The following is a 143,192-nucleotide window of genomic DNA, read 5'->3' on the forward strand; positions in this document are numbered from 1 at the left end:
TGATCCTGTTTACTGTCTCCATAATTTTGCCTTTTCCAGAATGTCATATAAATGGAATCATACAATAATATACATACTGTATATTAACTCTGCCATTCTGCTTCTAGGAATTAATCCTACAGATAAATGAAGATAAATGCAAAAAACTTTTTGTAAAAAAAAAACAAAAAAACAACTTTTTGTAAGAGACTGGAAAAAGAAGATATTCAACAGTAGGGGCCACACTTATCAATGTGCGCTCATAAAAAAGAACAAAGCAGCTCTTGATGAACCAGTATAGAATAAGCTCAAAGATAAGTTGTTGTTCAGTCACTCGGCTGTGTCTAACTCTTTACAACCCCATGGACTGCAGTGTGCCAAGCTTACCTATCCTTCATCATCTCCCGGAGCTTGCTTAGACTCATGTCCGTCAAATCAGTGATACCTTCAGAAATATATAACTACATGAAAAAAAGAAATCAACATGTGTGATATCCTACCATTTGGGTAAAAAAGAAAAAAGACATATATATTGCATTTATATACTTATGAGTTATCTACTGATGAGAAAAAACATACTGATCACATTGCCTCCAGAATGGGAACTGGAGAGGCAGCAAGATTTCTACTGTAGTCCTGAATTTTATCTTTTGAATTTTTAGCCATGTCAATGTATTACATACCAAACTTTAAATGTTTAAGAGTAATTCAGACTGCCACTGGGCGACCTTGGGCAACTGCTTCCTCTGCTTCCTTAATGAGAAGTCTCCATCTTCTGGGGTTGTTAAAATCCAACTGCCCTACTGCTGAAGAAAATCCTAATCATCAATCGGGGTATATTTGAACCAACTGCTTATCTTTCCAAAGGGTACAACTTACAGAGTTGTCAGGGAAAGCTTCCGAGGTGACATGTGTTATCTGATGAGTGTTCCTGTAATACAGGCATTAGGAAGGGCCCGCAGTGCCTGAGAAACTGCCAGGAGTGGGAGGAGCTGTTACAGAATGAGGTCAGCAGGGAGACCAAAGGGTGGGCAAGGAAGACCATGGAAGCTATTCAGACTGCGACCCAAATACCTCCCCTCCCCAACTGGCAACCTAACAGTTGGAAAACAACTTTCAAACAAGTTTTTCCAATTCATGCAAGGACCAAAGAAGTGCGATAAAAACTAAGTACTATCCACTTCCCCTGAAACTGTTGACTGTTTCGGCCATCATTTTGTTGTGTCTTCTTGCAAGCTGGTTTGCGTTAAAGCCTACTAGTATTAAATGACAAAAGATAACAGAAGGTCCATTTGTTTTGGTTTAATAGACATTTATTCTGTTATATAGTTGAACAACCTCTACACACAAAATATGGTTTAAGATTTTTTTGAGTTGGAAGGAATTTGGGTCTTAAAAGGTTCTGCAAGCCTGTTTTCTGGAAATCACTTAAGTGGGCCTTTTTAAAGATCCTTGAAGAAAAAGAAAAATTGGTTCAAGAAAACCAGCGATTAAGTTTCAATACCAAACTATTTATGAAGATAGCAAGCCAAGAATTGGGGTAAATCCTCTTCTCTATTTTCTACACTCAAATCCACCCTGGGAAACAGAAGCCTAGTCTATGGGAAGACATGGTGGAACAAGCAGAATGAGGTGGTAAGGGCAGTCACAGCTGGTGGCCCAGCAAGTCTGGAATGGTGAGGCTGGTTTGAGCAGGGATGGAACTGTAGACAACACCAAGTTGAAGGCCAACTGAACTTGCATTGACACCAACATGAGTTTTCTCAGTAGCCTTTTAAGAATGGAGTGACTTGACCCTAGGGAACAGACTACACTTAGCAATGATATTTTAAAATATAACCACCTCTATTTCCCCCATCCCCTAATGTGGCTGAGTTCATGATGGTCACATACTAATACTACAGATAAAACATTTAACTTTTTGATCCAGGTTTTTCCTACCATCCTACACTTGAAAGGGATCTGATAAACACCAAGCCCCCAGTCCTAACATCACTACCTTACAAACCTTAAGAGCTAATAACTACCTCCCCCCCCCCCCCACTTATCTAATGTTCAATTTCCATCAGTTTCAATCGACACCAATGTATATAGGACCATTTTGCAGGAAGTTCAGTATTCTACAGATCCCAAAGCCTGAACCAGGAGCTTTATATGAACTTCAGTGGTACCATGGAGGCCAAGGCAACTTAATTTAGGTAAACCAGGATTTGATTCATTTGTCAGAATCCTCTTGCAACAGGTCTATTCAATTCTCTTAAAAATGGTGGCATTACTTTACTTTTTGCTTTTCAGAAGGAGCAGTTACACAAATGTAGTATTAGATTAAGCCTAAATGTAGGCCCTAGTCAAAAATTTTGTTATTTTTCTGCATATGATCATGAGAAAGATCAGGACACCCTTCACATTTCCAAGGAAAATCCAACCGCAAACGTTGTCCCTGCCAAACTCCATAAAACTGCAGAGCATTGCATCACCCCAATAAAGCTGCAGGTCTCACCACATGCATCAACAAATCTACAGGGTTAAGTTTCTGTACTCCTCTTTTACAGAATTTTACACCTATTGTACCGAACAGCATTTTAAACACGGACACATCAACTCCCTAATAAAGCAAAAACAAAGGCATTTCCCTTATTAAAAACAAGATACACCATCACTTCATACACACTTATATGTGTAAGTAACTTCGATAAGTCTTCAAACATTATTGCACTTTTAACTTTCATAATTTGACAATGCATTTAATGAAGCAATCTGCAGACAACTAGTTTTAACAGACAAATTAAAGAACACTTTTAAGCAGACAAGAACGTCCTAAATTGTTTATTAGATAAGAACTTTACAAACATCACGTATGTTAGCGGTAGCGGTGGAGCTGGAGAGTATTGCGCCTTCTCCACGCCGCACGACGAGAGCCACCGATGGTGTGGTGGAACTTGTGGCCCTTGCCCAGACCGCGGCTCTTCCTGCCTGCAGACGTCAGCCCCCGCATCTCCCTGTGCTTGTGGACTGGTTTGGTGATCCACTGGGTGTCAGGGTTTCTTCTGATAGCTTTATGGAATGGATCAATGAGGATGACCTCAAAGAATTTGTATGTAGAATCTTCACCAACCCAGTAGGAATTCAGGACCCTCAGGGCCCCACAGTGGCGGCCAGCGCGCTCCTAAGACAGGAAACAAAGGCCCAAGGTCAGCCTTCAACACATCCCAGTAACATATTAAGACAGCAAATTCACTAGACAAGAGACTAAGCCTTCTGACTTATACTACTCAAATACTCAGCATCTCCCCACAGGCTGGGATCCCAAGAGGAAGGAAGACTTAACTAGAAAATAACACAAACGTGCTTATTTGAGACCTTTCTCTTACTACCTTCTTGCCAATTAAGGTGTGAATACTAGTTATCTAGCTAACCAAGCTTAGTATTCTGGAACCTGGCACTTTTCTAGTACAAGAAGTGTTAGCAAACTTAAGAGAATTCTGAAGGCTACAAAGGTCTCTTCCATGGCCTCCTATGCCTTTTCTTTTAAAACAAAATACTTTTAGCTTATAGCTGGCAACAGGCCCATGTTGGACAACCTTTTCAACAGAGCATAGCTTAATATACTAACCAAGAAAGACAACTCGTAACAAGTAACACCTGGGGAGACTTCCTCTTTAAGATGTTTAATTGCCCTTTAAAAGTCTAGGCTCCACAGGTTCACATTAATTTATATTAATTAATATTAATTTATATTAATTAATAAACTATGGGAGATTCCCAAATGAAAACTAAATTCTGGTAGCAACTCAACAAGATTGCACGTTTGTGCTTAGTCGTTGTCTTTGCAACTTTTTGTGACCCCATGGACTGTGGCCCACCAGGTTCCTCCGTCCATGGGATTTTTCAGGCAAGAATACTGGAGAGGGTTGTCATTTCATCCTCCAGGGGATCTTCCCCACCCAAGGATCAAACCTGCATCTCCTGCACCGCAGGCAGATTCTTTACCACTTAAGCTGGGGGGCAGATGGGCGAGAAACCCTTTTCTGTATCATGTCAGAACCTAATTCCACGTATTTATTATGTGTTAGAAAACGGGAATTCTATCACGACAAAGCAAACTGGATGACACCGAACACAATGTTATGTCTTTCTCTTCCCCTTACAAAAGGCTTTATCTTCCCACTTGTCCAATTTTAATGTTGACGGGGAGTTGTCTTTAAAAAAATACTGCATCTATAAAGGTCTTGCACTTTTTCCCCTAAGTAGGTGTTGAAAAGATTCACTGAGGTTAGTAGAAATAAAAATCACCAAACCACATGTCAAACACAACAGGGCTCACCTAGGTACAAATGAACCACCTAACAGCAGCCCAGATCCTTCTCCATCACCTCCAGGAGGTGACCAACACGCGCGCCACTCAAGAAGTCTCTTACCTCCGCAACCGACTGCAGGCTTCGAGCAAACTTGAGCTGGTTGACACCATGGTGGACAGGCTTGCCGTAGGTGGCACCCTTAGGAACTGGGCGTTTGCGGCCCCCGCGGCGCACACGGATCCGGTATATGACATAGCCTGTTTGAGAGCAGGACGACAGGGAGGCCGTGAGGGCGGAGGCCTCGGGACGGGTTTCCCACGCCGCCACCTCAGGCGCACCCCACCCCGGGGCCCCCCTCACCTTGCTTGGCCTTGTAGCCCAGCCTGCGCGCCTTGTCGGGCCTGGTGGGGCGCGGGGCGCGGTGCAGCGCCGAGAGCTGGCGGTACTGCCAGCAGCGCACCCGCAGCAGGAAGCGCATCACGTCTGACTGCTTCTTCCTCCACAGCTCCTGGATGTACTTGTAGGCGCCCATGTCGGCTCACCCTGGGGATACGCGGGTGTCAGACAGCACGGGCGCCGCGGGCATCCGTCCGCCTCAGCGCCCGGCGGACACAAGGCAGGCGCGGTGATGGAGCGGCGCGAGTGAAGACGCCTACTCCTCCCGGCCTGCCGGCCTCGTTTTCGAACGCCCGAGGCTCGGCTCCCCGCACCTCCCTCTCCTCCGCGCCCCGGGCCCAGCTCGGGTCCGCACCGCCATCACCGCATCCCCCACCCAGCCCGCTCCGGGGGGCCGCCTCTCCGCGCCCCGAGCTGCCCCGCGCCTTAATCAAACCCGCGCCGCGCAGGAGGCAGGAGAAACTCCCAGGACGCAGGGCCCCCGAGTCTGGATGGCCGACGTGAAAGGAGATCGGCGGCGGATGAAGCCGCGAATATCCTGACACTGCCTACCTGATGGCTGCCGCCTGACGGAAAGGACTGAACCTTTCTCCCACAATCCCTTTGGCGCTCCGCCCCCCACGACAGCAAGCCTCCTTCCGGTGGAAAGCGGCGGCGGCGCAGGGCCTCATGGGATATGTAGTTCCGACAGGGGGCCCGGGTGGGCGGAGTTCGGCCGGGATTGGGCTCGACCTGCTTCAGGGTCCCGCCCCCTGCTGCCCGGGACGCGCGCCTCAGAGCCGGCGGCGACCGTAGGCGGCGAGGTTCGGGCAGCCGATCGTCTGCGGCCGAGAGGCAGGTTGGGGGCGGGGCTCCCGGGGCCGCGGCGCTCCCGGCCCCTGCTCGGGCCTGCGGGGGGCTGCGGGCGCCCCTCTCCCTGAACGCACGCGCGCACAGGCCGGGGGTCCCGCCGGGCGGGCCGCTGGAGGCGCGGGGGCTTCGCGGCGGCGGCTGCGCCCCTCCCGGAGCAGTTGGGGTCGCAGACCCGGCTCTGAGGGGTTTTCTCCAGAGAGGGTTGCGGGGGCGCGGGGCGGGGACGGGGCCCGCCCGGGTGGCGCTTTTCCTGCGTGCAGGTCTGGCCCTGGGTTTGCTCCGTTGGAACCACTGGTTTGGGGTTTTTTTTTTTTTGGAAAACCTATTTATATGCCACAATCTGGTCGGCAGGTGCGAGCGTTTCGGGGGTGGGGGGAAGCTGAGAAAATGCAGACATTTTGTGTTGCGTTCTTAATTGACAGTTTATTTACTGGCCTTTTTTTTTTTTTTTTTTTGCACCTCCAGAATATTTTCATTTTAGAGAAATGAAGTGGCTTAACTCTTTTACACATTCTAAGTTGAAATGGGGCGAAGGTGTAAGAGTCTCCTTTGTCGTCTAAATTAACGGGTTTGGTTAGTTTCCAACCTCCTTTCCGATCTTGCTGGTTTTTTCCCCTAGTTGCAGTGGTACCGTTGTAAAAGCCCCTCACAGGGGCTTTGATTTATCCAGTGCCTCGTGTGCGCCCAGCTGCTGGGAAGGTGGCTGGGGTTGTGGCAAAAATTCTAGCTTCTTGGAATAGGGCAGTCAACATACACATATTGTAGTCTGTGGTGAGTGCTAACGACAGACGTTGAGGAGAGTGAAGCGGTAGGGAGTATTGGGATGGAGGTAGAAATTCTGGCCGGCATCTTCAGGGTGACATTTGAGGAAAGACCTGAGCCCTGGGGCCGGATCTCAGAGGGAACAGAGCCAAGCTGTTCAGTGCCTGTGTTAGTTAACACGAGAACAGTCGTGTGGCTGGAATCTAGCCACAGGGGAACTAGCAAGCGACATCAAAGAGGTGGAGGTTCTTATGAGGACTGTGGGTTTGCAGACTTTCTGAGATTGGAAACCGCTGGAAGGGTTTGAGCAGAAGGGTGACTTCATGTGACCTACATTTTAAAAAGGATCGTTTGGGGGAATTCTCTGGCTCTGCAGTGCTTTCAAGGCCATGGCCCCGGTTCAGTCCCTGATTGGGGGGAATTATTAAAAGATTCTACAAGCAAGCGCAGCCGAAAAAACAACAAAAGATCATTTGAAGCTAAAAGGAAGAAGGGAAAAAGCGGCCAGTTAGGAAGTTGTATTCATTTTTCTATTGTTGCTGAAACAAATTACAGCAACTTTACAGACTTAAAACAGTACACATTTGTTGTCTTACAGTTCTGTAGGTCAGGAATCTCACTAGGCTAAAATGGGGTTGTCACTTGGGCTGTGTTTCTTTTAGAGGCTCTAGAGGAGAATCCATTTCCTTTCTTTTCCAGCTTCTAAAGCATTCCGTGGCTCCTTACTCCTTCATTGGCAAAACCAGCATTGTAGCATCTTCAAATCGCTGTCTCTCTCTTTCTGACCCACTTGTCCCTCCTTGTAAAGACACTTGTGATGACTTTGGGTCCACTCAGATAAGCCGGGGTAATCTCCCCTTCTCAGGTTCTTAATTTAGTCACAACCTAAGAAGTCTTGTAACCTAGAAGTCCATGTAAAGTAGAATACTCATGGATTTGGGGAATATGACATGGGCGTCTTTGAGAGACCGCATGAGAAAGGATGGTGCCTTGGGCTACTTCATTAGTGATGGAGGCGCTAACTGGTCCAGCCATGGATGCGTTTCAAAGGTTTATTGATGGATCAGATGTGGGGTGTGAGAAACATTAGTCAAGAACTACTGATTGCAAAGTTGGGATCATCATTTGGAAAGAAGATTCTGGCAATGTGATTAATCACTGCTAATTTCTTAATTAGGTTTTGCAGTTTTGTTTCTTAATTTGCAGTGTCTCATGTAGTAATTTTGCAAGATTTGGATTGGTATTTTCAATTGATTTTGAGATTTCTGAGGGCAGTGATCATTTCTGGTTTTCCCCTCTGCTTTACCCCTAAAGCTTGTCATTATGGTAATCCCTCAGTAAATATTTACTGAGTAAGTAGAAGAATGGTAAGCTGGAATGTGCTTATTGTATTTATTATGTGTAATGTAGTTTGCAAAACTCTTAATATATATTTATGTAAGTGAAATGTATTCATATATGGGTAAGTGGAAGCACTGCACACAATCCATTATGTTTACATAAACCAATGCATAGGAGTAGAAATTTTCCTCCTGCTATGCTTACATTATAAGATCCATAACATCTCTTTATGAAGTCAACAGTGTTTCAGTGTTAGTATTTTTCCGGTTGCATAAAAAAGCTGTTTTTATGCAATAAAAGCTAGTTTTTAAAGTAAAAGCTAGTTTTACTTTAAAACTAGAATGATTTCCTTAGAACAGCCGTACTGACAATTTGGGGTTGCTGTCTCCGGCGGCTCTTCCAAGAGAATACTGACAGGGCTCAGTGTTTTCAACAGGATGGATTAGATCACAGTTTTATTCTCTAGCCACGTTGTTGATTAGCCTGGAAGGCAAAGCAGTATGTATTTAAGACTGTATTGGATTTTGTCTGTTAAGCACATTTTCTTAGTCATTTATTAATACATCAGAATATCAGGGATGCATAGATCCCAGATTGAATATTATTGTCCAGCAGTTTCTTAGGGTAGGGATTGTACAAGTATCCTTAGCTACCGCTTTTGGTGTTAACCTCGTGTTGATGTGGTTTCTGGGTAAGTAGTTTCTGCGCTTGTAACTTTAGAGTGTTAGAAGGAACTTTAGAGGTCAGCTCTCTACTCTGGAGACTTTCAAACTTTCAAAGCCTGGTTTTAGTAAGCGGCTTGGCCACCCCATGTCTCTTCCTGTGACTCCCGGCCCATTTAGGGCATTGTAGATGACCTCCTTTTATATTTGGAAGGAAATGGTGCATATCTATTATGTTTGGGAATTATGGAATATTATAATGCTCAGAGAACTAAGCTTTTAGTAATTTTTGTTTGTAAATATGAGTATATATAAATGTGAGAACAGTTTCCTTGTATGTCATGAAAGTCCCTGCCATCATGATCATGCATAGAAAATGAAGTGTTTTTGTGTGTATTTAATGTTATTCATTCAGAATCTTACCTTAGATGTTAATTTTTTTGAAGGATTCATACTTTTAAGAAATGAATTTTAAGAGGTATAGTTGATGTACAATATTATATGAATTTCAGGTGTACAACAGTGATTTGCAGTTTTAAGTTATATTCCATTTATAATTATTAGAAAATATTGGCTATATTCCCTGTGCTGTACAATGTATAGCCTTATAACTTATTTATTTTACACACAATAGTTTTTGCCTCAGAATTCATATTTTTTATTTGATGGTAAAGCAGGTCACTGATCTTCGGGTTTATGTAGTAGTATTGTTTTTCACGTGAAGACAACTAAGAACCTAGAATGTTTCAGGTATGTTTTAAGTAATCACACTCTTATCTTTGTTTTCTTTTTGGTGGTGTGAAATATTTACCGTGGTCTGTTCTGTTTTCTTTCTTTCCTTCTCTCCTTCCTGCAAAACCTTAAAATCCTTATCTAGTGTTTGAATTACCTCTTTTTCAGTTCCTTTTGCTGTTTGCCCTTGATGAAGTTTCCTCTGAGGTATTGAAATAGCTCCTGCAATTTATTACACTCTTGATGAAGTTTCCTCTGAGGTATTGAAATAACTCCTGCAATTTCTTATACACAAATACAAAATAATGCATATTTTTAACATACTTTATCTGCCAGTCACAAGTGATCAAAGTACAATTGCATTATACCACTTTTAAAGCAGATAATTAAGACTACTTCCAAAGAGTCTCAGGAATATTTGATTTCTGATTTCTCAGGAGTCTGTTGATTTCAGCATTTTTTCAGTTTTCTACAGTCCCTAGCACTCATACCCAGCTCCCTTTCACAGAGTCTATTGCTGTTAATCACTGGGCTTTTTTTTTTTTTCTCTTAAAAGCGGCTTCCCTCAACTACAGTATGTACCTACCCTTTTAAAGCACTTGCATTTTTTTTGAAGGTTGGTATAGTATGTGGTAATGGGGGACTTTTTTGATTGAACAGTAAGGGGAGAAGGAAATGGCAACCCACTCCAGTATTCTTGCCTGGAAAATCCCATGGACTGAGGATCCTGGTAGGCTATAGTCCATGGGGTCACAAAGAGTCAAACACGACTGAGCGACTTCACTTCACTTCACTTCAAGGGGAGAAGAGGTGAGGATTGGTATTTACAAATTCTATGGGGCTGAGATGTTTTGGAGGAAGGGAAGTAACAATAGAAGATAGTAGAAAAATCAGAATTTAGATTCCAGCGGCAGCCTTTCCTGAAAACAGAATGAGTTTGTGCTGCCACCACTTTCTTGTTCTCTTCTCTCATAGTTAGGTGGCAACTTTCTTTAAATTGTAACCATTGTTATTATTATTTTTAATAATTCTCACTTGGCATGCAAATCCCATTAAAAAACATTTTTTTATTTGGCTGCACCGGCTCTTAGTTGCAGTATGTGGGATCTTCAGTTGTGGCATGTGGGTTCTAGTTCCCTGACTGGGGATTGAACCCGGGGCTTCTGCATTGGAAGCACAGAGTCTTAGCCACTAGACCATCAGGGAAGTCCCAAATTTTAACTAATATTAAAAACCCTTTGAAAGAAAGATTCAGTAGTGTAACAGCAGACCACAGTATGGAGAGAGAGAATAGAATCCTATGATAAAGGAAATGACATTAATCACAAATTCAGAAGTATCTATAGAAAACCTTTTAATACAGGCTATAGTCGCTGACATAGGTGTTAGCATACCATAGAAGATTAGTGTTACACCAAACCCTGCCCTGATAAAGACAGACTGAGAATTTTTCTGTTGCAAGTACTCTGAAATTGAAAAGAAAGTCCCCTAAGAGAAGTGGTTCTCCTGGAAGTAGGTGATAAATACTCTTGGGAAGATTTATCAGAATGATTCCGAGGATGCCGCCTAAGAAATAATGGTTATATCACATAAGTGATGATTATTTATCTCCTGGTGAAATGTAACATACTGCTCTGGAAATGAGTACTGTGTTATTACTGCACTATAATAATAGTAGCATTAAAATATTTCATGTGATTAGTGCTGTGGCCTGATTTGGGTTATACACAGTTGTAGACTTTGACAATCTATGACAAAGGAAAGAATATATATAATGGAGAAAAAAAAGTCTCCTCAGTGGTGCTGGGAAAACTGGGCAGTTGCATATAATAGAGTGAAATTAAAACATTTCCTTACACAATATACAAAAATAAATTCAAAACAGACTAAAGATGTAAGATCAAAAACTATAAAACTCTTAGAAAACATAGGCAGAACACTCTGACATAAATTTTAGCAATGTTTGTTTGAATCTGTTTCCTAAGGCACAGGAAACAAAAGCAAAAATAAACAAATGGCACCTGTTTAAACCTGAAAGATTTTGCACAGCAGAGAAAACCATTGACAAAATGAAAACAATGTACTGAATGGGAGAAAATATTTGCAAATAATATGACTAGGGTTAATACCCAAAATATAACAATTCATTATCAAAAAAAACAATCCAATTTAAAAATGAGTGACTGATCTGAATGGACACTTTTTCAAAGAAGACATACAGGTGGACAGTAGGCACATGAAAAGATGCTCAGCGTCATTTATCATCAGAGAAATGCGAATCAGAACCCCAGTAAGAGATCACCTCTTATCTGTCAGAATGGCTGTCATCAGGAGGTCTGCAAATAACACATGTTGGTGAGGAACTGGAGAAAAGAAGACCCTCCTACACTGTTGATGGGAATGTAAACTGGGGCAGCCACTGTGGAGAACAGTATGGAGGTTTCTCACAAAACTAAAAACAGAGCTATCATATGAGTGAGCATTTCCACTCCTGGGTTTATAGCCTAAGAAAACAAAAACAAATTTGAAAAGATAACTATACCACAATGTTCACTGCAGCATTATTTACAACAGCTGAAATACGGAAGCAACCCAAGTGTTCATCAACAGATGAATGGATAAGGTAGACATGGTATACACACACAGTGGAATATTACTCAGCCATGAAAAAGAACGACATTTTGCCATTTACCACAACATGGGTGGACCTGGAGGGTATTATGCTTACTGAAATAAGAGACAAGGACAAATATTGTAGGTTACCACTTACATGTGGAATTTAAAAAAAAAACAGATTAGTGAGTGTAACAGGAAAGACGAGAACTCACAGATAGAACGAGCTAGTGGTTACTATGGGGAGAAGGAAAGGGGAAGGGGCAATATAGGAGTAGGGGATTAAGAGGAACAACTTTTATACAACTTACGTAAATATAAGTAATCTAAAAGGATATATTGTGCAGTATAGGGAATATAGCCAATAGTTTATAATAACTGTAAATGGAGTATAATCTATAAACATTTTGAATCTTTTTACACTTGAAACTAATATTGGGAATCAGTTATGCATCTTGTGCGGGCTCAGTTGTGTCTGGCTCTCTGCAGCCCTGTGGACTATAGCCTGCCAGGCTCTTTGCATGGAGTTTCCCAGGCAAGAATACCACAGAGGGATCTTCCTGACTCAGGGATTGAACAGTCATCTCTTGTGTCTCCTACATTATCAGGTGGATTCTTTACCACGAGTGTCACTTGGGAAGGCCCAAGGAAATCAGCTATACCTCAGTTTAAAAAAATTACAGACTTTGAGAAAGTAAAGAAGGCTGATGGAAAGTTCTTTTTCACTTAGTGTTTTAGATCTTGGTTAAAAACGAGTGGTGTGCGACTTGTGCATATAGAAAGATGTCCACAGGTCTCTTTTATTGGATGCTTATTTGAACATTTTTGTTTTCTGCCTTGAAGGAGGTGTGGCATCCTTTTTAAGTCAGAGTTATTGCATGTTCCACACTTCTGCTTTTGTTGTTATTTAGTCACTCAGTCATGTCAAACTCTTGTGACCCCATGGACTTTAGCCCTCTAGGTTTCTCTGTTCATGGGATTTCCCAGGCAGGGATACTGGAGTAGGATACTGGAGCATTTCCTGCTCCAGGGGATCTTCCCAACCCAGGGGTTGAACCCACGTCTCCTATCGTGGCAAGTGGGTTCTTTACCACTGAGCCCCCTGGAAAGCCCATCCACTCTTCTAGGTAAGAGAACTGGAGAACATGATGATTAAGGTTTGTGTTGGAAGGTGGCAAAAGGCAATGTGGAAATTTAAATTCTCTTAGCAGGCTATTTTGTTGTAGTTAATGAGTCTTTTTTCCGTTTCTGTCTTGTCTTCTGTTACCTTGCCTTCTGGAAGACAAAAAAAACCTTGAGGAAAATTCAATAATATGTTACCTGATCTCTCTCTTCCTTGATATCTGAGGAAGCAAGGAGGAATGAGTTTTCCTTTTCTTTCGGTTTAAAGTGCCTGAGCAATTTTTCTAGCATGAAGAACCATGACTCAGAAAGAATTGTGACTAAGACAGCCCCAAATGCAGTATCTCACTCTCCTGAGAAAAGACTAACATTGGCATTGATGGTGTTAATGCTTTTTTTTAAAAAAATGATGTTTATCCTCTATCCAAATTTTTAGTGATGTCCATTCTCTACCCAAATTTTTATCTTCATGGCTCCTTAAAGTTTTACTTAAGTGCTTGTTTTTCCAGGTAGACATTGATGAGCAGGCAGTCTTTCAAGGATTGGATTTATCTCGGATTCTGTTTGGATTGCTGCAGACTTTAATTAATATTGAAATAGTCTTTATATAAGATGTGTCTATTCTTTTTGATAACAAGCATGTTTATACGTGTATTCTTGTATTTCTCTCGGTTACCTCTGCAGGGGTATACACGGAACCATAGCAGTGATTGCTCTGAGGGAGCATGTGGGAACCAGGGAACGGAGTTTGGAAGAATAAACTTTATTCTGTATCTTTTTTTATACTTGCAATACCCAGTATCCCCCTGTGTACATGTTATTAATTACATTGAAACATAAAAAGGAAAGGATTTTTTTTTCTTTTCTTTTAAAGATCTTCTCTTCTCTTCACAGTGATCTCCGAAGAGAAGATGGGGAAAGGCTGCAAGGTCGTGGTCTGTGGCTTGCTCTCTGTGGGGAAAACGGCGATCTTGGAGCAGCTCCTTTATGGGAATCATACTATTGGTAAGATTTTTTTTCTCTGGTTTCCCTGTAGGCTCTGGGAACTGATTGGGACCTTTGGTTGGCCGCGCTGACCTAGATATGGGTGAGGTGTCATCTAGAGGGACTGGGAGGGTTGTAGAAGTCGACAGAGACTGAAGGGGTATGTAGGGGCAAGGAGAAAACGTTTTTATATTGTCGACATTCAAGAGTGCTTGTACTCACTCTGTTAGAACAGGAGTTATAACAGGCAAGACAGTGTTGTCTGTGGTTTCCAGTAGATTATTTACATCACGAATAGCAGTCTTGGAGTCACAGGCTCACTGACTTCAAGATACATTGAGCTCTCATTTTTATTTCATACATGACTTTCCAATACTGCCGAATGGGTTTTAAGAATGGAAGAGACAGCTGTTTGCTGCAGTATGACCTACTTTTGTGAATTGGATTATCTCATTCATTTATCCATTCATTGAGTTAAAAATTGTTCTGTACTTCCTCTGTGATCCAGGCTATGATGAGGCCTCTCTGGCTTTAAGGAGGTCACAGACATAACAGAATGAAATGAGGCTTCTCTTAGGTAGAATCATGGATCTTTGAAGTGTTTGTCAGTGGCAAGAACCCTGGAGCACATTTCTATCTCATTTTTATTAACCATTTTGATGAGCTCTGATTCTCTTCTACCTTCCCAAAATAATATTTAACAACTTTGGTTAATTCCACATTCGGTTTTTATTATGATGCCTGCATCAGAAATTCCAAAAACCTTTTGATTTCCCCCAAACCATCACTCCTGTCATAAATGCTGCATTAACAGTTCTGAATTTTTTACCCTCAGATTCTAATTTGTACAAAAAACAAATTATGCCTAAGGGGGGAAAAAAGAATCCCTTTATCCTGTCAGAACCCCCACAGCTTTTGTTTATGTAGGCTATGTCTTATGACATTTCTATTACATTAGAAATTAAAACTGAGGAAAATTTTAAATGCACTACTTAAAGTAAGAACAATACATCTATTACATGCTAAGGGAACACATTTTTATGAAAAATAATTCTATTTTCAAAAACAATTTAGTGAGAAGACAATTGTTGATTTGCATTTCTGAAAATCAAATGTCCAGCCGAGTAGAAGACGGCTGGATTATCATAACCGATTGCGTCTGCATTCAACCTGCTGTTGTGTGTTGTTTTAGTTGAAATATGTGAAGAACATCTGGCCTCACACAAGTGTATGGTTGAAAAAGGTATGAGTATTTTAATAGCTTTGCAGATACTTCAGGATTTGCTTCTTTGATATTTCACTAAAATTAGGGTCATTGATAGTTACTTGAAGGTTACACAGTGTGAACCTTTAAAACCACATCAGTGAACTTGTATTACATTAAAATCACATTGATCTATCTTGCACATCAAATGGATTTTTTACCCAAGCATGGTTTTTTATCATGAATGGGTCATTTTGAAAATACTGGTTAACTTAGATAAGCAGATCTTCCGAATAACATTTGTTGATGTCATCACCAATCTCATCGGCACTGGGAGGCTATCGAGTTTATGCCGATGGATACAGTTCTCCTTTTTGCTTGAAAGCTCACAAATTTGATCATTAACCACACATATTGTCAGTTATCTTCCTGGAAATGATAGACTCGTTTATTCATCTTTGAGAAAATGTCTGTCAGATTCCCAAAAACACCCATGGCTTTTTGTGTGTCATTTCTTAAAAAAAAAGCCTAGTTCAGCTTGCAGTTCAGACACAAGAACTCTTCCTCCAGACAGTCAGCATTACTCCTTAAGTGAAATACTTAATGCAGACTTCCCATTAATCACGTAGAATTTTGAAAAGATGTAAAGATACATACTCAAGATTGGGATTTAATAAATTTTGTCATTTTTCTGGCTTTATCAGGGACATTTTTAGATGAAATTGACTTTTCCTTTTTAAACTGCATTAGGAGGTGGTGAGGAATTCAGCCACCAAGACAGTTGGTGCCCCTGCCTGAATTTGTGCTAAGCCAATGTGGTTTTACCCACCGTTACTTTTGCATCATCAGCAAATGTCAACATAGTGCAAAAGGTGATTGCCTTAGCGTTGTTACGAAAAAAGTTTTGCCCCGTTGTGTTGTGTTTAGTCGCTCACTCATGTCTGACGCTTGGCCCGTGTGGGTTCCCTGGAAGGAGACCTCAAGGGATATCTGTCAGACCACACCTTGAGGACTGCCGGCACACGTGGATGTTCTCAGCTGAGCAGCGTCATGTACTGTGTTTCCTTTCTTTCTTTCTCTGTTTATGGAGGCGAATATTTGCCCTGTTCATCATTTCTATAGTTTTGTTTATACCTTTTCCTAATTCTTATGCATGTCCGGATGTTTCTCTTTTCTGTGACGTCTGCTGTATCAGATAATCCCCCACCACACATGTACACACACACGCACACACACTTTTTGGTGAGATCTGGGAGCTGGCATTCTCTGGGCCTGTTGCACAACTATCACCACAGGACTTCCCTTGACTTCTTTCTTCTCTCTGGGTTTCAGTTCCTGTATCTAGACCTTTTGTCATCTTTTTGCTGGAGCAGATCTTCCAGTTGTTTTTTTGGGTTAAAAATGTTTCACGATGAAATGAGGCCTTGGGCAATGACAGCCTCAGATAGCCCTGTGCCTGGTGCAGTCTAACCCTGGGGCTTCCGAATAAAGCTGTTTACTGTTATTATCCCTGTGATTCTTTCTGCCAGAAATGAGGGTTTGACCCCTGGGTCGGGAAGATCCCCTGGAGAAGGAAATGGCAACCCACCCCAGTACTCTGACCTGGAGAATCCCATGGACAGAGAAGCCTGGAGGGCTACAGTCCATGGGGTCGCAGAGTCGGACACGACTGAGCACACACATGCTGAGGTGGTTTTCCAAATCTAATGTCCTCCTGTGATTACATGCTGTTTTTTAAATGCTTTGACTACACTGCGAGGCGTGCGGGGTCTTAGTTCCTGACCTGGGATTCCTCGCCCCCTGCATTGCAAGCGCTGAGTCTTAAGCCACTGGACCTCCATGGGAGTCCCACAACTCTCTTTTTTTGGATGCTGGATCTTCTGGACTAACCCTCTTGATTTTTAAAATTTCTCCTCTCCTGTTTTCTGTCTCTCAGTGTTTGGTTCTACGTTATGGGAATTTTCCTTAGCTTTATTTTTTAGCCCTTATATTCAGTTTTCTTTTCTTAGTATCCTGTTCTCATTTCATGAATGCACTGTCTTCTCTCTCTAAATGTAATATTTGGTAGTTTTTTGTTTGTTTGTTTGCTTTTCTTTGCACAGTCTCTTTCTTTTCAGGTGCTGTTTCCTGATTTTTGGTCTCTTCCTCGGGTGTCTGCTAATCCTTGGTTGTCTGCTTAGTAGTTAAGAATGGCGAACTGAAAAGCTAATTAAAGCTCTAAGCCATGGGTGGGATTCATGACTTTGCTTCATTATAAGGTGACCTGGGTGGGGCATTTGTCATTAAGAGTTAACCCCCCCCCAAAAAAAAAGAGTTAACCCAAGAGGTTAGCATATTTAGGGTTTTTAACTTTTTCACTGGTCCGATTCCCCAGCTTCCTCTGCCTGGAGGGTAAAGAGCTGGCCCCACAGCTTGGGAGCAGGTCACTCACTTGCCCCGTTTCCACCGTGCCCTCTGTTCGCCTCTGCAGCAGCTTCTCTTTTTCCTTTCAGAGTGCAGCTTAGTCTCCCGCTGGGATGGGGCAGCATGGAGTGGGAGAGGTGATCCGGAGAGCTGGCGAGGAGTCTGACTTCACACAGTTTATAGGATGACAAAATCTCAAAAAGTCTAAGCTTAATGGAAGGAAGGGAACCAGACTGGCTTTTGGCAGATAAAACATCCACCATGACCAAAGTCTTGGTAGTTTTTGTTTTAAAATTTTTTTGTAATCAAAGCTCTGCCAAGTTTGTGTCTTCACGGACTGCCTCTCACACTAGTCATTGAAATTCAGACTGTTCATTTTCTCGTCTTAACCTCCTTGTCAACAAACCGTTGTTGAATACTTAGCGTGTATTCAGTGGGTGTTTCTCTCAAGGAAGTTACGGACGAGTTGCAGAGACAAAATGCACACAGATGGAGCAGAGTAAGATTGCCCGTTTCAAGGTCATCATTCTGGCGAGCAGGGGGGTGAAATTGGGGCACCAGGTGTGAGCTCACTCACTCATTCATTTCACTCAAATGATCTCTGAGGACTTTCTACATCCCTAAGTCGATTTGTTGGTTCTCAGAACTAGAGAGAGATTAGCCACAGTCCTGGCTCTTGAGGAGTTTACTTCTGGTTTCGGAGGGGACAGATATGAAAAGATGGACGGGTGAAATGGTCCTACGTGTGCAAGACACAGGAAGCGCAGGATGGAGAATAAGAGGATAATCCAAAGAAAAGCTACAGAGCTGACATCTCAGCAGAGTCTGGAGAGGATGAGGTGTTGCCCAGGTGTTGCCTGAGCTGTTGGTAGTGGTTCCGGAGAAGGGCACAGCCAGGGGAGTGGGAGCTGGCGGTGGATGGAGCAGAGATCGTAGCCCTCGGGGCGCTGGCTTGGGACCATGTTCACCCACCCATGTTCACCAGTCCCCTGGTGGGTCAGCCGGGAAAGAATCCACCTGCAATGTGCGAGACCTGGGTTCCATCCCTGGGCTGGGAAGATCCCCTGGAGAAGGGAAAGGCTCTCCACTCCAGTACTCTTGCCTGGAGAACCCCATGGACAGAGGAGCCTGGGGGGCTACAGTCCCTGGGGTCCCAGAGTCGGAGACGCCTGAGTGAGGGCCTCCCACTCTCACCCATGCTTCCTCCTTCTGAGAGAACACTTGGGACTGGGCAGATGGATGGCGATCCCGGGACAAAGCAGGAGGGCCACGGGTGGGCGGACGGGTAGAGTCTCCTTAGTGTGGGGACATGGAAGACGCCACACAGACGCGCACGGGGGGCACTGGGGAATTAAGGCCTGGTGCTTAGACCCGGACTGGACATGTTTGAGTTCTTTAAACAGACCCTGGAAATAGTGGAAGTTGTACAGAGAAAAATCAAGATTACCCAAGTCCTGTCCTTGACTCTGATGAAGAAGAAAACAGGGCCACTTAGTTGTTGAAACTACTTTAAAAATCAGACTTTAATTTCCATTTTGGACATTAAGTTCTCTGACTTGTAAGTTACTTTTTTAAAAATAAGTAATAGTAAATCTCATTGCCAAATTTTTATCTTTTATTCCTTTATGGAAATATATATATATCTATATATATATCTTTATCTTTTATTCCTATATGGAAGAAAGAATCTTAACTACTTTTCATTTTAAATAAGTTAATAAGTGGAAATATGATTCTTAGGTATAGTAAATAAGGAACCTAGAAAGCCAACTTGTACATGATGAGAAAATACTCAAAAATTTGTAGAGTTGTCCAGAAACTAATAGCTTTTTAAAAAATGGAGATGAAGTTGACGTAACATTATTAGTTTCAGATGGATAATGTAATGATGTGATATTTGTATATACAGAAGTAATTTCTAGGGACTTACCTGGTGGTCCAGTGGTTAAGACTGCCTCCCAGTGCAGGGGCTGTGAGTTCAGTCCCTGGTCGGGGAGCTGAGATCCTACATGCCAGGCAGCCAAAAAGTAGAGGCACTATTGTAACAGGTTCAGTAAAGGTTTAAAAAATAATAATTTGCCTTTCATCCCAGGAATAGAGGACTGTGAGACAATGGAAGATGTGTACATGGCATCAGTGGAAACGGATCGAGGGGTCAAGGAACAGTTGCATCTGTATGACACCAGAGGCCTGCAGGAAGGCGTGGAGCTGCCCAAGCATTATTTTTCATTTGCCGACGGCTTTGTTCTTGTGTACAGTGTGAATAACCTTGAATCCTTTCAAAGAGTGGAGCTTCTGAAGAAGGAGATTGATAAGTTCAAAGATAAAAAAGAGGTAAGTGGGGCTGTTTAAAAAAAAAAAGCCAACTGTGAATTCTGTCTAAATTGTAGCATGGACTTCTGGGCAATTAAAATGTTTTAAAAGCTTTCAGTTGTAGTCACAATATCTGTAATCTTCATGATTTTTTTTTTCTTAGCCCAGGAAATACAGAGCTGACATGTTCACCAGGACCAGCACTTGACTCTCTACCTTTCCTTGTTTCCATGTATAAGTTGAATTTTAGTGACTCCGTTTCTCACATACATAGTTCATTTCATATCATTTGGGACCACTGTATCCTAGGGCTTTTTATTGTCTCTTTGAATAAATAGGATTGTCTTCAGCCTTAAAAAGAAAAAAAAAAAGGAAAGAAATGGAAAAAAAATGACTAATGACTGGGTTCTATTGATTTGCCACTTGAAAATAAGATTCTCACTGTGGTCTGTGAAGTCCTCGATGATCCAGCCCGTGTCTGTCCACGTAGCATTGTTCCCCTGTCCCCGTGCCCCAGTGACACTCCAGGGGTCTACTTTCTGCAGAATTTTTCAGCAGGATATTTTTGTCCCCCCAGAAGTCCTTCTCAGTCACTGGTTCCCCAGCCTGGAGCTGTCTTGTTGCAGGTCTTTCTCCAAGTCAAGACCACCTTCCCAGTGCCTAGGGAACCATGTCATGAACCTGTTAACCTAATTTTTATGTATTTTTTCATGTCAAACTTTTAATTTTGAGATGATTGTAGATTCACATGGAATTTTAATAAACAGCAGAGATCCCTCACTCAGTTTCCCCCAATGCTGGTAACATCCTGCAAAACCATTGTAGAATAGGGCTTCCCTGCTGGCTCAGTGGTAAAGAATCTGCCTGAAATGCAGGAGACACGGGTTTGATCCCTGAGTCGGGAAGATCCCCTGAAGAAGGAAATGGCAGCCCACTCCAGTCTTGTCGCCTGGAGAATCCCACGGACAGAGGAGCCTGGTGGGCTGCAGATAACGGGGTCACAGAGAGTCACACGACTTAGTGACTAAACAGTAACAGCAGCGTCGTAGATAACGCAGCGGGACGCAGCGGAGACACTGACGCTGATACAGCTGGGGCCCCCAGCGCTGCAGGGCTTCCTCAGGACCTCTTCTGTCCCCACGCGTCCCCGCCCACCCTCCCTCCGTCAGTGACTTACCTGTTCTCCATTGCTGTAACCTTGTCATGTTGACATACGTGGAACTGTAGTTTGTAACTAACCCTTCAGTCACACACTGCGCTGTAGGTAGGATTTTCTTGCTCTGTTCTGTATGTGAAGGCTCGCACCTGCTGACCCCGCCCTCCCACTCTGTCCGTCCCCCGGCCTTCTCCCCTCGACAGCCACAGGTCTGTTCTCGGTGAGTCTGTCTCTGTGTCCGACAGGTTCATCTGCGTCATGTTTTAGACTCCACATGTAAATGATTTCCAGTGGTATTTGTCTTTTTTCTTCAGACTGACTTCAGTTAGTTCGACCATCTCTAGGTCAATCCATGTTGCTACGATGGCATTATTTTGTTTTTTTTATGGCTGGGTAATACTCCGTTGAATATATATACATGATGTCTTTATCCATTCACCTGATGATGGGCATGCAGGTTATTTCCAGGTCTTGGCTACTATGAATAGTGCTGCTTTCAACGTAGGAGTGCATGTATCTTTTTGAATTTGAGTTTTCTCCAGATATATGCCCAGGATGGAGCATTCGGAATCCTATGATTAATCTATTTTTAGTTTTTCAAGAAGCCCCCACACCGGCGGCTCCAGCTCACCTTTCTGCCGGCAGTGTAGAAGGGCTCCTTTTTCCCCACGCCCTCCTCGGCATGTTGTGCATAGACTCTGACATTTTTATTCCTTTATTCCTGCCCGGGCTGGGTCTTGTTGCTGCACGGGCTTCAGCAGATGGGGCGCGCGGGCTCTGCGGCTGGGGCGCGCGGGTGTAGCTGCTCTGTGGCGGGTGGGATTTGCCTGTGTCGGGGTGGAGCCCGCGTCTCCTGCATGGGCAGGCAGACTCTTTACCGCCGAGCCAGCAGGGAAGCCCATTTCCAGGCTTTTTAGTGAAGCCCTTCTGCCCTGGGTGAGGTGGTAGCTCAGTGTAGTCGAGTTTGGACAGCAGACGTTGCAGGTGTGGGCTAGCACTGTTCTGGTGAGGGGCCGGGGACACAGGAGACCGTGGAACAGGCTCTGCTTCACAGAACCGCTGGCGGGAGGCGGGAGACGGGAAGGCCTCCCTGAGGACACTGCTCGCTGAGATCCGGGGACGCGACGGGCGCCTGGCTGGCATCCGGAGGGGCTGCTCTGGGCGGGCCCGGCTGAGGCTGGGGCGGCGCCTGTCAAGCTGGGGGCGGCGGGCGGTGAGGGTGGCGGCTGAGGGCGCCTCTGGGTGGAGGCAGAGGGAGGGCAGGGTGTAGCCGGGGTTACATGACTTATTTTCATGTTTGTTTTTAAGAAATTGAAACGAAAAAAAAGAAAAATTGAAACGGGCAATGTTTGCGCATGGTTCAAAAATTAAAAGGATACATCAAAAGGACTCCTGTGAACTCTGGTTCCCACCTGTCCTCAACCATCCATTTCTGGTACCCCAACTGTGCTTTTTAAATATTTTCCCATCTTCCTAGTCGAGGGGCACCCTTGCAGAGTTTCTTCATATAAATACAAGCAAATAAAAATGTACATACCTTTTATTCTTCTGTTATACCAGAGGCGGCTTATGGTTCTACACCTTGTATTTTTCATGTAATCCCTAGCAGTACTCAGGATTCCTTTTTTGTTTTTTTCTTTAAAAACTGATGCCTGGTATCCATTGTGTGACTATGGATGTATCATATGTAATTAGCCTCGGGCTGATGGACACAGGATATCTCGGGTCATGTGCTGTTATGAACCATGCTACAGTGAATAATCTTAGACTTTTATTATTTTCTACGTTTTAGCACATAGTTGAAGATCCACCAGCAGAAGTTAGGATCTTGTGAAGTCGCTCAGTCATGTCCAACTCTCTGTGACCCCATGGACTTGTAGCCTACCAGGCTTCGTCCATGGGATTCTCCAGGCAAGAATGCTGGAGTGGGTTGCCATTTCCTTCTCCAGGAGATCTTCCCGACCCAGGGATTGAACCTGGGTCTCTCGCATTGCAGGCAGACGCTTTACCGTCAGAGCCACCGGGGACGTCTCGAGGGTAAGGACAGTGCCCAGCTGCCATCCCTAGGAATACAGAGAAAGCGCCTGTTGTGCACTCTTGACAACACTGTGCTTGAGTGTCTGGATTCCGTGACTCTTCTGGGTGAAGGGTGTTTTTGTAGCTCCGTTTTTCCTTCATGTGAAGGAAGTTGAACTTCCTTTCGACTTAGTTTTAAACTGATCGCTCTATGCTGACTCTGGCCTTGGGGGACAGGGTGCGAAGCCGGGTTTACTGCACTAGCGCGTTCTCAAGCACGCCGACCTTCAGTGGTTGGCACCGAGGGGACCGCGGCGGCGGAGTCTGCACCGGAAGTGGCCTCTGAAGCAAGAGGAAGACAACGGATGAGGGCAAAGAGACCGGGAGGCAAGAGCAGTCGGCGCTTCAGAAAGCAGGGAGTGACCAGGCTCTGTCAGATGCTGAAGGCAGATCAAGAAAGCCGAACGCGGAGCAGTTTAATGACGTTGAGATGAAGTCTGATGGACCGGCAGTGAGGGAGCTGAGCACAGCAAACAGCTCTTCAAGAGCCTGGAGGCAGAGGGTGAACGTCTGTCCCAGAGAGGGGCAGGGCTTCCCACGGGCGTGGTGGTCAAGAACCCGCCTGCCCGCGCAGGAGACACGGGAGACACGGGTTCGATCCCTGGGTGGGGAAGATGCCCTGGAGGAGGACATGGCAGCCCAGTCCAGTATTCTTGCCTGGAGAATCCCGTAGACGGAGGAGACTGGCGGGCTACCGTCCATGGGGTCGCAAAGAGTCAGGACTGAAGGGAGACCGACGGGAGCTGGGAGGATGCTGAGAAGGTTTTCTCGGATGAGACAGTGGTGTTTGTATGTAGGATGGCTCAGTGGAGAGGCACGGGAGCGAGGGGACGGTTGGCGGAGCGACACCCGATCCTAGAGAGTGGACGTGGGCTTAGAGGGTGAGGGGGGCGGTTAGGTGCGGTGGTGAAGTACACGGAAGTTCCCTTCCCGTTGCTTCTGCCTTCTTGCTGAAAGCGTGGACGTCAGCGGAGGAGAGGGGGGAAGGCGGAGGCACACTGGAGGCCGGAGGAGGCGGCCGCGGCGGCAGGGACGAGAGGGGAGCGCGCCGCCTGGGCCGGCACCGCCCTCGAGGTCGGGCTTCCGAACGGGGACCGCCGGCAGGTGGTTCTCCAGCCACATGAAGTAGACGCTGTGGGCACACAGTGCGGTTGAGTTCAACTTGGAGCTTCCCTGGGGGGCTTGGTTGTTGAGACTCTGCCTGTCAGTGCAGGAGACAGGGTTCGCTCCCTGATCTAGGAAGATGCCGTGGAGCAGCTGCGCCCGTGCACCAAGTCCTGAGACTGGTCTGCGACCCGGGCGCCGCGGCAGAGAAGCCTCCGTGGGGAGAGGCCCGGAGCAGCGGGGACCCAGCTCGGCCAGATGCACGGGCCCGTTCAGAAAAAAAGCTGCTAATGAACTGGGTGGGGGCGTGATCCAGGTGATCACGATGTCAGGGCGGTGGGCTAGAGGAGCCTAGGCTGAGGGGCGCCGGGAGGCGGGTGAGGGCGGTGGGTCCCTGCGGTGTTCAGGGCGCCCGCACTCAGGGTGCTGACCGGGGTCAGGGCGATGGTTAGCCTGTGTGGAGAGGGTGCTGAGAGACGGCTCCCTAAGGGTAATCCACTCCACCCCAATGAAGCGTCATGACGGGTGGCGCGTGCGGTGACCAGGCGCCACTGGGCGATGAGCGTCGGGGGCGGCCCTGAGCCGAGGGGACGCAGGAGAGGCCTCTGTGCAGACGCCGGCCGCGGGGACGTCTGCTGGCAAAGCGCGCCGCCTCTGCGGCCCCGAAAAGCGGGTGACAAGGGGGTGGGAGCGCCGGGAGGGCGGCTCCTGCTGAGAAACGGCCGTTACAGACCGGCCGGGAAGACCGGGCTCCGGACGCTGCTCCGTCCCAGCGAGACGGCCACAGAGAGGCCGGGCCGCCCGTGGGTCCGAGCTGTCCCCCGCCGCCTCTCCTGAGCAGGCCTCTCAACACCCGGGTGCCGTTTCCTGCTCCCGGCTTTGACTGCCCCGTGACTGCCGCTCGCGTCGCCCGCGTGTGCCCTGCGCGGCAAGTGTCCCACTGAGAAGGCTCGCCCGCCCCGCCTTTAATGCACAGTGTTCCCGCTGGGGCACGCGCTCAGCAGGTGTTTCAGCGCCCGCCTCAGGCGCTTGGCCGTGACTCGGATTACCGTGAGTGGAGTGGGCTGAGCCAGGTCCCCCGGGGTGCAGACCTCTCCCGGCTCCAGGCGCCCTGTTGTGTTTTCAAGGACACCTCTCAGATCTCCCAGACAGCAGGTAAGAGCTAAACTGAAATGCAGGCACGTTTCGGTCAGACGTTATCTGTATCCCAGGCATTGATTTCCCCAGCCCGCCTTCCATTCACACCCGTTATTTCACCGGTTACAGCGTCTCACAGCCGCCCGCAGCGCACTCCTGTTTTTAACAAAAGGCACATGTAAGCAGCGAGGTGCTGCCCCGCCGTCTCACCACGCAGGTCACCTCTGAAGCGGTTGGTTACAGGGTACAGCCTCCCTTCTCCGTTTGGTCTGGGAGCTGACGCTGCAGTGTGACCTTTCCCCCTGCCCCTCCTCCAGGTGGCGATCGTGGTTCTAGGGAACAAGATCGACCTTTCCGAGCAGCGACAGGTGGACGCAGAGGTGGCGCAGCAGTGGGCCAGGAGTGAGAAGGTGCGCCTGTGGGAGGTGACGGTCACCGACCGCAAGACCCTGATCGAGCCCTTCACCCTGCTGGCCAGCAAGCTCTCCCAGCCCCAGAGCAAATCCAGCTTCCCTCTGCCCGGCAGGAAAAACAAAGGCAACTCGAGCTCGGAAAACTAGAACTGCAGACGCGCCCGCTGTTCGGTCAGCTGGGACTGCCTCTAGCTGTCTGTGAACACGTTCAAGCGAGGCCGTTTGTCTGCCTTGGTCCTTAGGAAGCCTCGGATGCACTTTCAGTTATCATTAACTTACTTGGGCTAAGCTGTATTGTTGCCTGACTAGAAATCATGCATTTGCACCCTCACTGTTTGAAACTTGTCCCTGAATTGAGCTATTTATTTACATTCTGTTGTACTTATTAAAAGAATAAAGCTTGGCTGTATGCAGATGACCCAGTAGCTCTGCTCACCTTTAACCTTTCTCAGAAGCAGTCATCCTGTGTCACTTCATGCAGACTTCCAAGCGTCTGTCTCCTGTCTAGTGTTCTAAAATGACAGCTCACTGTGTCCAGATTGGATCACAAACAGTAAACTGGAGTACTGAGTTAAGCTAAACTGGTGGAGATCTTGCTAAACAGAACAAAATGTGTGATTTAACTTTGTTGAAATTATGTTGAGCATGAATTGAGTAGGTGGTGTAAATACGTTCAAACCGGTTCTTCCTTCTTTAGGAAGCTGCTAAACACTAGTAAAGCTTCCATTCTGCACAAGTCAAAGTTACCATAACTACTTGGAAAGTTAAGAAGCCAGCTACTTAGTCATTTCAACCTTGAAAGCAGTTAACTATTGGTTTTAAATGAGATGTTGTCCAGCAATAATAATAATGTTAAAAGGTCTACTAAACAGTAGTTATCTTGAATACTTTTTAAGATGATGAGGTTCAGTGAATTTAAACTCAACTGGCTCAGTTCAATGACTGCAAGGCAAGAACTACGGCATAGAAGATGCAAACTTACACGGTGGCGGCACTGGCCAATTTATAATTAATGTTTCTCATCACTATTTTGTGTTTTGGTAAAAGAACTGTCACTCAGATGGTTAAATCATTCCCTGCCTTCTCTCCTAGTTACTGTGTTGAACCTCTAGCCTTTTTTTTTAAACACAGATAAATACTTTTATTAGAGTTATTTAAAGCTGAGATGGTAAAGAATCCGCCTGCCATGTGGGAGACCTGGGTTCGATCCCTGGGTCGGGAAGATCCCCTGGAGACTGGAAATGCTACCCACTGCAGTATTATTCTTGCCTGGAGAATCCCATGGTCAGAGGAGCCTGGTGGGATACAGTCCATGGGTCACAAAGAGTCAGACACGACTGAGTGACTAAACATAGGTCACAGAATTTAAAAGGAATATATGGGGGTGGGGGGCTTTCCCTGGTGGTCCAGTGGTTAAGACTCCACGCTCCCCCTGCAGGGGGCAGAGGTTCAAGTTCGGGAACTAAGAACCCTCACGCCACAGTGTGGCCAAACCCCACAAAATACATCCTGCAGTTTGCTCCTCTGCTGAACTCAGCTTGGCTCTGTTAGTGCGCAGCATGAGGATGTTTTTTTTAAACACGTAATGAAGGGACATGAACCTCCACTCTGGACCCTGCAACTCCTTCTCCTGTGGCTGTAGTTACTTCTCCACGAGAGCCCACTTCTCATGTGGTGATACTAGGTTGGTGCAAATGTAATTCGGTTTCAGACCGTGAATTTCAAATCATTGTAACTAGGCTCAAACACATCTTTATTAACCAAATCAGGAACCATTACACTCAGCACAGTTTAACCCATGAGATTTGGGACTTGTCACCCCAACTTCCTAGTGGCTAAGACTCTGCTCCCAACACAGGGGATCCAGGTTTGATCCCTGGTCGAGGAACTAGCTCCCACATGCTGTAAGTGAAGATCCAGAGCAAATAAATATGACAAAAAGTAGATATTGTAAGGGGACAAATTGACACGGTGCCTTGAGAAGGACAGCATCACCCCCAGGGTGTTCCTAAAGGTACACAACCTCAATCAAGTCACAAGGCAATGTGAGACAGACTCACATCAAGAGAAAAGCTACAAAAAAAACAGTAGGTCTAAGCTCTTCTGAAATGATGATGTCGGCAAAGACCACAAAGGAAAAAAGGCCCTAGAGACGGTTATCACCCTAAGTGAAGGAAGTCAGAGACAATCTAGTATCACTGACATGTGGAACCTAACATGGTACAAATGAACTTACTTACAGAACAGAAACAGATGCATAGACTTCGAAAACAAACTATGGTTACCAGGCGGGAGAGGTGGGGAGGGATAAATTAGAAGTTTAGGATGAACAGATAGACACTCCTATATATATAATAGATAACCAACAAGGACCTACTGTGTAGCACAGGGAACTGTATTCAGTACCTTGTATTAGGTTGGTGCCAATGTAACTGTGGCTTTGGACTGTGAATTTTAAATCATTGTAACTAGGCTCAAACACATCTTTATTAATCAAAATAGGAACCAGTACAATCAACACATTTTTGCCAACAAAAAAATAAACTGTTTATTCCTGTAGCATAAATATCTGTGCTTCGCATCCAACTAATAAAAATAGATGGAAAAAAAAATCTGTGCTGTGGGATTCCATGAACTCTTGGAAAGCATTTTCTGCCTCCTGATGGTTGTGAAACAGTTTTCCCTGCAAAAAGTGGTCAAGATGCTTGAAGAAGTGGTAGTCGATTGGTGAGAGTTCTGATGAATATCGTGGATGAGGCAAGATTGTGCGCCATTTCGTTCAACTTTTGAAGCGATGGTTGTGTTACGTGCAGTGAGTGTTGTCGTGGAGGGAATCGGGATCAATGCCGGCCACAGGCATTGCGGTTTTCAGTGCATCTCACTGATTTGCTGAGTGTACTTCTCAGATGTAATGGTTTCACCAGGATTCAGAAAGCTGTAGTGGGTCAGGCCGGCAGGAGACCACCGAACAGTGCCCAGGAGCTTTTTTGGGGCAAGTCTGGCCTTGGGAGTGCCCTGCAGCTTTTTCTCAGTCCAGCCACTGAGCTGGTCGTCGCCAGTTGTGTGAAATCCACTTTTCATTGCGCATCACTGTCACACAGGATTGAGAAATGGTTAGTTTTTGTTTGCAGTCAGCTCATAAGACACCCACTTATAGAGCTTTTTCAACTTTCCAGTCTGTTTCAAGTGCCGAATCACCACAGAAAGGCTGACACCGAGTTCTCCGGCAGTTTCTTGTGTAGCTGCAGAGCAATGGCCCCGTGACCCTCTCGGTGGGCCGCGTCAGCCGCCGCTGCCCGCCCACCGGGCTCCTGTCTCCTTTGCAAGACTTCCTGATCCACCCCTGCGCTGTCTGTCAGCAGTTCCTGGGCCAAGTGTGTCGTTAATGTTGCGAGTTGTCTCTGCTGCTTACAATCCATTTTGAATTGAATGAGAATTATTTGGTTTTATTTTTTCTGTAACATTTTGTTAGCAATAAGTCATTAGCAAAAAAAACAGTAAACTGAGACATGCACATTAAAATGATGTATAACACAGCCACACCTAAGAATGTGTTCCAGTATCAAATGGCAAAGTTCAACACTGCAAAACGGCAGCTACTTTTGCACCAACCTAATTCCACCACCACATCTACAAACTGGCAAATGCTTTCAAAAAGATGTAGCAGAACTCTTATCTTTGGAAGAAAATGACTTAGACTATCTAACCTTTTCTAAGGCACCTCAGTATTTATCCTGCAAGGCTGTTGGATAAATTAAGAGTAACATAACAAGCCCAGTTGGTGCTGGGTAAATGAAACCAACGTGTTTAGTCTGCATTACTTCTAGATTGTTTTAACAGTAAAGACCTAGCAAGAAGAAAAACTACCAAAAAAGGCAAAAGAAAGTAATGAATGCAGCAGTGCTGGTGGTTGTTTTAATATTGTTTATTAGCACAGTAACAAATGCAGACTTAAGCAGTCCACAACATAGAACCAATCCACTGAGCAACGCCCACTCCACGCCTGACAGTTAACAGCTTAAGGTATTTTACTACAGGTTTTCAAAAGTCCTGGTTCAAACCTCTTCTCTCTTCACAATCAAGTAGATTGGCATTTAAAATAAAATACATAACTACTCATTTTCTATATTGGTGTCTTATAGCCATGTGTCCATTTCATATATGAGATAACAGTCTCTAAAAGCTGTTAAATATCAATGTTCCCTTCCAAAAAGGGAAAACAAATTCCAATTTTTCAAAACAAAAGTGTGTAGTCTTGGAAGGACTTTACATAAATGGCCATGTGTAACCTGTACGAAATTAAGCTGTTTTAAATTTACAGTCTACAAGCAACTGAACCCAAATGTCTATTCTTCTCTGTACTGCATTTCAGCTAATATTGCAGAACTAATGACAGTTTTTAAAAGTTGCTATTACCAATTCTGTCTACTGTAGCAAGATACCTTAAGTTACAACAAAATCTTAGGAAATAAGACTGAATAATATCTGTTATAGAAATACCCTACTCTTTACCAATGCCCACCCTCCCCCACCCCTTCAAAACCTTAAGCAGCTCTCTCTGTGACAGACAGACAATGTAAAGCGCTGTGAGAGCCCGGTTTATGTAGCGTATCGCTTGGTCCACTGTCGGGCCATTCTGTCATGTTCTGCTCTGTTGGTCATATACTGAGTGGCAATACTGCCCACCAAGGGGTCGGCTGGAAGAGAAGAACGGACATTACTTTGAGGAAAGGAAAAGGACGTTTAAATCTTAGCCAGTAGGTCAGTGAGAGCCTGGAAGAGTGCCGACAGGTGGTTGTGATCAAGCCACTCCACCATTCTGGACACCTTTCCTTCGACTCTCCTTCCCCCCCAGCCACCCCCCACTGGAGGGTTTGCTCCTCCGTGTCAGGATCCAGGAGGCTCCTGGCCCTGACTCCCGGGAACGTCCAGCTCCATTCACAGGCCCCTCTGCTTGATGGCACCAGTCTTCACCCTGGACACGGTGAGGCCAGCACAACAGAACCGTCCACACCGTTTACCCAGAGAGGGCCAGGGCTGCCAGGGCAGGGCCTGCACTGTCAGTTAAGCGGTGCTCCTCCGAAACCCAGACAGAACCTTGAGTCATTAAATTTGTATTTGGCTTATCTAGAAAAAAATTTAATAGGAGGAAATGAAGGTTCAGAAACCACCACAGTCTGGCAATCACTAAGTATAGAGCAGGGAACCACTGTTCAGTTAGGGGCAGCTGCTGAGAGGACCTGCAGGCAGAGGGCAGGTCAGGGGCGGCGACCCAGCACTCACAAGCGTGTCGTTTTAAGAGAACTGCATGGGAAATACGCAAAAGCAGAACAAAAGTAAATAAAGGAGAGAATGACTAAAGATGTAAAAACCTAAGGCAATCTGATGTGAAGTCTGCGGTTTAAAACACCCTGTTCCTAGAGACATCAACTAACGGTGAAGCGGCTCCATGTTTCAACTAGTAGACAGAACTCTTGATTAGAAATTTCTTTGAAAAACAATTTTTTCTCCTTTGAAAGCTTGTACAAAAATAGAATCGGAACGTTAGAAAATCTTAGTTTAAATAGAAAAAACTGCCATTTCCCAAGAGAGGAGGAATAAACAAGGTAAAGCACCAGCGCGCTTACCGGGGTTGCAGTCTGTGAGAAGCGAGCAGATGGAGAGGAGGACTTTGGAGATGGTCAGTGCGGGGCTCCAGTTGTCTTTCAAAATGTCCAAGCAAATAACACCTTGACTGTTGATATTACAGTGATAGATTCTTGTCCGAAATGTCACCTAAAAAAGTAAGGCAGTGCTAAATGGAATTTAAACAGCAAACAATGAAACTTTTTACTAGAAAACCTTTTCAATTAAATGGCTCTAATTAAAACTTTTAAAGAAACAGACATTGGTTAAAAAAAAAAAAAGTGAATAAAGTAACCAATTAATTTAAAAAGGCCAGTGAGTGTTAAGAGACTATTTAATAAAATTGAGATTAGAAAGTATTCATGGATACAATCTCAGGGATTTTCAATCTCATTTAAGAAGTAATCGTCAACAAAAAGCAAGGTAACTTCAATTTTTCCTTTTTTTCCTCTTAAATTGAACTATAGTTGATTTACAATTTTGTGTTAATATCTGCTTTTCAGCAAAGTGACTCAATTATACACACACACACACACACATATTTTTTAAAATATTCTTTTCCATTATGGTTTATCCCAGGAGGCTGGGTATAGTTCCCTGTATGTCTCTTGAATTCATCTTTAGCTATTTTAATGTAAATATTTTCCTAACATTTTCGAGTTTGGATAGCTAGTCGTTTGCTGACCTCTTGTGTTAGCTGGTAGAACTACATGGTCTCAAACTTCAGCACCTAATTCAAACATCGCAGTGGGTACATGAAGACAAAAAGCTTAGCAAACAGTGATCGGACACCTAAAAGGCTGAAAAATGGATCAGCAGATGCGGTTTGTTTCTGCTCATTTCTGACCTTCACATCAGATCCTGCAGCTGTCTTGCCACAGCCTCCGTCACTGAATTCCCTTTTAACAGGTTCCAGAGGTGGAGCCAGGAATGGGTAAGGACCACAGCAGCAGACAAAGCAACATCAGCTACATGAGCCTGGGTTGTTTTGTCTGGTCTCAATTTTCACTTGTGAAACACACTGCATCATTCTAGAGTGAACATAACCTGTAACTGTATCACCTTCTTAAAGTGACAGGACTGTCAGTCAGCCCTGCGGCTGCAACCGCACCCCTCCCCAGCAGTGCAGCCTTCCCTGACTCTGGGCAGCCCCCGCCCTGGAGGAGGGCCACTCCCGGGTCTGAAGGCCCGGAGGGGAGCCCGAGGCCTGGTCGGTAGGAGCTCAGCTGCCTTGCACTTCAAGAATGTGCACGTCATCCTCACCTGGGGCCACGCTGACAGTCCCTGCACTATTCCTGTGCGCAGACTGCGACCCGGTTAGAAACTCTTCCTGATGAGTGGGAAACAGGAGATGACTTATGGGGTGCTGTGTTACTATAAATAGCAGGATTTTAAGCCCCATGGAAAGACACTTTGTTAGAAATGGTCTTTGCCAGATGAGGCAGTCAACCCAAAGACGTGTTTTATGTATGTTCAAATGTACTTAGAGATTAGTCAGGATCTGCTCTTTGTGGTTAAAACCCCCGTTTTAAAAGCCGGATGCATCTCTCATAGGAGTATCTGAACGTCAGCGTCAGTCAGGGGAGCGCCTTACCTTTGGAGGCTTGAAGGGGTACTCCGGTGTGAAGGTGATATCGAGGAAGAACACGCCGCCCTCGTACACGGAGCCCGGCGGCCCGAGGATGGTGGACCTCCACTCGTAGATGTTGTCGCCTTTGGGACCAGCGCTGCGGAGCGACACACCCGCTGTGAGAGGGAGCCAGGTGGCGCACCCCGGGAGGGCATGCGCTTCAGTCCGCCCCTGTCAACGCGGGGCACCCTCCACCTGCCCCATTAGCGCGGGGCGCTCTCCACCTGCCCGGTTAACGTGGGGTGCTCTCCACCTTCCCATTAACGCTGGGCGCTCTCCGCAGAGCACCGGCGCCTGCCTTCCAGACCCGCGAGTGCAGGCCTCCGTCGGGCCTCCGGCCAGGAACACCAGGAACACGGGGAGGGGTGCGAAGCCTCCAAACCGGCTGGGAAGGAGCCAGAAACCCTCTCCTCCAGGCACCGTAGGAGACGCAAACCACACTTTTTTTTTTGGTTAAGTGCTCAGTGGGATACACTTTATTTTTTCATTTATTTATATTAGTTGGAGGCTAATTACAATACTGTAGTGGCTTTTGCCATACACTGACATGAATCAGCCATGGATTTACATGTGTTCCCCATCCCGATCCCCCCACCCGCCTCCCTCTCCATCCCATCCCTCTAGGTCTTCCCAGTGCACCAGGCCTGAACACTTGTCTCATGCATCCAACCTGGACTGGTGATCTGTTTCACCCTTGATAATATACATGTTTCAATGCTGTTCTCTCAGATCATCCCACCCTCACCTTCTCCCATAGAGTCTTAAAAGTCTGTTCTATACATCTGTGACAAAAAGTCTTGCATACAGGGTTATCGTTACCATCTTTCTAAATTCCATATATATGCGTTAGTATACTGTATTGGTATTTATCTTTCTGGCTTACTTCACTCTGTATAATGGGCTCCAGTTTCATCCACCTCATTAGAACTGATTCAAATGTATTCTTTTTAACAGCTGAGTAATATTCCATTGTGTATATGTACCATAGCTTTCTTATCCATTCATCTGCTGATGGATAACTAGGTTGCTTCCACGTCCTGGCTATTAGAAGCAGCACTTAAAAGAGAGAAACACCTCTCAGCACACAGAGCTCTTCACAGCTGCCTCACCTCTGGTGAAAGCGTCATTTCTGACCCTCTGATGGGGGGCTCTTCCCCCCGTTTCTCCATAATCTTAAACAGAAAGGAGTCCCACAGTCTCAGAACAGCGTAAACCATGTATGGGCGGGCAGGGGACACAACGACCCAGTTACAAGTCGTTCGGTTTGGTCCCAGCATGAATCCAATTCCACAAGCAGCCCTCCACACACCAGAGCACGCCTGGTTACACGCGGTCACGCCTGGACACCTTCTCCAGGGCCCTGTCGGATCGGCACCTCTGCAGTCAGGCACATGAATAAACAAAAACCGAAAGCTTCACACACGTGTCTAAACAGGAAGTGTAACATTCTGGTGTTTAGAAAAGACGAGGCGTCCGGGAGCCAGTTTGGCTCCTGGAGTAAAAGGCCTTCTCACAGCACGGGGATGACACGGGCGATGCTGCGGAGGGGTTAACACGCATGTTTTCATTCCAGGGTCTCAAACCTAACTATTAACTGCTGCTTTGAGGACAGTGAAGTGTGTTAGCCAAACACCAAAAAAGTTCTTCACTTGCAGACTTGCAGATCCAGTCAGCACACAAAAGACTTTCTACAGAGCAGGCAAAACTCTTTTAGACAAACGTTCTGTGTGAACTGGACTCGTTCACTCACACACGCGCTGACAGCCCATACACCAGGCAGCTGCTGAATGCCGGGGGTTCCCATAATGAACAAGATGAGAACTGCTCGTCTTCATCTTGCTCTCCGCTAACTGGTTCGAGGCGGGGTTCAATTCCTTTTAAGAGAAACAGATGAAGAGGAAGGGAGATGAGAAGAAAAGGAAAAGTGAAAGCCATCTTGTTGCCCCATACTTTCCCCAAAGTCACTGGAGATTTTTTCTCTCAGTCTGGAGTTTGACTATACAGTGGAAGTGAGAAATAGATTTAAGGGACTAAATCTGATAGAGTGCCTGATGAACTATTGATGGAGGTACGTGACATTGTACAGGAGACAGGGATCAAGACCATCCCCAAGAAAAAAAAAAATGCAAAAAAGCAAAATGGCTGTCTGAGGAGGCCTTCCAAACAGCTGTGAAAAGAAGAGAAGGGGAAAGCAAAGCAGAGGAGGAGAGATATCCCCATCTGAATGCAGAGCTCCAAAGAGCAAGGAGAGATGAAAAGCCTTCTTCAGCGATCAATGCAAAGAAATAGAGGAAAACAACAGAATGGGAAAGACTAGAGATCTCTTCAAGAAAAGTAGAGATACCAAGGGAACATTTCATGCAAAGACGGGATCGATAAAGGACAGAAATGGTAAGAACCTAACAGAAGATATTAAGAAGAGGTGGCAAGAACACACAGAAGAACTGTACAAAAAAGATCTTCACGACCCAGATAACCACGATGGTGTGATCACTCACCTCGAGCCAGACATCCTGGAATGTGAAGTCAAGTGGGCCTTAGAAAACATCACTATGAACAAAGCTAGTGGAGGTGATGGAATTCCAGCTGAGCTATTTCAAATCCTGAAAGATGACGCTGTGAAAGTGCTGACTCAGTGTGCCAGCAAATTTGGAAAACTCTGCAGTGGCCACAGGACTGGAAAAGGTCGGTTTTCATTCTCATCCCAAAGAAAGGCAATGCCAAGGAAAGCTCAAACTACCACACAATTGCACTCATCTCACATGCTAGTAAAGTAATGCTCAAAATTCTCCAAGCCAGGCTTCAGCAATACATGAACCGTGAGCTTCCAGATGTTCAAGCTGGTTTTAGAAAATGCAGAGGAACCAGAGATCAAATTGCCAACATCCACAGGATCATAGAAAAAGCAAGAGAGTTCCAGAAAAACATCTATTTCTGCTTTATTGACTATGCTAAAGCTTTTGACTGTGTGGATCACAATAAACTGTGGAAAATTCTGAAAGAGATGGGAACAGCAGACCACCTTACCTGCCTCTTGAGAAACCTGTATGCAGGTCAGGAAGCAACAGTTAGAACTGGACATGGAATAACAGACTGGTTCTAAATAGGAAAAGGAGCACGTCAAGTCTGTATGTTGTCACCCTGCTTATTTAACTTATATCCAGAGTACATCATGAGAAACTATGGGCTGGAGGAAGCACAAGCTGGAATCAAGATTGCCAGGAGAAATATCAATAACCTCAGATATGCAGATGACAGCACCCTTATGGCAGAAAGTGAAGAGGAACTAAAAAGCCTCTTGATGAAAGTGAAAGAGGAGAGTAAAAAAGTTGGCTTAAAGCTCAACATTCAGACAACTAAGATCATGGCATCTGGTCCCATCACTTCATGGCAAATAGATTGGGAAACAGTGGAAACAGAGGCTGACTTTATTTTTCTGGGCTCCATAATCACTGTAGATGGTGATTGCAGCCATGGAATTAAAACACGCTTACTCCTTGGAAGGAAAGTTATGACCAACCTAGACAGCATCTTAAAAAGCAGAGACATTACTTTGCCAACAAAAGTCCATCTCGTCAAGGCTATGGTTTTTCCAGTGGTCATGTATGGATGTCAGAGTTGGACTATAAAGAAGGCTGAGCACCGAAGAACTGATGCTTTTGAACTGTGGTGTTGGAGAAGACTCTTGAGAGTCCCTTGGACTGCAAGGAGATCCAACCTAAAGGAGATCAGTCCTGGGTGTTCATTGGAAGGACTGATGCTGAAGCTGAAACTCCAATACTTTGGCCACCTGATGCGAAGAGCTGACTCATTTGAAAAGACCCTGATGCTGGGGAAGATTGGGGGCAGGAGGAGAAGGGGATGACAGAGGATGAGATGGCTGGATGGCATCACCGACTCGATGGACATGGGTTTGGGTAGACTCTGGGAGTTGGTGATGGACAGGGAGGCCTGGAGTGCTGCAGTCCATGGGGTCACAAAGAGTTGGACACAACTGAGCGACTGAACTGAACTGGAGTTTAGAGAAGAAACAGGAGTAACAGAGGCTAAGGAAACACGCTTGCGAAAGAAAAGAAAGAAGCTGGGAAGAAAGTGCGGCGTGGCCGAAAAGAAAGGAGAAAACCGGGACCAAGGACAGGGGGCCATGGGGAGGGTCAGGGCCCACCTGGTCAAGCGGCAGAGAGTCCAGACCCTGAACTGGGCACTTACGAGCTGTGTGACCTTGAGCAAGTTGCAGCTTAGGCTCCCCACCTCACGGCAACATTCTGAGAACTCTGCACTCTCGGGAAGGCAGTGCTGGTGACTGCCTCTGCAGAGCAACAGGCCCACAGCAACCGCCCCTTCCGTGGCAGCGGTCACCTCTGTTACTAATGGCCTGAGGGTAACCACTGGCTCACACAGACGGCCCCTTCATGCTTCCCTGTGGTGGACAGTTCCAACAACTATTAAAAACCTGTTTTACACTGGACATGCATGGAAAAAGAGACTGTTTAGTTAACACCATCTCTAAGATTAAGTCACACATATATGCAGACACCATCTTTGAGTTTAAAAAAAGAAAAGATGACTTCCGATTCTGCAAGACGTCTGACCACAGCTATCTATCACAAGCTGGGATGCAAGGAGTGCCCTTGGCCGGCGCTCTCTCTGGAGACACATGGCAACCCCTCCGCGGGAAGGGATACGGCTGACTGCTGCTTCACATCCTGAGATGAGCACTGGTCCTCGGGCGTCTGAAGTTTGTCACCTGTGATACAGCTAGAAATTCAAATCAAGACTGCTGCCTGTCTGTAAGCAGCTTTCGGTTCGGGTATAAACTCTTCCGACAGTTCAGGAAAAACGTATGGAGAGAGTTTGAGGGCTTCCCTGGTGGTCCAGTGGTTAAGACTCCAGTCTCACAACGCAGGGGACCTGGGTTCGATCCCTGGTCAGGGAACTCGATCCCACATGCTGCAACTAAGACTGGTGCAGCCTAATCAGTATCTCACAGAGTTAAGTATGTGACATAAGCTGGACGTATATGGGAAGAGCAATTGTTTAGTTAACATTGTCTCTATACTAAGAAAATGGAGAATGAAGGTGGGTTATAAGAAAAACAGTCTAAGTGAGGTAGTATCAAAAGTAGTTGAAATCATAAAAACAGGAGTTGAAGCATAAACAGGAGCTTTGGAAAAGACTCAACAGCATAGATCCCTAATCTGTGGGTCCTCAACCAGGGGCTTGGGAATTACTGTGAAGCATCTGAGAATCTGCTGGAAAGACCAAGCAACGCTGCCTGTTACTGAATGAAGTCACAGCTTTCTGTCATGTGCATTTTCTTGATCACAGAGCAATAATTATGGTAAGGGGCCTGTAATACTTTTTGCCTTTTTCCCTCTTTCTAACTCTCACTAGAAGAAGGATCCTACTGGTCTAGAAGGTGGTGAGTGGACAAACCCATGGCAAAATCTGAGGGCGGAGGCTTCCAGCTCTCAGAAAGTGAGACTGTTCAGGGGAAGTGTGTCCGAATGCCCCACCCACCCCCTTCCCCCACAGAATGACTGACTGGTTTACCTCCTCAGGACAGCACACACCTTCACCAGCCTCCCGTCCCCTCCCTGTAACAGAAGATAGTTTCGGCTGCACAATAGAAATGTACCCCCAGTTTTAAACACCAATTCAAGTATACAAATCAGTCTAAGGCCTTCGAAGGGATGAAGGTTCTGGACCAGGAAACGGGAGGGTGAATTTAAGGGATTAAGGGAAGGCAGGAACAGCACCACAACACGCGCCCCTAGTTGGTGACTGCAATCTCTGTGAGTGGCTGAGACTCTGCCTTTCAGGTTCTGTTAAACTCAGGTTCATCTGTGACACAAACACTTTTCAAAATAAAAGCGCAAGGTAACTCCCTGGCGGTCCAGTGGTCAGGACTCCTTGATTTCACTGCCAAGGGCCCAGCTTCAATCTCTGATCGAGGTACTAAGACCCTGCAAACCATGCAACGTGGCCAGGGGAAGACAAAAGTGTAATAGTTTTTGTTTTGTGTAAACTCTTACACAGGGCCAAAGGAGAGAACTGTGACCTAAATTCTGTTTTTTCCCTTCTGGTCAAAGTAAATACAGCTTTAGGGCTCCCCTGGTGGCTTGGTGGTAAAGAATCCAGCTGTCGGTGCAGGAGACACAGGTTCAATCCCTGACTCAGAAGACCCCACATGCTGCGGAGCAACCAAGCCCGAGGCCACGATGACGGAGCCCGCACCCCAGCGCCCGAGCCGAGGCACTGCACCGCGGGAGCCCGCGCCCTGCAACCCGCCGCGCAGACAGCAACAGACACACTGCCAGAAAAGCGAGAGGAACCTCTCCGTCTGATGCAGCTTTCTCATTTCTGTAGTGGTTTCTGAGGTCACACGGATCCATCAGGGCGCAGGCGGGGGCGGTCAGGACCCCTGCCTTCCCGAAGAGCGGGGCAGCGCAGCCACAGGCCCACATCTCACCAGCGCTGACCTGGGAGCCACACAGCAAACGCGATCAGTTGACGTAACTTCTGTGTAACACATACGGTCCTAATGTGAACAGTACAGAAACTAACCAATACAAGTCATTTAAGCTGTAATCCTAAGAAATTAACAGAACCAATTTTTAAAACCTGTCATCAGAGCAGCCTTACTACAGAATCTGATGTGCTCTCTGGATTGACTTTTCCAAGAAAACCACACATGTGAATGTTTAAACTTCATTTCAAATGAAATAAAATTTTACTTTCACTTTAAGATGTTTTTCTCGGTCCTCACCCATGCCCACACTCAGTATTAATTTATTACAGATTCTTCTACTTTGACAGTTAAGAAATCAACGGTGCACTTCAGTTTTCAAAAGGTATCACTATTTTCTTACAAACAGCATCCTGAAAGCATGGCAAATATTACAATCAATTTTTAGAATTTTTATTGGGAGAGATAATCCCTGCTTACAAACACAGAAATCTCTAATTGAGATGCTATTTTAGACATAATCCTGAAAGACTTAGTTATCTGGTCTCACACACTAGAAAACAGTGAGGGATGTGAGGCTGGGGGGACAGAGAGTCAACCATCGTGCCGCAGACAGGCGTCCGGGCAGCCGGGCGTGGGGGGGACACGGGGCAGGCTGTCAGGAGGGGCCGGGATGCGCGGCTCGTTCTTCCCTGAAGTCCCCACGGATCCCTCGTCCCACAGGACGGTGACCCGGGGCAACCAGACCCCCAGGAAACTCCAAGACTGGACAGGCTCGTCCCTGTCTCTTCTCTTCCCTGACAGAGCAACGAGTCCAAGATACAGTGTCCCGGATACGGCTGCCGTCACAGATGCCCCGAAGCCCACACCACAGGAGCCTTGGAGCCGTGCCCTCCCTGGGTGACACTCCGTCTGAGCAGGGTTCTGCACGTCGCAGCTGGGATGGGAGTGTGCGCGTCGGTGGGAAAGAGAACCGCGACCGTCTGCAGCCCCACGCGCTGTCAGACGCCACCGCCATCCCCGATCGCTGCTCTGCTGCGTGGTGCCTGGCACAGAGAAAGCAGGCGAAATGCGATCCAGATGCTGCTACCATTGAACGCTGGACTTGCAGGAGTTCCCTAGCAGTCTAGTGGTTAGGATTTGCTGCTTTCACTGCCACGGCCTGGGTTCCATTCCTGGTTGGAGAACTGAGATCCCAAAAGGTGCACCCCCCCAGCCCAAAAAAAGTAGATTTGCACACACCCCAGTGTTCTATAGACCCCGGCTACTCAAAATGTGGTCCCTGAACAAAAGCAACATCAGTATCCCCTGGCTGTTTGTTAGAAAAGCAGACTGAGGCTCCACCCCAGACCTATGGCATTAGAATCTGCATCTTAACACAGTCCCCAAATGATGCCTGAGCACATCAGAGTCTGAGAAGGCGGCTGTGGAGGACACAAGTGGCAACTCTTATCAACTCCACTTTCCAATCATCTGTAACAGTTCAAAGGACCAGTTGTGTTACCTAGGTCTCTCCTCCACCTGTACTTTGCAGTAAAAAACAAACATCAACACTGGTGATGCTTAACTCTGTTCAGTCTGTAAAATCAATAATCAAACACAGAACTGAGAAAGTGCTTACAGGAAGAGACCTGTAATCAAATCTATGTTCCCTACAAACGTACGACTCAAAGTCCATTCTTAACATACTCTTTTGCTAAGAAAGTCAAGATGAATATGAGAGAATAGCAGGAATCTTTTCTCAACTGACCAGAGGGACTCCTCGTCCCCCACAATCACTGCCCAATAGATATCGGTCCAGGGAATGAAAGCAACCTTCTTGGTGACAGCTACTGAACACATCCAGAGGAATTTTATAAAGACAGACCCCAAAATCCATGCTGTTCTGGCGCCCCTGCAGAAAACAGTAACTGTCTAGACGCAGGGCACCCGGCTGAGCTCCTCGCGGGCAGACACAGCAGGGCTGCGTGGTGTGCCCTTCAGCACCGTCCCTTGGGAGGAGCTTCCAGACCAAGGGCCCACCTAAAGGAGTGCCCAGAAGAGCGGGGGCCAGGCAGGAGCTCACGTCTGTGTGCCCAGGCAGGCACTCTGGAACGGCGAGCCCAAACAGGAGCAGCCTGTCCCACACAGGAAGGGAGCGGACTCAGATAAACGTGCGTGGAGAACAGCGGAGCCCGCGTCCGCCGGGGAGGGGCCTTCCCGCAAAGCCCCCGAGGCTGGCCGCAGCAGCAGAGTGCAGAGACCGCCCATCACAGGCGCTCATGACACGCTCTGCACGAAGCACGGGGCCGACCTGAGGCCTGTGGAAGCTGGAGAGCTCCTTTCTGAAACCTGTTTCCCAGCAGAAAAGACTTGTCTGCAGATTACTTAAACCGCTACAAGCTACGTGGGTGCACAACCTCTCTCACATCAGACTCTAGGTCTCTCGAGAGTAATTTCCCACATACAGTACAGGTTTGTAGGCCTGATAGCAATTAACATTGAATTAGCTGGTCAAAATATGTACCACTCTTCAGGATTATATGACAATGTTTCTAAGTTAGGTGAAGTAACAAAACCTCACAAAAGCTCAATCTTGCCCAACTAGCCACCAGCCGTAGTTTTATCTTACATGTTACTGCTTTAGGAAAAAGCAACAATCCAGTCCTTCCGGAAATTCCCATTCCAATATTGAAAAAAATTAGAGAGACATCTAGTAAGGACACAATTTTTAAAAGAAAACTAGTTTAAGACAATTTGAAAGAGACTCCAGCACAGATACTGAAAGAATTGCAGACCTAAGAAATTATGGTCCTCAGGGGTGGCTGAGTCCAAAGAGAGTTTTTAGTTAACTGAGCCCAGAATCGGGCATTAACCTCCGAACTACTGAGTAAAGAGTGAGGGTAGGCAGCAAGCACGTGAAATGACGAACTAGTCCCAAACAAAGAGCCAAAAAAACCCAGGTTGCAGAGGACGGGGTGGGGTGGGGTGGGGGGGGGGGGGCGGGAAACATTTGAAGGATTACAGAGAATTAAAAGATGGGCACGCCCCGTGTCTCAGAGGCCACGTTCTTACACGGTGTTGAACAGGTAGCAATTCAGGATTAAGGTGGACCAGACAATAGCTCTTTGCTGCAGAAACCAGACAAGCCTGATTTAGAACAATTCTAATTTGCTTTGTTTTTCCCAGAGAAATAAGAGAAATGGTATGAGCAGGTCAGGCACTCAGGCCATTACCCCTCTATTCCCACTAAAGCAGCCAGAGCCAGGGCGTCAGCCTTGGAGTCTGGATGAGTCCTACGCTTTCAGGTGCAGTGTTTACATAGCATCTATAAACCTGCTATTCAAGGCAGGACTCCTGACCCCTGAACAACATGAGTTTCAACTGTGGGGGTACACTTATGCATAGATTTTTTCCAATAGATACACTGGGAAATTTTGGAAGGATTTCTAACAATATGAAAAAACTCACAGCCTAATTGCATAGCCTAGAAATATCAAAAAATTAAGAAACAGGTATGTCATGAAGGCATAAAACAAATGTAGGTATATATACAATGGGCTTCCCAGGTGGCGCTAGTGGTTAAGAACTCCCCTGTCAATGCTGTTAAATGTAAGGGACGTGGGTTCAATCTCTGGATCAGGAAGATCCCCTGGAGGAGGAAATGGCAACCCACTCCAGTGTTCTTGCCTAGAGAATCCCGTGGACAGAGGAGCCTGGCGGGCTACAGTCCAGAGGGTCGCGAAGAGTCAGACATGACTGAGCAACTTGTATGTATATATGTATTGTATGTATGACTGAGCATACATACAATATACAAAATAGATGTTAATCGATGGTTGTTATTGGTAAGGCTTCCAGTCAACAGCAGGCTGTTAGAAGTTTTGGGAGGAGTCCAAGGGTGCACTTGGGACCCCCAATCCCTGCACTGTTCAGGGGCTACTGTAACTAGAAACTCTCCCCGGGCCAGCTGAGCACAGCCAGCTTGTCTACGGAGACAATAACCGTCCTGCAAGTCAGTGAGAAGCAGCTGGTGGAGACAGGGCCTCCTGTTTAGACTTCAGGGGGGTGGGGTGGGGGGTAAGGCACACCTCTTAACATGTGCACCCTCCACACATTCAGTGCTGACCCTCCGACATTCAGGGCCACAAGGAGAAGCTACTTACATGCAGGACACCAACATTCTCAAAAAAGAACTTCCTGGGCTCTACTCAGTTCCAAGAGAAGACTCTAGAACACACTCTGGCATCAGAGCCCTCACTGAGGTTCCCCGCCACTCACACCAGCCGTCTGCGCCGCCTCCACGCTGCAGGCGGGCGAGCAGGGCGCCGTGGGCCGGGGGTCCAAGGCCCACCCTCGCCTATCGAGAGTCAGACGAAGACCTGCCTCAACTGTCTCGCGGCAGCGGACTTTCTGGGTCACTTACCATGTGGGGTGCACTCTACAATTATTTTAATTGTATTGTCTGATAAAGCTTTTATTTAATAATTAAAATTTTTCATTGCCCTTGAACATATTCCAGTTTGGATCGTCTGTGGTTGATCCACACAGAGGGGATCTGAGACCGCATGCCCGCACCGGCTCACCAGCCAGGCTCCCGCTTCCTTTCCTCGCGCACCGCATCCCCCAGGCTCTGAGGAAACGCCCCACACAGGTGCTGTGCGTCCTCGGTCCAGCCCCTACCGCCTCCCTCAGCACAAACCCAGGGGGATCTGGAGGACACACACGCCTTCAGCTCGAGCTGGCTCTGACACCATCAGGGAAAGACTAGACGGGCAGTGTCCCGAGTCCCCACAGGTCAGCACCATCCACAGCCCTGAACCACCGTCTGCCTCCTCCTCTCTGCACCGCCAGGCTTTCCCGAGAGGCTGATCTGAGGACAGTCAGTGCAGAAGCAGAGAATAACCCAGCTGTTTCCTTAAGTCTGACACTGGAGGAATCTGCAAATATGTAAAATAGTGCCACTCATCTAGGTTTTTTGGATTTAGAAAATTAGAGCTAGATGTTAACACGTCCTAGGTTATTTCTAAATGAACAATTTTTAAAAAAATGTTTCAGCTCTAATCTTGAATGCAGTAAAAATCCATAATTATTAACCACATAAACAAAAGCTCTTGCTTATAATAATTTTTAAAGGTATAACAGGGTCCTGAAACTTTTTAAAAACTTGACAACTGCTGGGGAAATTATTTTAAAATCATATTAACACAACTGGCTAACCATTAGAACACGTGTTTGACCCTTACTTTCATCAGCTATTTAAAACAAACAGAACCTCAAAACCTTAAAAGTGTGAACAGGAACTGGAAGAAAATACGCGTGAGAGTTTTCTACCTGAGGGTGGGGACATGTCAGGCCAAGCCCTGCACAGGGGCCGCCGCCGCCTCGTCCGGGCCAGCCCCCCGCAGCCTCCGTTCCTGAGCGCTGCTGGAGACTGTTTACAGGCAGGGGGTGCGGCGGACGCACAGACCCGCAGACACTCCTCCCCCAGGCGTCTGGTTCCCGCCCCTCTGAGTGTGGACCAGGGGCAGCCCGCGGGACTCCCCAAGCCAGGGCCTTTTTACAGGGGGTCCTGCCCTCCCCCGCTGCCATCTGACTGCGGCAGAGACCCTGTGCAGAGATCACGCGGCCCGGCCCTCGGCCCCCGACAGGTGGTGGGGGTGGTTTTGCGCCCTTCAGGGTGTTCCCGTCAGGCAGGAATAAATAGCTGGGAAAACTTCCGACAGCAGCCTCACCACCGGCTAACGGCTCGGGGGGACGCGTCCCCGGCGGGTCCCCTGAGACTCTCGCCTGCTGGGCACCGGCCAGGAGGTGTCCTCTGTGGACAGCCCTTCCCTCCCAGGCTGACTCCCGCCTCTCCCGCGTTCTTAACACTACAGAAACGGCTTGTATTCCAATTCTCCAGGGTCTCCTTCGCGGGGAAGCAAAGCTGAAACACCAACAAAGTTACACAGGGAAAGACGAACAGACGTGCTGACAGAAAAACTGAAGACCCTCCAGACAAAGAAGTCATGAACAGTTCATCACAGGGTGGTGCGCAGAGCCACAATGCAAAACACAGGGTTAGTATCTCGACTTTGGAAAAACGTTCAGAGTACACAGGCACTTCTCAAAAGAAACCCATGTGGCCAATAAACAGATTCTCAATCTTATTTAGACTCAAGGAAATGCAAATTAAACACGAGGCACCTTTTAACCTGTAAGGACTGGCAAGAACTCAAACGACTGACAGTCGTCCATGTTAACTGCACGAGGAACAGGCCCTCTCTTCCACTGTTGTGGGACAGGGAATCAGCAGTCCTTTCAGGCTGTGATTAGATGTAACATGTTTGAATGTAAACCCAGGATGCCCTCTGACACAGAAATCCTGCTTCTCAGAAATTCACCTAAGGAATGACTGGACACATGCTCATGGCCATAGTGTCACGATATTTATAAGAACCTTATGTATGATAGAAAAATATTTGTAATGAACTAAATTATCACTAGGAGAGAGGTTAGAGACAGCATGGTACAACCATATAAAAGTACAGTCCGCAGCTCTTAAATGAGAGGAAGCATGCATCCTGCACAAGATTGAAAGAAACCCACAGTGCAGTGTTAACTGAAAAAGCAGGTTCTGTAACTGTGTAAAACAATCTCATTTTTGTAAGACACACCATACAGCCAAACTATAACAGTAGTTATACCTGAAGGATGAGGCAGGGGATTACCTTCGCCTTCAAACAGATCTAAATCACTGGGATTTAAAAAAACAATCATGTGTAACTTTCATAATAACGTGTGTTACCATTTTAGAAAGAGCAGACGAAATGGAATCAAACCCACTGAGTAAGAGAGAAAGCATTAGAGAAGGTGAGTAATGTGGTGATCCTGGGTAAACAGGGTTTCTGAGGAGAGAACCAGCGCTTTAAGTGTTTAGGGAGTGGGGGTACTCAATCTGGGCTACGGAAGCCCAGTTTCATAGACTGTGGTTTAGAACAGTCACCAAGGGGTGGAGAAGAGATTTTGACAAGCTCATTCCTGTGCCAAAACCCAAATACGTTTTCCCTGGGGACCCCGACTCGCTGCATCTGTGGGTGACGACGTGAAACGGTCTTTCACAGGAAGTGACTGTGGCTGCTGCCACCTCCTGCCCTGTGACGAGGCCTCCTGACGCTCAACACGGAGCCTGGGGAAGCCTGGGACTCTCCCCACTCAGCCCGGGGCTCCTTCCAGCTGCCTTCCGCACCCTGTACCCCCCACGTGGAGCGGAGAGAAGGCTCAGTGTGAACCAAGGAGGCTTCAAGAGCAGGAAGCGAATCCTTTTCAAATCAAGGCAGGGGGACCTAACAGGCCACTCAGCAGACACGTTAAAAAAACCAACTGTCACCTAAGACGATCTGCTCACGTCACCTAAACAGCTATCTAAACACTCAATTCAGCTGAAGAGTCCAAAACATGGAAGACTTGGAAGCAGGTGAATTTAATTTTATGTAATGTTATGCCTCAATAAAGTAGACAAAAATTTCTCCAAGTATAATAAGCGAAATAAACTTTGAATTCAATTCTCCAGGATTTATTAGGTATCAGTTTGTTCTGACCTAACATATGCACATTTAAAATATCGTTCCAAGAACCAACAGAAATCAAAAGCCGAACAATACCTAACATTTGCAGAGGAACATACCATTTCCACAGTTCTTTCATAAACTTTGAATTCTCTGATCTTCACTGAAATCTTTTGTATCAGGAAAAGTCATATTACCCCCATTTTAAAGATCGGGAAACAGATCCCAGAGGTGAAGCGATGTGCCTGAATGGCGGAGTCCTAAAGCGGAAAGTCCCAGCTCTGGGAAATGCAGTCTAGGCTTTCCTACTAAAGTACGTTTCCTACTATGTACTTCCTTTCCACTATAATCCATAGAGCTTCTAATAAAATCACCTGCCTCCGGACCACCACTTTCATTTAATCACACTTAACAGTCTGCCTCTGCTACCTAATTATCTCATTTCTCTTCCACATCTGGATGGAGGCTGGAATGAAAACAGGAACAAGAAAATCTTGTGATCTGCTAAGAGATATTATTAAAATTTCTTAAAAAACTGATTCACTTTATTTGCAGAAATGAATTAACTGAAAATACATACACCCCACACAGTATAGTGTGGAGGACAGGGGGTTTTGCTAACAATGTGACAAGTCCACAAATGGTAAGAATCCCCAGTTAAAAGAAAGCCGAAGATGGTTTTGAGAAACGAGCATCAGTTCAACTGAGTAACAGTCTAAATGTTATGTTTCTAACTGCAAAGGGAAAAAAAAACCCACAATTCTTCAGGTGGAAATAGAAAAAAAAACCCAAAATACTAAAAAGCAGGTGTATTAGCACATGACACCTATTTTTGCAGCTGAGAAGTGAGTTTGGTCCCAGGAGCTCAGATCCACTCCGGCTTCCGGCGGCTGGCAAGCACTGAAGTGACCTGCGACGAGACCTGCGGCAAGATGCAGGGCAGCCCCGCCTGGGGCACAAGGTCCCCCTGCGGGGCTCTGGGAAGCGGGCCTCTGGGCTCTGGGAAGCGGGCCTCTGAGGCCTTCCGTTCCCTCCCTCTGCACTGCCACTCAGAGCCACCAGGAGATCACAGGGCAGCAGGCGAGCAGAGCTATTTACTGCACTGGGGGAGGTGCCAGCTTCTTTCTGGGTCCCAGCTGGTCAGGGGGAACGGGGGAAGGCTGCTGATATCTGCGAAGGGCTGAGAGACTGCATGAGCGAGGAGGCTGCACCCTACACGTCCAAGGCAGGGCTGGGGGGGCCTCCGGCTCCTTTCTCATTGCAGAATCTCATCGCCGGATCCGTCCTGCTGCCTACACCCACCCTCCTGGCTGAGCAGAGAGACAGCAGCTTTCTCGGAGTCAGGCGCTGCAGCAGCTGCTGAGGCCGCCCAGGTGTGGTGTCCACATGTGACATTTCACAGCTGCCAGAGGCGCGCGCGGCCAGTGCTGGGGCTGGTGAGCAGATACCCAGGGCTCTCCCCAGGGCCGCTGGCCAGCCACCATTCTGGCTCCCAAATCGCCACAAGCAGCGCACACACATGTACCGCATGCTAACATCAGTCGCCTCTAAAAAGGGCTCTAATCGTTCAACACCGAAGGGCATTCTCCCCGAACAGAAAAGGGTCCTAACAAAAACGTCAGCTGGGGACTTCCAATTTTACATGGGATAAACTTTCAGAGAACTAACTACTGAAAGACATGCCTACCCAGGATGAAGTTTTAGAGAAAAAACCAAAAGGCAAGAGAAGTTCTGATGAAGAGCAAAGGAGACATCTGCTGCAAGCCCAGGGCTCAGAGCACGACGCAGCTGAGCGCCCAGCATGTGGCTGGAAAGGAAGGCTGAAGACTCAGAGACAAAGGTGGAAAATGAAACACCCAGACCTAGTGTGAATATTGGACCAGAGGAGGGAAATGACCATCTCGGAGCACATGCGTGAAGATGGGAGCATGAACACATGCGCTGGAGGCTCCTCCTCCAGGCGCCACCTGCACAAGAGCAAGGAGATTTTCCAAAAAGGCCAAAACCTACAAAGATGGGACAGACAGGAAAGGAGACGATAACAACGGGAAGCTGGAAGGCGAACAGACCAGTGGTCAAGGATGTGCCATCCAGGACTGATTCCTACATGCTGTCCCAAGAGAGTTCACACCATGCCCAATGACCCCAGAGATGTGGACAATCAGACCATGTCCACTCCCTGAAGACCCAGAGTCTGGGTGCCTGGGGCAGCGTCAGGTGAGGCGGGAAGAGCTGGCTCAGAGTGCACACGCATAAGCTGCACCCCAGGGCCGTCTGTGAGGCCGCTGCTGAGCCGGGCAGTGCTGTCCCCGCCCGGACAGTCACCCCACAGGCTCAGGCCGTGTGTGCCAGAGCCTGAGACCGACGCTCAGCCGACCCGCGGGCCACCTCCACAGCAGCAGTAGCCAGCTCTCCCCCGCCTCTGAGTCAGAACAGAACTGGGCCTGGACCGCAGCCTCCAGAGCCCAGCAGTCCCCTCACCGCAGAACAAGTGCGTGCTCTTCTGGGCTGCCGACGCTGCGGTCACCTGTCACACAGGACAGAAACCCCACCAGCTGGGGGTCCACATTCTGGAGAGGTTAAAACTGAGGGCGCTCTGAAGCCGGGTCCTAGCCTAGCCGAGGAAGTCCACACACCCTGGGCGCCCCGGAGACCCCAACCCTCCTCCCTGGCACCAGAGGAGCACAGATGGCCCAGAAGGACCCCGATCACTGACCCCAGGGCCCGCCTCAGGAACTGTGACCGAGGCATGCTCCTCCAACACAGCCAACAAAAAGCAAGACAGACGGGGAGAGGGACAACCAGAGAACAGAAAAATCACAAAGCCTGGGGTAAACTGACCACCAACATCCAGAGACACAGAAGATGCTGCATCCAGCAAAGAAGAACATGGCTAAGATGAAGCCACTGGGAGAAGATGGTTGGGGGGGGGGGGGGGCGGGGCGCGTACGGGTGAAGGTGGTCCGGCAGCACAGACGTCAACAATAAACGAGCCACGGGGCGTCATGGACAGCAGGGCGACCGTGGTTACCAGCTCTGTACAGCTGAGAGCTGCTGGGAGAGCAGCCTCTGAAGGTTCTCGCTCCTCTGTGGGGCGGTGGATGCTACCCGAGCCTAGTGTAGTAACCGTTACGCAGTGGACACATCTATCTGTCCAAGCTGGAGACTGGAATTCCATCCCAGGTTGGGAAGATCCCCTGGAGAAGGAAATGGCAACCAGCTCTAGTCTTCTTTGCCCAGAGAATCCCCGTGGACACAGGAGCCTGGTGGGCTACAGTCCATGGGGTCGCAAAGAGACTATTTACCAACTAAACAGAAATCTAAAAACAGGGAGGTAAACAGCAAAACCACCAACTCAAAAAAGCGTGGGCAGCTGCCTCGGGGGCTTCCCAGCAGCGGAGAGTCTGCCTGCCGAGGCAGGAGACTGGGTCTGAGCCCTGGCTGGGGACAGCCCTGGAGGCGGCGCGGCGACCCGCCCTGGTGTCCTCGCCTGTGGATCCCACGGACAGAGGAGCCCCGCGGGCCGCAGTCCACGGGGCACACAGAGTCGGACACGGCTGAGCACACGGGCAGCTGCCTCTGGAGAGCAAAGAGGGGAAAGTTGCTGGAACAGCTGTTCCTTTGAAACAAACCTTAAAGAAATATTAGATTCTTTAAACTATGTTGGTGTATAGTTTTAATAAAAACAAGAACCAAGAAAAGATGGAAAGGGAAAACAAAGTTAACATTTTAAAACCATGTGACACAAGCCTCTTTTTACCAACTCAAGTTCTTCCAAGTACAAGAGGGTAGAGCTATTTTTCCAAGGGATTATCCACTGAGCTCCCAGAAAATAAGCATAAATACTGGCCTACGAGCGTGCGTTCCAGCTGAACGCACACCGCAAACTGGCTGCGGCAGCTGAGAGCCGGAGCGGACGCGGAGTGGCAGCTCGCCCCGGAGAGCCGGGAAGGCTTGCAGGGGCGGGCCAGCCGAATCGTGCCTGGAGGGCCAACAGGCTTCTTCCAGGGGGAGCGGTGACTGAACAGAGGTGACGGGCGTCTCCTGCAGCAATGGAGCTGAAAACGGAACTGGAGAAACACGGAGAACAGATCACAGAGAGCCTTAAATGCCTAGCAAGCTGTTTAGATTTTAATGGCTTTGTACTGCCTACGGGGAAAACAGTGAAGACACAGTCAAGGTTTATAATAGCCAGGACATGGAAGCAACCCAGATGCCCATCAGCAGACGAATGGATGAGGAAGCTGTGGTACATATACACCATGGAATATTACTCAGCCATTAAAAAGAATTCATTTGAATCAGTTCTAATGAGATGGATGAAACTGGAGCCCATTATACAGAGCGAAGTAAGCCAGAAAGATAAAGACCATTACAGTATACTAACACATATATATGGACTTTAGAAAGATGGTAACGAGAACCCTATATGCAAAACAGAAAAAGAGACTCAGATGTATAGAACAGACTTGTGGACTCTGGGAGAAGGCGAGGGTGGGATGTTTCAAGAGAACAGCATTGAAACATGTATGTTATCTAGGGTGAAACAGATCACCAGCCCAGGCTGGGTACATGAGACAAGTGCTTGGGCCTGGTGGACTGGGAAGACCCAGAGGGATCGGGTGGAGAGGGAGGTGGGACGGGGACTGGGATGGGGAATACATGTAAATCCATGGCTAATTCATTTCAATGTATGACAAAAACTACTGTAATGATGTAAAGTAATTAGCCTCCAACTAATAAAAATAAATGGGAAAAAAAAAAAAAAGAAGTGGAAAACCCCAAACAGTGAAAACATCAACCCATTCAGAAACTGGAAACTACATATTCAACCTGCAATGAACAGAGCAGAGAGCCTAATTAAGAGGCGATGGAAACCGAACAACGTGGATTAGAGCAGGCACAGTGAGAACAGAACTGTCCCTGGGAAAATCACAGCTACTTCATGGGAGCAACCCCGAAGGGTCATCACCAGAGCACAGAGCCTCGGCTACACATACACACACACACCCCCCTAACACACACACACACACACACACACACACACGAACCCAAGCTGCCTCCCCAGGGCGCCCAGCCTCTTCTTCAGCACAAATCCCAAGTGCCTGCCCCAGCACATGCAGGCGCGTCATTATTTTATCTGCTAAAAAACGAAATGGTGAGTTTAGGTATATAATCTAGCACGCTTCATAAAGTAACATTTCAGAAAACTATATACCCTGATTTTAGCTCAGAAATGTCATTAGATATATGCTTGATATCTTTGCTATTATATGCAATAGTTAAAATATATAAACATATTATTGTCTGTTTATTTCAAGAAGTTAAAAATATCAGGTTTTGCTTCATGTTGAGGTTTGAGAGAAAACAGCAAAATTCTGTAAAGCACTTATCCTTCAATAAAAAATAAATTAAAAAAAAACACATAAGGTTTAACATTTTTTAAAAAAACACTTATTTACAGCAGGTAAAGTAATACTGAAGGGTGACACCTCTGAGCAAAGCGGATCCTTTTAACCAGTCTATCTGGCAGCGTGGTTTGGCTGGACTGGGCCTTGATGAAGAGCCAGGACTACAGGTCTAAGAGACCCACAGACAGGCACAGTCCACCCCAGGAACACACGAGCTGCAGAGAGCCGCGGCAGCAGCCAAGACGCTCAGGCAGCGCAGCTGAGCAAGCAGCAGCAGTCAGGGCAGCCGACCAGGGGGAGATGCAGTGGGGCCGTGGGGCACCAAGAAGCCCAGAGAAACCCGATGGGGGGGAGGGGGAGGGCAGCTGTTGGAGCAGAGGGCCGCGCCCAAGCCTGGGGCCGCCAGAGCCACCCTCCTCTTCAGGGGATGCTCATGGGCTGAGGTCTGGGAGGACAGCTGGCTTCTCTGGGAGGAAGAAGAGCTTCGGCGGCTCCAGCAGCAGGGGTTGCCGGCCGGGGCAGGAGAGCCGACAAAATAAAGCCCATGTGCTCACGTATCAGCCAACTGGAAAATATCTATTTAGACAGGAGTATCTGGTTCAAAGTTCTTACAAGATTCACCGAAGTGTCAAAGGGGGTGCCTACTCCATGACACTGCCAGTCAAGAGAAAGGCCAACAACAAATGATTAAAACACAAGGCTGGGCCCTCCCCTGGGGGCCCGGGGCTGAGGACCCCGCACTTCCACTGCAGGGGGCACAGGAAGATCCCATATGCTGCGAGGCACAGCCAAAGGAAAAAATTCTGTTCACACTTCCCTGTGAGAAAGAAAAACAACTGGACAAAGGTGGAAACAGTCCCCCAAACACCTCTATCCCCCTCAAGCTACAGGGCAGCGTTCTCCTGCCCTAGTGCCAACTTCTAATTCCACCCTCCCCACACACACCCTCCTTCCTACCTGAGATTCAAACCCGCTTCGCCCTCAGTAGTCCACAGTAAACCCTCTTAAGGTGAACAGCGATCTGCCAGTCTGAAAAGTAAAGGCATTTCTCACTCTCTTCCTCTTGCCCATCACGTGACTTTTCTGTTCTCCTCTGACCTCTGAACTCCCTGCTTCCCTTTCCGAAGCCCCATCCCCGCTAATCTAATCTGTGGGGGCCCTGGGGCCCAGCCAGCAGGAGCTCCCCGGGCAATGGTCTAATAAAGAGGCGGTGCACCTCAGGGAAAGGCTTGGATCCATGTGAGGTCCAGAGCGGCTTCAGTGGGCAGCAACAGAAGGAGAAAGGGAAAAGGCAGGTCAGAATCTGGAACAAATTCAGTAAGAAGTCCCAGGCTGCTGTCCTAACAGCAAGTTAGTGGGCCTTGGTAATGTACAGGAAATACCTACTGCAAGCAACGGGGTTCAAACTGTACCCCAAGGGGAGACAAGGCTTCACTGTTCTCAGTGCTTCACTTCCCTGAAATCTGTCTCAAGAAAGGGCTGCGCTGCTTTCGAAAGCTTTACAAATACACCTCCTAGTATGATACAACCAGACACGCAAAGAGCCTGAGAATCAGAACCGTGTGCGAATCCCGGGTCAGCCCTCATCGGGAGGGTGTGGCTGATCACACGGCCCTCAACTGCGCCTTGAGAAGTCAAGGAGAACTACATAAAGGGGCTCTGGGCCTTTAACCACTACTGGACCCACAGAATTTTAAAAGCAGTAAGTGATCAAATTTCCAAAGAAATAGTGGCTGCTTACATGAGTATCAGTAACCGCTGCCATAAAAATCTATAAAGCTACATTTTGGCTTTCCAATAATCAAGTTAATCGTTTCACTTCAAAGGTCAAAATTACAGTAAAATTCCACATAATTAATGAAGGCATTATACTGAAATCAAATAATAAATAAAAGCTACCTTACCTCACATCAATTATTAAGATATGCACTAACTCAATAAAATTTAAAATAAAAGACAAACTAGTAAGAACATGGAACTGATTCCTATAGAGAGGGCTACATATCACACCCTTGAGCTACCCACACACAGAAAAGATGTTTCAGAGATCGACCTTTTTAAGCCCAAAGACTGCTTTAAACATGTTTGATTTTTAACACCACATGATGATGCTGTGAAACTGCTGCACTCAATACGCCAGCAAATTTGGAAAACTCAGCAGTGCCTACAGGACTGGAGAAGGTCAGTTTTCATTCCAATACCAAAGAAAGGCAATGCCAAAGAATGTCCAAATTACCGGACAATTGCACTCATCTCACATGCTGGTAAAGTAATGTTCAAAATTCTCCAAGCCAGGCTTCAACAGTACGTGAACTGTGAACTTCCAGATGTTCAAGCTGGTTTTTAAAAAAGGCAGAGGAACCAGAGATCAAATTGCCAACATCTGCTGGATCATCAAAAACTCAAGAGAGCTACAAAAAAAAAATCTACTTCTGCTTTATTGACTATGCCAAAGCCTTTGACTTTGGATCACAACAAACTGTGGAAAATTCTTCAAGAGACAGGAATACCAGACCACCTTACCTGCCTCCTGAGAAATCTGTATGCAGGTCAAGAATCAACAGTTAGAACTGGACATGGAACAACAGACTGGTTCCAAATCAGGGAAGGAGTATGTCAAGGCTGCATACCGTCACCCTGCTTATTTAACTTATATGCAGATTACATCATGCGAAATGCCTGGCTGAATGAAACACAAAGTGTAATCAAGATTGCTGGGAAAAATATCAATAACCTCAGATACGCAGATAACATCACCTTCATGGCAGAAAGCGACGAACTAAAGTGCCTCTTCATGAAATGAAAGAGGACAGTGAAAAAGTTGGCTTGAAACTCAACATTCAGTAAACTAAGATCATGGCATTTGGTCCCATCACTTCATGGCAAGTAGATGGGGAAACTATAATAGAAACAGTGGCTGACTTTATTTTTTGGTCTCCAAAATAACTACATACCCCCAGATGCTGACTGCAGCCATGAAATTAAAAGACGTTTGCTAAACACCTAAACACCATATTAAAAAACAGAGACATTATTTTGCTAACAAAGGTCCATCTAGTCAAAGCTATTGTTTTTTCAGTGGTCATATATGGATGTGAGAGTTGGACTATAAAGAAAGCTGAGCACCTAAGAATTGATGCTTTTGAACTGTGGTGTTGGAAAAGACTCTTGAGAGTCCCTTGGACAGCAAGTATATCCAACCAGTCCATCCTAAAGGAGATCAGTCCTGAATATTCATTGGAAGGCCTGATGCTGAAGCTGAAACTCTAATCCTCTGGCCACCTGATGGGAAGAGCTTACTCATTTGAAAAGACCCTGATGCTGGGAAAGATTGAAGGCGGGAAAGATTGAAGAGGATGAGATGGTTGGATGGTATCACCAACCAGATCGACATGAGTTTGAGCAGGCTCTGGGAGTTGGTGATGGACAGGGAGGCCTGGTGTGCTGCAGTCCGTGGGGTCACAAAGAGTCAGACATGACTTAGTGACTGAACTGAACTGAATGAACGCTCCAATCATGCACTAGCTACATACCCCTAGTAACTGCTCTGTGAATCTGTAAGTTGAAAAAAAGTATTCCTCATTTTAAATTTCAAGCTATTATCTCACAAAATAATTAAAGTAGTAAAAATTACACTCAAAAATCCTAACCTGTTCAGGGAACACTCTGCTTTCATAAATGTGAAGCGTCTATTAAGCATTTTACTCTCCCATAAAATACCATCAAGAGGTTGGTCAAATGAATAATTAACCCATATGTTCATTAAAAGCAGATACTTAGAAGATGTACTTCTCAGTTAATTCTCATTTAACCTTGAGACTTAATTCAGTCTTCCACAAAAGCAGTACCACAAATCTAGGTATTTAATAGGATTCGTAGCTTTTGAAAAAAACCACCAGAACTGGCTTCAGCCCACAGCACACACACAAATGGCAGTTCCGGTGCTGCTACCACTGCTGTTTAGTCGCTTAAATCATGTCCAAGTCTGTGCGACCCCATGGATTGTAGCCCACCAGGCTCCCCTGTCCATGGGATTCTCCAGGCAAGAATACTGCAGTGGGTAGCCATTTCCTTCTCCAGGGCATCTTCCGGACCTAGATCAAATCCACATCTCCTGCTACCACTTTATACTATGGGTAAGAACGGAATGGTTTTAACACAGCATGCAAGTTTTAACACAGCCTGCAAGTCCTAAAATACTTACCATTTGGACCTTTACTTTAAAAGGTTTGCCATCACTGCTCTGAGGCTTTCAAGAAAAAGGCAGATCCTTTCCACTCCACATATTGAGACAACAGGGGAGGGAGACGTGGAGAAGAGGGGACTATTCCTTTTAAACAGCCACCACAAGTAACCCTGCTGCAGACCTTGTGTCATTCAGCACATGCTGATCTGGACTATTCCTCCACAGGTGCTCAGGGGGAGCGGGACACGCCCCGCACAGGCTCCTAGGCTCAGAGCCGAGCAGGACGGCAGAACTGCGTGCAGAGGCTCCCGTCTGCTGCACACAGTCTGCCCACGCTCTGCCAACCCGGCCCCTCCCCAGGGGCATGGCGTGCACCCCGCCAGGCATCGGAGCCTGAGGCAAAGAGAGGTCCACGACCCGGAACATTTTAATTCCATGTGATACATGTATTTCATTTCACCGTGAGGTCTATGCCTCTGAAGATACGCTGAGAAGGTGCTTCCTAGCCTGTGGGTCACGCACTCGTCTCTGGCTCTAGGTTTGCCTTCCCAGCACAGGCCTTTAATCCATCGGGACCTCTTCACACATGGCGCTGGGCAGGGACCCACTCTTATTTGCCCCCACAGGGTGAGTTCACCCCCCACCTCATGTAGTAAACTGACCCACTGTGTCTCCCACTGTCTTCCTGTGCCGCTGTAACATGTGTTACAATGCTACACACACACCTCTATCTTTCACTTACTTATTTTTGGCTGTACCGTGTGGCATGCAGGATCTTAAGTTTCTGAGCAGGGATCAAACCTGTGCCCCCTGCACTGAAGCACAGAGTCTAACTCCTGGACCACCAGGGAAGTTCCCACACGTCTCTATCTCTAAGCACCCTAAATCCACTTCTTTTCCTTACCTTACCACAGGGCCAGGGCAATACAACAGTTTAATATCGGGGCATGCCTTCACCTCTGGCAAAACAATTCCTGCCCTCTAGTCAACGTCTTTTTTTCCTAAGACTGACCTAGCTGCCTGGATATATTCTCCATGTGTAAGTTTAGAGTAAGTTTACAGGGTTGCCTCACAAACAAAAAAACACAATTAGAATTCAGATTGAGAGAGACTTAAAATAAATATGAGATACACTGTATTATAAAGTTAACAGTGGTCAGAGAGAAGATATTTGCAAAGTCTAAAACAAAGGCTTAATATCTAAGATATCAAATAGCACTTCAATAGAAAAGTGGACAAATGTTGATTAGACAATATACAGACCAGGATACACAAAAATCTGACAAGGATATACCAAGAGGCTAACAAGTGGCATAATCTGAGAAATACACGTCAAACTACAGATACCACCTTCTGCTTGCAGATTGGCAAAATTCAGAAAACCAGAACCTGCCACAGGGACTTGTGGATATGAAGACCCCCACGCCCTGCTCGGGGGGGGGGGGGGGGGGGCGGTATGGAGAAGGCACAGCCCTTCTGCAGCACTCCTGGGCATGACTGAAATTTAAGCAAAACCCACGGCCCCTGCAATCCCGCTCAACTCTCACAAGAGGGCCATCCGCTTGTGGACACTGACTGGAATGCGTGGGGGGCTCTGCCAGGGGTGATGGGGCCGCAGGCAGGCAGAGGGGGCATGCCCTACTGTGGAGCACCAGGCGCAGACCAAATCAAGGATGAGACCTGTGCACAGAGCAGGAAGAGAGCTGAGAACACTGTGCTTAGGAAAGAACGGAGGGACGAGCGTTTACGCAAGTAAAAAACATAAACAAACTGAGCAACTGGTAAGAGCACGTACTGATGACACGATGAAACAGACCAGGACGGGGGCTCCGGGAGTTCACAGGAGGGAAACTGGAGACAAAACAAGCAGGAAGGGAAGAGGGGGAAAAGGAACCTAAGTCTTGACTTGGGGGGGGGGGTGTTGGGGAGGAGGGAACGTTCAACACACACCACACTAGCTACTGGAGAAGGAACCTTGGAGAGATCACCCCAAGCACAGCACATGTGCACACACTATAGCTCTATCCATGTTTTTACATACTCCGGTTTTACATCTAAAAGACCTTTAATAAAGGAGCCTAAGCATAAGAAACCATAAAGTGTAAAAATATCAAAAAAGACATCTTGCACTGGTACTGGCACAAGCAGAATGCAGGATAAACATGGCAGTACCCGCTCACTTGGTAAAACTGATCCCACTGGGGAGAGAGGAGCGAGGAGGGCACCTGGGTGAAAGAATCAATGATGTCTGACACGTGCTGTTTTTAGGGTCCAGTGTTTGGCTGAAAGCACCAACTGCAGAGGGCAGTCCAGGACGGCTGGACGCGGATTCTGAGAAGCATCTGGACAGAGCCACGGTCTAACTGCCACAGTTACTAGAGATGACCACGGCGTGGAAGACGTACTCGGATGCTCCGGGGGGCATGGAGAGGCGCGAGAGGAGGCAGGGAGTAAATAATAATCACAGCTCTCATTCACTCAATAACAACGAAGTTCATATGCCATTATATTCTACTTTAACAGCAGAAGGCACCAAAGACTTAAGAGGAATTTCTGCAAAGAACTGAGAAAATCTGCAGTGTCACGGTGCTCCACAGGTGCGCAATTCAGTGCCCTAACATTCTTCCAGTCACAGCAAATACTGTGAAAAGTTCAGTGTCAGTCAATAAACATCTAACATCCACTGTGTGATAGACGGGCTTCTCTGGTGGCTCAGTGGTGAAGAATGCACCTGCAATGCAAGAGACCCAGGTTCAATCCCTGGGTCGGGAAGATTCCCTGGAGGAGGACACAGCAACGCACTCCAGTATTCTTGCCTGGAGAATTCCGTGGACAGAGGAGCCTGGTGGGCTCCATGGGGTCACAAGAGTCAGACATGACTGAAGCGACTTAGCACACACACACGTGCTAGGCAGCATGTTAGGGATTACAGCTGACAAGACTGGCATCAGCCTCACAATTACACAGCCTAAGTTATCATGGAAAACCCTCTGGTCCCTCGCTCCACTCCCAACAAAAGCTACTCTGGGGTGATAGTCAATTTCAATCTTAGAAATCTGAAGAAAGTTGTCCTTTTCTTTGTTTTACTTTGCCAGAAAAAAAGCTTTATACCATACTTTATATTTTAATAAAACATTTAAAAATACATATATTCATATAGTATATATACCATGGTACATTATAGCAGTAAGTATTACACTTACACATTTATATTATTGGATATATACTGCTGTAACAACGCACGGTTGTTTTACTGTGACCACAGCACCACAAGGGCTGTTTGGTAAAACAAGCCCTGCTTCCCTCAGAGCCGTTACCACCGCGTATGGGAAATAAAGGCTGTGAGCACCTCACCCAGGGGCCTGAGCTGGGGGCGTCTGTCCCGTTCAGTCCTCTGCGGTAAGGGACCTTCCTTCCCTCAAAAAGTATACATCTCACACATGAAAATCTAAAACACATACAGTGGAATATACTATTCAGCTATCAAAAAGAGTGAAATAATGCCATTTGTAGCAACATAGACAGACCTAGCAATTATCATATTGCGTGAAGTCAGTCAGACAAAGCAGCAGATGTATTTTATGACATCCCTTATATGCAGAATCTAAAACAACATGAAACAAACAAACTTATTTACAAAACAGAAATGGACAGACAGACTAGAGAAATTTATGGCTGCCGGATCAGGGGAGCATGGGATATAACGGACAGTTAGGGAGTCTGGGATGGACGCGCACACACTGCTGTATCTAAAGTGGATCACCAGCAAGGCCCTGCTCTATAGCACAGGGGACTCTGCTCACTGTTATGTGGCAGCCTGGATAGGAGGGGAGTTTGGGGGAGAATGGATACAGGCATATGAATAGCTGAGTCCCTTCGCTGTTTAACTGAAACTATCGTAACACTGTTAACCGCTATACACCAACATAAAATAAAAAGTTCAAAAAACAAGTAAAAATATACTTAAGAGTTTTCTCAACTTCATGTCATAAAAACTGCTCTTCACCCCAAACCAAAAAAACCCCAATGAGGCATGACAGGTGACTACAAAAGGGGCTCCAGAATGAGCTCCCAAAAGGAGCGCGAATCCATCTTCTTCCCTGAGCCTAAACACAAAGCTTATTACATCTGAGATTTACCACCTGTTTCAGCCAAACTGCAAGTCACACTAGCTGAAAGTCGTCCTTTTATGTTCTAAGGTGAATTCACTTTCTGGTCCAGTTTAACAATCTCGAGAGCAAGCACAGCGTGAAGTCATGCCTTCAAGCCTTCTTTTTTGCCCCCACAGTAGCTACCCCTCACAATGCCCTCAGCCCTCTCCTACCAGAGCCCCAAACCACCACCCACACACACACTGCCACAAAACAAGCAGATCTAGGACGGCGATACGAAAGTGGGACTCCTGGCTGCACGCGGCTCTCTCGCTCAGCAGCCCGCAGGATCTCAGAGTTGAGTCAGGACAGCGCAGCCCAGCGCTGCATTCACAGCAGGAGTCGTGTGGGCCTGTGGGCTGATGGGGACACAGCAGGACCTCCAGGGTCCCACAGCCCAACGGCGCGGCTCAGAAGAGGCAAGGTTTAAAAATGAAACAAGTGCAAGAGCTGAGTATCTGACATTTATATCTCCTATCAGATTCAGAACACTTCATCTGCAAATCCAACAGAAATTCGTGGAAAACAGAACTGTAATCTCTAACAATGTAGCCATTTACAATGGCCTATTATAATCAACACACATTTTCCTGATGTGATCTGACCTACAATCATTATTAGAATTAGTATACACTCAAAGCACACTTAATCCTAAGTCAATAAAAGTAGGAGTAAGAAAGAAACCAACAGTCCAAAGTAACCAAAAATTCTCTAAGTGCAACGTGCAGTTGATCCAACCAGAACCAGTACTAGCCTCCAAATGTCAAGATAAATTTTACATAAAATCTTTTATTCATTTATAGCAGATAAAAATTGAAACACAAGCCACTTAAGATGAACTTAATTCCCATCCCTCCATCACTGCAACAAGAATCCAGTAACTTTATATCTTTTCAAAACAGTTCACCTACATTTCTAAAAGTATTACTATGATAAATGTATAAAAACTGGAACAACATAAAAAGCACTGCTTTCTAATGACTTTTATTCATGAAAAAAATATCCCAGCCTTTTTATGTCACTTCAGCTTCTGGTCAACATGGATAAAACAGGGACCAAATTTTCCCAAACACTGTAAACAACAGAGAAAAAAAATACATGAAACAAGGATTTTTAAACACTGGATATCAGGCAGCTCAGGACAGTATTCCCTGAGAAACACCCACACACACTCCCGTGTTCCCTGTGGTGCAGAGACAGGACGCGCGCACACACACACTCACACTCCCGTGTTCCCTGTGGTGCAGGGACAGGACGCGCACACACACACACACTCACACTCCCGTGTTCCCTGTGGTGCAGGCCCAGCACACACACACACTCACACACACACACCCCCTTGGTTCCCTATGGTGCAGAGACAGAACACACACACACATACTCACACTCCCGTGTTCCCTGTGGTGCAGACCCAGCGCGCGCGCACACACCCACACACACACCCTTGTTTCCTATGGTGCAGAGAAGAATGCAGGCGTGTGCACACCCCCCCACCCCCAGCTGTGCCCCCCATGGTGAAGAGACAGACCCTGGGTGGCCAGGGCACATGCACTAGAGGCGTCTTGCAGCACCAGGGAGAGAGGGGATAGCCCCAGGCTCCCTCAGGGCTAAGAGGAGTCTGTGTTTCCACTTGTCAGAGAAGAAAAATTTCCCAATCCCCAGGGCACTCAGAATGGTACTGCCTTTGCAGGGGTGACAAAAAGTTAAACCTTCAGCTGTTCTTATCACTTTAAACAAAGTTTAAAAGGATCAGATTATTTCCAAGTAACTTAACTATACTTCAATATAAAGCTCAAAATATATTTAAGGGCTTTCTGAGTGGCCCAGTGGTTAAGGATCCACGTGCCAAGGCAGGGGATGGAGGTTCAATCCCTGGTGCAGAAGATTCCGCAGGCCGCGGGGAACTGGGGCTGTGAGCCACAGCTGCTGAGCCCACACGCCCGAGCCCGTGCGCGGCAACAGAAGAAGCCACTGCAATGAGAAACCGGGGCACGACCAGAGGAAGTCCACACACAGCAGCAAAGACTCAGGACAGCCAGAAATAAACACTTGAGAAAAAAAAAACCAGACTATGCTTAAGAATACAAAAATACCCAGCACTCAAAGCGGTAAAGTCACAATGTCTGGCATGCAACAGAAAACTAGCAGATACAGAAAAGTCTGAAAATGCAAGGAGAGAAACCAATCAACAGAAACAAACCCAGAAACAACACAGACAGCAAAGCTGATAGAGACAGCGAGTGTGCACTGTCAGGGCCATCCTCTAGCTCTGAGTGACTGACGGTCAGCACTAAATGTGTGCTGGGGGCAGGCATGGGGTGGCACATGAGGACGCTGGCAGACCTCTCACAGTAGACAAAGCCAGCTGAAGACAGATGAGCAACAGCTCAATACGTGAAGAGAAAACTCCACCAGAGTTCTGTACCCAGCAAAATGTTCCAAGAACAAAGGCAAAACAAAGATTCTTTCAGATATACAAAAGCTGAAAGAATTCATCACCAGCAAACCTGACTGTAAGAAATGTTAAAAGGCAATCTCTCAGCTGGAATGAAATGATAGTAGGTGTGTATCTGGAATTATAAAAAGGAATAAATAACACCAGAAACAGTAATATATTTAGAAAATATAAATTTTTAATTTCTTAACTCTCTTAAAAGGGTAATTATCTAAAGTGGAAATAGTAACAAAGTATTATGGGATTTATAACCTGCAGAAATAAAATTTATGATAACAATAGCATATCAGTAGAAGGAATAAATGTTGAAGGACCCTATACCATAAAGAGCATAATATCAGTTGAAGGCAGACTGATATATGCTAAAGATGTGGTTCATAAACTCTAAGTGAACATGAAAGTGAAAGCGAAGTCGCTCAGTCATGTCTGACTCTTTGCAACCCTATGGACTGTAGCCCGCCAGGATCCTCCATCAATGGGATTCTCCAGGCAAGAGTACTGGAGTGGGCTGCCATTTTCTTCTCCAAGGGATCTTCCCCACCCAGGGGCCCAACTCAAGTCTCCTGTGGGCAGGATTCTACCCTCTGAGCCACATGGGAATCCTATAAACTCTAGAACAACCACTAAAATAACAAACAAGAGTTACAGCCAGTAACCCAACAAAGCATGTTATCACTGAAAGATAAACTGAACCTAAAAGACAGCATGAAAAAAGGAAATAGGCAATAAAGAACAGATGGGATAAACTGAAAACAAATAGTAAGACAACAGATTTTAAATACAATCACATCAACAATAACACTAAATGTAAATGGGCTACACATTCCAATTTAAATACAAAGACTGTCAGATTAGAAAAGAAATCCCAACTCTATACTGCTTAAAGGGAACCCTTGAAAAGTGAAAGTTAGTCACTTAGTCGTGTCCAACTCTTTGTGACTCCATGTACTGTAGCCCACCAGGCTCCTCTGTCCAGAAGAATATTGAGAGTGGGTTGCCATTTCCTTCTCCAGGGGATTTTCCCAACCCAGAGATCAAACCCAGGTCTTCCGCATTGCGGGTGGACGCTTTACTGACTGGGCCACCAGGGAAGCCACAGGCTGCTTAAAAGAAACCCCTATTAAATATTAAAAGTCACGCACTAGCTATCATTTATATACTAACACTATGAAAAACTTCCCCTGCAGAGACTGAAAAATATCAATGTGTAGTATAAAGCAACACCGATTAATGGGTAGACAGAAAGGAAGGGAAATTTATAAGAGATGGATAAAGATGTATAATTTTCAATTTTCCACATTATCAGAGTCTGTCTTCTATTGACACTACATACCATATACCATCAACATTTAATCTCTCTAAGTGAAAAGTTCCTCAAAAAATAAATGCTATTTATCAAATAAACCACTCTCACTCAAATCAGATGTAGGCAACCCTATTAAAAAACAGAACAAAAGCCAAAACCAAAACCAACCAACCAAATACTTGCCTAGTATTGGTCGTAAGTCTGGAATACACTTTGGCCTAGGCCCCAAAGTCTACACAGAGAACACTCGGTTAGATTCCCAGTTTGTAAATCCTGGCTCCAAAAATTTCTAGCTGTGTGATCATGGGCAAGTTATCTAACTTTATGCTTCAACTTCTTCTTCTGTAAATTGGGAGGAAAACCAGAATAGTGTAACTTTTTAAAGAGAATGCTTCCATTAGTTTCATTTAAGGTCTATTTATAGCACAGAGAGCTCTACTGAACACTCTGTAATGACACATCTGGGAAGAGTCTAGAAGAGTGGATATACATATATGGAAAACTGATTCACTTTCTTGGACATCTGAAACAGAACACTGTAAAATCAACTATACTCTGATAAAAAAATTTTTTTAATTAAAAAAAAAAACAGCAAAAAAAAACAGTGGGGACTTCCCTGGTGGTCCAGTGGTTAAGAATCTGCCTCGCAATGCAGGGGACACAGGTTCAGATTCCTAGTCAAGGAACAAAACTCCCACGTGCCACGGGCTAGGGAAGCCCTAGTCCGCCCACCCCGAAGCCCCATGCAGTAGCACCAGAGTCCCTGTACCAGGCCAGAAGGTCCCACGTGGCAGAGTCAAATAAAGAAATATTAAAAAAAAAAAACCAGTGGCTATATGTGCATGTTTATTAACTCACTCTGCTGTATACCTGAAATTAACACAACACCGTAAATCAACTATTCTCCAATAAAATTTTTTAAAAAGACTGTTTTTTAGTATTAACAGCTATTGCATATTAAGGGCTCACTATGAACAGAGCACTGTTACAAGTGTTTTATGTACAATACATACTCAAATCCTAAAAACCTGTGAGGTCATAAGCACTTTTATCTCCATTTGACACATAAGGAAACTGAGGTGCAGAGATATATGTTTCTCCCAAATTTACAGATCTACTAAGTGGGGAGCTACAATTTTAATTCAATCTAATTCAGAACCTGTCATCTTAATCCATATGCTAGACAAATAACTCCTTTATAAACCTGTTTTCAAAGTTGCCAGTCTTTCACTCTAGACTATGAACTATTTAATGATAAGACCTTTATCTTCTCTCTGAGTAAACAGACAGCATGAAGCCTATCAGCGGAAGGGGCTGGTGGACAGGGCATGTGTGGTCCTGTCTGACACTGACGAGGGCACAGGCGGGAAGCAGAAGCCCGGTGTCCTCTCCCAAACACGCCAGCCCTCCGCTCTGCCACCGCAGGAAGGTCACATCACCTCCCCATTCGTAAAGTGTTCCCATTCATAAAGTGAAGAACTGGACTAAGAAACTCAGCTCTAAAAATTCCAAGAAAAACCTGTATCACTCTTTGGAAGAAAGAATGAGTTGCCTCTGACCAGGAGAATCAAAACAGCTTAGTTTTCAGTGTAAAATTTACAGCCCTTTTATTTCTTGTTTAAAATTCCTTGCTCCTCCAGACTAAGACCTCCAATGGGGCCTGGGCCTAGCCTGAGTTATTTACATGTGTTACGTGGACGGTATCTATGTTCAATGAGTGAATGCACTATCAGTGAAAATTTATGAGCAATATGTGAAATGAAAAAATATTTTTATGGAGAACTCTAAATTAGCTGTTTCGAAAATTATTTTGAATGGATGGCTACTTTTATTAACTGAATGTTCACTTTAAATATATCTATCTATTTTAAGTTCTAAAAAGTGCTCTAAAAACTTGTTCACAAGACTAAAATGCTTCAGTTCTTGCTGTTTCAATATATTTCAACTACATCTAAGCAGCTTTTGTTCCAAAAGGCCCATGGAACATAAAACATAGTCTTAACATCAGTAGTAATCTCTCAGAAATTTTTTTCTGAGATACGTGTATCTTGTCTATGCTACGACTAGATCACGAAAGCAGCAGCTGAAGTCATCAGACACAGTTCAGAACTCAGGGGGAACAGGTACTGAACCCCTCTGCCCACCTCCCGCTGAACGCCTTTAAATACAAAGCTATTACAAGCGGAAAGAATCTGTTTACTTTGTGGATTGTTTCTGTTGGTTATGCACAGAACCACACACTGAAATTTAACACAGTCTCAATTCATTTATAAATTGACTAAAGCTATACACATCTTTACCCTGAGGTTTTCCTTCTAAGAGCTCAAAAAGTGAAGAAAAAACAGTGTCCCAAACTGATCAACTATCTTTTTATTTTGTTTAGGAATTTATGATTATGTCATGAAAACAGAAATGAGGACTACAGGCAACATATACACTATATGCCTTCCGACAACTGGCCTGTGCACAGCCTTCAGCCTTAACGTGAGTGTCTGAACACTCCCCTGGAGATGAGAGTCACTGGCGTGGGCTGTGGCTTCCGAGTATTTTTTAAAATGTTACATATGACTGAGACAGCAAATGGTTCGAGAATCCCGGCAGTAAATATACACCACTTGGGACTTCCCGGGTGGTCCAGTAGCTAAGCCTCGGCACTCCCGAGGCAGAGAGACCAAGTTCAACCCCTGGTCAGGGAACTAGGTCCTGCATGCCTCAGTTAAGCCCTGGCAGAGCCAAATAAATAAATATTAAAACAAAGCACACAACACTTAATGCTCACTTGCTTTAAGCAAGTGATTAACTCAGCGTCTTCTAAATTTGAAGTATTACTAAACACTGATTCCTCATACTGATTTGGATGTATTCCAGGGAATATCACAAGTCCTAAAAGAAAATTCAATATAAATTTATTTTAATTTTTAAAAGAAACCCCTCAACTTAAAAGAAGGGAAAGGGAACTGTGTATCTCCTTTTTAAAGCTCCGAGATTTGGCAAACGTCAATGGCTTTAGGAAACCCAAAGCCAATTAACGACATCTGCCATAATTACCCTCCTAACACTAAGTTTCTGAAACACGTCCTTCTCATACACTGCAAAGCTAGAGAAGAAACAGGTGCCGGCCGTGGTCTGTCATCTCCGCTCACCTGTTAGGTAAAGACATACTGCCTCGAAAGGCCTTCCCTGGCGACTCAGTGTGAGGATCTCACCTGCAATGCAGGAGGCGCACCTGGGTGCGGGTTCCAGCTCTGGGTGCGGGAGACCCCCGAAGGAGGGCATGGCAACCCATTCCAACACTCTTGCCTGGAGAATCCCACGGACAGGAGTCTGATGGGATACGGTCCACAGAGTCGCGCACGCCTGAAGTGACTGAGCACACACGCACGCTCTGACTCAAAACTGCAGGGCTGTGAGCACTGCGAGAGGGGAGCACCCAGAGCGCATCCGATCCGAAAAACTGTCCCCGAGGTGAATTCTCCCATCATGAAAACAGTGTAAGTTAAAACATGTATAGAAGAAAAATTATCCAATTTCTTATCTCAAAGGCAACAGCAGACTAGGGGAGGGAGGTTAGCAGTGACCTCAGAGGGGCGGCTTGAGACGGGCTTGAGGTTCCTGAAGGGGAGAGGAAGGACTTCAAGTGACAAAGAAAAACAACTCGATGTTTTAGAAAAACCGCCCTAAATGGTGACAAATGCTTGCCCTCGGAAGGAGAACTTGATAGGGGTTATTATCTCCAACTTACAGATGAAAAGTTGTAAGGGGTTAAGTGGTCTGCCCCAGGTTAGAGCACTAAGGAGCAGAGTTAAGATGTAAATCACATTTTGTGAGACTAAAAAGCCAGCTCTTCTCATAGCAAAGACAACGGATCGGCTGTGTAATAATGAAGTAGTGCGGGTCTTACCCCAAGACATCACAAAAACTATCTGCACTCGACCAAGAGTTAAGCTGTTGAGTCACCAACATCAAAAGTTGACACTGTCTGATATAAAACTTTTGGTATCTTAAGGCAGCCTCTTTCTTCATTCATGCCTGCAATTTCTTTACACGGGAAGGAGTATGCAGCGGGATGCAGCAGCTCACCCTCCCGCCAGCTGCTCCGCAGCATCCTTCTCTACAGCTGACACTTCGGACGTGAACCGCTGCTTCAGGATGGCTTTCAGACCACAGGCGGCTGCCTGAATCACTGCTAATCATCTAAAAACGGGGAAAACAAACGGTTCTCCAAAATAAGAAGTCAAACTAAATTAACTTGCGTATCACATGTAAATTAATTAATTAATGTAGTTGCTTCCAAAGGTGTCTAGGAAACAAATTCTCCTACTGGGGTAGTCTATTAAATTCTTACTTTTTAGTACATGACTATCAAATGGTTCATTTTCAAGGGAGGCACACCCATGACTTGTTTTTTTAGCTTAGGAGCAACAGCACAAAACTTCTCTTCAAGTAGTGCAAAATAAAAAAGAAACGTTTCCACTTTACGCTAGGCAGGCCTGAGACACAAACACGCAGAGACTGAGGGAAGCGGAGGGAGGGAAAGACGGGCGGTGCTGCAGTTACACGCGCTCCCAGCCCAGGAGAAACAGCCCTCCTCCCTGGCTGAGAGCGTTCCAACGGGCTATTTGCATCCACGGCACTCCCTGGACAACCATCAGAAAACTAAAGTCTATTTTTAGACGTGCTCCTTTTTCAGGAAGATCATTCACTTATTCCTTTCCCCACTTGGTAAACATCTGTGCACTGCCCATTTACCAGGCACTGTGCAGCTGGGTGGCTGGCACGGACGCGTCCTCAGAGGGCACAGAGTGCCCAGGAACCTCAACTGCCAGTTACCAGCAACCACATGGACGGGTTCCTTCCATTTTCTTAAATTAACCATCAACACTGGTGTTATTTGGATCAGTGACCAAACTAGTTGGTTGGTCCAGGAGTCAATCAAACAGCACTAACTAGGCCCTCACCCAGAAGTTTTGGAACTGGCCAAAAAAAAAAAAAGGGCATCTCCTCCCTCAGTCCCCGTGGTGCCGCTGCTCCAGGCAGCTGGGCGGGAGGCAGCGACCTGCAGGGGGAGAAGAGGAGGCGCATGCGCAGAGAGCAGCAGAGACAGACGGAGGGCGAGGACCCCACCCCCGCGGGCACCCAGACCCTCCCAGGTCTGACTGATGAAGTCACAACCTGCATGTCCTTCTAACAACCTCTTTTAATCTGAACGCATTAAGACTGAACTTAGAGTCTTAGGCAGTAACGAAGTGGAATGCTGGAGAACACGGCCCCGGGCTCCTCTTCTAGCCCTCACCTCACTAGCCACCTAGAACCCGTGCCTTGATTCTATCATCTGTAAAATGGGTCTGACAGCACCCATCAATATAGAGGTTTTAAGTTTTAGCTGATTTTTCTACATCTGAAGCAAAGCCTGCCCCAGAGCAACCACCTCACAGGAGTTCTGCTTCCGTTGTTCCGCTGGCACAGCTCTGTGGAGGGGCCCACGCCCCTGCAGCCCGGAGGGGGGGGAGGCAGGGCCACCCTCACGTGGGGCAGGTTCCACACTGGTGAATGGAGCGGAGCAGGGAGGGCTGAGCCACAGCCCTGGGCACCACAAAACCAGAACCCAGCTGCCCCACCCCAACGTGCAGTCACACGGCCTGGCCTTCTGTTCTGTTCCTTTTCTAAACCTAAGATTTCTGCACATTTTCAGATTCAACAGATGATTTCAGCGTGCCAAAAACAAATTATCCCTGACTGGTATAAACTTTACTTCATTATTTGTGACTTTATTTTTGCATATATAGTGGGAATTGGGCAATTAGGCTACTGACATCTGTGAAACTTAAATCTATTTACAGTATCTAACAATTGAGACGCTACACCCATCCATGGTCCTGTCAAGGGGGTATCAGAAGACCTGACGCAAAGAGTTGAGAATAAAATTGAATACCATCCTGCAGGGCTCACTGAATTAGACTAACACATGGCCCAAGCACAGTCCAGAGATCAAGCATTTAAGAAATAGACGACACTAATAAACAAACAGCTAATACAACTCAGTATCAAAAAAATGCCATTAAAAAATGAGCAGAAGACCTGAGCAGAAATTTTTCCAAAGACATACGATGGCCAACGGGAACATTAAAAGATGCTCAACATTACTAACCATCAGACAAATGCAAATCAAAACCACAATGAAACAGCACCTCACACCCTTCGGAATGGCCGACAGAGGGCCTACAAATAACCAGTGCAGGTGAGGGTGGACGAAGGCAATGCTCGCGCAGGGCGGGTGGGTGGGAACTGGGGCCGCCACTGTGGAGAGCAGGGTGGAGGGTCCCTGAAAAACCAAGAACCACTACAGGACCCAACAACCCCACTCCCGGGCACAGACCCAGAGAGAGCTGGAATTCAAAAAGATACATGTACCCCAGTGTTCACTGCAGCATTACTTACAACAGTCAAGATATGGAAGCAACATTAGTGTCCATCAACAGAGGAATGGATAAAGATGTACAATACACAATGGAATTATTACTGAGCCATAAAAAAGAATGAAATTCTTCCATTTCCAACAACATGGATAGACCACAGGGTATTATGCTTAGTGAAATCAGTCAGACAGAAAAAGGCAAACATTTTACATTATCACTTTCATGTGGAATCTAAAAAAAGAAAAAAAAAACAAACGAATGTATGTAACAAAACAAAAACACACCCACAGATACAGAGAACAAGTGAGGGTTACCAGTTGGGAGGAATTTATGGGGAAAGTTAGGGGTGTGGGATTAAGATATAGATTACCATGTATAAAAGAGATAAGCAACAAGGATATACTGGGCAGCACATGAAAGAAGCTATTACATGTAGTAACTTTAAATGCAATATAATTTATAAAAATATTGAACTACTATGTTGTATGCCTGAAACATAGTATTGTGAATAACCATACTTCAATAAAAAGAAAAAGAAATAGAGGGTTCCACCTGTGCACTGTTGGTGGGAAGGAAGACACTTGTTGAGGATGGAACTTCCTCAAAAAACTAAAAATAGAACTATCCTATGATCTGGGAATTCCACTTCTGGGATCGTCTAAATATACCCACATGTCCACTGCAGCATTATTCACAACAGCCAGGATACAGAAACAGCCTAAGTGCCCCCTTGAGAGATATATGAAGATGCGTTAAGTACACACAGAGAGAGGAATATTACTCTGCCATGAAAAAGCCTGCCATGTTCTACCTGCAATAATGTGAATGGGCCTGAGAGCACGATGCTGAGTGAAGTCAAGACAGAGAAAGACAGCACGTGATCTCACTGACATGTGGAATCGAACACCCCAACACCAAACTCACAGACAGAAAAGACTGCGTGAAGGGCGTCAGAAAGCACAAGCTCTCAGCAAGAAGTCACAGGGGGTCACGGACAGCGTGGTGGCACAGCTACCCCCACCGCATACTGAAAGCTGCTAGCAGAGTGTATCTGAGCAGTCCTCATCACAATGAGAATCATCTCTAACTATGGATGGTGACACGTTAACTGGACTTGTTGTGGTGATCATTTCAAAACACAAACGAACATCCAGTCACTGTGCTGTCTTCCTGAAGCTAATATGCAGCATGTCAATTACGCCCCAGAAAGTAAGGAGGAGAGAGACCAAGAGCGAGAGGGGAAGGAAAGCGCAGAAAACAAAGGGTTCTGAAAGGCCAGAGGAGGAGTTTAACAAAGCATACATAGACGATTTTTTCCAAAGATATTTTCTTGGCAAAACTGTTTTCAAAACTACTCTAGAGCCCAAACCCCAGGTGGGCCGCCGTGGAGGTGGCAGAGGCGGCGGCAGGCCAGGTGTGTCCGAGTGACGGCAAAGTCCAGGGCGCCTCTGCCCGGAGCCCAGCTCCGCGGTTTCTCCTGCGCCCTTTTTTTCCTGCTTCTCTTTCAGATGTATCTTATTTATACAAAAGAGCACATGTGGGGATGTAAATGTAGCCTGCAGGAAGAATAAGCGAGGCCCCATTTCTAATGTTGAAAAATAGGTCAGCCCTCTTCAGACCCCTTCCCTTCTCAGGGCAAAGCCTTCCAGAGCCCCAGCCTCCCTCCACGGACTCCCCCAGCCCATCTTCCCTGTGGGCCCCTAGCAGCGAGGGGGGCTGCCTCTCAGGCCCTGGCTCAGGCTGTGGGACTGCCAGGGGTCTTCCCTCTTTCTTGCCTGGCAGACGCTCCCTCCTCCTCTCCACGCTCAGCTCGTAAGGCGGGCTCCCCACTCCCCAGGTGTGCTTGGTCAGAGGCACGACTGGGAATCGCCGACGTCACAGCACAGAAAGCTTAGACGGAAGGGAGGGATGACAAAAAGAAAACACTGAACACAGTTCTACGCCATGAACCTTAACACACAGCATCCAGTTCACTGCCTGCTCTATGCCATTTTATGTTGAGAACATCTACCTCCGTACAATCTAACTCAGTGCTACACATACAGACACAAATAAATGCTCAGTTTATAATTTTACTCAAATAACTTTCAGGACTTCCCTGGTGGCACAGTGGTTAAGAATCTACTTGCCAAAGCGGAGGACACAGATGGGATCCCCCCCGGGCCACGGGGCGACTGAACCCGCGCACCACGCCGAACCCGCGAGCTGCAGCTGCTGAAGTGCGCGCCCCGAGAGACGCCACTCGGCCTACTCGAGAAAGCCCGCACAAAAGAAACGATGACGCAGCACAGCCAAGGAGATGTCTTTCCTAATTTTCTTTCAAATTTTCTTTTCCTGATGGTGCCTGCTACTCTAACATTTTATCACAAAAAGCAACTTACATCTATCTCTTTTTAATATAATGCAGCAACTTCGATGCTTTCACCAGTGAATGCTTCGACCAGCACTGCTAAGTATCCAAGTCATGATCCCATTTTCTCATTTTGATCTGAATTTTCAGTCACTGGATACACTGTACATTTTCTTAAAAACCAAACCTATATTTAAAATCTTAAGGATAAATATCACATTTATGCAAAGTAGCAGAAATAGTCTCATTTCTATCCATGAAGGATTAAACCTGACTGGGGCTCCATCACTTCACCTGGACTAGCTTTCTCAGTGAGTAAAGGACCCGCCCTCCCAGGCCCCCCGGTGTCAGGCTCCAGGGGTGAGATGCGCCTGTGTGCTCAGTCGTGTCCTGCTCTTCGCAAACTCACGGATAGCCCTCCTCCAGGGGACCTTCCCGACTCGGGATCAAACCCGTGTCTCTAGTGTCTCCTCACTGGCAGGTGAATTCTTTACCACTGCGCCACCTGAGAAGCCCAAGAAATAAAGGTCTTAAGGAAAACATAAACAGCAGTAACCGAGTGTGATCAACGATGTGAAGAGGAGCGCATAAAGGGCCACAGGGCACAGATGAGAGCACCGTGTGGGATGAATCAGCTCCGTCTGGGCGGTAAGAACAGTAAGGATAGAAACTGGAGTGAGACTGCACCAGGGAGTGAAATGAACACAGCTAAGTTACAGAGGGGAAGTGACAAACAGGAACCAGGTCTCCTGGAGTCAGCCTGTGAGCGATGTCTATACAGCTCAGTTGGTAAAGAATTCGCCTGCAAAGCAGGAGACCCAGGCTCCATCCCTGGGATGGGAAGATCCCCTGGAGAAGGAAATGACAACCGACTCCAGTATTCTTGCCTGGAGAACCCCATGGACAGAGGAGCCTGGCAGACTGCAGCCCACAGGGTCAAGAGTTAGACACAACTTGGCGACTAAACCACCACCAGGCACGCTACTGAGCTGGGTGCTCCAGAGCCCACGCTCGGAAACAAGACGCCCGCAGACCCAACAAAGAACCCGTACGACCCCTCACAGAGGGAGTGTGGGGTGCTTCACCCAAAGGGCAACGGGCCGCCTCCAGGTTTTAAAGAGGAACGCATCAGTGATTGAACCTACGCTGGAGAACACAGAGAGGTAAATGGCCAGCTTGACCAAACAAAGTCAGTGGCTAACTTTTGAATAACCCCGTCTTTTTAAATCTCAACAGTTCAGTGGAGTAAAAACTGAATGGGCAGTATCATGAAGTGAGGTCTAATTCAGAGGATGGTTAGGGAGGCAGGCTCTGATGGGCCAGGACCTAAACACCAGCTCCCCCAGTTAAGAGCCAAGTGATCTTGGGCAAGCTACCTGACCATTTTAAGTTTCTCTTTCCTCATCTCTAAAATGGGAATAAAAATCATACTGACATGTTAGCTGCTATATTACCAAGTTTTAAGCTATTTTTTAAATCTCCACAGCACAGAGTATGAGGCAGAAAGCAGCTGAACTAAGATACGATATGTACATGAACTCTGAAGAGTTGCCCAGGGGACTTCTCCTGGTGGTCCAGAGGCTAAGACCCTGCACTCCCAAGGCAGCGGGCCTGGGGTCCAACCCTCGAACAAGGCAGCGAGAGCCCACGTGCCACAACGAAGGCCAGGCACAATCAAAAACATAACTATTAAAAAAAAAGAGCTGTCCAGAGTACCATAAATCAGGCTTCCCACTGTTCCTTCATTATTCTGCATAAAGTGAATACCTAGAACACTGGACACATTCATTCATTTAAAGTATAATTACCACAGTTCTTTTAAAAAGTAAAAGTCAAAGTGAAGTCGCTCAGCTGTGTCCGACTCTTTGCGACCCCAAGGACTGTAGCCCACCAGGCTCTTCCATCCATGGGATTTTCCAGGCAAGAATACTGGAGTGGGGTGCCACTGCCTTCTCCAGGAGATCTTCCCGACCCAGGGATCAAACCCAGGTCTCCTGCTTTGTAGACAGATGCTGTACTGTCTGAGCCACCAGGGGAGTCTCTGTTCATTTAAAAGTCAAACATAAGTACTTTTTTTTGAAGCATTTTTGTATTGATTATTTTGTATTATTGGTGTAGCTTCCCTTCAAGCAAATACCCATGTTTCACATGCACTGAAATTGTGTCCCCTTTTAAGAATTTTGTATGACATGCATAAATTTTAAGTGTGTAATTTTGTCTATAACAGTAAATAAGTGAAAAACAATTTCCTAGAGGCCTCTTAACTTAGCTGTTACTAGGTTAGTCGAAAAAAATCATGAGAACCATTTCTTCAGTAAGAAAACCTACTCTTCTGTAAGAACTGATGTAATTTCTTATCAATGCAACTCCAAACCTCCCGGAATCATTTACTAGGATAGGTTGGAATTACATTCATTTTACAGGTCATTTCTCTAACATCAGAATTTCAGCAGCAGCAGGTTCAGACACACACCTGAGAATGATTATAACACTAATCAATGTATTAGTAACATTACCTGTGTTTGGCCTACATGCCCCTTTTCGTCCAAGTATTTCCACTTTCATTAACTAAAAGGTAGGGCAAACTGTCACTCCATAGAAGAGCCTACCAAATCAAGGACACGGCCCCACAGCCCCACCACACAGACGCGGGGCTTCAGGCTGCGGAGATGGAGCCTGTCAGGACCGTGGGAACTGAGGCGGGTCTGGGAGGACAGCAGCAGGCTGCACCCAGCCCGGCTCTGCCTGCGGCTCCTGTCTGCTGGGGAGAGAGGCCGAGTCCTGAGGCTTCCTCCAGCAGCCCCGCGCCACCTGCCCTTCAGCTGGAAGCTGGGCCAGCAGGGGAGACCCAGCTAAGAAACTGCTTCTGTCGGCGGCGCCAACGTCACAGGGCAGTCACACCCCCGCCCACCCGGGACGTCAGAGAGGCGAGTGGAGATTTCTAGATATGAGATATCTAGATACAGTAGGTATGACAGATCTATCCTATCCAGGTATAATAGAAAGCTATATAAAGAAATGTCAGGGAATCTGTTCGTAAGGCAAAAAACAAACAAGGATATTTACAAAGAGTAACTCCGTGAGCTCTCTTTTTATGAGCTGGAAATTTTGGGTGAGACTAGGCCAATCATGGTGGTATAGACCACTCCTCTATTTAAAACTGTCCAATGGCCTTCTACTGAAATCAATACAATCTGACGGCTGCCCACCTCATCTCCTCCTACTCTAGACCTCATACATAACGTCTAGTCTTCTATTTGTTGTCTTTGGGCTTAAAAATGTCCTCTGGTGGCTGGCTCCTTGTCACCCCTCAGGGCCAGCTCTCCCAGCTGGCATCAACCCACGCTCCCACTGGCCCCGTCACTCACTGCGCCATGACCCTGCACTGATTTCTCAGAGCTGCTGCCTGGGATTACTGTTTGTGCACTTTCCTCCCGGCTTTACTGAAGAGTGATCCGCCTACCGCACTGCTGAAGGTTAAGGTGTACAGCGTAACGTTTTGACTTCTGAATACATCATGAAGTGATGACCACCCAAAGTGAATATCCATCATCTCATACCAGATACAAAATTAAAGAAACAGAAAACATATTTTTTCTTGTGATAAGAACTGTTTTATACATTTTTAACATTGTTCCTCCCTCCATATGCATGTAAGCTCCACGAGCACTTTTCCAGTGAAGCCTCTATCTCGTGTGCCTGGCACAACAGGAACTGCCCAATAACGTCAGGATGAGCAGCTGAGTGTGGTGTAGACCAGCGGAACACAGCTGTGTCTGAAGTCAAAAGGCCGCCAGCTGCAGTATGCCAGGGCAGACTCCGAGCAGAGACTTGCAGAGGGATCCACAGGCTCCAGGGAAACAGGCAGGTGGGGGGAACCCCGCCCACTCCAGCCAGTCACTGATAACCACCAGGCCTCAATACACTTGCAAAACTAGTAATAAGATTAAACTGGAACAAACAAAAATCTGTCATTATCACAGACAATTCTTTTTAAAAGTCATTCAAAGAACGTAATTTACTAATCTACTGGGCCTGGAGAACATCTGTTGGGGGAACGAACCATACTTTCAAAGTTCAGGCCAACAGCAATTCATAGAGTCTGGAGACACACAATCACATCTATTCCTCAACAAGTCCAGTGTCACAAACCTTTCTGGTTCACGTTAATGTGTTCAGAACAAACAGAAAACTTCACCCAACTGGCTAACTTTTTTGTTCTGAAGGGATTGGGGGGGGGGGGGGGACTAGAAAACAAAGCGACAAAGATTTCAGCCCGAAAGGAAGTGGCAGACTAAGCCTGCATTATGTCATTAAGTCTCAAGATTTGACTTAGCCCTTTAAACAAGACAGCATTTCTCTTCCTGCACCTCCAGGTCAAAGTGTTACCACTGCACTGCATGGAATTGTTCGACCTCAGACAGACTTCATAACTGGAGGGGCTTCCTACCAGGTTACAAAGTTTAACCTTTGGAAAGCAGAGTTGGACTATAACCTCTAACTGTAGAAAGGTTTCAAGACGAGCCCTGTGACATTCACTTGTCACCTGTGAATGAAAATTCACTCATCTCATAGTAAACAGGACACAGAAACAGAAAGAAGGGAACATCCAATCCTCCAAGCTACAGAATTTCCATCCTAACAATTGATTGGGCTCCAAGACCTTAATAACTTTTTAGGGTTTCTTTCATAACCATGTATTTTAACTTGCAGGCACTATGAGACAGTATTTCCCCCCAGTATGTCTAAATGCAAACAGTTACAGTACACGGCAGTAAAAGAAATTCTTACATCTACACAGTATGCAACAGCCATGGCCAGGAAGAACAAAAACCAATTTCAAATTCTGGCTCTGAGAAGAACTGTGTCCTTGGCGGCCGGTTTATTTTAAGACTGGCCCGCATCTTCTGCCAGTCTGCTGTTCAGTTGCTCCGTTTTACCTGACTCCACGACCCCATGCTTCCCTGGTGCTTCAGACGGTAAAGCGTCTGCCTGCAAGGCAGGAGGCCGAGGTTGGATTCCTGGATTGGGAAGATCCCCTAGAGAAGGAAACGGCAACCCACTCCAGTATTTCGGCCTGGAGAATCCCCTGGACGGAGGAGTTTGGTAGGCTACGCCCACGGGGTCACACAGAGTCAGACATGACTGAGCGATTTCACTAACGGACTATAGGCCAGGCTCCTCTGCCCATGTGATTCTCCAGGGAAGAATCGGGGAGCGGGTTCTCATCCCTTCTCCAGAGAAATCGTCCCTAGGCAGGGGTCGAACCCATTATCTCCGGCAGTGGCAGGTGAGTTCTCTACCACGGAGCCGCCTGTGAAGCCCTTGGCAATGTTTACTATGTGACAAATACATTCTGGACGTGAAAACATCTCAGCAGCCTGAGCTACAAAGCAGCAGCACTTTCTGGGGGCCTGCCAATCAGGCTGAAGAATAAAGTGTGCAATCTGAGAACTTTCCTTAGAAGGGTTACTCAGGAAAAGGACCAAGGCCAAAGCAGAATCATACACTGTCAATAATACAAGGCACTGCTGTCTTGACTGCCAGTCTCTGCTCACACATAACTATCGCCACTTAAGGTACATCTGCTGAACTGTTTACTTAGGTTAGAGGGAAAGCTCTCTCTCATGTATATATATAAAAAAATCCTCCTGGGTGCTTGTTATAAAACAAATGTTTTCTTTCAGAATCTTTGATGGACACCACTTTAACGATCTTCTTTAGGATAAATGTGTTTTAGCAGAGTCAACTAAGAAATAAAATTTTACAAAGCCAATTCCAGTAACTTTCCTAACACTGACATACATTTCCATAAATGAGGAATGGTTATGAGTGGTGGCAGGAGAAATTTAAGTTATTTGGGGAGCAAAGTGCCATGTAACCAAAACCCTTGTGGTTCCACAGTTACCATCTGTCTTCCTCTGCCAGTACCTAATGCTTCTGTGATTCTAACAAATATTCTGAACTAGCGGAATGTCTCCCAACCCAGAAAATCTCTTTATTCTGTCATCAACTCCCACAGCTTTGCTCTCACTCTTCCAGGAGGTCTAAGCCACTAACTTACCCAAACGACCCCATCTACCGGACGCCTCCATCTCACCACGTGAGCCAGCACCAGGACTCAGGTCTCAAGTTTCCCACCATACAAGCAACGATGGTTTCTCTGTGTCATCAATTTTAACTTACAGATTTGAGAAAATTATTTGAATAAGAGAGATCATAAATAACTTCTCCTCCAAGCACTCATTTACTATAATGACCTCTCTTTTAAAAAGTGAAAAAAATCAATCATAATCCAAAACCCCGCTTTTGAATAAAGCTAATGTCAATGAAATACAGTGTATTTTGGAGACTAAAAATGTAGTGCTTTGACTGACAACTTTTGTGAGGTGAATAAACAGACACCAACTAGATCCCTTAGGACAGCTGTGCAATCCCCCTAACCCTGCTCCAAATCGGAATGGGAACCTGGCATCTGGTTTCTCTGCATAACTGCTATTTAAACATGTGGCTCTGATGGGAGGAACTAGGGAAGATCAGCGTTTACATTGTCTCACAGAGAACTGTTATCCATGCGCAGCAGTAACTCTAGGTGTCTCACTGTCCCCGGCTTAGGGTGTATAATTTACAAGTATGTGTCTTGAGGATCAACCTCAGAAAAAGGGTCAATTTCAGTTATCAAGTTAACCAGCCCCAAGAGTGCCTGGGATAATCTGAAACAAATTAATAAAATGGGACTGGAAGATGATTGGAAAGGTGATGCTTGTACGATCTTTAAGAGTTCCAGGTACATTCAACATAAAACAACGTAAGTCAACCTTAAAAGGATGAAAAAAAAATCGACTATGATGAATAACTTCTGCTGTGTTAAAAGTAAACACATAAACCCACTTATTCTAGTGCACTCACAAGTGTGAAGAGCACAGAACACTGCAAATCAAAGGAGGTTAAAAAGTTTAAGGATGGCAGCAGCAATTTACTGATTTTCCAATTTATCCACTGCCTAGTATTTTCAAACCAAATCCAGCAAAAGGGATTTATCAAAATATAATATATGAACCTCCGCACTGTTTACATATGGTATCCACACCACAGTGTTAGCCGTAACGATTACAAAGGCCTTGAATCTAGGAAAGCAGGAACTTTTCTAGTGGAAGGAGAGAAAAGGAACCCCCCCCATCCTTTTGAGAATTCACTGAAAATGATAGACCCCCCTCCCAAAAGAAATAACATACACAATGTTAAGAACAATTAAACTAGTGTAAAAATCTGGCAACACTGAATCACTTCCCTGGATAAACACAGTGAAAGCTGCTAGCTGGGAAGAGTAACACAAACACCTTTTCCTTCTCGACAGTCAGCGCCGCTACTGGATCTGTCTCGTGAAGGTCACCAACCACGAGAAGGTGTAAAAGCCAACAGATGCCTGCTAGTCTCCGCTCCGCCCACCTCAGCAGCACTGCTTCAGAGCTGATGACCACCCCACTCAGAACTCCTCCCACTCGCTGCTTCCTCACCCCCATCTCTGCCTTCTCCTTCTGTCTCCTTTCCTGGCTTCTCCTTGAGCCTCCACCACCTCCGTCTAAAAGACGTCCAAGTCTTCATCCTGAGCCCTCTTCTCACACCTTCCTCTCCAGGTGAGCTGGAGACATCCAAGAGCCTCTACGAGCTGACTTCTCCCAAGGGTCTGACACCTCTCAAGTCTCTGGGTCTCGAGTCCATGATACTCCTCTGAAAAAGGAAAGGGAAGTCGGGGAAGTCGCTCAGTCGTGTCGGACTCTTTGCGACCCCTCCATCCATGGGATTTTCCAGGCAGGGGTACTGGAGTGGGTTGCCATTTCCTTCTCCAGGGGAACCTTCCCAGGAATCAAACCTAGTTCTCCCACATTGCAAGCAGATGCTTTAATGTCTGAGCCGCCAGGGAGGGTGACTGATGTGCCGAATTACAAAAAGGGCTTAGGCCTGGCCCAGGAGAGTTCTGCACACCTATAACTTCAGTATTAATGAACCGTATGCTGCCCACGTAACAAAACCCAGTGATAACTTCAGTTATGCAAAGCCAACGGGCCCTTCCTGACTGGAGACATCACCTTGGCCTCCTCCAACTTTATCATAAGCTATGTAGCGTGGCACAGGGCTTCCCTGGCGGCTTAGTGGTGAAGAGTCCACCCAGAATGCAGGAGACGAGGATTCGATTCCCTGGTCGGGAAGATCCCTGGAGGAGGAAACGGCAGCCCACTCCAGCGTGCCTGCCTGGAGAATCCCACGGACTGGGAAGCCTGGCAGGCTACCGTCCATGGGGTCACAAGCAGCAGGACATGACTCCACGGATAAAGAGGACAAAGTGTGGCAGGGCCTCTGCATGCGCTTCAAGCGAGGAGCTGTCCGCACACGGCGGCCCCCGGCTGCAGCTCTCCAGCAAGGAGCCCTGGGAGTGCCTCAGCCCCTGGAGGAGGCGGGTTCCTGGGGCGAGGCGCACAGTCCGATAGCAGTCACCGGGCCGGCTGTTTCACTTCAGAGCACAGCTGCACGGGACAGGTGAACACGCACGGGCTCATCACGCAGCCCTGCCTCACTCGCTGATGGTGGGGAATCTGTCAGATGCCTCCAGCGGGTGCCAGCACCTCCACGTAACCCACCCTGGAAAGGCTCTGGACAAGGCTCCGGGAAGCCCAATTTACTCAGCACCTCTAAACCCATGCTCGCTTCTTGGCAAACAGTACTCTTTTGAAGTCAAAAAGCATGAACAAAGGTACTGGTATTTTCTGCACACATCTTCCCAAACTAGCCACAGCACCGTCTTCTGTACCACAGAGTTCCTCTGTGATGCCAACAAGGTGAAAATTGCCCAGACAGACTGGCAGGCTCCTCGGAAGACTGCCAGCAATGGACACCTGTAAAATACGGCCCCATTTCTCCAGCTCTCTCCAGTACTTTCTGAAGAGGGTAATGAGAACGTCCCATTAAACTATCAGACTCAGACTGGGTTTCTGTGTTTGTATTTTAGTTTAACAAACATGTATTGTTGTTTATCTACTCTCTCGGACAATGTAGGGATGCAAAGACGTAATCCCTGCTCTCAAGGAACGTCAAGTCTCCCAGGAAAGAACAAACGGAAGAACACTGGCAACAGGGGCTGCTTTTCCAGCAGCCGGAGTGTTCCTCGAGAGCCACAAAGGCTTCGGTCCTCTAGACACAATCCCTCCATCAGGCTCAGGCCCGCAGCCTTCCAAAACACGCGCTTTCCCACTTACCGCCTCCCAGGTGGTGCTAGTGGTAAGAACCCACCTGCCAACGCAGGAGACAGAAGAGACAGGGGTCTGAGCCCTGGGCCGGAAAGATCCCCTGGAGGAGGGCATGGCCACCCACTCCAGTGTGGCTGCCTGGAGAAGCCCATGGACAGGAGGGCCTGGCGGGCTACAGTCCACGGGGTCGAAAAGAGTTGGGCACGACTGCAGTGACTTAGCTCTCACTCACCCATCTCAGTTCTGTATCCTATTGTCTTCCCTACAAATTGTGCTCAAAGAACACTACCTCTCCCGCTCCTGCCTTCTCACTTTTTTTCCTCTCGGTCTACAGAGCAGGCTGTTATACTTTAAGTCCACAGGGAAAACTTCCTTGCCTCCCCCACGGCTCACAGCTCTCCCCTACTTGGCATCTGTGTTGGCCAGGGCCGCGCTGCTCCCCCCTCCCGCAGTGCAGATCTCAGTCCTCCTCCTCCCGGGGCCATTGGGCGGACCTCATCACCCACCTCTGCATCTACTAGAGACGCCCAGGGCCAGCCCCAGCCCCAGCGTCCCACCAGCCCACCTCAGACTCAATGCACAGAAACCCACATACAGGCGTCCCAACACCCACAGATCACTGCCAAATGGTTCTGCAAAATAAATATATAGAGATGAAATGGAAGCAAAGCACAGATGAAGTTTTAACAGTTGATGTATGGGGGTGAAGGCTGGAGCTCCCTGTAATACTCTTTCAACTCTTCTGTAGTTTGAAAGTTTTCAGATTTAAAAAGTTGGGGGAAAAGAATATGTAGGATCAGAATAAAGACAGGAATCATGGTTGTTGTCCTTTGGGCAGTCTGTAAGTCTAACCTGTCTAATCTACAATAGGTGAGGGAGATCTGAGAGCTCGATGACGGATGATAAGAAGCCTAAATGTACCATCAAAATGCAAGTCCTGACTGACGGCCTACCAAGGAGCAGCACGGCGCTCAGCGCTGTGTGTACGGGGGTCCACAAAGCACTCGGACCGGGAGCAGGAGCCAGGCTTCCAGCCCCCGCTTGTGCTCACGGCACCACCATCTTCCCTGGGCCCGAGCCCTCTCCAGGCCCCACAACTCAATCTGTGGCCAAGTCCTCTGGTTCCAGTACTCTCCACCGCTCCCCCTCCACTGAGGCCACCGCCTGTCCCCATCCCAGGCCCACCGGCCCTCCCATCTGGACTCTGCGGCAGGAGTCCCACGCAGTCCTTGCTTCTCTGTCCAGATGCTCAGCTCTAACTGGGTCATACCTCCGGTTCGAAGGGTCTCTGGCAACCCTGCAGCACCAGGAAGTCACATCCACAGCCTCCCGGCAACCCCGAGGAGCACACGTGTCACCGTGGCTTCTCCAGCTCCCTCTCACTGCCTCGCTTCTTGTTGTGTAGCTGTCCAGTTGGGGCCGACTCTTCGTGACCCCATGGACCATAGGCCCAGGCTCCTTTGTCCATGGGCTCTCCCAGGCAAGAATTCTGGAGTGGCTTGCCATTTCTTTCTCCAGGGGATCTTCCCCACCCAGGGGTGGAACCCACAGCTCCTGCTGGTCGGAAAGGTTCTTCATCACTGAGCCACCTGGGAAGGCCCCGGCCGCACACCGGCTCCCTGGCGCCCAGCAGCGCCCTGGCTGCTTTCCTCTGTGACCCCGGGGCCTGCACGGGCGCTCCTTCTCCCCCAATAGGGTCTCTCCCTCTCCCCACTCACTTCTGCTCTCCTGCGAGGCCCCAGACACAAACCCTCACACCAGGTCACAGTAATATCGTGCTCCTCTCAACCTTTAAAATAATGTCACATGCACTCACTACTTTGCAAGTACTATTGACACTTCCAAGTACAATCCAAAATCTGTATGTGCATTTCTTACCAAGATTCCTAAACAATGAAGACCCTGAAGGCAATGACTTTTCACGTGTGACAGGCACTCAAGGTTTATGACAGGAACCTAACATTCCGTTACACAAATCCAAAAAAACTGTAGCATTGCCTCCTAAACTATAAACAATTTTCCCTTAAGATGCCAACATTTTAACAGCAGTATAGTCTTTTTCTTTTCCTTCTTTTAGTGTGGTAAAATATGTAATACAAAATTTGCCATTTTAAACCACTTCAAAGTGTAAAATTCAGTACCATTAATTATAAAGACAACATTGTGCAACTATCACCACTATCTGTTGGCAAAATTTTCAACACCCCAAACAGAAACTGCTCCTGTTAAGAAATAACTACCAATTCTCCCTTCCTCCTACCCCTGGGAACCCTCCAATCTACCTGTTCTAATTATGTCATCATGTAAATGGAATCATGGAATAATATTTGTCCTTTTGCCTAGCTTATTTTCAAGTTCATTCATGGTATATAGCATGAATCAGAACTTCATTCCACGGGACTTTCTTGGCAGTCCAGTGGCTGACTCTCGCTTCCACTGCTGCGGGTGAGGGTTCGATCACCCCTCACTCCCCCGGGGGGAACTGAGATCCCACGTGCTGGGCAGTGCAGTGGCAGGTGGGGACGGCTTTTTGGGGCCGAAAAATATTCCATTATACGGATAGACCACATTTTGTGTATCTGCTCATGTGCTGATGGACACTTGGTTATTTGCACTTTTTGACTACTATGAGCAGCTATGAACACTGACTCAATGCCGAGTCCCTGCTTTCAGTCCTTTTGGGACAACACTTAGGAGTAGAATTGCTGGGTCACACAGGAATTCTTTTTCGCTTTATGGGAAACAATAGCAGTATAGTTTGACAATTCACACATGTTGGGAAGCACAACACCCACAAGACTTCCTACTCATTTAGGAAACAGTTCACTTTTGGCCAGGTAATAGATAAATGAAAGATATATACAAGGAAGGCTATTTTTCAGCAGGTAAGGTGAGACAGGGTTTTTGTACAGGAAGACTTCTGTTGAACCTGTTTCTTAAACCCAAGCAAGCATACAAAACATGCTTGGACGAAATGCAGTCTTTACTACTGTGAGAGGAGGATCATCTCTTTTCAGCCCAAGGTGGGCAGCCTGGGATTTCTAAACTGACATCGCATTATTATTACCACCAATGCCAGGAGATTTTATAAAACCACAGAATACAGCAATGTAAAGTCACAGACATGGTCGGTGCTGACCCAGAGCACCTCCGTAAGGGCAAGGTCGGAAGAGACCTGCAGGAGGGTCTTTCACTGCACTCCACAACCTCTGCATCTCAGTCTCTCAGAACATCCATTCTCATAATCGTTTAACAGCCTAAAATTGTACTAAAATACAAGCAACAAAACGCAATGTTAGGAGAAAAGATGAGCCGTTAAAGGGAGCTAAATGGGCAGTTCTAATAGAATCACCATCTAACACAATCACAACACTCTTTATCTCATGTGAACTTTACAACATCATGAGACAGGTCAGCCCAGTGTTCAGCCCTTTGAGTAAATGAGGAAAAGAAGGTTGAGAAGACTGCTTTACATTTTTTTTAATGCTCCTGACATTAGCCTTTGTATCACATTAAAAAAAAAAAGGGTGAGTTTAGCTGTAAAACTTTAAAACCACTGTATCTGACTACATTCTAGGTCTGCCCCCAAAATAAAAAGCACTGACTTAGTTGGGTTTATATATTTAGAAAACAGAAAAATAATGCTCAAAATGTAATAAAGTCATCTCATATAAAAGGAAGTTTTATTTTTATTATCCTCACCCATGCCTGAAATGTTTAATGACTTCTCTAAGACACTTTGTCCTAAATAGCACCCTGCCTCAAATATTAATTTTTAGGTTTTGAGGCACTAAATGAGTATTTAACTCAAAATTCTGATATATATAATAAGAGAAATCTGAAGTTTAAAGGACTTGTGCAAAATGTGTCATTTATTATGTGCAGACATACAGGCTACAGACATTTATGGCTACAGGTTAGTTATATAGCTATAACTAGTCAATTTAGCAAAGCCTGAGCCCCAGGCTGTAAATAACAGCTACAAAACTGACTCTAGCGGCCCAGAGTTCACCAGCTATCTAAAGGCATAATTTTACAATCCAATGCTTTAGCAGTCACTACAGTAGTTAAGACAGAATTCCTCTCCTAAATGAGTGAGAGGGAAAAGCCTAAGCAAACGCACAGTCCATGGACTGGGAAACTGGTCACGGTTATATTTATATGTGCAGATGTGACAGTTCAGAGGTACTAAAGAATTTGACTTTAATGGCAATACACAGGAATGTTTAAAATACAGTTTAAAATACTTTTGAGGTCACTGAATGTATGAAATAAGACAATGAAAAAACTGGCTTAAAACTCAACATTCAAAAAACTAAGATCGTGGCATCCCATCCCATTGCTTCATGGCAAATAGATGGCGAAAAGGTGGCAACAGTGACTTATTTTCTCGGGCTCCAAAATCCCTGCAGACAGTTACTGTGGCCATGAAATTAGAAAACGCTTGCTCCTTGGAAGAAAAACTGTTAACACATCTAGACAGCATTTTAAAAAACAGAGACAAAGGTCCATCTAGTCAAAGCTATCTATGGTTCTCCCAGTAGTCATGTACAGATGTCAGAGCTAAACCACAAAGGCTGAGCGCCAAAGAACTGACACCTTTGAACTGTGATGTAAAAGACGACTCCTGAGAGTCCCGTGGACAGCAGAGATCCAACCAGTCAATCCTAAATGAAATCAACCCTGAATATTCACTGGAAAGACTGACGCTGAAGTTCCAATACTTTGGCCACCAAATACGACAAGCTGACTCACTGGAAAAGACCCTGATGGTGGCAAAGACTGAGGGCAGGAGAAGGAGGTGACAGAGGATGGGACGGTTGGATGGTATCACTGACTCAATGGACATGAGTTTGAACAAATCAGGGAGACAGTGAAGGACAGGGAAGCAGGGTGTGCCGCAGTCCACGGGGCCGCAGAGTAGCAGACAACTGAACAGCAACAGTCGAATATATTCCTCATTTTGTTCTTCAAAAAAACTACTCAAAACACTAAGGATTTAACCTGATGTGCTCAAACATAACTATGTGACAAATTGCATTTCACACAAGTCTGGAAGTTCAGTAAGTTCACATATATTTGTCAAGTGCTAAAATTACTCAACACATCCAGTGCACCTTCAGGAGAAGCAATTCTCCCAATGATTTGCAATAATCAATGGTTTACCGAGGCTACCGTGTTCCAACTACTATACTTTAATAAAGTAATGTAGCTAAATTTAAAGCCACACACTCAATAGTGACTGAAGAAAGGCAGCTCTACAAAAGCTTAATATACATTAATTGAAAGTTAATTATTCAACTCACTCAAAATACAGTTTACAACTGTTGAAATTAAAAATATTTAAGAACCAAGCTATCAAGCTTTCATGCTGAGTAACATTAAGAAAATTATAAAGAAATAAATATGCATACACTCAATGTATCACTTAATTCACACATTTAAATTGGAAGCTAGCTTCCCTGGTGGCTCAGAAGGTAAAGAATCTGCCTGCAATGTGGGAGACCTGGGCTGGATCCCTGGGTGGGGAAGATCCCCTGGAGAAGGGAAAGGCTACCCACTCCAGTATTCTTGCCTGGAGAATCCCATGGACAGAGGAGCCTGGAGTTACAGTCCATGGGATTCCAAAGAGTTGAACACGAACTTCAAAAAAGTAGTTTCAAATTATCCATTTCCATCTCAAATAACAATGTACATTAAAATAGTAAATGGTTCAATCCTATAAGGTACCAACAGAAAACATAAAACCAAACTCATTTTTAAGTTAGCTCACTATTGGGGTATTGTATCACATTCTGTCAATAATACCAGTAAACCAACCAAAAGTAGAAATCACAGTTCACAATCCTTAAACAGCCCTACTGAAAAATGTCTTCAGAAAAATAAGGCAGTCTTCACTTTTAAAGTCAACATAATACACATTTCCCTCCCAAAATAAAAACGTCTTATGTTTTCTCTGAAACTGAAATTTTTTCAAAACGTTTAAGTATGTTAAAGCTTATCTCCCCACCACCCACAACCCAACACACATCCAGTCTGGTGCTTCCCCTGGCACCCAGGTGATGGATGGTCAGAGGTTTCACCTTGAAGGGTCTTCAGGAGGGTTTTCCAAGGATAAGAAGTTCTACATGTTGAGCAATACAAATCTCTCACAAGGGAACTCAGCTAAAATGGTAGGAAACTAAAGTGTACTGAGAACTGATTTTTTGAAGAAAATGATTAATCCCATGAAAACCTTCATATTGTTTACAATTTTAAACTGTAAATTTAAGAAAGCAGTTTATGCCTTGATAAGCATTATTAGTTTTGAAACCATGCTTTAAAAACTTGGTACCTAGATCAGCTAAAGCTGTCTGAATCCACAAGACACGCATGGAAGAGACGTGATATCCAATATGTGGGTGGTAAGGACAGGGAGTAGAGGTACCTCGGGGAATGCCCTTGGGTTCACTACAACCAACCAAGGGGAGCCACAGGCCTCCAGTGGAACGAGGATGCCACCAAGATGAAAAAGGAAGCTATCCCAGCCCTAAGCCTGGCCCATTTCTCAACTGTTCAGAAGGACAGTCTGAAAAGATCCGTAATGGCCAAGAGAGAAGTCCTCCAGAACGATTAACTGGCTACAAACTACAGGTTAAGGGCATTTCAAACTCAGAAAACAGGATAAGATTTTACAAAGGAACACTCCACACCTGGCCGACAGTAAGAACATGTTACAAAAACGGCAGTATTAAAGCTTCCCCAATTAATCCATTAACCATAGCTTAGAAAGTTCAGTGCTCATAAGCAAAATACTCCCTTTAGTTTTTCAACCTGAGTATTTCCACAGGCGCATTTTAAATTGTGTTTATCACCACTGTTACTTGCTAGTAACAACTTCCTATGCCATATAAATTTACACTTCTAAAACACCACATCCTATTCCAATTATCAATCCTGAGAACTAAAAATTAGCTTAACCATTACAGTTAATTTTCAGACTGTGGGAGTAATAGAAGGGAATAATTAATCTCTCTCAAATGGCGCTATTGTAGTACGTAAGTCCTTCCTCACTTCACTCTGATTTAGTAAAATCATCGTCTTCCACCTTGACTCAACAAAAGCCAAATGGCTATTTTAAAGAAAATCAAGTCATCACCAAATCCTTCAAAAGCGTGTATCAACTTGTTTTGAAACTGAAACACGCATTATATACACACAGTTCGAGTAAAGCAATTTTGAGGAAAAACGCCTCTACGGAAGAGTTTAAATCCATGAAATAATTTAAAGTAAAAACCTCTTTATCAAAGCCACAAGGTATATCCTGAATCGGTCAGGCCCAAGCCCAACACAAAAATGTACATAACGCAACTTGTGAAGATGCAGTGTTACCGCTCTATTAGCTTGAGAACAAAGAGCAGCTTCCTGAAGTAAAATGTCCCTAAGCCTCTAGAAGGCCTCCCAGCACCCTCAGGAGCCATGAAGGGGCGTCCCAGACGAGCAGGCGGCCAGGCGTCCGCCTCAGACCACCCGCCGCACGGCGGCCGGAGCCTCGTCAGAGCGTTCGCCCAGGCCTGATCCCAGAGTGAGCTCGGGGTCAGCGCCCCGACCACCGCTGGCCAAAGAACAAAAGCAAAAGTTTGCAACAACGAGAAGAAACCTACAGTTCAGAAAGGAAAGCAAGGGAGAGGCGCTCACCTGCAGTTGGGCGGAGGGTCTAGAGTGATGTCCGCCAGCTCCTTCTGAATCCTGGATCGGGAGGCGAGGGGAGAGAAAGACAGCGGTCAGGGGGGCGCGCGCAGGGCTGACGCCCCCCCGCCCCCCCCCCGCCAGGGTTTGAGGCCCGCCTCGCGCACGCCGCACGGCTCCCGCTCGGCGGCGCGCCGCCGCGACCCTTCCGGAGCGCCTCGCTCGCGGCTGGTCTCCAGAGCCGCAGCAAGCCGCGCGGGCGCAGCCCGCCCGCTCCGTGTCTCCCCCGCCCCGCACGGCGCCCCCCTCAGGCCGCCCGCGTCCCCGGGACGCAGCCAACATGGCCGCTCCCCGCGCGGCCCCGCGGGCGCTGATCGCCCTGCCGCCTGACCGTCGGGCGGGGGCGGCGCAGGCCGCGCGGTGCCCCCGGGACGGACCCCGCCCGCGGCGGACGAAGCCGCAGGCCCGGCCTGGGACCCCCGCGGCCCGCCTCCGCCCCCCTCCCGGACACCCTGCCCGCGGCCCGCAAGGTGCACCGGCCGCCCGGCCCCGCTCGCCCGCACACCCCGACGGCCCCCCCACTCCCTGGCAGCCCCGGCCCGCACCCCGCACCGGCTCTGAACCCGGGACCACCCCCCTTCCCCCGGGCTCCCGTCCCCGCAGCGCCCCGCCACTGCACGGAGCCCATCCCCCGCCCCGAGCCGACGCCGCCCGGCCTTCACGCCGGGCCCGGCCTTTGTCTTCGGCCTACCTAGGCGCCCAGAGCATCAGTTCAGACCAAAGTTTGCAGCCCTGAAGCCTCCGCCACCTTCCAGACCAGCCTGCTGTCTTTACCACCTTTGCTGCCCCCATCGTGTCAAGCCCTAAAGGGCTATGTTACAACCTAAAATCCCACCTGCGCAGTACAGGAGGAGAACAGGCACAGTCTAAAAGCGATCAACCCGACGGGTGCTCTGCTCTTCCCGAAGGTTTCTGAGGGTAGGGCAGGGCTAGCTAGCTGCGACTGCAAAACGTTTTATGAAGGCAGTTTTTTTTTTCAGTTAAAAGTCAAGAGAAATTTACCTCGAATTGGGGTGGTGATTAGGGAAGTTCCTTAAACTTTCCGATTGGAGGATATTTCTTGTCCCCTACAAATCTGGTTAACTGTAGAAAGGGCTTTGCTATCTCTGCTATCTACTTATCTGTGTCCTGCTCAATTCTTTTCGCTATCGATCATATCAGCTCTGGGACCTTGGCATCCCCGGTGTTTGACTCATTATTATATGTTAGGCAAAGTTTGGATCTCGGGCTTCCTGATTCTTGACCTGCATCTACTAGAATGGCTGTGTATGTTAAGGCCTATGTACAGGGGGAAAAATCACCTCCCCCTTAGCACAACTGGTATAAATTCTCCTTGTCAGTCCAATCTCTCTGATAAAATAGTCACTGAAACGGGAGCTCTCTCTTTAATACCCAAAAAAGATAATACCAGACAGCTTTATCCACTTCATTTCTACAGCAAACATTCATACTACTTCTAGAGTACTGGGAAAAGATTTCTAAGAGTAATCCACACATGTTCCACAGAGTATTTCTTATCCAGTCCACCTTCAGCTGTGGACTAAAAACCAACAAGCAGTTTCCTTCTAACATGCAGTAAATAACCTTCTGTCGGCCAACTCAGGCTTCTCTTTCATTCTATCTCCTAGTATATGTGCCATTCCCAATTCTATTCCTACCTTCCAAATCAGTTTCTCAAAGCAACATCTACAGGGTCTCAGCGACCTCACATTTCCCCTTGTTCTTTCGTAGATAAGAGTCCCCCCTCTGTTTTTTCCCCTTTACTATTAACCACAGCTCTGCTTTATGGTAACAGCCACTCTTTCAGCAAGATTCCCAGGGAGCTAAAGCTGATGTTAACTTGATAGATAAAATTACTGTTGGAAGCTTCCCACCTTTCATTTATTTAACACCTACCATCTCTTTCCCAGGCATTTTCAAATGAGTTTTTAACTTCCTTAGCGTAAATGGACAAATTGTGTCTAATGAAGAAAAAAAAAAACTTGTCTCTAATTTGCTTACATAAAGCAGACAATTCTATATTTGACACCTATGCCTTTATCCCCAAATATATTCCTGTACACTAGGGGAATCCAGCAAAATATAAAAATGGTAATGAACTAACACAAATATTTTGCCTTAGGTCAGGCCAAAAGCTGCCCTTAGCTTGGATCAGAGCGCCCGGAGAATGGGAGCGGGAATGAAGAGAAGGCTCCATCCAAAGCAGGCAGGATAGACACCAGGCTCGCAGAGAGCCAGCACAGGGCTGACCAAAGAGGGCCGCTCAGGACTCCTGGGAAGCCGAGATGCAATCAAACGACCCCTCTGAAAATGAGGATCTTGCCAAGGCACCTTGCCACTTAACTCCACCTCTACACTGTTCACAGTAAGCCAGAGCCTCTCCTTCATCTCCTGTGCTTAGGTCACCAAAGCATTTTATCAACTTTTCAAATTTCAAGTCAGGGAGAATGACAGGACAGACTTTCTAGCTAAGAGTTTTGGTTCACTACTCAGTGGAGAGACCTGAAGCCTCCTGTTCCATTTTTTTAAACGTTCTTTTAAGACAGACATCTCTATCTAAACTACCATTTCGAATCCTTACTATCTTTCTGGTCTGCCACTTTAAAGTTTAATGACTGTCCACTGGACAGCAGGATTTATGAAAAGGAATAGGGGCTCCAAGGAATCTGCTGTAAACTAAGGCTCGTGGAGGTCCGAGGAAGCTACTGAAGGATGATGGAGGTTAAAAGTAGCTTCTACCAGAGACATAAGAGAGAGAGAAAAAAGAAAAAGAGCTACTGCTTGAATTCAACTTGTGTTGACAGAAGTATTTTTGTTTTGTTTACAACATAAAAGAAAACAGCATGAAAAAAAATTTGAGCTTCCCTGAAACTCAAGTGGAAGTTCTCAAAAAGAACAAAGAACCCCCAAAACAGCCTAGAATAACTAACTGACATAATTTGATTCATTAATTTGTCTCAACTCTCTAAATCAGAAAAATCTCTTTAAATCCCATCTGAAACATCCATCTCCACCTATTAAATTTTTTACTCTGCTAATGTAAGTTAGTTATTCCTTCCGCAATTTGTCGAGAAAGCACTATTCAAAGACAGATACCATGTGCAACAGGTGAGAAGGAAGTAAGACGGTGATAGAAATCGTCCTAACAGAGCTGTCCGGGCAGGTATTAGTAATTCAGTGGGATGACAGTCTTGGGGAGGGTCACAGAGCAGTGATTAACAGGACAAATAATTTGCAATCAGATCTGGGGGTCACTGGTTACCACTCATGCGGATTCTCACAAATTGCATCAAGACACGGGGGAGGCAAGCCACAACAGCTGCGTGTAGACAACGATCAGAAGAAAAAACAGAAGCAACAGAGAAATAATTCGGGCTTTCAAGGTCCTTTTTTCCCTTTTTATGAACACAGAAGCTTTGAGGAGCGTGTAGGCTACCCTCACTGGAGGCGGACCCAGTGCAGCCAGAGGCCGTGCGGGCAATAGGAAGCCAGCTCTGGGGGCGGGGTGGGGTTCGGTACCTCTTGGCGCTGGTGGAGAGGAGTTTGGAGTTTTTGCTCATGCTGACTTTGCTCTCCTTCTTCTTGGGGGTGTTTGCTTCTTTCTCGGTTTGCTGGTTGGAAGACGAAGACGAGGAGGAGCTGGTGCTGGCCCTCGAATCGTCATCCGACATAGCGAACCCCCCGCCCCACCCCGCTAACAGCCCCTGCAGGGGGAGAGAGACAAAACAGAAAGGCCGGTGTAGACACGGAACTCGGGCGCTGTCAGGAGGGCTCCGGCCCCGGCCGCCCCCCGCCCTCCACGCGCTTTCCCGAGTCTCCAGGCCCATCACGGCCTCTGCGAGTCGGACGCGGGCTGTTTGTCTGTATTCCCGGCCCCGAGTGGGGGCCGCGGTGGGGACCGGCCGAGAGGGCGGCGCGCCGCCCCCTCCGCCGCCCCCGAGGCTCCCCTCCGGGCGGGGGCCGGGCCGGCCCGCTTGGGGCGGAGTGCGGCGGCCCCCGGGGGTCGCGGGGGCCGGGAGCGGAGTTCGGCGAGGCGGCGGGGCGGGGAGGCCGGGGAGGGGCGAGGGAGGAAGCCGAAAGGGGGGACGGGGGCGGGGAGCGGGCGCCGGTGGGGGCGGGGAGCGGGCGCCGGGCGGGGGCGCCGAGGCCGGGCCCCCCCCCCCGCCCCGGGCCGGCCCCCGGGGGCGCGGGCGGGCGGGGGTCCCAGCACTCGCGCGAGCGCCGCCGGGGTGGGGGTGCGGGGCCTCCCCGGCGGAGGAATAACAATGAACGCGGCCACCCCGGGGGGTTAGCCCCGCGAGCCCCTGCCCCGGGGGCACGGGGAGCCCCTCCCCTCCCCCTCCGCGGGCCTCGGCGGCCGCGGGGGTTCCCGGGGCCGCGCTGACAGTTCGAGCCCCGGCGGCCCCCCCCCCCGCCTCCGCCGTGGGCGGCCCCCGCGCCCCACGCGGCCCGGGGTCCCCGCCCATCCCCCCGCGGGCGGGCCCGGCCCCCCGCCGCCCCGGCCCCGCGCCCGGCGGCCGCCCGGGCGGCGGGGGGCGGCCCCGAGGCCCGGCGGCGCGGCCGGGGGCCGGCGGACGGCGGGGGGGATCCCCGTACCTCTCTTTGTGTCTGGCTGCTCCGTGCCGCCGCCGCGGCTGCTGCTGCGGCTGCGGCTGGGCCTGGCCACTCGTGTCTCTCTCTCGCCGGGAGAGAAGCGGAAGTGCAGCAGCAGCAACTATTAAACAGGCAATGGCTTCCCCCGCCACACACGCTCGCCCGCGCCCCGCCCCGCCCCGCGAAGGCCCCGCCCCCGCGAAGGCCCCGCCCCGCGCCCCTCCCCCCGCACGCGCGCCCTCCCCCCCAGCGCGCACCTCAGCACCTCGGGCGCGGGGCCGGGGGCCGAGGTCTCGCGTGGCCTGGGGACCCCGCCCCCGCCCTCGCTGGGAGGGGTAGGGGCGCCGAGAACTGCCCGGGGTGGGGAGATGACCTGAGGAAGTCCTCTGGCAAAGGGCTTCTGCCAGGGGTACCCGAGGGTGGCCGACTGGTTTTTTTTTTTTTTTTAAAAAAAAGGTGCTGTGGTAGCCAGGACTTCGGACGAGAGAATGCCCCCGGAAACTGCTCCTAAAAAGTGATCAGCCTAAGGGGAAATGAGAAATCCCACGACAGGCTTTCCTGTGGGCTGACCTGGCTTCTCCCTCTGACGGTTTACCTGCTAGGAGCAGAGGTCGGGGCAGGCTCGCCTCTGAGAAACGGGACTTCTCTGCCAGACACGTGCCATTTTACAATTTTAGATATTTCCAGTCATTTTTATAGACAGAGGTGATGTTTTCTAAAAGTGCTTTCGTGACAGGTAAAACCAACCAACGTGCGATAGTCTCACGAATGTGAGAAATCAATGGGAATAAACTCTGTACTACTGCGTTAGACTGGATTTAGGATTTTTGGTGTCGAATTTGGATTAAAAGTTTGGGGGACCGCTGTACCTTCTTCAGCTACAATACTAATGCCATTCAAATAATCATACTATTTTTATAAAAGTCCCTCTAATTCTGAATTGTTCATTTAGTGTTCTTACCAAGATTAATTTTTTTAAGCCATCAAATTACAGTTATGTTTCTCACTTATTCCTCATTTCAATCGAAGGAAATTGAAGAAATACGTCTGATGTTACACGTACTAGGTGTAGTACATTAAGCGACTGTCCAGTCACATTTCCATGTGCCACTCTAAATTATCTCATTCAAATTGCCATCCTTTTCCATGGCAACAGTGGCTTCAGTTACCACAGTACAACACAATTTATAAAGCCCGTGGCATATCCTCTAACCAGGAAAACAAGCATTCTTACCACCTAAACCCCTCCTAGCCCTCAACGTGAAACTCCAACTTTATTAAGACTCATAAAGTAATTGTGCAGACTTCTTGCTCAACCCTTACAGGGAAACATGTACCTACCAAGGACTGTCATGGAATCAAGGGATCTAAAAGCTGATAAAGAAAATATATATAGGTCATCATTTCAGCCTCCTATCTCCAGACAGAGCAATCCCTCAGTCGGTCAGATGCTTAGAAATTTTGAAAAGATCCCAGATGTGTGTTTGATTTCAGGAGTCCTAGTAGAGCGTATAAAAATAATACCATTCTCTGCTGTATGTTATATGAAAACAACCCAAAAGAATCTGCTTAAAACCAGGCTGTTTATATCTTTGGATGTAAAAGATATAAATTTAAGGGAAATCAATAAACAAACATGAACTCAGTAGGGATAAAAAAAAAATCTGAAGACAGTTATTAAAATTGAGACTTCCTCTTACGAAAATTTGGGTTTCTGATTCTTTAAAATACATGTCTACACTGTCAGTGTCACTGACTCGATAGACGTGTGTTTGAGCAAGTTCCAAGGGTTTTGGTAATGGACGTGGAAGCCTGGTGTTCTGAAGTCCACGGGGTCGCAGAGTCAGACAGGACTGGGCGACTGAACTGAACTGAACAGTGTGAGTACAACTAGTGAAGAACGCAGGAAAAGAAAAGGTTTGATTTGCTCATATGACTGGGATGGTGGCTGAATTTTTTCTTTAATTTTGGTTTGTGTAAATCATATGTTTGGATACTAACTATAATAATATTTTTTTTGAAAAACCGAACGTGGTATTTTGTGTTTCATCGATGCTTGGATTAGACTGGTCCCTGGGGAGACAAATCATGAAATGGAAGGGCCCCTCCTCTATAGGGGAGTGCCTTCCCAACCACCAGTCTGGAGGGACACTCGCTCTTTTTTGTGTCCTAGTCTTCTTATCTCTAACCCTGGTTAGTGCTTTATGGTTCAGGAATGACTTGCCTGCGGAGGGGGGAATAAAAACCTCGAAATGTTAAGAAAAAAATCTGCTGCTCTCGGAAGACTATTCTTTATGTCAGGTTATTTTAAAACGACAGTTGTCTCTGTCACAAAAATAATAATAATGCTTCATTGTAACCTTCTAGCTCTTCTGCTTATTAGCTGCAAGGCCTAAGGAGCCAAATGGACCTCTCTAAGCCTCCCTTTCCTCATCTATGAAGGGCCATACCTGTGCCATAGTGGCTAGTGAGCTGTAAGAAAGAACAAATGTGTGTCTATAATTAGATGGTTTATTAACTGTTGCTCAAAGTAAAGTGTTCATAATCCCACCCTGATCCTACTTCTCAGGAATTTTGTTAGGACATGGGGTCTTTATGATTCAGAATTGATGACAGTTTAAGAAACCTCCTCAGGAGAAAGATAAGAGTGGAGGAATTAGAGGATTGTATTTACCAAATGGGGCCTAAGATATAATATCTTTGAGTTCAAACTCCTCATGTTGCAGATGAAGAAATTCAGGCCAAGAAACCCGGTGTCTTATCCAAGGTCAAGCAGAAAGTCGGTGGCAGAATTACAGCTGTGGTCCATGGTGTCTGGAGATGATTTTGTTTCTTCTGGCAGTGTTTGGTAGGGGGAAGAAGGGAGAGTCTCAATTATGTTAAAGAACAATATATTAAATATATTTACTATATAAAGAACTCTGATAATATTTTAAAGAACATTAACAATCAGCATAGTTGGGAAAGTGGAAAAAATGGAAGCTACTGAAGGGAATCGCTGAACTTATAACATGTATTGTACTTGAACCAATTAATGATCACTATTGAAGTTCCCTGCTCCCTACTCTGAGAATAATCCTAATTATTTCTTTATTTCATATTGACAGGCATATTTTAAGTAGGTACTACATTCTCATGCTATATTGTCCTGAAGAAAACAAAGGGTGTGCCAGGAAAATCTCCCTCCACCCCTCCCCCCAACTCTGAAAGTCAAGGGCAGGCAAATGCGCATATATATAGTGGCTGCTTTGATAAGAAGGCTCAATCTACATTTAAAAGATGCATTCAGCCAAAAGACCCACGTGGTGCAGTGCTCTGCCATCCCTGGGCTTTGAAAAATTGGGCTCCAGTTTAGTAATGCCTCTTTCTGATTCTCAAAATGATCCAGTTCTCTTCCTCAAGCCATCTTTAGAGTATTAAGTATGTTTAAATAGAAGCGCTTGAAGTTCAATGTATTGACTGATCCCTAGGAGGTGAAATGACATAGTTGATTGAAAAGAAAGAGACCCCATCTAACTTTCGAGCACTCTTATTTTTGGTTTGTTGCTTGCACGGAACTTCAAATATTTCATGAAGCTGATCGTTCTCTTTGGCCAATGTCACATTCAAAGAATTGTCAAGCAAATTAACATTTGTTACTATGACTTTTTAAAGCTACCTTATGACTTGATAGAAAGACTTCCTTTTTTTTTTTTTTGGTCAAAAGGAAAAAGCTCTTATGTTGGGAATGTAAAAAGAATTTCTATAAAGCTTTTCCGAAAAGATGGACTCACTGCAGATTTCATTCAACTTGTTTTATTTTATGTTGCTCCTTTGCTTGAAAAAGTCATTCCTTATACAAAAGGATAGAAGGATAAAGAAGATTTACAAAGAAGGATCAATTACATGAAGCCTAATGAGATCTGGGGTTTTTATATTCAATTTGGGTTGTTTTTTCCACAGGCTTTTTTTTTTCCCCCCAAAAAAACACTGATCCCTTTGAAGGACTCTAAGCATTGCCCGACTCTATTGGTTCTGAAGGTTGCTATCACAAAGCTAGGACAGAGCTAAATTATTTTTTCTACCACATGGAGGCATTGAACAACCATGTGATTTTCAGAATTTACCAAGACTTGATAAGAGTCAAAAGGTTTCTCAGGCAACAGCAAAAAGGTGGGTTTGATGTGACTGGTACTTAGTATGGAAGCATTCTTCCCAGTTTATAATTTAGCGTCTCCTCTGAGAGACCTATTCTCTAAACACACTAGCCTTCAGCCTCCTATACGTTGATAACATAAGGTCACAGTGTATTCGAACATACTGGATTGCAGCTTGAGCAGTTTGGTCCATTAGTTTCTGAAACCTTTTCTTAAACGGAACACATTTTCAGTTCCCTGAAATTTGGAGGGATGAAAGAGTATGGAAAATTACTTTTTTTTCACGCTAAGTAGCTATTGAGAAGCTTCTTTAAAAAAGATCAACTTTCCCTCCGTTCCCTGGTGTGGCGAATCTCGAGTCAAGGATCCAGTGTTGAATCCAAAAGTTACCTCAGTAACTGCAAGGCCCAGAAGCAGTTGGCAGCAAAGATACCAATGTGGACTTGCTAAGCCTACTTGATGAGTTCTGTCTTTGCAGCAGACAGGACTCAAGTCTCAGCCCCAAATCAATTAAACAACAAATACGTATTAACTGCCCTATGTGTGCTAAGCACAGTGCCAGGTGTCGTGGCAGAAATAAAGTCTGAGAAGTATTCTCTGTGTGCTTTGGTTGTGATGCCTCTTTGGGATCCCTTGGACTGTAGCTCGCCAGGCTCTTCTGTTCCTGGGAATTCTTTCTCCAGGCAAGAACACTGGAGTGGGTTGCCATTTCCTCCTCTAGGGGATCTTCCCGACCCAGGGATCAAACCCCAGTCTCCTGCTTGGCAGACGGAGTATTTACCAGTAAGCCACCTGAGAAGCCTGTGCCTTCTTTCAGTACCTTTAAAAAATCAAACCACTCTATCTTTAAATAACAAAACAATATATGGAGGCAGAAAAACTCCAGAAGTTACTGGAGAGACCACGAGTAGACAGATTTGTTCAAAAGAAGCTAGTGGTGGCTGGAAGGGTGAAAAGAAGTTGCCTGTCATTTGCAGAGGGCTGAGCTGAGAAGCCCGGACTTCATTACAGGATAAAAGTACAAGAGAAAGACACTAGAGGCATTTTAGCCTAAGGGGTGTCTTAAGAAGATTAGTTTGATAGAAAAGCCAGGAAGAAGAGGAAGAAGTCCGCAAACCAGGAGGAAGCCACTGGGGGAGTCTGGGCTTAGGGAAGCTGCTCTTGAGTCCTAATTCTCTGCGCTCATTTTAATTAATCACGTTTAATGCTGAAGCTCTGGGAATTTAAAGCCCGCGATAGGCGAGAACACGTCTGCTTAGAAGTATTCTAGAACAGTGCTTGGCACTTAGTAGGTGAGCAGTACACAGCCATAGAAGAAGGGGACGACAGAGGATGAGAGGGTTGGATGGCATCATCAGCTTGATGGACATGAGTTTGAGCAAGCTCCGGGAGTTGGTGACAGACAGGGAGGCCTGGCATGCTGCAGTTCATGGAGTCGCACAGAGTCGGACATGACTGAGCGACTGAAAGGAACCGACGCAGTCACAGAAGGCAGGGGATGGACATCACCCTTGGCATCGATAGTGTCCTTTTTCACCTCTCCCACCTCCTCCAGTGGCCCCTGGTTCACAGCTGTGGGATGACACCATCAAGCTCTCAATAAGGGACATGTGAGGTCTGTGTTGCCATTCCTAGGAAAGCACGCGTGGCCCCAAAGTGAGGCCTGAAAGACTCCTAGCCGCCCCTCCACCCCCTTCATGGAAAGGAATCTCAAGTCTTGAGCTCAGTGTTAGAGAATTCCCACTGGAAGAGGCCTTGAGAGCATCCCTGAATGTTCTGTTAGCCCACAAAGAAGCTGAGGTCCGGAAATGCTGGAGGAGTTTTCTAAGGTCAGGCAACTGGTTAGCCACAGAACTTTCCCTTGAAGGAATCCAAGTGGACCATGGGGTCTGCTGGCGTCCACATCGCCGCGCCTCAAATGTGGGGTGCCCGTGGGGACACCTGCAGCCAGAGGGAGCCTCCAAGGGGCGAGTGCGCCCTCGTCCTAGCTGGCCGGCACCGCTCTCCGTGGACTGGGCCGAGTCATCCTCTTCACAGACCCTCTGCCGCGGACATGAGGTCAGGCCCAGACTCCAGGGCGGGTGCATGCCCACACACAGCGCTTGCTTCCTGAATCCCACTTACGGAATGGAAGACAGTCTGTAATCTCACGGTGGAGTGGGGACGGGTGTTGGCCCTGCGTGACTGTGAGGCTAGAAGCAAACATCCCGGCATGCCCCTCCTCATCCCTGACTTCAGTCTCCTTGAAAAGTCTCTTTAGGAACAGACTTGCGGTTGCCCAGAGTGATGGAGTGGGAAGTTGGGGTCAGCAGATTAAGTTTTAATGTGTAGGGTGGATGGACGACAAGATCCGCTGGACAGCATGGAGAATCTTCAAAGTCCTATGCGTGTGTTAGTCGCTCAGTCATGTCTGACTCGTGGTGACCCCATAGATTGTCGCCCGCCAGGCTTCTCTGTCCGTGGGATTCTCCAGGCAAGAACACTGGAGTGGGTTGCCATGCCTCCTTCAGGGGATCTTCCTGACCCAGGGATCGAACCCGGGTCTCCTGCGTTGCAGGCAGACTCTACCATCTGAGCCACCAGGGAAGTCCTATGATAAACCATCATAGAAAAGAATGCATTTCTTAAAAAGGGAATGTGTGTATGAATACCTGAATCACTGTTCTGTACAGCATAATAAACACAGCATGGTAAATCAGCCATGCCAGGTTTTCCCACGGCCCCGGCCTTCCCCAGTCTCCATCCCAGGGAGGAACACAGTTAGGGAACAAGCAGGCCTGTTTCCAGACCCACACTCCCTCTGACGGACAGTGAAGTCTGGAAAGTTCTTCAACCCGCCCAACTTTTGCTGCTGCCTATGTAAAACTGGGATAGTAAAACTGGGATAATAAAACTGATTTCTTTTTTTTTTTCATTTCTTATGGAAGTATAGTTGATGGTTAGAAAAGACCCTGATGCTGGGAAAGATTGAGGGCAGGAAGAGAAGGGGACGACAGAGGATGAGGTGGTTGGATGGCATCACCGACTCAATGGACATGCATTTGAGCAAGCTCCAGGAGATGGTGAAAGACAGGGAAGCCTGGCGAGCTGTAGTCCATGGGGTCCCAAAGAGTCGGACACAACTGAGCAACTGAACCATACCATAGATGATTTATAACGGGTTGCTTTCTGCTGTACAACAAGATGATTCCGTTACACACATTCTTTTTCATATTCTTTTTCATGATGGTTTATCATAGGATCTTGAATACGGCTCCCTGTGCTATACAGTAGGGCCTTGTTGCTTATCCACATGAGATTTTTTTTTAAAGGTTAAATGAGAAACGTCTGTAAACTGCTTAGTCCAGGGCCCGGCGTGACCAGAGCTACCATCGTTGAATTCAACACATTATTTTGGTCTAATTAGTATTTTTCAGGACTTAATCCAGCAACCTCAGACTTCCTTTGGCTGTTTCAGAGTTAATAAATTAGAAGCGCCCACAGCCAACCCTATTCTTGGACGCTGTTTCGGTTGCTTCCTGTCACCGGGAGACACTGCTGTGGGGGACCTCTGCCCCATTCTAGCTCGAGCCCAAGGCCGCATCCAGGGAGCTGCGAGGCCACCTGCTGCGTGGGGGCCATCGGACCAGAGCCTGAGAGGCTGAACAAACAGGTGAGTCAGAATCACCCGAGCTGGCCCAGAGCGCTCCCCTCTCAGTGAGCGAGTCAGGATGGCCCGGTACGTGATGCTTGCGCTTCAGTTGTTTGGAGAGCTGTCAGGTAAAGGATCATTCCAGAGGATTTGTGTCTCTTACGCGGAATTCATTCTCTTTCTCTGTAGATGGCAGGTTAGTCCGGCCTCTTCAAAGTGTTAAATCAAGAGGTCTGAAAGGAAACTGGTGGGGGGCAAGCTGGAGTTTTCAGAGAAGCTTGAAACGCGAGGAAGTGTCTCTGGGCAGTCTGTGGATCACAGTGTGGACGAGCGTGGAAATGGTGGTGAAATCGTGTCACTGCTTACATGTTTCTCTGCTCTCAGATTCGCACACTGGATTCCAGAAGCAATTACACCATCAGCAGCAGCAGTTTGGGTTTGTAAAGGTCATTTTTTGCACTGTCTATGAGCTGTTAAGGTTCCATCTGTTCTAAGACCGAGATTTAGAACTGGGTAACTGGGGGTGAATATTTGTCCTCTTAGAGTTCTAAATTTTTACCATATTACGGAGCTGAGAACATAACATTTTTTGAAAACAGAATTTTTTTTCACATAATTGTATAGAAATTTGTATTTGGAAACCCTTCAACAGTGGCAAAGCTCATTACTCACAACTCTGGGTCACCCCTCAGCACTGCTCCGTCCTTCAGTGACAGGCGGGAAAATGAGAAGGATCCTTTCTAAGCCTGAGATTTATGTTCCGATATTTAGAGTTTATTTAGTTCCAGTTGTGTCTTAGCTTAAAATAAATCCTTGGGATGGTGGTTGGTCTAAAGAGGTATATACTTACGATGTTATTTTTGGAAGCTGCTAGAGAATGAAATGAAAACTTATGATTTTCCTTGAACTTGGCTTGAGAGTAAGATCAAGATTTTATGAAGTTGGGGGTGAATACATTTACTCTGGTCAGACTTTCTCACTTGTAAAGGAATGGCTTAGAGCAGAGCCCAGAATCGGCAGCTCAAATTCTATAGATATTTTCTTAGCTCTGTCCCCATTTATGGATCCATCGTTACCAAAATCGTCCGTCATCCTCTTATTTAAAAAAGTAATTATTGGTACTCCAATATATTTGCATTATAAACACATATTATTAATACCATCCCATTGTTTATTTATTGCACATAAATGCTACCCAGATAATTTAGGTTTGGCCTTTTATAGGAATGGCTGGAGAGGTTTTCCTTAGGAGTATAGGGTGTTTTAGTTTAGTTTTTTAAATGGGACTTCTGTGTCCTCTCCTTATGAAACCTTCCCTGGGTCGGGAAGATCCCCTGGAGAAGGGAAGGGCAGCCCACTCCAGTATTCTTGCCTGGAGGGTCCCACGGGCAGAGGAGCCTGGCGGGCTACAGTCCGTGGGGTCGCACAGAGTCGGACAGGACTGAGCGAGCAGCACTCACGACGTGTGCGTGGTGTGGAGGATGTGGAAGGCAGAGCGGTGCGTGTGTCGCCGTCACCGCATGGTGCACATCTGGTCGTGTGTGGCGCGAGGCCACCTCTGCAGATCTTTAACACGCAGCTTCTGCTTTCTAGAAAAGTCCTTTTTTGTCTGTTTCATTTGTTTCCTTTTTACTATGAAAAATTTGAAACATTCATAAAAGTAGAAAGCATAGTACAAGGATCCCCCTATACTCACCTCAATACCTACATTAAAGAATTGAGAATATTTGTCATATTTGTCTTCTAATTTACTAAAACAGTTTAAAGTAAACTGATGTAAAGACGATTTACCCTAAATTCTTCAACCTGCTTCTTCTTCAAAAAACAAAACAAAAAACACATACCATCATTACACTTACAGTTACAGGTATACATTATTAACCTGGTAGCTCAGTTGGTAAGGAATCCGCCTGCGATGCAGGAGACCCCGGTTTGATTCCTAGGTCGTGAAGATCCGCTGGAGAAGGGATAGGCTACCCACTCCAGTATTCTTGGGCTTGCCTGGTGGCTCAGCTGGTCAAGAATCTGCCTGCAGTGCGGGAGACCTGGGTTCGTATCCCTGGGTTGGGAAGATTCCCTGGAAAAGGGAAAGGCTATCCACTCTGGTATTCTGGCCTGGAGAATTCCATGGACTGTATAGTTCATGGGGTCAGAAAGAATTTAACTCGACTGAGCCACTTTCACTTTCACTATTAACTAGCAATAATTCCCTAGGTTTGTCTAAATATTCTGTATATATTCAATTCTCTGATTTCCCTTTAGGACCAAATCAGAGTCCTATTCAAGACCACGCGTTCTGGGTTTGTTTTGTCTCTTTGAACTCAGAACCATGCCCAGCTGTTCCACCTCTCCTGCCTTTCCTCAGTGGCAGCATGGCTTGTTGAAAAGACTCGGCCAATTTGTTTTGCTAAATGTCCCGTGTGTTAGATTTGCTTGATTGTTTTTCTCGTGGTACTGTTTACATGACCCCTTTATCTCTTCTGTATCTTGTAAACCTGAGTTTCCCTAGAAAGGTGTGATTCATTCTAGTTAAACATGGGGAGCGAGACAGTCCAGACCTGGGTGACACTGGATCCTTCCTGCTGTGTGACATCGGGAGGCAAAGATTTCTTCCTTCAAAAGCATCTCTGGAGCAGCTGAAACACGTACCACATCTCATGTGTCTTAAAAAACACCTCTGGACCTGAATCCAGAGCTGTGAAGTTCATTTAGCCTCTCTGATCTTCAGTTTTCTTGCAAGAGACAAAACCAATACATTTGGCACTCAGTGGTACTCGGTATGGCTGGAGGATTGGTTCCAGAACCCCCACTGAGGCCAAAATCCAAGGATGCTCAAGTCTCTTTATGTAAAATGGCGTAGGATATACGTCTAACCTACACATCTTCTCATACACTTGAAATCATCTCTAGATTACTTATAATACCTAATGCAATGTAAATGCTATAAATGCTATATCATTGTAAATGCAATGTAAATGCTATGTAAATAACTGCCAGGATACAGCAAATTCAAGTTTTTAAAAACATTTTTTTAAAATGTTTAAAATTTTCACCTAGTATTGAGGCTTTTTTAAAAATTATCTTTTATTGGAGTGTAGTTGCTTTACAATGTTGTGGTAGTCTCAGATGCACAGCAAAGTGAATTGGCAATGCATGTACACATATCCCCTCTTGTCTGAATTTCCTTCTGATTCAGGCCACCACTGAGCATCAAGTAGAGCTCCCTGTGCTATGCAGTAGGTTCTCATTAGCGATCTATTTTATACATAATATCAATCGTGTGTGTATATAAGTCAATCCCAGTCTTCCAGTTCATCCTCCCACCCCTCCCCCACTTCCTTGTTGTCCGTCCATCAGCTTTTGCTTTTTTGGAATTTTTTCCCCCAATGTTTCTGCTATGCACTTGGTTGAATCCCCTGATTCAAAACCCAAGAGGTACTATTCTTATCATCTCCGTTGTATATCTGAGAAACTGAGGCACAAAAAGTTTAAGGAATTTCAGGCCAGTCATTCAGTCATGTCTGACTCTGCGACCCCATGGACTGCAGCACTCCAGGCTTCCCTGTCCATCACCATCTCCCGGAGCTTGCTCAAACTCAGTTTAGCTGTGGTCAGACTGCTGGTGAGAAGGGGAGATGAGTGCAAACTCAGCCAGCCTGACTGCAAGGCCCGGGTGGGAAGTCACCACATGAAAGTACCATATATCAGCGAAGCAATGACCAGAAATACCATTAGGTGTTGCATTAGCAGATGGAGAAGATGTTTTTCTGTTTCTGCTTTTTTCTTTCTTTTTTTCAGACTTTCACTGATGTTATCCTATTACTTGTATAACCACAGTATGAATAGGTATTTACAGTGGAAGACATACAGCATGGATATAAAATTACAGTCAGAATCATTTCTTACTTACCTGCACTCTGCTCATGGTACAGAGAATGGAATAAAAAGAATCACATCAACAATAATAAAGAAACTTTGCCTAGAGGAAAACAGACGTATTAAGTGATGCCATAAACAGACACTCGGTATTTTCTGCTTCCCAATTCTGTTCCTTTTGTCCTCTCTCATTTGACATATGGCTCACTTCATAAAAACGTTTAAATATTGATTTCCAAATAGCTTCACGTGGTCCTAAAACAATATTGACACACCATGTGGGTTTTTGGAAGGATCTGTTCTGCTGTTTCTATAAAAGATGTTTAGGTTTTTCTTCCCCAGGATTTTTGAATCAAGAGGATTCATTGGTCAATTATACTCAAACACCATGACCATGCAATTTCTCTTTTAAAGGCTGTGATTGAGCCAGTTTTAAAAGGCACGGCCGTCAGTAGGTCCTCTGGGTTAAACCTCTCAGATGAGCATCTGTCCTCTCCAAGATGTGAAATCATACTTGGCAAAAGGCATCTCAACCCCCAGAACCCTCAGTCAGAGCCATCACGATTTTCGTCCACACACAATAAAGATAGCTGTGGAAACTGTTCAGTCTTCACCAGATTTCTGCCACTGAAATCAGTAATACATTTTTTTCCTGCCCTTTTCATTCTGCTACAAATATCAGAAATAACAGTATGTTTACGTTGATAACTATAATAATCCCAATCCTGGAAATATTTACTGTCACTTATATAAAAGCCAATAAGATATATGAGGGCTTCCAGGTGGTGCTAGTGATAAAGAACCTGCCTGCCAATTCAGGAGACGTATGAGACGAGGGTTCGGTCCCTGAGCCAGGAAGAGCCCCTGGAGGAGGGCATGCCAACCCACTCCAGTATTCCTGCCTGGGGAATCCCATGGATAGAGAAGCCTGGTGGGCGTTCATGGGGTCTCAAAGAGTCAGACACGACTGAGCGACTTAGCATGCACACATGCAAGATATTTGGAATAGATTTAAAATGTGTATACATCAGCCTAATATGGGAGAGAAATGACAATGTCTCAGCAAGCTGTGGTTAAGCTAAGTATGTCACAAAATTGAAAGAGCATCTTTTATCATGCCTGAATGTTTCTAAAAAGAAAAAAAAAGTTTCCTGAACTATTTGGGGACTTCCCTAGTGGTCCAGTGGTTAAGAATCCGCCTGCCGATGCAGTGGACACAGGTTCGATCCCTGGTGTGGGAAGACTCTACATGCCTCAGGGCAACTAAGCCTGTGAGCCACAAGTGCTGAGCCTGCCCGCCTTAGAGCTCGTGCTCCACGAGGGTAGCCCTCTAGAGAAAGCCCGCGCACAGCGACGAAGACCCAGCACAGCACTGTATAAATAGATAAAGTTTAAAAAAATGATCATATGGGGGGGGTTGTATGGTGTTATCAGGGCTTCCCAGGGCTCTAGTGGTAAAGAACCCCCCTGCGGATGCAGGAGACGCAGGAGATGCAAGAGACCTGGGTTTAATCCCTGAGTTGGGAAGATCCCCTGGAGGAGGGCGTGCCACCCCACTGCAGTATTCTGGCCTGGAGAATCCCATGGACAGAGGAGCCTGGTGGGCTACAGTCCACAGGGTTGCACAGAGTCAGACACAATTGAAGTGGTGACTTAGAATGCACGCACGCATAGTGTTATTCATACCAGCCAGGGTGTATTGATGGCTGACTATGTGCTAAGCACTTTATGACTTAATCTTTACAACAGCCCTTTAAGGCAGCTTCCTCTATTATCCCCCATTTACAGATGAGACCCCTGAGGCTCGGGGAGACTAAGGCACTCGCAGAGGGTCACACAGCGCTTCGGGGGCAGAGCCAGAAGTCAGACTCAGGACTGACTCCAGAACTCAGTGTCCCTGGCTCCCCGTGGATGACAATAGTGACCACAGTTTTTGCCAGCTAAATTTCAACCTCTAGGAATGTGTGAAGTCCTAACAGAGTACCTGGTACTGAACCCAGAAGAACTCTGCACAAGGAGCTGAGTTGCGAAGCAAAGCTTTAGAAGCTGGACTTGGATTCACACTCCCTGTAAGGACTTTTCTCAGCACAGTTGGGGTGTGGGTGTGGAGGGGGGGGCTCTGCCTTCCGACCTCCGCAGCCCCTGTAGGCTTTCTCCCCGAGGACTCAGAGCTACCAGGGTGTCTGCAGCGCCCCTCCCCTCTCTGCCTCCCCCTCAAAGCTCTGCGGGCTGTGTGTCTTCTTCTCCCACCGTCTCGGGTTTCCCCCAGCAGCCCATCAACAAGTATTTCTTGAGTGAATGAATGAATGAGTGAGTGAATGGACAAACAGCTGTCAAACCAGCCACAAGTGGAAAAGCTCGCAGAGGTTCGTACACAGCAAGCTGTTGGTCTAAAATAGCCCGTCTGACCAGAGTACGTGCTTAATTGCTCTGTTGTGTCCGAGTCTTTGGGACCCTATGGACTGTAGCCCACCAGGCCCCTCTCTACACGAGGATTCCCCAGGCAAGAATGCTGGAATGGGTTGCCCTACCCTCCTCCCGGGGAGCTTCCTGACCCAGGGATCAAACTCACATCTCTTTTTCTGTACTTTACTTTCTGTGTGATTGGGTCCAGACACTTAATCTCTCCTCCTTGGTTTCCCAGTTATAAAATGATGTTATGATGATTGTTTTTTAAAATCTTTTCTTGGCTGGGCCACATGACTTGTGGGATCTTAGTTCCCTGACCAGGGATCGAACTCTCACCCCTTGCATTGGAAGCTGAGTCTTAACCACTGGACTGCCAGGGAGGTCCCCCAAAATGACGCTATTCAGTTATCCTTCCCAAAAATTAAAAAAGAAAAAAGAAACCTGCTTTAAAAAAATGTACATTGTCATATTAAAAATATCTGGAATCATAAACACCAAGATAATGATGCTATTGTCTTTAACTGTGACTTATTTACTTTTTATCTGTATCTCCAATATTTCCATAATAATATAAAAAAGCAAATAAGCATGTATGATAGATAAAAGCTATCCTCCGCAGACTGCCCCGGAGGTCCCGTAAGGGCGTGTGGGCCGGCTCCGATGCTGCCTGTCCTGGTTTCTGGTCCCGGCTCTCGGCAGCCTCTGTGCGTTCAGTGGGGGTGGGCGACCTGTCTGCCCGGGGGGCGTTGCCTCAGAGAGAATTCAGGGCCCCCTGATGCCACTCAGAAACAAAACTAACTGGGGCCAGAGAAGGACGTCCCTGAAGCCAGGCCCTGCGTGTGCGTCCAGGAGCAGAGGAGGCCAGCCACCCGCTCCCACCTAGAGGGGGCCCAGAAAACGGCGCCTGGAAGCCTCAGAGGCCTCCGGAGTCCCCTTGCCCTTCCTCGTCTCCATCTCAGCCTTCGCCACCCTCGCTGTCTAGACAGAGCCAACAACCTGACTGTGTAATTAAGCCGTGCGGTCACCCTGGAGACAGCAAGGGCTGAGAGAAACGCTGGGGTCCAGCCCAGCACCTGCCCAGGTGGGTGGTCCAGCAGCCACGAGGAGGCAGCGCCCCACCTTCCCCTCCCCATCCATCCTTTTTTTTTTAATGTATTTAATTAACTTAGTTTAATTGGAGGATAATTATAATACTGTGATGGTTTTTGCCATACACCGACATGAATCAGCCACCGGTATACATGTGTCCCACCCGTCCTGAATCCCGTCCCACCTCGCTCCCCACCCCATCCCTCCGAGTTGTCCAGAGCATCGGCTTTGGGGGCCCTGCTTCATGCATCGAACTTGCACTGGTCATCTATTTCACCTAGGGTGACTCCATCCTTATAGAGGAAAAAGGGGAAACAAGACTCAGATGGCTCCCATCCTAAGATGTTTTCCTCCTTGCTGGGCTTACCCGGGCACGCGTGACCCCCAGCCTCGGCTCTGGCTGGCAGACCTTAGACCTTAGAGAAAGGAGAGAGGACAGCCCAGGGAGCAGGGAGCTTGCGAATACGCGGTGCCTCTCCCTCGGGGCTTCTCCACCCCTCCCTGCACCCCAGTCCCCGCCCCGTGCCCCCCGTCACCACCCTCTGCTTCCACCTGTGTCAGAGGAAACCCCTTGAAGCATCTGCGAAACAAACAAAAAACCCACAAGGCTGTCTTCTTCCTCCAAGGTTCTCGGCACTCGTTTTCAAGGCTGAAATTGTCACAGAAAATGATGTTGGTGGGTTCAGAAACATAAGTTTTAATTCCCAGCCCCCAAGCAAACATTTCAACCAAAGATCCCCTTACCTTTTTTTTTTTTTAAAGTGCAAAGTAAGTTTCTCCAGCAAAGAAAGACCTAGTATTTTCCCAAGCTTTCTTGCAAACAGAGGCCCCTTAGACAATATTTACATCTACGTGTGGGTGAGTGGAGACTGTGCTCCGGGCGCTTTGAATAAGAGAGGCTTTGAGAGCTTCCAGTAAGGCTGGCGGGTATTGAGGCGTGATGGTGTAGCCCGGGGAGCGAGCCCTGAGTCGTGAGAAGGATCTCACAATTGTGGAGTGTGCACGTGGATACGCCCTGTGCCAAGAGCCCTGCATGAGTGCGTGTGCGCGGTCGTTCACACGCGTCTGGCTCTTTGCGACCCCGTGGGCTGCAGCCTGCCAAGCTCCTCTGTCCTTGGGATTCTCCAGGCAAGAATACTGGAGTGGGCTGCCATTTCCTGCTCCAGGGGATCTTCTCGATTCAGGGATCGATTCTGCATCTCTTGCGCCTCCTGCATTGGCAGGCGGGTTGTTTACCACTGCAGTCTGGGAAACCCATAGACATGAGCTTCCTGTTTGACCTTCATGATCATCCCACGAGGCAGAAAAGAATCTTCCTGATCTACAGGTGAGGAAACCGAGACACAGCCTTAGAGCAGGGGTCCTGATGTGGGCCTCTGCCCCCAGGCCCTGCTTCTCCTGTGTGGTCCTGCGTCAGCAGTATTTGCAGTCTGTGTTTCCACAAGCCCCCCAGGGTGATCCGCCTACACCTTCCCCTCTGGCGCTGAGCCCAGTTCTTATTCTGACCCTCCTGGGTCCTCAGGAAGCTCAGTTGCTCATCCCTAACATGAAAATGGGCTCACGATTGTCGTGGAGAATTCAGTGGGACTTAGCAGCTGCTTTCTAAAGGTTTCGGTGCGGCATTTTTGAAGTTTGAGTAAACAGCACTATGCAAATGGAAGCAATAATTAAAACCTGATTTTCAAAAAGCTACCTTTGAATGACAATAGAAGTAATACACACTCAGTATAGGAGATTTGGAAAATAGAGAAAACATAAAATTCTCCCGTAAATCCACTATCCTGAGATAACCACAGAAACATTTAGTTGACTTTCTTCCCAGTATTTCCTTTCCATGTATGTTTGTGATCAAATTCATTATTTTTACCAAATGGGGATCATTCTATATGTATACATTCATATCCTGAATTTTTTTCTCTTCACATGTACATGATGAGCACTTAAAAATTACTTTAAGCTCGTGAATACAAAAACTGCCTTCCAGGGCCCAGAGTCTGGGTCAGAAAGTTCTTTCCACCTAGTTTTTTTGTTTTTGTAAATTTTATTGAAGTGTAGTTGATTTACAATGTTGTGTTAATTTTCACTGTACAGAATTATATACTTTTTCATATGCACAGGATATTGTGTCTTATTATAGATTGCATGCTATGCATGCGTGCTAAGTCGCTTCAGTCCTGTCCGACTCTGTGCAACCCTATGGACAGCAGCCCATCAGGCTCCGCCGTCCACAGGATTCTCTAGGCAAGAATACTAGAGTGGGTTGCCCTTTCCTTCTCCATGTTATAGATTACTCTTAATTCTTGTTAGGTGTACACAAAGTATGGCAAAATATTAACAACTGGTAAATCAAGATAAAATATTCTAGGCTTTTAACATTCTTGGATGTTTTATAAGAAAACTTTTGTAAGAAAATGTCAGGGGAAAACAAAAGCAAATGATTTACTCTAGTGCTCCTCACAAGTCAAATGGGCTGAACCCTCATCACCTGAAAAAAAATTTTTTAATAAAATTCTGAGTACTGAAAAAAAAAATCCATTAATTTAAGAATTAAAATTGAAACTGCCCTGTGCTTGAGTATTTCAGAGATAAACCCACAGGTTCAGAGGGAAAAGCTCATGAAGAGGGGGTGGGGGGCTGGGGGCAGGTCAGGAGACTGTAGGACCCTGCAGGAGCCCACCTTTTTTCTGAGCATTGCAGCCCCTCCGTCTGTGGGGTGAGAAATGAAATCTGGGGTTCCAATTGCACAAATTCCTTCCAATAGGAATTGTCTGGTTTTTGCTTTTAAGTCTCTATGCCCCAGTACTCAGCATGTTCCTGGCACATGGTAGGGATGCAATAAATCTGACGGATGAATGGATGGGTCAGTACATGAGCTGGTGAATGAATGAAGGAAGGAAGTGGAGAAGGTGGGCAGCTGCCTGAGGGTATACATGAGGCATCTCTTCTGCTCTCCCTTGCTCTGCCTTGGGGCTTTCCAGCTGGTTCAGTGGTAAGGAATCTGCCCGCAGTGCAGGAGACCCGAGTTCCATCCCTGGATAGGGAAGATCCCCTGGAGGAGGGCATGGCCACCCACTCGGGTATTCTTGCCTGGAGAATCCCATGGTGGGATTCCATCCATGTGGTCACTAAAGAGTCAGACACGACTGAGCATGCTCACACCAGTTTGGCCTGTCTGGGCCTCAAGCTCCACCACGAGATTACTTCCTTGCAGCAGTCTTCAAGAGCCTGCTTTCACAACCAAGCATCCCTAGGAGGGCTCCCGTTACATTTATTAGCCTTTGCAAATATGTTGATGTGGGGTTTTAGGAAAAGGCTTTCCTCCCATTTGCCATAGTCAATAACACTGTAGGTAAACCAGCTTCCTAAGCTGAGTTCTCTGTTCCTTTGAATATTCGTAAATTGTCGCCCTTTAAGGGTATTGTCTCCAGGAGCAAGGAGACTTCGCCTTAGAAAGCTCGAGGAATGTCTGAAGCAGAGAGATCATAGAAAATTTGCACTGGAAGGTCGTAGGGTGTGACATTTCGTTCCCTGGCAAGGATGGAATCATCTGGTTAGGGCCATGTGGCCCCTACAACCTGGAGACTGTGTGTGTGTGTGTGTGTGTGTGTGCGCGCGCACGTGCCTGGAAATGGAGCTTATTTATTTTAAAAGTTTAAATGAATTTCCGTTGGCATATAGCTAACCTGGAGACTTTTGCTCTGGGAAGGGCTAGTGGCTGGCGGAACTGAGCGAAGACACGCCGGGACTGAGGGGGGTGGCTCTTGAATTTGGACTTGGCGCCAGTCATGTCTTTGTGGGAGAATCTTAAAGCTCTCAGCTGGCTCTTCAGTTGACAACCAAGAGGAAGCAAGACAGGGGTGCAACCCACGCCGCTTCCCCGGCACCCCTGCAGCCAGAGGTCATCAGCGCATCCCCATCATGAACCTGTCTGCTTCCACCCGTAGCCTCCGCCCGTCTGCACCTATGGATTCCGAGTCAGACCAGGTGGCGGATCTGCCCCAAGCCCTGCAGTGGCTTTTTGGCTCTGGGCAGAACCTGAACCAACATTCACACGGTCCTGTGTGACGGGGCTTTCTCTGCCAGCCTTCTGACCCATCTCCTGCTTCTTTGCCCCACCCTCCCAACCCCCACCTGGTCTCTATCCCCCTGCCGCTCTGTTCCCACCCCAGGCTCCACCCCGCCTCACTCCCTCACTGCTCTCTGGTCTCTGCCCAGCCGTCTTAACCTGGTCCACCCAAAAGCAGGAACCTTGCCCCACACCCTGCCCCACTCTCTATCCCCATGCATGCATGCGTCCTAAGTCGATTCAGTCGTGCCTGACTCTTTGCGACCCCATGGACTGTAGCCCACCAGGCTCCTCTGTCCATGGGATTCTCCAGGCAAGCATACTGGGGTGGGGTGCCATGCCCTTCTCCAGGGCATCTTCCCAACCCAGGGATCGAAGCTCCTCTCTTACATCTCTTGCATTGGCAGGTGGGTTCTTTACCACGAGTGCCACCTGGGAAGCCCTCTCTACCCCCAAACCTGCTTTATTGCTCTTCGTCGCATCTCTCACCACACAACACTCAATATATTTGTTTCTTTATCTTTTTCCTAGCTAGAATAGAAGCTCCCTGAGAACAAGGATGCTTGTTCAGTTTGCTGCTGTGGTCCAGTGCCTAGAACCTTGCCTACATACTAATTTTTTTTTAAAGTGAATATTGAATGAATCTTAAAGAACAACAATGGTATGATTTTATTTTATTTTTATACCATTTTTGTACCATTACCATTTTTCCAATTCAGTGTTCCTCTCTATTATTTTTTATTACAGTGTTTTTTATTTCAAAGGAAAATCCAGACTCAGAAGGAGTAGGCAGTTGTAAATCAATTCTGAAATGCCATTAAACATGAAATGAGCTTTTCCATTTGCTCCACAAACAAGGCTCGGGAACAGTGGCCATCTGACTCTGCCCCATGCGCCTGGGTTTCCTGGGTTATTTAAGGAAGACCAGAAAGCCCGAGTTGGTGAACAGGAGGGCATTTGGAATTGTTTCACATGTTTAGCTGCAGGACTGTAGGGGCAGGTATGAGGACTAAAGTTTAAATGCAAAGGTTCATAACATTCAGGCGGTTGAGAGATGACTGTTCTCAACTTGATTTAAAGAAAAAACTTTTAAAAAATTCACAAATTCATGCAAAACTCAGTATAACAGATAGGTTGTGTTTGGTTTTCGTGCGTGCTAAGTCACTTCAGTTGTGTCTGACTCTTTGAGACCCTGTGGACGGTAGCCCACCCGAGTCCTCTGTCCATGGGATTCTCCAGGCATGGATCCTGGAGTGGGTTGCCAGGCCCTTCCCCAGGGAATCTTCCCACCCCAGGGATTAAACCTGTGGCTCTATGTCTTCTGCATTGGCAGGCGGGTTCTTTACCACTCACGTCACCTGGGCAACCTTGTCTAGAACTTCCCTGGTGGCCCAGTGGCTGAGACTCTGAGCTCCCAATGCAGGGAGCTGGGGTTCAATCCCTGGTCAGAGAACAAGATCCCACATGTTGCAACGAAGACCCAGTGCAGCCAGATAAGTAAGTAAAAATAAATGCATTAAAAAAAAATGTCTAAGTTTACTGACAATACAACAATGCACTGGCCTGACAATTTCCTTCCCCCCTTTATATGTATTAAATCTACCTTTTAATTTCATGAATGACATCTGTCAAGCTACCAGCCCAAGAAAAAGGGAGCGTGTTTATTTCACGAGCGGATGTTATGTCTCTGAAATGACCCTTCACAACCTCAGTCAAGCCCCTAGGTCGATATTTCCCAAACTTTATGAGGCGGAAGAAATCACCTAAGGAATCCTGTTCAATGTGTGTGGATTCCTGGGCCTCATGCAGCGAGATCCAGATCCCTTATACTTGGGGGAGGGTTGGGGAGGTCGAGAGGGGGCTGGTAAAACTGGGGAATGGGGTGAAGTGGAGCTCCCAGAGAGCCCGGACCCGCTCGAGGCGAGGAATGTGCTACCTGACGTCACGGACTCCACCCAGGGCCTCCTTATAGGTTCTGAGGCTGAGACAGCTCTTCTGGAATGTTCTCCTGGGAACCAACTGAGGGATCTCCCCAGAAAGGAGGGCAGACCAGGGGCTGAGGAGAAACAAACACCCCAAGATACAGCACTTTAATAGAGACTGACTCGGAAGCCTCCAACATTTTGCAAACTCTCTTTGGCAATTATCAAAAGATAATTCTTGTTAATCCTGTCAAGACAAGCTTTCAGATGATAGGTTGATAAGGACACCTCCTTTTAACACTTGAGACTGTCTTGAACTTACTGCATCAGTTATAGTGGCCCCTCTGGACCCGTTCTGGTTTCTTACTGCTCGTTTCTGATGCTAGAACAGCGACCCAGAGCTGAGCCGAGCTCCTCCATCAGAGACATCCAGGGGCTGATTTCAGGAGCTCTGGGGAAACAGCCTGCAAACCGTACACCCTGAGAGCTACCATAGCCTGTGAAAATTCTTCAGTTAACAGTTGCGATGGGAGTGAAAGAAAGGGAACGTATTAGTCCCTCAGTCGTGTCCAACTCTTTGCTTCCCCATAGATTGTAGCCCGCCAGGCTCCTGTGTCCATAGGATTCTCCAGGCAAGAATACTGGAGTGGGTTGCCGTGCCCTCCTCCAGGGGATCTTCCTGACCCAGGGATCGAACCTGGGTCTCCTGCATTGCAGGCAGATTCTATACCACCGGATGGGGGTGGTATAGACTTTATGTTGGCTTTCTCCCCATGAATCCTGTCTTCTGTTTTCATTACTTTAAAAATGCACATATCATGCAGAGACAGTCCTTGTTCAAAGCAAACAAAACACAAGCTCTAAGTTAAAACAGAAAATCCCCACAACTCCTCCCCTAGTCTAGATCCACACACAGAGCCCCACGCTTCTAGGTTGGGCCATGTCATTCCAGACCGTTTTTGAAGAGTTAAAAAAAATGTCCTTTAGGCCAGGGAAAGGAATAGATGTTCACTTGACTCCCCAGAGGGCTTCCCTTGTGGCTCAGCTGGTAAAGAATCCACCTGCAATGTGGGAGACCTGGGTTGGGAAGATCCCCTGAAGAAGGGGGATCTCTTCATGGACTATATAGTTCATGGGGTTGAAAAGAGTCAGACGCGACTGAGCGACTTTCACTTTCACTTTGCTCCCCAGGGCTTTGGCTGAACCAACCTGCCTCCTCCGTCTCTCTAAGACCTGAATGGTTTTGCAAGGTCGGGACAGCGTCACTCCGCCCCGTGGCATCTCCCCACCAGCCATCAACCTGCTGCCTTGCTGCTGCGCTCGAGTCACTGAGGGTCTACGCTCTCAGCTTACCCTCTTCCTCTCCACTTGACTCTCGTCCCCGTACTGGGTCATGTCAACACACATCAGGGTCTCTTAGTTCCCTGACCTGTCATAACTGGTTCCCCATCCCCAGCATCCATCTCCCATCTCCCATCTCAGCTTTGTCTTGGCAGCACCAGTCACAGTACCAACACCAACCACAGACACTCTGCTCTTGGACCAACACCTCCCTCCTGCTCTCCCCAGCTGCCTTTTGCTCAGTTACTTCTTTCTCTGGCTTGGACATACAAGCCCTTTTCCTTTTCCAGGTGTTTGCTCTTACTTTTCTTCAACCTAAGTGGGTCTTTTTACAGCTCCTCACTTTGCTGGATTATTCTCTGGTTCAGTGTCTCCTAAAGATGTCCCCTCTCCCGGGAAGCCTTCCCTTCCTCATTCTCTCTTTAATAACACCCTCTTGTCTCTTTCACAGAGCTCATCACAGTCTGTAGTTCTCTTGCTGTGTATTGTTTTATGTAGGATGAGAACTCTTAGGGTTTTCTTTCTCAACAACACAGTGAAGTTTTCTTAAGTTAAAAAAATCCCAACGATGCAAATGAACTTCTTTATAAAACAGAAATAGACTCACAGACATAAAAAACCAGCTTACGGTTATCAAAGGGGAGAGGGGGAGGATAAATTAGGACTTTGGGATTAACATACACACACTGCTATATATAAAGTAGGTAAACAACAAGGACCTCCTGTCTAACACAGGGAACTCTGCTCAATGTCTTATAATAAACTATAATGGAAGATACTGTAAAAATGAATATATGTGGCTATGGATATATGTATAAGGGCTTCCTTGGTGGCTCAGTTGGTAAAGAATCTGCCTGCAATTCAGGAGACCCAGGTTTGATCCCTGGGTCAGGAAGATCCCCTGGAGAAGGAAAAGGCTACCCACTCCAGTATTCTGGACTAGAGAATTCCATGGACTGTCGCAAAGAGTCAGACACGACTGAGCGACTTTCATTTCACTTCACTTCACCCACTCTAGGATTCTTGCCTGGAGAATCCCAGGAACTTAAGAGCCTGTGGGCTACAGTCCATGGGATTGCAAAGAGTAGGACATGACTGAGTGACTAACGCCTTCACTTTTTCATTTATGTATAGATGAATCGTTTTGCTATACATCTGAAGCCAGCACAACATTGTAAACCAGCTATATTTCAATTAAAAAAACTTTAAAAACCACTGAGAAAAAAAAAATCCAGCTTCAGGATTCAAATGAAATTACTTAGTGGGAATTCCTGTTGGTCCATTTCTGACACAGAGGTCCTACCCAAACCCTCCCCACGCAGCGGTCCTCTCAGCCTCACCCTGGGCTTCCTGAGCCCTGAAAGTGCTGATGGGGCTACCTGGATCAAAGACCCCACCCCGCAAGCGGACCCAGAATTTCTGAGGCCTGACCTCCCTGAGGAGTTTTGTAGAATGGCTGTCGGGAGCGGAGGAGGCACGCACGTTGGGGGGAGGTCTCGTGTTTCCACGTCCACAGAATCTGCAGGGTGCCTGGCACCGAACAGGCAACACAAACACCTCTCAAATTTGGCAGCTGGATTTATGCCCACATTTGCAGATTTGTGAGCACAATAAAAGGTATTCTAAGCCACTGTTTCATAGTCGTTTTTGTGCAGTAGTCTTACACAACGAGACCAGATATATTGAGATTCCATGGGCCTCACAGTCACTCGGGAGAAAGCAGGTCTCACGGGGGAAAAATGTGGCGGTGGGGAGGGATTCCTGGGCCCCAGGGGAGGGACGGGGAGCTGCCAGGGACGCAGGTATCAGTGGGCAGGGCGGCCTGGGTCTGCGGCGGGCAAACAGGTGCCCAAGGAGCCGAGGGCAGGCTGACGAAGGGAGATGGGCTCATTGAGGCTCACAGAGTCAGGGAGGCCGTGAGTCACGTCCCCCAGTGGAGAGGCTCTGCCTGGGCCATTCTATCAGAATCATTTAGTAAGCCTTTTCTGTGTGCCAGCCATTTGAGAGTCCTTTGCAAACACGCTCTCTAATCCTTGTACTCTAAGAGTAGGTGTTATTTTTTCTCTTTTACTTCAGTCATGGGGAACCTGAGCCTAGGAGACTTGAAAGAGCCTGCCAGAGGTCACGGAAATCGGAAGTGGCAAAATCAGGGCTCAAACAGGACCCTGTTCAGTGACCAAACCACTGTTCCTGCTGATCCCGGCGACGGGTCACTATGAGCCCTGAGCCTCAGTCCCCTCCTTTACAATGGGAGTGGGTGGTGCTGGTTCTCGGCCCACGGAGAGGAGAAATAAAATGACTCATTAGACCAAAGCTCTGTGGTATGACAGCCACTATCCACACGCGGCTGGTCTGAACCGGGACACGCCCTCAGTGTAAAATCCATAGCAGACTTCAGAGTCTCCGTGAAAATAAGATGACCATGACCGTTAAGCCCATGGAACCTGAATATATCTGGTCTCGTTGTGTATGACTGCATAAAAATGACCATAAAACTTAGTGAAGAAAAGATGGTAAATGGTCTCAATAACTTTTTATAGATTCCAAGTTGAAATTCTAATATTGGGCTAAGAATATGACATTAAGGTTGATTTTACCTGTTCCCTTTTACTTTTTAAAATGTGGCTGCTAGACAATTTATCATAGACATGGTTTGTATTATGTTTCCTGTCGACAGCTCTGAGTTAATTCCTCGTGTGGGACCATTAACGGGTAGCCGAGAGCTCAGCTTGGCCCAGCCCGTATCACAACCTTGCGATTCTACCATTTCTCTTATCTCCTCGGATTGGATACTTTTCCTGTATAACCTCGCTGTATCCTCACAAGAGCCATTCTGTAATTTGATGATGGTTTAAAAAAAAAAAATTCTTTCCCGGGTCTGTGGGTCTTCTTTCTCTTCGTGTACCTGCCTGCAGTCTGTGATGCGAGCAGGCTGTGAAAAGGGCCCGTGGGCTTTTCTGAAGGGCCACAAGCAGAGGGCGGCTGGAGGACTGCGTTAGGCTGGAGATGCTGCTTCCGAGAGTGGGAGAGCGCATGCGCGCTGGGAGGGGCGGGAAGGGGCCTGGCTGCCGGACCGTCTGCGGCGTGGTCTCTGCCGGGAGCGAGGCCTGGCCGCCGGCCGCAGAAGGTTAGCCCGAAAGGGTCGGTGGCACTGCTGGCCTCTGAGAGGGCTGCCTACTGCCCACCTAGGGATTGCGTGCGTGTGTGCTCAGTCGTGTCTGACTCTCTGAAACCCCATGGACTGTAGCCCACGAGGCTCCTCCGTCCGTGGGATTCTCCAGGCAAGAACACTGGAGTGGGTTGCCGTTTCCCACTCCAGGAGATCTTCCCGCCCCAGGGATCGAACCCTAGTCTCTTGCGTCCCCTGCACTGGCAGGCGGGTTCTTTGTGGAGGGCTGCCTGCTGCTCCACGCGGACCTGGGTCGTTCCTGCAAATCCAGGCGAGCCCCTGGGGGCTCCGGTCAGGGTTGCCGCGACAGACTTCAAGGCAGGCCCCATGCGAAAGCAGATTTTAATGTAAAATAGAGATGTGTACCTAAAATGGATCTCCCCACCATCTGAGATAGTAATAATGTTTGGAAAACCTGGACCCCCATCCCTTCCTTCTTCAAAGAGTCTTGCAAAGTTAGGTGCCTTCTGTTACGTGATAAGAGGGGCCACTCCTCTGGTATACGTCTAAGGTACTGACTCTAACTGTCACTCGGAGAGCAAAGCGGACTTTTCTGGAATGAATCATGCCTTAGAGAAAAAAGTCACATGTGTTCCTTGGGAACTTTGCAAGCTCACCCCAGTCCCAGAGGGACAGAGGGTAACGATTTTGTGTTGCTGGCTGCTTACTCCCTAGGGGTTCTGAAACATGGATTTTCCTTTGAAAGGAAAGATGCCTCGTTTTTTTTTCCCCTAAAAGCCATCACATGGCTCTCCATGGCATGGTTTGGCCCTGGCACCCACCACAAAGACATCTGTGTGTCCTTTGGGGCTGTGTGCCAGGCACACAGACTGCCCAGACTTTCTGCCCATCTTCCGTACGGAGGGCAAAGCCCCAGCCTCTGCCAGCCCAAGGCCACCGGAAGGCTGTCTGGGAACAGAGACAGCCTTGCTGCTGCCGCTGCAGCGGGCCCGGGCCTGGGTGTGACTTCAGGCCTCCACGCCCTCTGGCTGCCTGGCTCCCGGGGTCAGGCACCGCGAGGTTGGAAAGGCCTGGACAGGCAGCTTCGTTTGACAGACAAAGGGACCACGTGTGGCCTGCCAGGTGTGTGATCGGGGCTAACCAGGAATGTCTCCTTTGCTGGCAGAGCCTTGAAGGCGGTGACTGCGTTTTTTTTCTTTCAAATGTTTATTTCTTTGTCTTTGCCAAGTCTTAGTTGCAGCATGTGGTCTCTCTACTTGCGGCATGTGGGATCCAGTTCCCTGACCAGGGGTCGAACCCGGGACCCCTGCACCGGGAGCGCAGAGGCTTAGACCATCCTAGGTCAGAAGTGGAGCTGGGGAGGCGAGTGGGAAGAGTCCCTGTTTATATACTGGGAATCGAGGGTAGGGAAAGCTGCCCTTGCTCCCTGACTGGGCCGCAGAGGACCTGCACGAGTTCTGGCGGGAGAAGGATGGAAGGGTGGCGAGATGAGCTTTCATTTCACATGGGTTTTGCACACACACACGTGTATTTCACATAGAAAGAGAACACAACGTGCCTTAAAAGTTTCACACCTGCAATCATTTCTATGGGATTATTTCTGGCCCTCCGGCCCCCGATCCCCGCACCGTGTGGCCTGTGGGATCTTAGTTCCCCAAGCAGGGATTCTGGGGTCCTAACCACTGGACCCCATGGAGTCCCTACGAGATGATTTCTGAATAGGAATCGCGAGTGATTTCTTTCTTTTACTGTGCTGTATTCTGCCTTTTCTATGGTGAGTATATAGGACTTAAATAGCACAAAATAAGAGCTGTTTTTAAAACAACATCAAAGCTGACAGATTTAGAAATGTAACCAGACCTTTGCGAAGGCAGGTAGAGAGCAAATAAGCATTTTTTACATTTGAAAGGTGGTGACTTAAAACGCCCATTGACCCCTCCCTTCCTGGGGCTGTTTACGCTTCTCTTCTGTCAGGTACCTGGCAGTTGTTGTGCACGGTTTTTCTAGAAAAAGTCATGGAAAACATGACTGACCAGTGCATTTATTCCAAGCTGCTGTCCAATTGTTAGAAACAGCCTCCATTCTGTTCAGTGATTTAATTTATCTATATATGCATACACACATATATATAATGCAGTAAAATAGGTAATTTTATAGTAAAATCAATCTGAAATTATGAAAATCAAGCAAATAATAGAGTGGGAACTCTCAAATATATGACCCATATATATATATTGTTCTTTAACTCTACAATATGTTATCATTTTTCTAGCACTCAAAATGAACAAAGTGACACAGTTTGAGAAATACTTGCAAGCTGCACAAGAAACATGTTTTTGTCAGTATGCTCTTTTCCCCTCCTTTAGACAATTCACATGGAAGACAATAAAGATTAGTCACTTAAGGGAAAGTGAACAGAACAAAACAAGCCTGTTTACAGGCACACGGCAGCCCTTTAACCCACCTCTAGGTGGGACTCACTATACTCTCAGTTCCTTTTAAGTTTTATTCCAGCAGTTCAAAGAATCAGTCCACTAAAAATATTAAACTTAAAGTATTGATCATTTTAAAAGCACACAGTACTGAAACGGTTTTTACAACAAAACTCTGTGCATTAGCCCGTTTATGATTATTTCAGTTCTTTGCTCAATCTAGTGGAATATTCTAAACCAAACAGTCCTACTGTTTGCAAGAGGTTTAACAAGTGCTTGGTTTTCATGGTCACCATGACTTTATATCCGTCCTTGGTTTTCACACAGGTCTCTCTTGCTTTCAGCTTGTTCAGTCGTTCAGTCGTGTATGACTCTGTGACCCTATGGACTTCAGCACGCCAGGCTTCCCTGTCCTTCACCATCTTCCGGAGCTTGCTCAAACTCATGTCCATTGAGTTGGTGATGCCATCCAACCATTCTCATCCTCTTTGGTCCCCTTCTCCTCCTGCCTTCAATCTTTCCCAGTATCAGGGTGTTTTATGCTTTCAGCTATAAAATTGATAAAAGAAGTAGTTAATATAATGGACAGAATCAGTCCTCCAGAATTTGGAGACTTTGAGACTTGTCACCCCAACGAAATAATGAGCTCTTTGAAGGCACGAACTACCTTAAGTCAGTATATATATATACACGGCTTTATATTCTCCCTAGACTAAACAGGGGGCTTCCCAGGTGGCTCAGTGGTGAAGGGTCCGCCTACCAAAGCAGGAGCCGCAGGAGACACGAGTTTGATGCTTGGGTTGGGGGGATCCCCTGGAGGAGGGCATGGCAACCTACTCCAGTATTCTTGCCTGGAGAATCCCGTGGACAGAGGAGACTGGTGGGCTACAGTCCATGGGGTCAGACACGACTGAGCAACTAAGCTTGCACACATGCAGACTAAATAGAGACTGAATGAATGGATGGCAAAAATAGCACCTGGCACCAAAAAATGATTTTGTGAATTACTAGATTTTCTAGGCCTTAAAAACACCATACACTATTATTGAATGCAAAGAGAAAAATGGTAGCTTTAGACTGGAGAGAGCTGGCAGACAGTGCCTGAAACGTGATTAAAGTGGACACCAGGGACTTCCCAGGTAGCCCAGTGGCTGAGACTCTGCTCCCAACACAGGGGATCCGGGTTCGATCCCTGGTCAGGGAGCTAGCTCCCACACGCCTAAGTGAAGATCCAGAGCAAATAAATATGACAAAAAGTAGATGTTGTAAGGGAACAAATTGACACGGTGCCTTGAGAAGGACAGCATCACCCCCAGGGTGTTCCTGCCAAAGGTACACAACCTCAATCAAGTCACAAGGCAATTTGAGACAGACTCACATCAAGAAAAAATCTACAAAAAAAAAAAAAAACGGCAGGTCTAGGCTCTTCTGAAATGATGATGTCGGCAAAGACCACACACAAAGGAAAAAAGGCCCTAGAGACGGTTATCACCCTAAGTGAAGGAAGTCAGAGACAATCTAGTATCACTGACGTGTGGAACCTAACATGGTACAAACGAACTTATTTACAATTCAGAAACAGACTCACAGACTGCAAACAACAAACTATGGTTACCAGGCGGGAGAGGTGGGGAGGGATAAATTAAAAGTTTAGGATGAACAGATAGACACTCCTATATATAAAATAGGTAACCAACAAGGACCTATTGTACGGCACAGGGAACTGTATTCAATACCTTGCTATTAGGTTGGTGCCAATGTAACTGTGGTTTTGGACCGTGAATTCTAAATCATTATAACTAGGCTCGAACACATCTTTATTAATCAAAATAGGAACCAGGACGATGGTGTGACCACTCACCTAGAGCCAGACATCCTGGAATGTGAAGTCAAGTGGGCCTTAGAAAGCATCACTATGAACAAAGCTAGTGGAGGTGATGGAATTCCAGTTGAGCTATCTCAAATCCTGAAAGATGATGCTGTGAAAGTGCTGCACTCAATATGCCAGCAAATTTGGAAACCTCTGCAGTGGCCACAGGATGGAAAAGGTCAGTTTTCATTCCAATCCCTAAGAAAGGCAATGCCAAAGAATACTCAAACTACTGCACAATTTCACTCATCTCACATGCTAGTAAAGTAATGCTCAAAATTCTCCAAGCCAGGCTTCAGCAATACGTGAACTGTGAGCTTTCAGATGTTCAAGCTGGTTTTAGAAAAGGCAGAGGAACCAGAGATCAAATTGCCAACATCTGCTAGATCATAGAAAAAGCAAGAGAGTTCCAGAAAAACATCGATTTCTGCTTTATTGACTATGCCAAAGCCTTTGACTGTGTGGATCACAATAAACTGTGGAAAATTCTGAAAGAGATGGGAATACCAGACCATCTGACCTGTCTCTTGAGAAACCTGTATGCAGGTCAGGAAGCAACGGTTAGAACTGGACATGGAACAGCAGACTGGTTCCAAATAGGAAAAGGAGTACATCAAGGCTGTATATCGTCACCCTGCTTATTTAACTTATATGCAGAGTACATCATGAGAAATGCTGGACTGGAAGAAGCACAAGCTAGAATCACGATTGCTGGGAGAGATATCAATAACCTCAGATATGCAGATGACACTACCCTTATGGCAGAAAGTGAAGAGGAACTGAAAAACCTCTTGATGAAAGTGAAAGAGGAGAGTGAAAAAGTTGGCTTAAAGCTCAACATTCAGAAAACTGAGATCATGGCATCTGGTCCCATCACGTCATGGGAAAATAGATGGGGAAACAGTGGAAACAGTGTCAGACTTTATTTTTTGGGCTCCAAAATCACTGAAGATGGTGACTGCAGCCATGAAATTAAAAGACACTTATTCCTTGGAAGGAAAGTTATGACCAACCTGGATAGCATATTTAAAAGCAGAGACATCACTTTGCCAACAAAGGTCCGTCTAGTCAAGGCTATGGTTTTTCCAGTAGTCATGTATGGATGTGAGAGTTGGTTGGTGAAGAAGGTTGAGCGCCGAAGAATTGATGCTTTTGAAGGTGGTGTTGGAGAAGACTCTTAAGAGTCCTTGGACTGCAAGAAGATCCAACCAGTCCATCCTAAAGGAGATAAGTCCTGGGTGTTCATTGGAAGGACTGATGTTGAAGCTGAAACTCCAGTACTTTGGCCACCTGATACGAAGAGTTGACTCATTGGAAAAGACCCTAATGCTGGGAAGGATTTGGGGCAGGAGGAGAAGGGGTTGACAGAGGATGAAATGGCTGGATGGCATCACCGACTCGATGGACATGGGTTTGGGTAGACTCCGGGAGTTGGTGATGGACAGGGAGGCCTGGCGTGCTGCGATTCACGGGGTCGCAAATAGTAGGACATGCTTGAGTGACTAAGCTGAACTGAACTGAACAATCAACACATTTTTGCCAACAAAAAATAACTTTGTTTATTCCCATAGCGTAAAAATCTGTGCTTTGGGATTCTGTGAACTCTTGGAATGCATTTTCTGCCTCCTGATAGTTGTGAAAGAGTTCCCTGCAAAAAGTTGTGGAGATGTTTGAAGAAGTGGTAGTTGGTTGGCAAGAGTTTAGGTGAATATGGCGGATGAGGCAAGATTGTGGGCCAATTTGTTCAACTTTTGAAGTGTTGGTTGTGCGACGTGCGATGAATTTTGTCGTGGAGGGAATCGGGCCCTCTCTGAGGACCAATGCTGGCCGCAGGCATTGCAGTTTTCGGTGCATCTCACCGATTTGCTGAGCATACTTCTCAGATGGAATGGTTTCACCAGAATTCAGAAAGCTGTAGTGGGTCAGACCGGCAGGAGACCACCGAACAGTGGGCAGGACCTTATTTTGGTGCAGGTTTGGCTTTGGAAGTGCTTTGCAGCTTCTTCTCAATCCAGTCACTGAGCTGGTCATCGCCAGTTGTTGTGTAAAATCCACTTTTTGTCACACATCACAATTCGATCGAAAAATGGATTGTAGTTGTTTTGTAGAATAAGAGAAGGTGACACTTCAAAAGGACGGTGTTTTGACTTGTGATCAGCTGAGGAGGCACCCACTTACAGAGCCTTTTCACCTTTCCAGTTTGCTTCAAGTGCTGAATGTAGAAAGGTCAACACTGAGTTCTTCGGCAATTTCTCCTGTAGTTGTAAGAATATCAGCTTCGATGATCCTCTCAGTTGGTCACTGTCAGCTTCCCGTGGCGGTCACTGCCCTACTAGTCTTCAAGGCTCTCGTCTCCTTTGCAAAACTTCTTGAACCACAACTGCACTGTACATTGTTAGCAGTTCCTGGGCCAAGTGTGTTGATGTTGCAAGTTGTCTCCACTGCTTTAAGACCCATTTTGAACTTGAGTAAGAAAGTCTCTCAATTTGCTTTTTGTCCAGCATCATTTCCCTAGTCTAAAATAAATATAAAATAAATAGTTAGTAATAAGTCATTAGCAAAAAAGCATGAATTGAGAAATGCACATTAAAATGATGTATAACATAACCACATTTGTTTCAGAATGTAATCCAATATCAAACAGTAAAGTTTAAGAATGCAAAACCCTAATTACTTTTGCACTAACCTGATAATAACCTATAATGGAAAAGAATCTGAGAAAGTATATATATATATGTTATTACTGAATCTCTTTGCTACACACCTGAAGCTAACACAAAATTGTAAATTTATACTTCAATACAAAGTAAATTTATACTTCAATAAAAAGAAATAATTTTTTAAAAAGACTTGAGGGTTGAGAGAGTGTTCCAGATTAAAGGAGAGCAAAAAGACTCGATAACTCATGCATTATGTAATCCTGGATCCAGCACTGGGAGAAAAATTGCCGTAAATGACATCATTGGGAAATTGGCAAAATTTGATTGTGGACTGTAGCTTAGGTATTACTATGGCATAATATTAAATTTTCTGAATTTGATAATTTTACTGGAGTTATGTAAGCTGTCTTTGTTCTTAGGGGATACATGCTGAACTATTTAGTCGGCATAAATGGTTTAGAGAAAGAGAAAAACCGATTCCCATAAATTTTAGCAAAATTTTTTAAAAATCGAGCTGAAATTCCCAAAACATAAAGTTGCCCATGTACAAGTGTACAGTTCAAGGACATTTAGTAGAGTCACAGGTCTGTGCACCCACCACCTCTCTCTAGTTGCAAGTCGCTTTCATCATCTCAAAAGAAAACCTCAAGGACTTCTCTGTCATCCAGTGGTTGAGACTCCGAGACTCCACTGCTGGGGTCTTGGGTTTGGCCCCTGATCAGGGAACTAAGTTTCCACATGGCAGGTGGTGTGGGCAAAAATAAAAAAAAAAACAGCAACAACAACCAAAACACCCTGCTAGCCATGAAGCAGTCTGTGTCCCTTTCCATCTTCCCTGAGTCTCTGGTATATATTTTCTACATTTATGAATCTACCTATTCTGGAGTTCCTGCAAATGGAATAATACAATATGTGGATTTATGTGTCTGGTCGCTTTTTTTTTTTTAACTTACTATAGTGTATTCGAGGTTCATTCCCATTGCAGCATTTATCAGAACGTCAGTCCTTGTCTTGGCTGACTAATATCCGTTGTACATAGAGACCACGTTTTGTTTATCCACTTGTCCATTAATGGGTGCTTGTGTTATTTTCCCCCTTTGGCTACTGTGAATAATGCTGCTACGTGTTCAAGTCCCTGTTTTCACTTGCGGAATACACCAAGGAGTAGAACTGCCAGGTCCGATGGTAAACGGAGGCTTAACTTCTAAAAGGAGCTGCCAAAGCCTGTTTTCAAAGGGGCCGCGTCATTTTACTATGTGTACTGCGCTTACAACTCTTCTCAGAGCTTGAGATTATTTCAAAGTAAAAAGTAAAAAAAAAAAAAATTAGTGTGTGCACCCAGGTGGAAGGGAAAGGAAACCTCAGTTCAGGAAAGCAGGAAGGGCCGAGCAGACTGGCGTGGAGACTGGGAGGGTGAGAGTGTCAGGTGGGGCAGCTCGAGGGGAGATTCCGGAGTGGAAACTTCTGTCAGGGGTGACACAGTCTGAAAGTGCAGCACTTCCAGGACCAGAAACCCAGCCTAGGGAAGGCAGAGGGTGCGTGGTGCGCCCCACTGTCCGGGGGAGGTTCACTCCCACCCTGCGGGCGCACGCAGGCTGAGTGAGCTCGCAGCGATCCTGGACTTTCACTCATGCGCATCCGTGGGCACTGCCGTTTCCCCTGCAGAAAGCTGCTGGGGTGTCTGGCTGCTGGGACCCCTGTGGGTAGAAAAAGGGTAAAGATCCCCCCATGACTGCTCCGATACTCAAAGCAGACAGTGTGGGTCCTGCAAGGCCCGGAAGGCACTGACAGGCCTTGAGGATTATGACTAAAGCCTGTCAATTCCATCCACATCCTGCTCGGTCATTCCTCTCAGCAGCTCAGCCCCGTGGGGATCCCCCGGGAGCTTGTGAGAAATGCAGACTCTCAAGCACCCCTGAGTTGGAGGAACCAGAATCTGCATTTCAACCAGATCCGCAGGTATTTGGCAAGCTCACTGGAGATTAAGGGCCTTCCCTGGGCAGACGGTAAAGAGTTGGTCTGCAGTGGAGGAAACCTGGGTTCAATCCCTGGGTCAGGGAGATGCCGTGGAGGAGGGCATGGGAACCCACTGCAGTATGCTTGCCTGGAGTATTCCACGACCGAGGAGCCTGGTGGGCTACAGTCCATGGGGTCACAAAGAGTCAGACACGACTGAGCAACTAACACTTTCACTAAGAACTTTAGAAGCACTACTTTTGCACCCACTATATCAAACGTGAACTTAGCAACTGAACAGAAACAAATATGTAAGAGAGATAATCAACAAGGCTCTCTTGCATAGCACAGGGCCCTCTACCCAATCCTCCGTAATGACCCATGTGGGAGAAGATTCTGAGAAAGAATATGTATGTGTATCTGTATAACTGAATCACTTGGCTGTACTCTGAAACTAACACACCACTGTGAGTCAACTATTTGTTTAGCCGCTAACTTGTGTCTGATTCTTTCGCCACCCCGTGGGCTGTAGCCCACCAGGCCCCGTGCCCATGGGATTTCCTTCTCCAGGGTTGAATCAACTATATGCCATTATAAAATTAAAAAGTAAAAAAAAATAGTGCTGCCTTAGTGCCGAGATTCCTAACTTTTTTGATTTGAACAACCATCTGGGATCGCTTATGAAAGAATTCAGATTCCCAGGCTACCTGGGAGTAGAGGTTAATCCAGCGCACCCAGGGCGAGGCCCTGGAATGGGCATTTGTACCAAGCCTCCCTGTGAGTTTTCGGCTCAGAGAACTCTGTTAAGTAATAGTTGAAACGCATAGTTTTAAAGGCAAAGGGGGAAATCCCAGAGAGAATCTGTGAACACCTCTCAGACCGGCCTGGGCCTTAAGGCTTTCTGCCTGCTCACACAAGCCTCGCTGGACCTTTGCACCCTGCTGAACAGAGTTCCGCTTTCATCCTAACGCCAAAGGAGGCTCTTTCTAATCCCATCGCTCAGGTTCAGGAGTGGACGGAGGCTCCGAGAGGGTGGGTGGTGCCTGAGGTCCCTCAGCCAGGAAGAAGTGGGACCCGATTCAGACCAACTTCTTTCCAGCTGCTGGGGCACCGGCGTGTGTACCCGACCTGATGAGTCAGCGCAAGCCTGCCGGGACCTCTGCCTCCTTCCCTCTCCTCCTCTGCTCCAGGGGTGGGAGCAGAGAACACGCCCAGCCTTGGGGCTGGAGGGCTTCCTCTGGCTTCCAGCCCTGGTTCCCTCTCTGCTCCAAACCTCCATCTCCTTACCTATGAAAGGGGAATGGCATGAGGGCAGGGTTAAAGAAGAAGGCTTTCGGTGAGGGTTAAGGATAAAACACATTACGTTTCCTGGTACCTAGTACGCGCTCAGTGAATGGGAGCCATTTCTGTTATTTTCTTGTAGCTGCAGCAGGACATAAAATTTAGGGATGAAAACTAAGGAGGTGTTCAGGGCATGGCTCCTCAAGGAGAAACTTTCCCTGAGTTCTGACACATCAGTTGTAGTCAGATGGTTTTGGTTCATAAGATGTATTAGTTTCCTGTGACTTCTGGTACAGATCACCGCAAACGTGGTGACTTAAAACAACAGACATGTGTTTCCAAAGGGGAAATGAGATGGGGTTGGGGAGGACCAATAAGGACTTTGGGATTAACACACACACACTACTATACATAAAGTAGGTGATCAACAAGGACCTGTAGATAGCATAGGGAACTCTCAGTATTCTCTAATGATCTGTATGGGAAAAGAACTGGAAAAAAAAAAAGGGATTTTGTTGTTCAGTTGCTCAGTCATGTCCGACTCATTGTGACCCCGTGGATTGCAGCACGCCAGGCCTCCCTGTCCATCACCAGCTCCCGGAGCTTGCTAGCCTCTAGAACTGAGAAAACACATTTCTGTTTCTTTTCTTTTTTTATCATTGAGTTTTATTTTTTAATTTAATTTTAATTTTATGTTGGAGTATAGTTGATTTACAATGTGTTAGTTTCAGGTGTACAGCTAAGTGATTTAGTTATATACATATATATATATATATATATATATATATATCTGATTCACTTATATCAACTCTAGTCCGACCTGAAATAAAAATTAAATTAAAAAATAAAACTCAATGATAAGAAAAGGAAACAGAAATGTATTCTCTCAGTTTGAGAGGCTAGAAGTCAGAAATGGGCGTGTGGGCAGCCCTGCCCACCTCCAAGGGCTCAAGGGGGGCATCTTCCCCGCCTGCCCCCCAGCCTGGGGCGGGGGGGGGGGGTGCTCCAGGTGGCCCTGTCTCCTGGGGGCAGAATTTCAGGCCTTGCCTTCCCCTGCGTGTCTCTTTGTATATATTCTTTTCTGTCTCCAGGAAAGACACTTGTCACTGGATTTAGGGCTCACCCAGATGATCCCAGGAGATGTCATAGCAAGTTCCTTAATTATTAATCCATCACAAATAAGGTAGCGTTCACAGTTTCCAGGCGTTAAGAGGTGGCCCTGTCTTCCCCGGAGCCCAGGGCAGCCACTGCCCCAGGCGTGGTGTGCGCCTTCCCGTCTCCGCCCCGGGAGAAGGGCGCTCCGTGGTCGTGGATCAGCGGGCAGGACAGGGACCCGAGGACCACTTGCTCTGTCTTCTTCCTCCGGATGTTCCCGGTTCCTACCGTGCTCCCCTCCCCCTCACACCCCCCCCCCCCAGCTTCATGACCCTCAGCTTTGGATCCCCTGGCTTACCCAGGGCCTTTTGGTTTCCCCATTCAGATTCCCAGACAGGCACTGGCCAGGCCGGGACAGGCTGACCTTGGCTCAGGTGCTTTTCTTTGGACTGGTCACCTGGGGGGTGGGCGGGGATGGCAGAGCCATGTGACTCTGAAAGGGTCCCCCGGGCCTGCTCCTTGAGCATTTCCTGAGGAGGGTGTGGGTATCTGGGTGACAGCTCTTGCACCAGCCCTTGGAGGAGAACATGGTGGAACCCTGGGTTCCACACTGTACCTGGGGCTAAGCTCCATTCACTGAAGTGCCAAACTCCTTTTTACAGGGAGGCACGTTCTGGGGGAGACATCAGCCTGAGTCCTGGGGTCTTCTTATAAGGGAGGCTCTGGTAATGATGCAATCAGAACGGCACTCCCACTGATTCATTATCACTCTCATTTCTCATTGAAGTTTTGCAACAAAACTGCACAGGAGTCCCCAGCCCTGCCCCACCCCATGGAGCCATCAAGGACACCGAGGCCTAGAGCCGCCAGATGACTTGCCCAAGGTCACCTGGCTGCCAAGCACAGCGCCGGACAAGCCCGCCGCCTTCTCAGCATCCCATCCCCTTCTCAGTAATGGCTGCTTTCGTTAGCGCCACACATCAGTCACTCCCTTTGGAAATCAGGTTGGCCTTCAATTTAATGCCAAGGGTGCCATGGCCTTCCCAGGTGGTGCTAGCGGTAAAGAACCCGCCTGCCAATGCAGGAGACGCAGGAGACGTGGGTTCGATCACTGAGTCGGGAAGATCCCCTGGAGGAGGGCATGGAAACCCACTCCAGTGTTCCAGACCAGAGAGTCCCATGGACAGACGAGCCTGAGGGCCTACAGTCCGCCAGACTGCAGAGTCGGACACGGCTGAAGTGACGTAGCACGCACGCACAAGGGTGGAGTGTTAGAAAAGACGCCTGAATTCTGCTGCACTCCGATCTGGCACGATCACAGGTGCGTGGAGGGGAGCGGGGGTGGAGGATGTGCCCTCCTGGAAGTGGGGGCGCCGCCCGCCCCAGCACAAGCCTTGGGAACCTCAGCCTCTTCCCCTCCATCTTTTCTTTCTCTTCCGGTATGATCACTGAGGGCTGGATGCATGTAAATTATGTGAAGGAAATTAATCAAAGTTATTTATCATCCCCCAGCCAGGGATTAACGGTGGGGGACTCTAGCAGAGCTCAGAAAGGACCCCCAGGAGCTCTGAGATCCCTGTTTATGTTTGGAGACGAAACCACACAGCGTCGGACGCAGAAATGGGAATGGGCACCTCGGCCAGGCAAGTGACAGGTTGACCGCCTGGGAAGGGGCTGGGGGAGCCCCCTGAGGTTTTATGGTGGAGTCTGCCTCTGCTTCCTCCCAGGCGAGGTGCACGGTGACCTTCAGGAAATGACACTTGGGAAGACTTCCCTTTTCCCAATACCCCCCACGCACTCTTCATTTTCAGGAAAATAATTAATTTTGGAAATAACAAGGTCATAATTAAATGAGCTGTATTTCTAGTGGGCCGCCCTCACCGGACACAGAGGCAGCAGGGCTGTGTACCCTGGCGTCTCCATCACCTCTCTCTGGAGTCTGCACTTTTTTTTTTAATGCTTCAAATGCATCTTTGGCGAAGGATATGAACTCCACCCGTCCAACTCAGGACGTCATTAGGGCCTCAGCGGGCCTGCGAGGCTCTGTGGCTGCGGATGCTAAAAATAACCGGAGAGGTTAAAAAAAAAAATGTGGAAGCAGATTTAAGGGCTCTTCTGCAAAATGAAACCCAGAAGCTGAGCCCTGGGTGGTTCTATTTAAAGGCGATCACCATCTCACCGTTCCCGTGGAGCTACACGTGAAGCCTGTATTCCTGGCGTTGAGCCGGGCCGGGCAGGGACCGCTCCTCCCCCGCGCTCAGCGGGGCCGCCCCCGAGAGGGACAGGGGCCGACCTCGGCGCAGCCCTGTCCTTCCACAGGCGTCCCTTTGAATTGAGGAAAGTGAAAATAAAGTTTTTGAGGCCAATGTCACAATTTTATCTTCTGTGAGAAGCAAAATCAAGGAGGCTCTGAAAACTTAACAAGCGGTTAGAAGCCTTCGGTGTGGCCCTCGCCTTGGAGAGGAAAAGGGAGAGACAGACACCCAGAAAGAGACAACAGACGGAAACGGAGAGAAAGAGGGAGACCGAGAGAAAGAGGGAGACAGAGAGAGAGAGGGAGACAGAGAGAGAGAGAGAGACAGAGGAAGTCGGGCTGCGCTGTTGAAAGCAACAGCCAGCAGAAACTTCTCTTTCTTTCGCTCCCCTGCTCACCTCCACCCTTTTATTTTATTTTATTTTTTAACACATCTGGTCTCAATCTTTATACACCAGTGGACAAAAGCAATTAGACAGCTCTGCTTTCCACGTCAAATGAAAGTCATATATTTTCCACGGCTGTCTCATTTGGTTACCCAGCTCTGCAGAAAGAGCTTCAGTGGAATTTCAAATGCAAGGCTTTGCTTGACAGTCCTGTTAGTGACGTGAGAGGTCAGCCGCCTCTCCCAGAACCGGGAGCGGAAGGGCAGAGTGACAGGTGTGAGCTGACGCGAGCCCACCTGGCGGGCGGGTGCCTTCTGATCGCTGGCTCGGGCTTGACCGACCCGGTGGAGGAGGCGACAGGAGCCTCCCTGGAAGGTGAAACTTCGCCGGTTGCTCCAGCGGCTGGGACTCAGCCAGAGACAGAACGCAGGACAACCCAGCCTAAGCAGAAAAGATGGTTCCTAGACCTGGGACGTTTAAGAGAGCGAATCCAGCCAGACACAATTCATTCTGAAGCTTCAAGCAATGCCGTTCTCTTTCTCTCTTCCCCTGACTCTGCCAAGAGGAACGACTCCAACGAAAGGGTTGCCTGGGATACTTTCTTTTTTAAAAATATTTTTTTAATTTTAAAATTTTATTTATTTATTTTTATAGCTTTATTTGTTTATTTATGGCCTGCGCTGGGTCTTCGTTGGTGCGAGGGATTTACTCTAGTTGGGGTGAGTGGGGGCCGGTCTCTGGATGGGTACACAGGGCCCTCTTGGCGGCAGCTTCTCTTGTTGGGGAGCACGGGCGCCAGTGCACTTGGACCTCAGCAGCGGTGGTGTGTGGGCTCAGTACTTGGGGCTCCGGGCTCTGGAACATGGACCTCAGCAGCTGTGGTGTGTGGGCTCAGTACTTGGGGCTCCGGGCTCTGGAGCAGGGACCTCAGTAGCTGTGGTGTGTGAGCTCAGTACTTGGGGCTCCGGGCTCTGGAGCAGGGACCTCAGTAGCTGTGGTGTGTGAGCTCAGTACTTGGGGCTCCGGGCTCTGGAGCAGGGACCTCAGTAGCTGTGGTGTGTGAGCTCAGTACTTGGGTCTCCGGGCTCTGGAGCATGGACCTCAGTAGCTGTGGTGTGTGGGCTCAGTACTTGGGGCTCCGGGCTCTGGAGCAGGGACCTCAGTAGCTGTGGTGTGTGAGCTCAGTACTTGGGGCTCCGGGCTCTGGAGCAGGGACCTCAGCAGCTGTGGTGTGTGAGCTCAGTACTTGGGGCTCCGGGCTCTGGATCACGGACCTCAGTAGCTGTGGTGTGTGGGCTCAGTACTTGGGGCTCCGGGCTCTGGAGCATGGACCTCAGCAGCTGTGGTGTGTGAGCTCAGTACTTGGGGCTCCGGGCTCTGGAGCAGGGACCTCAGCAGCTGTGGTGTGTGAGCTCAGTACTTGGGGCTCCGGGCTCTGGATCACGGACCTCAGTAGCTGTGGTGTGTGGGCTCAGTACTTGGGGCTCCCGAGCACGGACTTCAGTAACTGTGGTGCCCAGGCTTAGTTGCTCCTTGTTATGTGGGATTTTCCTGGATCAGGGATCTAACCCATGTTCCCTGCATTGACAGGCAGATTCTTACCTCCTAAGCTGTTGGGAAAGCCCTACCAAGACTTCCAGCAATGATTCTGGAGCGAATTCTTGTTGAGTGAGGCGCCCAACCTTAAACCGAACACAGCTTTGAGTTGTTGGTCCATTCCTGGAGGTGAGAATGAAGTCTGCTCCACGAAACCAGAGGACTGAATTTAGGTCGGGGTTTATGCAGAGAAAAAACCTTTCAGAAGAAGGGGGAATGGTTGCAGAGTGCTGTAGCTACCCCACCTGGGAGCCCTTGTGAACCACAGCTGGGCACCCCCTCCAGGCTAATGCAGCTTGGTGTGCCCCCCACTTAGGGGGCTGATGGCACCCAACTTCCTTTGGGCAGAAAGCCACTCCAGGCCCAGGACACAAGGCTGAGTGAGAGGCGATAAAGCTGGGTATCAGCCCACTTGCCTCCTCAGCAGGACACTCTTGCTGAGTGCAACACCTGAACAACTGTATTTGGCGGCCCTGTTGGGTAGGCAGATGTCCTGCTAACCAGCCAAGCCATATTAGAAGAGATCCTTCACCCTGAGAGCTCTTGTCTGACAGGCTTAAGCTATGGCTTCTGCACGAGGCTATACGCAGTAATCATTTTACAGCTTTATGCTTGTTCAGCCTTGAGTGTGTGAGGTTAACCTGTGGCAGGGGCGTGCTGGAGACGGGGCCAGACCTGGTTTGGTTGCTGCCTCTGTCCTTAAGCATCTAGGCCTTCCTGTTCCCGTCCTGATGCTTTTCTCCTCACGGGGACGAGAAAAGGAAAGTGAAAGTGTCAGTAGCTCAATTGTGTCTGACTCTGTGCAACCCCAGGGACTGTAGCCCACCAGGCTCCTCTGTCCATAAGATTTCCCAGGCCAAAATACTGGAGTGGGTAGCCTTTCCCTCCTCCAGGGGATCTTCCCGACCCGTGGATCAGACCCGGGTCTCCTGCATTGCAGGTGGATTCTTTACTGTCTGAGGCACCAGGGTGGCCCCTGTGGGACAGGAGGACCCTCCCCGACACTCCCCCCTCCCACCCAAAGCCCCGATTGGGAAGACGTCTGGGGATTTGGGGGTCTCTGCTTTCCTCCCAGCCTTCCAGAGCCAGTATCAATAGAAGCAAGTCTTTCTTCTGCCCGCCGGCCCCCGTGCCTCAGACGTGTGAACCGCGTGGTTTTACTGCCTTAGTCAGATCCCGCGGCTCCAGGGCGTCCTCAGGTCGTCACTTCCCTCCGCCTCTGCACTGATGCCACACAACCCCACCTTTCTGCCTGTTAGGCAAATCAGCACCCACTCACCACCGGGGCCTGCAAAGCTGCGTCCGAAAGAGGGCAGATGCAAAGCAGAGCAGCAGGACGTCTGTCCGGTGGGGTCGGGCACTCGCTGGCTGGAGGGAGGACCACGAAACAGGGGTGTCTGTAGGGGAGGAAGGGACACGGCGCTGATACCCCACTTCCCCTGCTGGCCCCGGGGGGCCCCTGAGGGGGCAGATGCATCCATACAGATCTCATAGGTGGGCATTTAGCACGCCCGTTTGCATGTGACGATAGCAAATTCCAGCAGGACAGAGCTCCACGAGGATCTCGATGACTCTGTTATCTGACAGGAGCCAAACTTCCTTTTGGGTCCCTCTGCCTGGTCCCGCCCATCTGAGACCTGGGAAAGCCAGGGCACAGGGCCAAGATGAGACCCCGAGGAGCCGCTCTGGGCGGGACTGGGGGCTGTGTGCCGTGTCCTTCGGGGTGAGCTGGCCTGCTTCTGCTCTACTACTCACAGCCAAACGGATCTTCCAAGCCCGGTGGATTAGGGTCGTGGGTCTGGGTGGGGTTAAGCAATGCCTAGGGGTGCCACTGGGTGCCACTAGGGGAGTATGTTGGGGGCTTAAACAACCCGTCACACACACAAGGAAGCATGATATCTATCATTCGACGTCTTTGAGGACCAGATCATACACAGGGAAGTGTAATAACCATGATGACCGTGATGCCTATACTCAGGGAGCCTCATTCAGTTCTCACAGCCTCCCTCCTTCTTTTTGGCTGTGCTGTGAGGTTTGCAGGATCCTAGTTCCCTGACCAGGGGTTGAACCCAGGCCCTCGGAAGTGAGAGCACGGAGTCCTAACCACTGAACCCCCAGGACATTAAAAAAATTTTTAATTATTTATTTTATTGAAGTGTAGTTGACTTTCAACTGCTGTGTTAATTTCTACTGTTCAGCAAAGTGACTCAGTTACACACACAGATCTTCTTCTTCATATGATTTTCTGTTGCACTTTACTCCAGGAGTTTGAATACAGTTCCCAGTGCTATCCAGTAGGACCTTGTTGTTTATTCACTCTTGACGTAATATTCGATAGTACGCATCTGCTAATTCCAGACTCCCAGCCCTTCCTCTTCCCACCACCACCCCTTGGCAACCTCAGTCTAGAACCCTTTTATACAGAGGGTAAAGCCTTGCAGTTCAGAGCTTGAGCTACTGGACTCAGATCTTCACTTCTCCAGTGAGGAAACCTCAATAAATTACCCTCCTGGAGCCTCCATTTGCTTATCTATAACCTCCAAGAGGATATGGCCTCTGACCTCACAGTTTCAGAGAAAGTTCATTGCAGTAATCCATGTGAGACTCTTGAAGGCTTCACCAGGTGACTCAGCGGGAAAAAACCCACCTGCCAACGCATTAGACACAGGTTCTACCCCGGGTCAGGAAGATTCCCTTATAGAAGGAAATGGCAACCCTCTCCAGCATTCTTGCTTGGAGAATCCCATGGACAGAGGAGCCTGGCGGAATACAGTCCATGGGGTTGAAAAAAAGGGGTCGGACACAATTTAGTGACTGAGCATGCACACACATGCATGAGAAGGTCTTAGTTCATGATCAGACATGGAATAAAGTTTCAATACAAGCTGGCGATGGCTGTTAGGATCTGTGAACTCATTTGACTGTAATAACCCCTTTGAAGTAATTTTCTTCTTTTGAAGGTATTTCTTCCTCGGCTGAAGGAGGAAAGTGAGCCCAGAAAGTGAAAACACAGGCCTCGGGGCTGGGGAGGTCATGGAGCGAGAAAGAGGGGACTTGGGGCCGGGAGGGCTTCCCTGGTGGCTCATGTGGTAAAGAAACTGCCTGCAATGCAGGAGACCCGGTTTCATTCCTGGGTCGGGAAGATCCCCTGGAGGAGGACACGGCAACCCACTCTAGTATTCTTGCCTGGAGAAGCCCATGAACAGAGGAGACCGGTGGGCTACCGTCCGTGGCGTCATAAAGAGCTGGACACGACTGAGCACCTGTCAGTTCACTTGCCCGGGTGACACACGCCAGCAGCATCGTGGGGCAGAGACTCGCGCGCTGGGTGAGTCTGAGCGCCCTGCGGAGTGTGCAGGAGGGGCCGCGGCCCAGAGGACTGGGACAGGGCGTTAGGGGGCCACTCAGGCAAGGGACCGAGACTTTACAGTGAAGAGAGAGCAAAAGACTTGATTGGCATTTTATCTTGCCAGAGAGAAGAGGCAGTTCCCTTGTGGTCCAGTGGTTAGGACTCCAAGCTTTCACTCATGGATCCCTTATCGGGAAACCGAGATCCTGTAAGCCAAGTGGTAGAACCAAAAAATAAAAACAAACCCACAACAGCAACAGCAACAAAACACAAAAGTATGAAAACGACTTTACCCTCTAACAAAATTGAGAGTATAGTCTCAGCCGTGTGCTCATTCTGAGAACAACAAAATAAATCTGAACCTTTTTCTCTGATAAAATTGTATAGTCTTCTTTACTTCATTTTTGACTAGCATATCACATTCATAAAGAGGAGTACTTCCCCCCCTACTCCCCACAAAAATATTTGAAGGCCTGGTCAATTTTTAAGGCCTTTCCTGAATCCTTGCTATTCTGCTATCTTGTCTTATTTCTGGGTTTTCTCTTTGGTGATTGTTAACCGGCCTCAGTCACGGTGGTCGGTGGTCGTTCACAGTCCTGCTAAGTGACTTTCAGGGACTTCAGGAAACCCCGAGACTCTGCAAGCTTTGCAATTTCACCTGATGAACTGATTTGCATTGAATTTGAATTGTAATTTTGGATGTTGCTACAAACCACACAAGTGTCAATGTGATGGGTGGGGGTGGCCGCTGGTGTGAAACAGGGAGAGACTGTGCTATGGTCCATTAGCACAGAGTTTCACCTTACGACAACTGTTGCTTCATAAGCAAGTCATAACTGTAGGCACTTAGGCAACAAATTCTCAAATAACAACCGTATCCTGTGTAGGCATGAGGCACATGGTTTTGATAAACACGGGGCTCCACGGACAGAGATGTGGCTAAAAACTTCTTTGTATAGGTGATTAGTGTGGGATGAGAGAGGGCAGAAAAGCCACAATAGTAACATTACACGTAACAGTGAATAAAATAGGAAACTTACCAGTCCTTTCTGATATAAATAAATAAATGACTCAATTGAAAGTTTGATGAGAAGTGAAGTATTTACATGGTTTCAACGGTGTCCACAGGATACTGATGAAAGAGGAGAGAATCACTCTTGAGGAGCCAGGTAAACACCATCAAAGAACCGGAAGACTGGCACTTGGCTTGTGTGAAATTGATAGCTAGTGGGAAGCTGCTGTATACGGCAGGGCACTGGGCTCAGTGACGACCTAGATGCAGGAGGTGGGAGGGAGGCCCAAGAGAGAGGGGGTAGATGTATACGTCCCGCTGATTGGTGGTGCCGTGCAGCAGAGGCTGACAGAACGTTGTGAAGCGGTGATGCTCCAGTGAAACAAGCGCGCAGACCAGAAGGACATCACCAGCACTGGGCAAACCGAGATCACACCCCGCACGGCGGACGCGGAGAACGCAGCCTCGCTTCTGCAACATTCCCGCCAAAGAGGCACGCTTCCTTCCTAAATCTAACCCCGGGAAACCTCGAATCAAACCCAAACTGAGGGACATTCTATACAAGTCTGGACCGTCATCTTCAAAAGTGTCAAAGGCATAAAAAACAAGGGAAAAGATGAGCTGCTCCAGAATGAAGTGGCCAGGAGAGGCAGGACGCCCTGCACATGGGTGACTCTGAATTGGATCCCTCTGCTGGGAAAAGGTGGAGAAGGCAATGGCAACCCACTCCAGTACTCTTGCCTAGAAAATCCCATGGACAGAGGAGCCTGGTAGGCTGCAGTCCATGGGGTCGCTAGGAGTTGGACACGACCTGAGCGACTTCACTTTCCTTTTTCACTTTCATGCATTGGAGAAGGAAATGGCAACCCACTCCAGTGTTCTTGCCTGGAGAATCCCAGGGACGGGGGAGCCTGGTGGGCTGCCGCCTGTGGGGTCGCACAGAGTCGGACACGACTGAAGTGACTTAGCAGCAGTAGGGAAAAGGATGTTTTCGGGCTAGTTGTTAAGACTTGAATGGGGCTTAAGAGTTACATGGCAGCAACGTATCAGGTTAATTTCCTAATTCTTCAAATGGTTGGACTCCATGAGGATGTCCTGTAGAAAAGTGTGCTGAAGTTGCAGGTTCTGCAGTGTGGTTGTTTAGTCACTAAGTTGTGTCTGACTCTTTGCGGCCCCATGGACTGTAGCTCGCCAGGCTCCTCTGTCCATGGGATTCTCCAGGCAAGAATACTGGAGTGGGCTGCCATTTCCCCCTCCAGGGGATCTTCCCAACCCAGGGATTGAACTGCCTCTTCTGCATTTGAAATCCTGGTATGACATTTTCACAGAGGTGCCAGGAAGCAATTAGAAATGATCTGGAAACAGGAAGAAAGATCCCAGGGAGCAACATGAGTTTGGGGTTTATCTGCTGGGAAGCCAAGAGAGCAACTGAGTTTAGTGAGGAGGGGGTGAGAGAGGGAGAACATGGAGGAGGGGGTGAGTATGGGGGGGAGAGGATGGGGGAGGGGAGGAGAGGATGGAGGAGGGGAGGGAGAGGAGAGGATGGGGGAGGGGAGGGGAGGAGAGGATGGGGGAGGGGAGGAGAGGATGGGGGAGGGGAGGAGAGGATGGGGGAGTGGAGGGAGAGGATGGAGGAGGGGAGGGGAGGATGAGGGGAGGGGAGGGAGAGGAGAGGATGGGGGAGGGGAGGGAGAGGAGAGGATGGGGGAGGGGAGGAGAGGATGGGGGAGGGGAGGAGAGGATGGGGGAGGGGAGGGAGAGGATGGGGGAGGGGAGGGGAGGATGGGGGAGGGGAGGGAGAGGAGAGGATGGGGGAGGGGAGGGGAGGGAGAGGGTGGGGGAGGGGACGGAGAGGAGAGGATGGGGGAGGGGAGGGGAGGGAGAGGGTGGTGGAGGGGAGGATGGGGGAGGGGAGGGGAGGGAGAGGGTAGGGGAGGGGAGGAGAGGATGGGGGAGGGCAGGGGACAGTTTACCAGGCCTATGACTGTGGGACTTTAATCCATCTGTGCCTCGGTTTCCCCATCAGTTAAATGGGGATCATACTAGCTGCTATTCCTAGGATCGCTATGGAAGCTAAGGCTGTTGAAGCTTTTTTCCCTCCCCCACCCCTTAAAGATGTTGACGCTTGATAGCTACTTGGAACCGTGGGCAGCACTGTGTAAGTGTGTGCAGTTCAACAAGTGTGAACCCCAGCAGCAGTCCAGCCACAGACACGTCCCTGCCCCTGCTGCAGTGGGACTGAGGTTCACCTTACACCCAGAGGCCCGTCTAGCTGTTTGGTTGCTGGCAGATGGGAGAGCCTGTGTGGTGGCTCACAAGAATCCAAGACGGCTTTGGTACGTGTGGCCCTGGAGGTGACCGCAGAGGGGGCTGCGGGGGGAGCAGAGAGGCCTGAGTTTCTGCAGGCCTGCCCTGGACACGCTGTCCTCCCCGTCTCAGCTTAGTCGTAGGAGAGCCAGCAGGTTCTTCTCCAACGTGGACGAGACTTGAAGACCTGATGTCACCAAAGGACAGACAGTGTGTGCTTCCCTCTCTGGGGTCCCTGGGTGTCTAACCCATCAGGACAGAAGGAGGATGGCGGTTGCCAGGGGCTGGGCAGGCGGGGATGGGGAGTCACTGTTTAATGTGGTCAGAGTCAGTTTTGCAGGGTGAACAGAGCTCTGGAGATGGTGGTGGAGACAGCCGCACAGCAGAGGGCAAGGGCTTCATCTCACCGAGCTGCTCTCCTCTGGTCGTTGTTTTCTGGCCTCGAGGCCTGCGGGGATCTTGGTTTCCTGTCCACCAACGGGCCACGTGGAAGCGGGGAGTCCTCACCGCTGGACCACCAAGGAGGTCTCAACTATGGTCTTGGAAATGGCCGAGAGGGAAGACTTTAGATGTGTATTTTTACTACATGAAAAGTTCTTTTAAAAAATGCAGGCTCTGGATTTCCTTGGTGGTCCAGTGGCTAGGAATCCGCCTGCTAGTGCAAGGGACACGGGTTTGATCCGTGGTCCAGGAAGATCCCACAGGATGCTCGGGGCAACTAAGCCCAAGCACCCCAACTCCTGAGCCCGTGCA

At 47.3% G+C, this 143,192-nt stretch overlaps 3 protein-coding genes, 1 long non-coding RNA gene and 1 other non-coding gene across 7 annotated transcripts; 1 reads left to right on the plus strand and 4 right to left on the minus strand.

Moving 5' to 3' along the window:
* Positions 1 to 2,775: 2,775 nt before the first annotated feature.
* Positions 2,776 to 5,315, minus strand: RPL15 (ribosomal protein L15). The gene is made up of 4 exons (XM_020898406.2): positions 5,226 to 5,315; positions 4,638 to 4,820; positions 4,398 to 4,534; positions 2,776 to 3,145 (listed from the first exon to the last, which is right to left on the minus strand). Exons 2-4 carry the CDS (start codon positions 4,807 to 4,809, stop codon positions 2,840 to 2,842), a joined length of 615 nt encoding a protein of 204 aa, XP_020754065.1. The 5' UTR covers positions 4,810 to 4,820; positions 5,226 to 5,315; the 3' UTR covers positions 2,776 to 2,839.
* Positions 5,316 to 5,395: 80 nt separating this feature from the next.
* NKIRAS1 (NFKB inhibitor interacting Ras like 1) lies at positions 5,396 to 25,965 on the plus strand. Of its 3 annotated transcripts, none has more exons than XM_020898404.2 (4): positions 5,396 to 5,511; positions 13,652 to 13,762; positions 19,441 to 19,682; positions 25,452 to 25,965. In XM_020898404.2, exons 2-4 carry the CDS (start codon positions 13,669 to 13,671, stop codon positions 25,692 to 25,694), a joined length of 579 nt encoding a protein of 192 aa, XP_020754063.1. In that variant the 5' UTR covers positions 5,396 to 5,511; positions 13,652 to 13,668; the 3' UTR covers positions 25,695 to 25,965. The 3 variants fall into 3 exon arrangements, with proteins under 3 accessions (XP_020754063.1, XP_070315946.1, XP_020754062.1); XM_070459845.1 differs by having other exon boundaries at positions 5,410 to 5,507; positions 19,825 to 25,545; XM_020898403.2 differs by having other exon boundaries at positions 5,415 to 5,507.
* TRNAG-UCC (transfer RNA glycine (anticodon UCC)) lies at positions 10,156 to 10,228 on the minus strand. The gene has a single exon. It is a non-coding gene; the product is annotated as a tRNA-Gly (tRNA).
* Positions 25,966 to 29,451: 3,486 nt separating the features above from the next.
* UBE2E1 (ubiquitin conjugating enzyme E2 E1) lies at positions 29,452 to 94,802 on the minus strand. The gene is made up of 6 exons (XM_070459844.1): positions 94,645 to 94,802; positions 93,568 to 93,752; positions 89,998 to 90,048; positions 32,767 to 32,899; positions 31,175 to 31,322; positions 29,452 to 30,244 (listed from the first exon to the last, which is right to left on the minus strand). The coding sequence occupies exons 2-6, from the start codon at positions 93,717 to 93,719 to the stop codon at positions 30,147 to 30,149; spliced, it is 582 nt and encodes a 193-aa protein (XP_070315945.1). The 5' UTR covers positions 93,720 to 93,752; positions 94,645 to 94,802; the 3' UTR covers positions 29,452 to 30,146.
* On the minus strand, positions 34,488 to 42,242 carry LOC139032567 (uncharacterized). The gene is made up of 2 exons (XR_011485095.1): positions 37,012 to 42,242; positions 34,488 to 34,676 (listed from the first exon to the last, which is right to left on the minus strand). It is a non-coding gene; the product is annotated as an uncharacterized lncRNA (long non-coding RNA).
* Positions 94,803 to 143,192: the final 48,390 nt, after the last annotated feature.

The sequence above is a fragment of the Odocoileus virginianus genome, chromosome 32, assembly GCF_023699985.2.
Source record: "Odocoileus virginianus isolate 20LAN1187 ecotype Illinois chromosome 32, Ovbor_1.2, whole genome shotgun sequence".
NCBI lineage: Eukaryota > Metazoa > Chordata > Mammalia > Artiodactyla > Cervidae > Odocoileus > Odocoileus virginianus.

What these genes read in the sequence shown, in the direction of transcription:
- RPL15 (XM_020898406.2), bottom strand. Translation starts at nt 4,809, where the DNA reads ATGGGCGCCTACAAGTACATCCAGGAGCTGTGGAGGAAGAAGCAGTCA. An exon ending in GGGCTACAAGGCCAAGCAAG is followed by an intron (nt 4,535 to 4,637) that starts GTGAGGGGGGCC and finishes GCTCTCAAACAG; the next exon opens with GCTATGTCATATACCGGATC. An exon ending in GCCTGCAGTCGGTTGCGGAG is followed by an intron (nt 3,146 to 4,397) that starts GTAAGAGACTTC and finishes TTCCTGTCTTAG; the next exon opens with GAGCGCGCTGGCCGCCACTG.
- NKIRAS1 (XM_020898404.2), top strand. Translation starts at nt 13,669, where the DNA reads ATGGGGAAAGGCTGCAAGGTCGTGGTCTGTGGCTTGCTCTCTGTGGGG. An exon ending in TTATGGGAATCATACTATTG is followed by an intron (nt 13,763 to 19,440) that starts GTAAGATTTTTT and finishes CTTTCATCCCAG; the next exon opens with GAATAGAGGACTGTGAGACA. An exon ending in AGTTCAAAGATAAAAAAGAG is followed by an intron (nt 19,683 to 25,451) that starts GTAAGTGGGGCT and finishes CCCCTCCTCCAG; the next exon opens with GTGGCGATCGTGGTTCTAGG.
- UBE2E1 (XM_070459844.1), bottom strand. Translation starts at nt 93,719, where the DNA reads ATGTCGGATGACGATTCGAGGGCCAGCACCAGCTCCTCCTCGTCTTCG. An exon ending in CTCTCCACCAGCGCCAAGAG is followed by an intron (nt 90,049 to 93,567) that starts GTACCGAACCCC and finishes CTCCCGATCCAG; the next exon opens with GATTCAGAAGGAGCTGGCGG. An exon ending in ACCCCTTCAAGCCTCCAAAG is followed by an intron (nt 31,323 to 32,766) that starts GTAAGGCGCTCC and finishes TTACTTTTTTAG; the next exon opens with GTGACATTTCGGACAAGAAT.